This window comes from Castor canadensis, chromosome 10 (genome assembly GCF_047511655.1).
Source record: "Castor canadensis chromosome 10, mCasCan1.hap1v2, whole genome shotgun sequence".
In the NCBI taxonomy this organism is placed as follows: Eukaryota; Metazoa; Chordata; class Mammalia; order Rodentia; family Castoridae; genus Castor; species Castor canadensis.
Genome location: NC_133395.1, coordinates 129,901,649 through 130,012,895, shown reverse-complemented (window position 1 = coordinate 130,012,895; position 111,247 = coordinate 129,901,649). Strand labels below are relative to the sequence as shown.

General features: G+C 40.9%; 1 protein-coding gene and 1 long non-coding RNA gene across 2 annotated transcripts; one reads left to right on the top strand and one right to left on the bottom strand.

Moving 5' to 3' along the window:
- The first annotated feature begins 2,255 nt into the window (after positions 1 to 2,255).
- On the top strand, positions 2,256 to 97,081 carry Shq1 (SHQ1, H/ACA ribonucleoprotein assembly factor). The gene is made up of 11 exons (XM_020168314.2): positions 2,256 to 2,398; positions 6,441 to 6,505; positions 8,113 to 8,235; positions 9,335 to 9,495; positions 16,305 to 16,417; positions 22,637 to 22,764; positions 31,412 to 31,566; positions 33,596 to 33,649; positions 35,621 to 35,744; positions 52,716 to 52,836; positions 95,188 to 97,081. The coding sequence occupies exons 1-11, from the start codon at positions 2,256 to 2,258 to the stop codon at positions 95,717 to 95,719; spliced, it is 1,719 nt and encodes a 572-aa protein (XP_020023903.2). The 3' UTR covers positions 95,720 to 97,081.
- Positions 97,082 to 101,759: 4,678 nt separating this feature from the next.
- LOC141411534 (uncharacterized) lies at positions 101,760 to 106,050 on the bottom strand. Its single transcript, XR_012436358.1, has 2 exons — positions 105,471 to 106,050; positions 101,760 to 102,622 (listed from the first exon to the last, which is right to left on the bottom strand). It is a non-coding gene; the product is annotated as an uncharacterized lncRNA (long non-coding RNA).
- Positions 106,051 to 111,247: the final 5,197 nt, after the last annotated feature.

The window sequence follows — 111,247 nt, the reverse complement described above, 5'->3', positions numbered from 1 at the left end:
AGTACAAGAGCATATTTCCAAATTAGATTTATAGTGTGATAATATGTTCAGACAAAGTGTCTAAACAGGAAGTCATAGAGTATATAGAAATGTATGTGTAATAAAAGAAAAATGAAAAAAAAAAAGAAATGTATGTGGACATGTAAAGGGGTCTTCAAGAGTAGTTGGAAGGCTCACCTTTAGAGAAGGAGAGAGACAAAGTTGCATGTCTCTGGGTGTGTGTGCGTGTGTGTGTTGCCAAACACATAATAAAGCACACCAGGAAAAGCACAGATCTAGTTGGTAAAATGCTTTAAATTAGAATTTCCTTGTGGATAGCATAGCTGGTTTCAGTTAATTCTCTGGCATCAATAATGTAAAAAGATTACTGTTTGTGACCTACAGGAATGAGGTCCTTTGGTAGACCTAAAGATTCTTTCTAGAGAAGCTAATTTGGAATAATTTTGCTAACGGCCTATCTCAAGGCCGTTACTAATTCCAGGTTGGCGTCTATTCATTGTTAATATTGAGTGCCTATTATTTGTAAGGCCCAGAATGGTCTAAAGCAGGCAGACTTGGCCTCAGATTGTGAAGCTAAGGGGTAGGTGGTAATATTAGAGGCAGTCAACTCTTTTAGTAGTCTAGAGCCTGGACTCAGGAATCAGACTTCCCTGGGTTTCAATTTGCATTGGACCACTGACAAGCTGTGCAATCCTGTGCAAGGGAAAGGAAGACATATGCCTTCTTTACAGAGCTGTCAGGGTGGGAAAATGAGAACACAGAAGGGGTTCGCTGCAGTTCTGGCACATAGTTAAGTGTTCAATTAATGTTAGGTTCTGATAATATTTTTTTCTCAGACCTAATTAAGTTTCAAGACTGTTTCCTTAGAATCATTAAAAAAAAAAAGAAAAAAAATCCAGCTGTTGAAAAGGCTTTTGAAGTTATATGGTGATCTTCACCATCCTAGAAGATGAATTTAACCCCTTTCCCACAGATATTTAAAACCATAGTTGGTCTATGCTAGTTTCTGGTGTGGTAACAGGAAATAGAAATAAGGAGAGGGAAGAAAGATCAAGGGAATATTTGAGGGAAGAGGGAAATTCGAGGGAGAGGCATTGGGAGACTAGGAGGAAAACAGACTACGATGTAAACACAAGTAAGAAAAAAGAGACAAAGACAATCTCTGACCAGTATAAGGATAAAAGTGAGAAAAACAACAGCAATGAAATGGGGAAACTACAAAGAGATCACATTTCATCAATGTTGGCCTGGACACAGCTCGAGAGCCAAACGTTCTGTGTTCTGATCCTTGCAAAATGCATGATTTTATGAACTATTGCTTAACTTCTCTGAGTCCACTTTTCTTTGGAGTTTGTAGTGTGGATTAGATGAGATTATTGGATGTTAATTAGAAAACCCTACTCATATAAGAGATTACGAAGGGGAGAGGCAGCTGGTGGGTGGTGTGGGAGGAGAGAAGTAGAGAATCAGTGACAAGTGAGAACTAAAGGAGGTCGCTGTGGCTACTGCGCACCTCCTCCAACATACGAGCGCTGACAATTTACCAGATGTTTTGTTAGAGTTCTACATGCATACTTCATGTTATCCTCGTAGCATCACTATAAGGGTAGTTTCTAGGATTAACCTCCTCTTACAGTAGTTTTTTTGGGGGGGCGCTTAAATTCAGGGGCTCGCGCTTGCTAGGTAAGCTCTAGTCGTTTTGCTTTTAGTATTTATTTAAGATGGAGTCTCATGCTTTTTGCTTATGCCGGCGTAGGACCGCAATATCCTCCTACCTTTGTCTCCCGAGTAGCTGGGATTACAGATTGGCACCACCACGACCGCCTGTAGTGGAGATTTCTGAAGGACAGAAAAGCTCAGTGACTCCCCTGAGGTTCTACAGCCGGGAACCTCAGCTGAGAAGGGATTCAAACGCACATCTGTCTACCTGCAAAACCAATGCTGTTAAAAGCATTTCTAACGCTCTATAGCTTGGTGCGTCTTCTCGTTCCAGTTCCCCCCAAATTTTTTCTGGGTTAAACTACTATGCCCAAATACTGCTCACTGTCTTCCCGGTTGTTGTGAAAACTCCGCCTCTTCATTTACAGCGTCTGGTCTCCACGGAGATGGGCGTGTGGGCGGGACTTCCTACTTGACGCACGGACACTTCCGTCTCCGGCCGGAAGCGCAGTGGTTGACAACACGGGCGTCCGCGTGTGCGGGTTTTTTTGAGTTTGAGTCGCGGTGCCTCGGCGGTACCTGCGTCCCGCGCTGAGATGCTGACCCCTGCGTTCGACCTCAGTCAGGACTCCGACTTCCTGACGGTCGCCATCCGCGTGCCCTACGCCCGGGTCTCGGAGTTCGACGTCTATTTCGAAGGCGTGGACTTCAAGTTCTACGCCAAGCCGTACTTTCTCAGGCGAGTTCCGGGCGCCTGGGGGTGTGAAGAGCGCGCGTGCGGGATTCATTACTTAGGCGGTCGTTCATTGATGGGTGGTGGCGAGGGGAATGGATGAGGAGGGAGCAGTTCTGGATTGAACCATCGCCTCTGCACGCCGCTTAGGCGCCGGGGAGGCGACCGACCTATCGAAGCTTTCTGACGGACAGTCCGAAAGTGTCACTGTCGGCTTCGATGCTGTCGCCCCGGTTTGCATCCTTCCTGGCCTCTTCTGTTCGTCCCGTTCGCTCGCGTTCGCTGTCCCAGCCTCCCCATCCCCACCCCGGACCGCGCGCTGACCTTGGTAACTTCCCAGACCATCGGTCCTTTGGACTTTTCCCAGTCCACTTCTGTTTGCCCACTTCCTACTTAGCTCCTTGCTTCCTGGAATTCTCACTTTCCTTGGCACCCTTGACACCAAATTAGCCAATTCCTTCCTCCTGCTTCCGTGTTTGGTTTAACTCTGTAATTGTGGTGATTTCCCCAGGCCCGGCGAGAGACAGGCAGCAGACAGCACCTGTCTGTTTAGATTCTGCTCCTTGCAGAACCATTATAGCAGTGTAGTATCTAACGCTCGTCACCTGCAGTGTGGTGGGCTAGCAGCACTCTTAAGAGCTCTAGGTATGTCATGTTAATTTTGACAGCGATCCTTGGAGCTAGGCATAACTATTTCCCTATTCTGCAGAGGACGTTGCCAGATTTTTCTTCCTAAAATATTGTCGATCCCTTGTCCTCCCCTTTCAGACTAAACTTTACTCTCTAGTCATGCTGGTTTCTTCCCTGTGCGGAAACCACCATTATATCCCAACTTAATTTACCAATTTGATTATACAGTAGTCTGTCCCCCTTATCCTTGGGAGATGCATTCCAAGACCCCTCAGTGGATTCCTGAAACAATAGACAGTACTGAGCCTTATCTATACTAGATTTCCCCCTGTACCTTTACTTTAGGTATAAGGTAAAGCATAATTTGTAAATTAGGCACAGTAAGAAGTTAACAATAATTAATAGAGCAGTTATAACAATACACTGTAATAAAAGTTATGTGTAAGTGGTCATTCCCTCAAAATATATTGCATTATACTGTATTGCATTGTACTGTATTTTGGGGCCTTGGGCAGGTAACTGAAATCACAGAAAATGAAATGGTGGACTACTGTACCATTGTTTTTGATAGCTCATTAAGCCCATTTGTTTTTTCATTTTTATTAGGATATATTCGTTATATAGGAAGGATTCATTGTGACAATTCTGAATAGCCTTACATTGTATGTTGCTTAGATTGCCCCTACTATCTACCCCCCCAACTCCCATCTCTGCCCCACTTAAAGCAATTGTAAGAGATTTCATCATTTTATTTCATATATGTATATGAAACCACCCTCACCTTCATCTCCATTCACCCTTCCCCCTCCCACAGGTACCCCCTCCCACAGTATACCTATTTTACTGTCCTGTCTTTAATTATTAATTCCAAAGTCAATGTTCAAAGGGGTTTCTTGATGTAACTCCACTGTGAGTATACTTTGGTCAGTTCAACTCCTTCTGTTACTCTCCGTTACCACTTCCCTCCAACCCCCCCAACAGCTTTCAATACATATCATTATATCCTCTATCTGCACAGATGTAATGTATTTCGATATCATTGACTATCATTCTGTTTTCCTTTCTCTCCTCCCCCAAGTTCCAGGGAATAGTTCCATGATTACGAACACTTGTTCCATATATCAGTTTGTATATGATCATGTTGCTTTTTTGTATATGTTAATCTTTTGGATCTTTTTCACATATGAGAGAAAACATGCGGCCTTTGTCTTTCTGAACCTGACCTACTTATTTAACATGATGTCCTCCAGTTCCATCTATATACTTTCAAACTACAGTTTCATTCTTCCTATGGCTGAATAAAACTCCATTATATATCTGTATATACACCACATTGTCTTGGTCCATTTGTCTGATGTAGGACATGTGGGTTATTTCTATTGCTTGGCTATTGTGAGCAGTGCTGCAATAAACATAGGTGTGCAAGTATCTATTATATCCTGACACATATACTCCCTTATATGCCCAGATCATATGGCAGTTCTATTTTAATTTTTTACTGTGTCAATTATGTGTCATGTCAGCAACTCAAACTTGATGGTGTAAAACAGCAGCAGTCATTTTATTATCTGCTCTGGTTTCTGTGGGTAAGGCACTCTGTGAGAGTTTGGCTGGTCTGTTTTGGCTTAAAGACTTTGATGCCATTGTGGTCAAATGGTGGCTGGACCTGGAATATAGAATAGTAAGGGTTGAGGCAGCTGGAGGCTGGTGGGACGGCTTTCTTCACATGGTCTATGTAGTTTCTTTACATGGTCTCTTTTGTGTTTCTTTGGGGGAGTCAGATTAATAACATGGTGGTTGACATTTTCAAGAGCAGGCATTTGTGCAAGCAAAGCGGAATTCATACCACCTTTTATGACATAACTTCATTATGTTGATATAGCAAAAAAAAAAAAAAAAAAAAAAAAAAAAAGCCCCAGAAGCCAATTGAGTTTTGAAGGAAGAGGGCATAGACCCACTTCTGCAGAAGTGGTGTAAGATGGCAATCTTTGAAAATATAGTTTTTAACAGACAGTATTCCAAAGATGAATTAAATCTGGCCCTCTCATTGACAAATTGAGAGTTGAGCTAGGAAGGCAGATCTGAAAATGTAATTTTAAAATTAGCTCCCTACCTGTAAGAGGTAGGGGAAAAGAGATAGTAACAGTAGCTCACATTTTCTGAGTACGGGTTTATTAATACCAGCCACTAAGGCGTGGATTCTTTCATTCTCACAGTAACGGTCCAGTAAGTACTGCTGTTTCCCCTTTTTTACAAATGAGGCATTATGATTCTTGAAGTTAATTAACTTGTCCAGAGGAAGTTACACGACTGATAAATGGTAAATGATTCAGATTCTGACACTAGTTAGTGTTTATAACCATTATGACTAGTTTATCCGTAAACAGATCCCTTAGGCTGGGCCTGGAAGGGATCTCGGTTCCGAAAGTACATCATAGTCTGGGGAGACATTGCATCAAAAGCAACGAAATTGAACACTTGGGCCTTTTGGAATCAGCCAGGTTTCCTTTTTTTTGTTTGTTTTTAATTTAATAGGATTTGATAGGAAGCAAGGGTGTTGGGAGTAGGAGGAAAGAGGTTTGGAATGGTATGGGGTGGACCTCATGCTGTACTGGAGTTTAAATTATCTTGTCAGTGTCAGGCAGCCACAGAGACTTTTTCAAATAGAAAAGTAACAATCAGATTTGTGTTTTGGAAACATTTTTGGGGGGGATGGGTACTGGGAAGTTTGAATTTACACTTGCCACACATTGGATATTTTTGAGTCGGTCTCAACAAATTATTTGCCCAGGCTGGCTTTGAACCAGGATTATAGATATGAGCTACTGGCACCCAGCTTGGAAACCTTTTTTTGAGACTGATTAAAACAGGCTAGAATCAGAAGCAGAGGAATCAGTTCATTTCCGTTAGTATTAATGAGGGAGAAATACTCATGTAGTAATAATGAGATTTAAGAAAAACTTTTTTGCTTTCTGTCTTTTTTAAAGTAATCTGTCTTATATAAGAAGTTGGTTTTCTTTCTTTGTTTCCCGTTTTCTAGCTTATTTCTCTTGTTTAGGAAGCCAATTAGTGTACTTTTATTGAGCACCCACTATATCAGGCCCCAGGCATGTAAATAATTTTCTGTTCATCAAGAAGGAGAAAAATTATATCTATAGTGATAACTTTATTGTGGCTTTTCTTTTTTTCAGTCTGTTTTATTGGTGGACTGGAATAGTCAAATAGAAAAATGAGTCATCTCTAATTTTTGCTTTCTTAGTTGGGAAGGAATCTGTTAATTTAGTTTGTAAAAAATGAAAGAAATGGTGAAGAACTTTCTTTTTAAGTGGTCGGTATATTTTGATGGATAAATGCATACTATTATTAATGATCACATATGTTGTCTTGTAATTCCTAAGACTTTGTGTTAAATCTGCAGGTTAAACCTTCCTGGAAGGGTTGTAGAAAATGGAAGCGAGCAAGGGTCCTATGATGTAGACAAAGGTATCATTTTTGGCATTTTTATACTTTTTCTATGTATTTTCCACATTAGAGTATTTACACAATAGTTTTTTAAGATACCATAGGGACCTTTATGTCTGGCAGTTGCAGTCTGCCCCATCACTCTTCCTTTAATGTTCAGTGTCTGTTATTTATGGATGTTTGGACAATTACAATTTCCTGAGTCCTTTAAAATATTTCACAATAATCTTCAAAGGCAAGGTGAATTAGTTAAATATTCTGACTCCATTTCTGGAAGTGTTTCTTCTACATTTAGTAGGTGTTTAAAAGTAAAGATTAGAATGTGTGAGATGATTGATTACAAAAGGTGTGGGTGATTTATAAGCTTGTGAATGGAGCCTTTCTTGTACAGTTTTCAAACTTGAATTTTAATGACAGGTAGATGAGAGAGAAGCTATCCATGGGTGGCATTAAAAGGCTAATTGGATTTTCTTCTCTTGATTGATAAATCACTCATTCTAGCTAGCCATGAAACCATTTATTTTCCTTTTCTAGAAGCCACCGGCTTTCCTTTGTCACTGGATGTGGAACAGCAGTGCCTTGTGTACTCTCGTGTCATTTATTCAGTGCTCTGTAGACCTCAGTGAACTAGGGGAATGGAGGGAGAGTGGGATGAGAGAGTTAAGTGATGAAGTTCTCACTCATAACAGTGTAGGTAATGTGGTGGTGAAGTCTAAGGAACCTGCCTTCCTAGCTAGCAAATCTGCAGGTAGGTTGCTTATTGAAACAAAGTTATTAAGTTTTAGAAGTATGTGGAGTTTAGGAAGGTTGTTCAGTGGAACTATTTGGGTTGAACTATATTTGATACATTGGAATTCAGTTCAGTGCACTGAAAGAGTTAAAATTTTAGGTGTAATAGTCATGCTGCTATTACAGCCATGGAGTTACAGACATGATGTAATTCCAGCCCTTGGGAGACTGAGGCAGGACGGTTGTGAATTTGAAGCCAGCCTGGGCTACATAAAGAGACACTGTCTCAGAAAATCAAACAAAAATAAAAGAATAGTAAGCACTGTTGTAAGTTTACAGTGGAGCTTAGATGAAGTTGATAAACCCAATCAAGGAACTTGAGATAGAACTTTAGTCTGCCATGGATAAACTGTAGGGAGGTATCTCTTGAGATATCAAAGAAACTCTATTAAGCCATAATTGCTTTATTTAATATTTTGTGCATTTTTAAAACTGCTGCTATTCTCCATTGGATTAGAGATCTTGATTTTTTTCTTCTTAGTCCAGAAATATATTTTATAAGTAGCTAGTGGTTAATTCTAAGCTATTGCCTCATTAGCTGTTGAATTTTAGAAATTTTGACTTGGACTTTAACATTATAAGTAGGTTAAGGTAATACTAGGTAAGATTAAAGCAGCCTGTAACTTGAACAGATTAATTTCTTATAGAGGTGGCAGCCTCTGAAAAGCTCCATTTGAACCTTTTTCTATTTTGATTTGTGTTCACTAAGTCCATATAAGAGCATAATTTTGGAGCCCCATGCAATAGAATTAGGTTTTACCAAGACGTGTTTCTTGGACATATTTGTGAAGTCTTTGAATATTTTTATCTGTCTAAGCATTAACACATTTATCTTTAAGGAATTTTTACCATTCGATTGCCCAAGGAAACTCCTGGCCAGCATTTTGAGGGGCTAAACATGTTAACTGCTCTTCTGGCACCAAGAAAACCTAGGATGGCCAAACCACTTGTGGAGGAAATAGGTATGTTTACTAAGGTTGGGAGGGAGTGGAGATAAATAGAAATGTTTGGGATGCCCTGGGTGTCTAGGGAAGAGGGATTTAGCAAATAGCAAATTGGAGAAAATACTTCAGGTAAAAAGACAGATGGTCATATGAAAATTGTGTATTTGGTGTATACTTAAAAGATATAAATAACTTAAGTGAACCAGAGGTCAGTCACATTTTTGGACCAGTTTCGGCATGATCTTGTCAGATGTGTGCAGTTTAATGAGCTACATAATGTGAACACCAACTAGGTCAAGAACCAGAATGTTTATTTCCAGCGGCCTGGAGTCCCTCCTGGAGCTCCTCCCACTTACTTTGCACTCTCTCCTCTTCAAGGAGAGAGTACCAGTATCCCCTCTTGCCTATTTTCACATTGTATCTATAATTCTTACAGTATATATTTTTTGTCTTCTTGCACTAAATATTATTTTTATTGGATTTATTCATATTGTAGCAGAGGTCTGTCTGCTTTTATTACTATATGATCTTATATTTTATAAATATACCATGTTTATTTTTTATTTTTATTTTTTGATAGTACTGGAGTTTGAACTCAGGGCCTTGTGCTTGCTAGGCAGGTGTGCTATTATTTTAGTTATGCCCCACCTCAATCCTTTTTTGCTTTCTTAAAGTTATTTTTTGTATAAAGTTTCATTTTTTTGCTCAGTGCTGGCCTTGGACCACCATCCTCCTATCTATGCCTCCTGCATAGCTTGAACCATAGCCACAAGCCACCACACCTGACTTTAATTGTTGAGGTAGGAGTCTTGCTAGTCTTTTTGCCTGAGCTGGCCTTGAGCCATGATCCTGTTTATCTCAGTCTCCAGAGTAGTTGGGATTATAGGCATGTACCATCATGCCGGGCTACCACATTTATTTCTGTCTCCTACTGCTGGTGAATGTTTGGCTTGGTTCCATTGTTTTGAACTTTGTGGATAGTGGCACTGTGAATATTCTTGTACATGTCTTTTGGTGCACGTATATATAGGCATTTTTTTCCTGGATGTTTTCTTCTCCTAATTGTATGTAGGAATCCAAGTACTTTAAAAAAAATATGAATGTTTAACACATTTAGGTGCAACTGAAGTTTCTGAGGAAGTAGCTGAAGATGATGATGAAGAGTTTGACTGGGAAATTGAGCAGACCCCTTATGAAGAGGTATCAGAAAGTTCTTTGCACCCTCAGTGCCACTATGGATTTGGCAACCTACGATCAGGAGTGGTTCAGCAGTTACAGGTATGTTGTCTTTCTGGAAAAGCAGGGGATACAGGGTTTTCTCATTTGGCTATTTTAATTTCAGTTCTGCTTACACTGGGTGGTTTTCTTAATGAGGGTTACATGAGGTGACATATTTATAGCACAAAGCACAACTCTGTGAACATACTTGTTAGACAGATGTTCATTACCTTCCATTTCCTTCACTACTCTGCCCAGTGTCACTGTTCCAAAATACAAAATAGGATCGTTCTCTCCTCATCCTTCCAACAAAGGTTTATGCTTTTATACTTCTGGGCAAGGGGCATCATTGTTTACAGCAAATGGGATACTTTCTTAGTGAAAATGAGAATGTATGCTTTGATCAAATTATTCAGTTCTTGTTCTTGATGGATAGTAGATACTATTGTTTATTTCTTCTTGGTGGAGGTCAAATGTTAACTCTCATTTGAGTGCTGCTCAGGTAGTTCCTAATTTTGGAGCATTTTGGATTTCAGATTTTCAATTAGGGACGCTCTGTAGTATGAGGTTTTTGAATTTCTCAAAGAAAGAGACAGGACCTAGGTCCTGGTTCCACTTCTACCTCTGTTCAGATTTGGGATACCATGCCAGTTACTTGACAACAAGAAACTTTTGTCTTCTCTTGGTAAAGTGGAAATAAGTTTGCTCACTTACTTTATAAGACTGCTTTGAAAACTTAAGGAGATACTGCATGTGAAAACTCTGAAAAGTATAGAATGCTAAAAGACCTCAGCCATTGAAGAAATATAAAATACTCTCAATATTCTTGAATTGGAACAAAATTGGAATTTACTCAGGAGAAAATAATGCTGATTAAATATCTTCCAAATGCCCCAGTGTTTATCTGCCGAATTGTGGTCTGCCTGCATGCTCTCTGCCTGCCCTCATTCTCTGGTGAAGTCTGAGGGAGTTAGAACAGATTGAGTTTTGTCTGCAGCAGGCACTGCAGTGAATGGACCTCAGTTGTTGGGCCAAGAGCTAGCTGTGGTCAGTCCAAAGCTGGCAATGGTATCAGTAGAGTTGAAACTCCCTGCCTGCTCTTTCCTAATTACATCCCTGTATTTCCCCATTGGAAAGGAACCACTGAATTTAATGTTTATTATTCCCAAGTATTTAGCTTAACTGTCTAAAATCACTAAACTCATCTTCAGATTTTAACTGAATGAACATTGCTTTCCTAATCAGTTTGAGTTCATAGTCCCTCATCGTAGGAAAAGAGACAAAACCAGACCCCCCCTGCATAAGTGAGCAAAGTGCATAAGTGAGCAAAACTAAGGGTTTTGTAATGTAAGTAGTACACTGCTAGAGGTAGAGCTTTACCACCCATGCTTGTAATATTGGATCTCTGAAAGGTCTGAAAACTGAAAGTTTTAAAATACTTTATTTGGCACCAAAGCCTTACTTGAACTGATATTTGTTTTTTAATGGTTGTTTTTTAGATTTGAAGTAAGAAATTTCAGAACATACATACTTAGCGTTCATATTCCAAATTTTTGGTGTAGAAATAGTACTGTACATGGACACAAGTACTGCCCCAGTCTTCATACAGGAGGTTAAATAAAATGTGTGTGTACCACATTACCTCTCTACACTTTGAGGGAGCCTGAGTCCTAAAGCTCACCTCACTTCAGGGTCTTTGGCTAGCACTGCGTGTGCATCTGCTTAAGGTCCCTGTTCCATCATGCCATCATTACTGCCACATGTACACTTTTTACCAAGACACAAGCCAAGGGACGTGTGTTTCTTTAAGAGAAATTTCTTCTCTTTTCTTTTTCCTATTTTGAGACAGGTCTCACTCTATAGCCCAGGCTGACACTGAGACCCTCAATCTTCCAGTCTCCACCTTCCAAGTGGTGAGATTAGAGGCATGCACCACCATGCTCTGCAAAAGATTATGGTTTCCTCCATGAACTAAATTTGAGGGATATAATGTCCTTTATGACAATAAGGAAATTACCAGATTTCAGAAATCATGGTAAACCAAGGTGCCAAACACTAAAGGATAGCCTTTTCAGGGTATGAAGGTAGATAGATTTTATGGGATATTGCCGCAAGAATCTTACATGGTTGGTATTGCTTGCAGAGTTCTTATGTACTTTCAGCTGCTCTCTTTGTGACAGTCAGACCAAGTGGGTAAAAGCTGAGTGAACATGTAAGACTAACAACAAGGCCTTTTCTAACAGTAAAGAAGCGTGAAATACTGAGCTGAGAAACTTCATACTTTCTCAAATACAGAGTTTTCTCACAAGCTTAGTTTCTCTAGTTCTGTCTTTGGGTAAAGAAATAGCCATGAAGTTTCATTCACTAGTCAACTAGTCATATTTTACCAGGGTTTTGTTGTTGTTGTTATTTTAGTTTGTTTTTTGTTTTTTGTTTTTTTTTGTGTGTGTGAGTGTTGAACTCAGTGCCTCATACTTGCTAGGCAGGCATTCTACCACAGTATTTTAAAAGTATCTTTTTTTAAATCCCTAATTAAACAGAAACTGCCTTTATTTTCTCTAATGAAAAGAGCAATATAGATTCATCATAAAAAAAGTATACCACAAGCACTTAGGTATCTTGTCTTTATTAAATAAGTTAACACTTTATATAAAGAATATAGCCTTTACCTTTTACACAACTTGTGAACTTCTATAATTTGAGAGGGACAGGGGAGGTACTGGGGTTTGAACTCAGAGCCTCTGCCTTGAGCCACTCCACCACCCCTTTTTCGTGAGCTAGGGTCTTGTGAACTATTTGCCCAGGCTGGCTTTGAAATGTGATCTTCCTGATCTCTGCCTCCAGAGTAGCTAGGATTTCAGGCATGAGCCATGGGTGCCCAGCAAAATAAGAATATTTTTACTGAAACAAATTCTCTTTCACCATTCCTTCCCCTGCTACACACACACACACACACACACACACACACACACACCACACACACACACACACATACACTCTCTCACTCTCTCTCTCTCTCTCTCTCTCTCTCTCTCTCTCTCTCTCTCTCTCACTCCCCCTGCCACTTTCTGGCACCTTTGGAAAGCTGCCCTGCTGCTCAAAGTCAGGGCTGCACAACAAGCTTCTGGCGACAGCAGCTGCCAGCAGTCACAATCCTGAGTCTCTGGGTGCCAGTCCACCAAACTCCTGGGACTGCTCCTGCCAGCAGCTGTGAGATGCCAGGCCTGTTGGCCCTTTCCTTCCCTTGGCTGCCCTGGGGACCTGAGGCTTTTGTTTCTAGGAGAGCCACTGGCCAGATATGCACACAGTTCACTTTCTCTCTGTGTAGCTCAGCCTGATCTATGGTTTAAATGTACAGAAGCCTGACTGAAGTCCTCCATGACCTTTTCTTGGCAGTGCCCATCTTTAAATAGTTCAAATGACTAGTGACTATGGCAGTTCTTAAAAAAAAATGAGAGAAAAAAAAAGGAATCCTTTTCTTCCTTCTGTAGATTAACATTCTCATTCTCATTTTTAATTCCCTCCACTTAGTTGATTGATCGCTCAGACTTTTTTTTTTTGGCAGTGCTAGAATTGAGCCCAGAACTAGACAAGTGGTCTACCACTGAGCTATACCTCCAGTCCTTCCCTGGACTTTTAGATTGCCTAAACCCTTAGGCTTCAGTTTGAACAGGGCCGTGGTATATGACTATGGGCAAAACAAGCCTGGGTAGGGCTTCCATGGCCTTAAACATTCTCATTCTGTCATGTACGTGTTTTGTGTCTGTATGTGGAGGCCCTGTCAGGAAATCAGAAGAGAGAGGAGGAAGGACGGAAAAGAGCTGCTTTCTTACTCGTCAGCCCTCATTCCCATTAAAGCAGGGACTTTGTGTATGGGTTTGTTACTAAATCTCCAGTCCAGCTTCCAGACAGTGCCTAGCCCGTAACAGGCCCTCATGTACTCTTTGCTGATAAATGATTTTATGCTGACTGCCAGGCCCACTGCTAGGGACCCAGTGAAATAAAAAAAACAATAGACAAACTCTGTGCCCTCATGGAACATTCTAGTAGGAAGATAGACAATAATCATGTAAATAGCAAATAGACAAGATGATGGCAGATAGTGACAGGTGAAGGAGAAGAATGGGGTGATAGGAGAGACCCCATTGGGGATGGGACATTTTCACTGAGCTCTGACGGACGAGATGGGCACTGTAAATGCTGAGGCTTGGAGTAGGGACTGAATTGATATTTTCCAGAAGCAGACTAAAGTCTAGTGTGTGGCTTTGAGTGTCCTAGAGCCAGAGGGGATGGTAGACATGAGTTTAAGGAGAGCTATGCTGAGAGTATGGGTTTGTGCTCAGTGCGGTTAGTGTCTTGAATGCCTGTGGTTATGGGAGTCCATTTACCCTCTGAAATGTGGAGTTAGCTACCAAGCTTCACTGATTATAGTCTACTTATGACCTTACATCTGGTCCAGGTGAAATAATGAAGCGGAACTTTTTAAACACCCCTTTCCCCTTTTAATTGCTACTAGCAGGAGAGGAATGTGATGTGGAAGAAGGATGGGTACTCTGTAGGAGCAACTGTGGAGTGGGGAGACAGAAAGGAATCCGAAGTTATTGAGTATAGTAAGGCCTATACTTAATTACTAATATCATTTCATTTGATCCTTGTGATACCCTACGATACCAAATGATCGCCTCCCTTCTCTCCAACAAAAGAAAATGTCCTTGTGCTTATCCCCAGAACCTGTGAAAATGTTACATTATGTGGCAAAAAGTGCTTTGCAGCTGTGATTAAGCAAAAGCTCTTGAGATGGAGAGAGTGCCCTGGATTATCAGGTGGAGCCAGTGTAATTATAAGGTCCTTTCTTGTAAGAGGAAGGTATAAAAGAGAAGGCCATGTGATGAAGGAAGTCAAGGGAGGAATGGCACTGTGATGTAGGACTCATAGGTGATGGAATGAGGCTGTCCTCTCTGATGGAAAAGGCAGAGAAACAGACTCTCCCCTTCAATCTCCAAAAGGGTGTGAAGCCAGGCAACACCTTTATTTAACATAGTGAGATTGATGTTAAACTTTTAACCTCCAGAACTGTAAGATTGTAAATTTGAGTTGTAATAGGCAACTAAATTTGTGGTGATTTGTGACAGCAAAGGAAGCAAGAGGAAACTAGTCCCCAGTACTGTGACAGAAGTGCCATTTGACTCATTTTACATGAGTAAGCTGAGGTTCACTGAGGCTACATGACACAACTGGAGCTGGAAGTTAGATCCAGGTTTGTCTAACTCAAGTCACTCTTTATCAGACAGATTTCAGAAGTATGGTGGTAGGGAGAGGAGGGAGTATGTGAACCAAGTAGAAAGAAAAGGGGTGACACCAGGTTGATGGAGAGTGAGACTTGGAATGCAAGGGTAGGAAATAGCTCCCCTAGTAGTCTCCTTTCTGAGGTAAGTCCTGCAGGGACTGCATTAGCACTCTTGCCCAGTCTATGGCTGCAGTTGGGACTTTCAGGCAGGTGAGGAAGTGGAGGGAGAGAGGAAGAATCCACTTTGCACTGCTCAGGGAAGAGGTGTTTTTGGAGAACTCATCTCCAGAAACTCAGCAAGTATTTTTCCTTGGAAACTTTGTTGCATGCTCATTAAGCACTTTGCATCATGAGTACTTCTTTATAAATTTGGACACAGCCAGTAATCTGGCTTTTGCCAAGAATATTTGTACTAAAATATTCTAGCTATTCTAGTGGCTTCCAAAAAGGTCTCTGAACTCCTTTCAACACATTAGACTGTGTTTAGATTAAATATTGTGATGTTATTTGACCTAAATGGATAGAGGGTTATTTATTTATTTATTTACTTATTATTATGTGGAAATTTTGATTGTGTGAGGAGACGGTATCCTAGGCTCTCCCTGACTGATACAGTATAGCTCACCTTAATTTTAGTGGTTTTGCATTACAGCCATCAACTTTTAAGCATGCCTATTCAATATTAACCTATAATTCACGTGCATATCTTCCTTAATAGTTTGTCTCCACAATTCCACCAAGTTATTCCCCTTGATTCCTTTTCATTTTATATCTTTTAAGCTTCTTCCAGTTTCTGTATTTCTCCCGTGGGGTTGGTGGTAGCAATGGGAAGTTAAGGAAGGAAGGAAAAAAAGAAAAAAAGGCACAGTTTTAGGAATATTTTGCATTGTGTAAGGTTTCTTTGCTTCACAGTTGTGATTGGAAGAAAGAATGTCATATGGAATTCTGGGCAGTTTTTCTAAAACACATCTATTCTGTAGAGGATTCCACTTAGGAAACATGCTACATATTGATAAGCTTACATCTCAGTAAAGTGGATTCTTACATTTCCAAATGGAAAGCCATATTCATTTGAATTGTCCAGAAAAATTCTTAAATTGGCTCACAAAGTAGAATGTGCACAGTTTTGTGTGTATTGTCTTCCATGGTAATTCTTTTCTGAGACTAGCTGAGCTAGATTGTAGGGGGAAAGAAAAGTCTGTATGTAGATGTTGGATGCTGAGACTGCTGTACCCTTAATAGCTTGTAAGTTATAAATGGATGGAGAATTAAACAGTCCTATTTGCTTGCATGGATTTACTCCACTCTTGATTTTATGTTAAACCTTTATAGCTTTCATATATGGTAGTCTGTTTGTTGTAAGGATTAAATGAGATAATCTATGAGAAAGTTTCCAACAGGGCCTTGGGAGTAGTGGTAGGTGCTTAACACATATTTACTGGATTTTAATCTAAGTGTCACGATTTACTGATCAATTAGATTGTTCCAGTGCTTTGGCATTTTTTCCCCTCAAAATTTGATTTTCAAGTGCTAAAAATAGGAGATAGCAGTCATTCTTCTTTCTCTTTCTGGGTGGTGTTAGGATGAACTGAGTGAAGTTCTTGATGTTAAGGATCCAGATTTCACCCCTGCAGCTGAGCGAAGGCAGAAGCGACTGGCTGCTGAGCTGGCCAAATTTGATGCAGATCATTATCTGTGAGTATTCAATTTTTGGAGGGTTAAATAATTTATTTGACATTTAAAATTTTTTAAGTGTCCTTAACTGTACTAGGCATATAGGTTTTGGATTCTAGAAATGAGTGATGGCTCAAAGCCTTAATTGTCATCTAATTTAACTTACAACTGCGTTACCTCTGGGATCTTTGTTAGCTATTGCTTCTTAGTCGTTCATGTTGGCAATGGAGAACTTTTTCTTGAGTTCTTCTCACCAAGCTTAAAAACAAATAGTGAATTCATGAGAACATCGACACTTCTTTTGAGTAGACTTTATATTGTGGTTAATGGTATATGTAAATGAAGGTATAGCTCAGTTTCCTTAAGAACCTGAAGCTAGATGTATTGCATTTCTTGCTGATCCAGGGTCTTCCCTTTCATCCATTAGCACCTGTAATCAGTGATCTGTTTCAAATGCACAACTAATTATTCTTTGTGGTAAACAGAATCTAATTTTTAAGTTTCCCTATATTTTTCCACCTGTATTAATTGTGTCATTAGCCATAATGCATCTCTATCAGGCTTATATTTGCACAAGGAACTTATCTAACTGGAGATTGTACCGTCTCTCATCGGCCATGATAGCAGCACTTCACATTGTCACCTGGCCTCTGTGAATACTTAACTGTCCTAGGATGTGTAGAGAATGGGTGTTGTATGTTGATGTAGACTTCATTTACTATTCTTCCCAAGATCTGGGCCAGCAATTTCTCACCTGCTACATATGCAACTATAATCGTCACTTCCCTGTACATTTGTATAACGATTTCAGCTTATCAGGTGCTCTCATGTGATTATTTAACTCAATTTTCACAACAGATTAGGAAAGGAGGTTAAGGGACTTGCCCAAGGTCACCCTACTACTAAGTGGCTTGGCCAGGACTTGAAAAGAGACTCTCCATTTGTCACTCTGTGTTTCCTTTTTTATGTACAGTTTCATTTTAACTGCTGTTGCTCTTGTGATTAACATTCTATCTCCTGTGACACAGTGGGATACTAATTGGAATGGCAGAAATCTATCTTGTGATGTGCACATAGAATGAGTGATGTGCAGTGATGAATGGTTGAACTATTCAGCATCCTAAGGGAAGCTGGGTAAGCATGGGCATGTTACAGTTTGGAGGACATCTGAGAGATTCAACTCCATTTACATTGCCATTTCTAATTACCTTTATCTCTCCAATTGTGGTTTTAAAGGTCCACTGAAGAGTAATTTGAAGAAACCCATTTAAAATCATGCTGAATATTTAAAGTGGAAATTTCACTGTCAGCAAATTTCTCAGACTAGCATAAGCATAGAATGAGTTCGACAAGACTGAAATTTCAAGTGGGAGGTAGCTTAATTAGAAGAACTGCCTATCTCTTCTCTTCTAAAACAAGAAGAATAAGTCTGTGACCTGAGAGAATTAGGAGGCTGAAATTTATGGTTGTCAGTGTAATATCTAAGCAGCCCAATTCTCCATTTTCTGTGTTCCTTTATCACGAAGCTCATTTTCTTTAGTTGTATGCATGAAATGTTCTGTCTCTTTCTTAAGGAGTAGTGCTTACAGGAGTGGCTAAAATTTAGACCTGGGCTAAGTTGAGAGCGCATACTCAGAACACAGGGAAATCAGTTGATTATAAAGACAAATGTATACATTCCAACAGTAGATATACTTACTTTTGGATTCTTACTATTTTTAAAGTCTTTTGTTGTAAAATCTGGCTATCAGTGTGGTTTGATTTGTTTTGGTGTATTTTATAGTGATGGGCATTTAATAGATGATCAACAGAAATTGATCCACTTCTTGCAACGTATTCCTTTTGGATACTGTTTCTACACTAAAATATGTTGATATTTGAAACATTTCTTAATAACCTTTACCCTTTTACTCTTAGCCATGTTTTTGTTATTTGTCTTGCTGAGAGTATTTTTTTTCCTCATACTGTCTTTTAATTGCTGTCATGTTTTTTTACCTTACCTAATTCATAAAATCTTGCTTATTTCTTTATTTTGGAGAAAACAGTAAAAGAATTTAATCAACAATGTGAACATCTTTAAGATTTAAATAAGGGACAAAAATGATCATACCCCCATTTGGAGTACAATTTTAAATTATAATTTTTCATTATTTTGAATTTGTGTATTGATCTGGCTTAAGTATATCTCAAGTAGTAATTGGGAGGCTGGGAGTTGGATCCCATGCTTCCAATGTAGCTTTCTATTCAAAATGCCAGGCATAAGGAAAAGCATCAGAATAAAACTTCACTCATTATTTCATTTATGCTTTTATTGGTTCAGTGAGCATTTGTTTGAATGAACTGCACATCTACAATACTGTAGGCTGCAGAGATACCACGGTGAGTATGACAGGTCTCTGCACTTGTGGAGCTTAATTATGTTCTGTTGGTGGGGCATCACAACCTTTTTGTTGTGATGAAAGGCTATGAAGAAAAAACAGGTAAAGGGTGTAGAGAGTGACTGGGAATCCCATGGACTCCTCTGTTTCAGCATGTCCAAAATTGAGCTCATCATTTTACCTCTAAAGTCTTCCTGAATTTTCTCACTTGGTTGAGGTGCCTCATTTTTCACTCTGTTCACCAAGGTTAGAAAGCTGAGATTCATCTTTGACATCTTTCTTATTCCATACATTTGATTAGTCCTGAAGTTGTGCTGTTTATCTCTGTATTATTAGCTTCACTTCATCTACTTCTGACCCTCATTTGTGTCTGACTTGTTATAATCCTCTTCCAGCTGCCTAACAAGCATCTCTCCAGTCTGGCCTTCTTCAGGTCCATCAGCCACAAAACTATCAGCATGGAGGGTGATGTACTGATGTGAAAACCTGCCTCCACCTGTACTTGGTGCTCCTTGTTTAAAGTATAAGCTTCTCACTCCTTAGCATGAATCAGGAGTTCTTTGTGACCTGGATCCTGCCCACATCTTACATTGTGGCAACAATGAAGGTTTATATTTCCACACCACTTCTTTTTTTTTTTCTTTATTCATTTATTCATGTGTGTATACATTGTTTGGGCCATTTCTCCCCCCTACCCCTTCCTTCTCCCTCCCACCCCCCTTGCTTCCAGGCAGAACCTGTTCTGCCTTCTTCTCCAGTTTTGTTATGAATTTCAAAAGCAATAATATGAAAGACATAGAATTTTTGCTAGTTGAGATAAAGATAGCTATACAGAGAGATTCCTAGCATTGCTTCCTGCACATCACACCACTTCTCATACACTTCCTTTTACTGTTACTGTCTCTTTGCTAGCTCTTGATCCCCTGCCCCATTTGCCTGAAGAACTTGTCCTTGAGCCTGGGCTCAGCTATCACCCTCGTGGACCCCTCCATCTTAATATTCTCCTGTGGCAGCTCATCTTGTCTTTAACCACCTGTGCCCCATTCTGTATCTGTGCCCATGGTTCCCATTAAATTTTGGAGTCCTTATGCTCATGACTTTTATTGATGTTTGTCTCCTGGATGCTGCTGTAGAGGGCATTTCAGTGAATGCTTGTTGGATAAATGTCATTTAAAAACTTGAAAATAATTTCTTCTGTGAAGTAGGATATTTATCAGCCTCAAATTATAATCACGAAACTCCTTAATTCACAGAGTGTAGAAAGTAAACCATCACAGTTTAGATTATTGGAACTGGATTAGGGAAATTTTATTCAGAATAATCAGTTAAACAGTTTAGAGTGTCTTTTAGGGTATGGGTGAGAGACAGAAGCATCAGGAATGCTATTCTACAACCATCTTGATCCCCCTGGGGGAAAGCCATAAGTATCCTCAGTGCTCAGGTGTCCAAGGCCCTTTTCTCTCACCATGCCAGTTCCTCTGTGCAGTACTGATCTTTTCCTTGGTCTAAATGTTCATGACTCAAATGTCTTTCTCTTGAGTATCAGATGTGTATCTTTACCTGCTTGTTGGAATGATCTCCAAGTCTTGACAGGGCTTATCAAAGTCATCCTGTCCTAAGTAGAAGCCATCATTTCTCTCTTCATGTCTGTTAACTTCCTTTGCCTCTGTATTATTGTCCACTGAGTTGCTGTGGAAAATCCTGGGCACTCCCTGGACTCCTCCAATTATGTACCCCTACTTCTCAAGGGTTCCAGCTTCTAAACAGAAGTCACAGCAATCCACTCTGCTCCATTTCCACAACCATGATGCTGTTCTAGAGCACTGTTGTTTCTGCTCCTTCAGATATGTCCCTTTAAGTTGTCATTCCCTATGTAAAAGCCACTAAGCATTCACTTGGCCTTAGGGATAATTTTAACATGGTTTACAAGGTTGTTGTCCCCAACCTTTTATTTCAACTTTTCCTACTTAAATGTGAGGCCACATTTTGTAAATTTTGCCAACTCTTCTTTTGGATTACTATTCCTACCACTCTCAATGTAGCCAACTCCTATCTTTCACCTGTTGGCTTAGATAATGTTTTCTGCAGAGCCTTTGCCTATAGTCTCAATTTTATTTTGCCCCTAGGATCTTGTGATGTTATGTCATATTGTAATTACTTGATTGTCCTGTGGGACTGTAAATTCTCCAGGGTCAGCACAGTCTTTGGCTTGTCAGCATTGGAACTATTATGCCTAGCATGGCACCAAGTCATTTTTTTTTAATGAGTCACTTAGTTATAGCATGTTAGCAATTTACTCTTTCAGCTTTTCTTTTTCGAAATGAGTTTCTTAGGAAAAGCTGACATTCTAATTTGTGGATGAATCTATAGTAGAGCCTTAATTCAAAAAGAGTTTTCCAGGCTGAGCACGGTGGCTCACACCTGTCATCCTAACACTTATGAAGCTGAGGCAGGAAGATTGTGAGTTCGACATCAGCGTGAGATACATAGTGAGACCCTGTCTTAAAGTTTTCCTTTAAGGAGAAAGAGATAGCTAATAAGAAATTAGACTTTCAGGGTTAGTTTATAAAGCAGGTTACTTTATTGTAGTCTTGTGTGCCTTATGCACCTGACAAGAATGGATATGGGAAAATTAGTTTCAAGATGCTACCTCTTCAGTTTTGTCCACTATGTTATTTATTTTCTCATGCATAAAAATTAAACATTTATGCTTGTTAAAGAGTTTTGATTCTGGAGTAAGACTTAAGTGGGTTTGTATCTTTGCCAAACTTCTTAGTGGTTCTTTGAGCTTGTCCATGATACTCCACTTTTCTGGGCTTTGGTTTCTACCCATGTCAAATGAGAGTTTTAATAGTGTGCTTCCTTCCCCTTCCTCCCCGTGCTACGGTGGCCATGGGGTGAGGATTTGAGGAAATAATGGACAAAAACCACTTAGTACAGTACCCACAACACATAAAGAACTCAGGGAGTTCTCTGTGATCTTTCTGACTTTAAAAAGATTTCAGTGTCTCAGATGAAAGAAAAAGTGTTTAAGGTCATGAAACTATCAGCTAGAAAATTCCATTTATCAAAGCAGCCAATTCCTTGGGTTTCTAGCTAACTGAAATATAAAATGAATTTTTCACTACAAGTTGCACTTTGTCATATTTTCTCTAAGAATACCAATTTCCAACTTTGAATACAGGATAGTGTTATTTCTGAGTCGATGGAGAGGGATATTCTGAAAGTAGCTGTCATTTTTCTAGTTAAAACTGAGTCAGTAGAGTGCAGGGAAATTGGTTTTCTCTTGTCTTTAAAGGTTGTTTTCATGTTCTTCAATAGTTTAAAACTAAGGTAAATAAAATAGCCTGCATTTTTGTAGAAGGTATTAGCGTACATGGTGAAAAATGGTATATGTGCGTCCATAGGTGTGTAGGTGTATAGCCTCATTTAGCCTTTTTGTAGAGATGTGGTATCCTGGATTTCCTGCTCACCTGTTTTGCTTTTCTGATGGATTTGAAAGGTCTTTCTTACAACCTTGCCAAAGTCTGTGCTACTTGCAAACCTAGCATAGTTTCAGTTCCAGCCTATGTTCACATTTGTGTCATCTTCCACCATTGTGTATGGGATGCAACTTCAGGGTAGAATGGATCATCTACAAACCTCCTATTTAAAGAGATCAAAAATGCCAAGTTTGTCTTTGGCTTGCCTTTTGTTTTATAGAATTAGTAGCCACAAGGAAAATAAACAAGATGCTCAGTTTTCCTTGGAAATACACTTTGACTTAGCAGTCTGTGTTTCTAATGCAAATATGATGAGTTGAGATTTAAAAAAATAAAAGCTTGCCTGATGCAATATAACAAGCCATTCACTATTTTCCCAGAGCTGACTTCTTTGACGATGAGGCAATTGAACAGGTTTTGAAGTATGATCCTTGGTGGAATGACACATATTCAAAAATGATGGCCTCTTTGGGAGAGAATAAGAAGCAAGACGATAATGCTGCATTAGGTAAGAAACTCAAAATTAGGCTCATCTGAGTAATTTTAAAATCTCATGGTTTACCGAGTTTACTGGTAAACCCTATTATTAAGCATATGATTTTAATTGCCTCACAGAGTGAAAATATGTTTTTTGGATTGCTGATTTTGCAAATGAGATTTTCATCCTTCACTCAAAAATGCATTCAATTTAACTTTAGTTGGAAAATTCTTTTGAAGTACATTTTCCTTTAGAATTGTTGGAGTCTTCTAAAAAAACTTTTATTGATTTGTTTTTAGTAAATTTAGGGATATTAACACACTAGATGTTTGTAGTTTTAGAATGAAGTGCTTGGGAGATGCAGACATTCCTTGGTGGTAAGGACATTTGAATATTAGTAATAGTGGGGAAAGACCCAGTTCTCTTCCCTTTCTGCTGAATGAATGTGGTCTGTCCTCCTCAGTATTTTCATAAGCTGTGCCTTTCCAGAGCTGGTTGGCCAGCTTGGACAATTGAAAATTGAGCTGGGGATTTTATGAGCCAGAAGAGGTGACTGCAGTATTTAACAGTAAGCCAAATGTTACCCACAAAGAGTCCTTTCTTATGTACATATATTTTTACCACTTTCTCTGAGTGTGAGGTTGGCATATTAGAGCCATACATGAGAGTGATAACCTTTTCAGATAGATCAGGAATAAAAGTCCCATATTGTTTGACATACTGATTTGGTTTTTATTTATTTCTATGTTAGAAGTTTCAATGTTTAAATGAAACACACACATACACACAAATACACACTCACGCACACATACATTCTGAAGAACATTCAGTGGAATATAGACTTTTCCCACCCCAAGTTCCTCTGTCTTAAAATAATCACTGTTAATAGTTTTGGGTTGTTTTTAGTTAATTAATTTTTGTGCTGGTGACCAACCCCAGGGTCTTGTGCATGCTGAGCACACACTCTACCATGCAGTTATAACTCTAGCCTAGACTATTTTTAAGATATATATTCCCATATCTAAATGCTTGCTTTAAGAATTATGAGCACAAAACTTATATGTGCTCTATTCTTACCTTCTTTTTCTTATTGGATGTTACAGATCTTCCATGTTAGCATGTACAGATGTATTTCAGGCTTTTTCTTCCTGCCCACTGTCCTGTTGTGTATTTGTGTCATGAGTAGTGGATGTTTAGGTTGTTCCATTTCTGGTGTGGCTGCCTTTGTTCCTCAGTCTGAGGCAGGTATGGAGTCTTTGTGGCATCTGTTGTTTAATCCTTTCCATACTAGAGCAGTAGTCTGTTATTTGCTTTTTGTTTAAGGGTCTAGTGTAGTGCCTATTATCTAGTAGGCACTAAATAAATATTTATGGAAAAAATATTATAGTGAATATTTTTGTGGTTAAGCTTTGTTAGAATTTAGGAGATTTTTACCAGATGGAAAAATTGCTGCTGTAATTTTAGAAAACAGACAGTTGGCTCTGTTGTATAACAGAAATGATTATAACCACTCTTGATACATTTATTGTTTTCAATACATCCTGGGTTTGTATTTGATTTCAGTTTAAGAAGCCTTCAGAGACTTTCCACATTTATTGACAAATTTTCAGATGTAGTATTGTTAACACAGTTTAGGTAATTAACTGTATGACATGTACCTCTTCTCAGAAATCATGAAAGATACCAACGATGTGAGTCAGTTTCCCCAGTGTTAGAACAGTATTTTAATGAGGTGGTATGGGAGATTGGTAGTTGTGTAATTGAACTTTGTCTCCACCAGGGTGAGCTAGTTGCCCTAAAAATCAAGAGGAAACATTACCTTTGATTTAAATGCTAACTTGCCTTCCTGTGATGAATTGTAGCATGTTTTCAGTCCAGTTTTCTGTGTTTTCAGTGTTTTGAATTAGGTCTCTCTGTAATGTTAACAGGAGATGAAACTACTGATCAGTCCTTTTAACCCCTGACCTTCTTGACCCATGGCTTGGAGCTACGCTGGAACTTTGGGTGGTCAGAGTTTGCTCAGTCATTATGGTGATTCATTCTAGAAATCATCTTTCAAAATAGCAAGGGCTTGTGATGTAAGGTATAAGAACTTGAGCTGTATCAAACAGAAGGTACCTCCTCTAATATGCCAAGTATCAGGTAAAATACAGGAAAGATAGAAGCTGAATATAGGGTTGAGGTTTAACGTCTTGCTACCCCAACTTTGACCTTGTAGCTCTGGAATTCCTCTATCTACCTCAGAGTTTTCATGAGGATGGAATGAGTCCATGTGTGTAAAATCCTTAGTGTCTCATGAATGTTTGAGGATAAAACCAATGGTAAAGAACCAGGAATTGAATGACTTCTCTGTGAAGTAGCCATTTTTGTATATTTTATAAGCCTTTCAGGGAAAGTTCTTTGTTAAAGAAATTTGTCTCTCATTTTTTCTATTCAAATATATGAGACACCTAGAATTGGAGGAATACATTGAAGTGTGTTGAAGAATGGGAGAAAAGAAGTAAACCGAGAAACAAGCTTTAAGAAGTTCTGTTTGTTGAGGTTCATGATGTTGCTGTATTTCCTCCCCCTCCTTTTCCAGTCTGTCCTCCTCTGATCTCTGGCTTAACAGTGAGGGGCGGCCTGATGAATGCTGCTCATCACATGTGTCAGGTAGATATGAGTGTGGGTAAGGGTTGCGCCTTGGAGTCACCTTCATCATAACATGTTATCCTGCATTATTTGAATTTTAGACAAGCCTTAGGTGGTACACTTTGCTGCTGTCTTTGGTCGGGTTATGATTCTTGTCATATTTATTGTAGCCATGAGTTACAACAGGGAGACTGTTATTAACGTCTTCAGCCTTGTAATGATCCAGATTTTCCTCCCCAAAGACTTGTGAATGGCAGTGTTAAATGCTAAGCTCCCCTGGAGCTCTGGTTTTATGAGGATGGACTTACCACATTTCCCAAGTTGTCTTTCAGTGGTTAATCTCAGCCCAAGAGTCTTGGCACATAATTGCTTGTTATGACACCACGTAACATTTATAGTCAATGAACTTCTCAGGGACATCCTGTTTGGCACCACATCCCTTTGGTGTTTGTAGAGATAGCTGTCAGTGTCAGCTTTGAAAGTTGTAGCATGGCAGGGCTTCCCATTTAGGCTGAAGGTTTGAGTGCAGCACAGTTTCTTCTGGTTCCCTTGGTGAGTTTCCAGTACATGTGCAATGCAGTAGATAGACATACATTACTCTGAGAGGAGGCAGATTGCGGATGATTGAATCATCGGCCCAGATAAGAAAGGGATGTCTAGGAGTGGGGTTCAGAGAGGAAAGGAAGATTTAAGGGTAACAAAATCAGAAAATGTTTGGGAGAAAAAGCAACCACCTCACCAATATCTTTCCATTTTGAAAAGGGTCACTGTGCTGTCGTCAGCCATATTGATGGGGTTGTTAATGTTGGGAAGTGGTCCTGGGTCATTTGCTTCAATGAGTGGGTGCCAATTTCTTCCCCAAACATACTGAGTATTCAGCTGACTTTTGTTTCACTGTAGACTATTTTTAGAAGTATAATTAACCAAAATGTTGTGAACTATATAGCATAGCTGCTTTCTAGTGTAGCTAAATTATACAAATGCTTGACAAATGTTGCTCCTGGTGGCAGTCATCCAAGTATTGTTGGCAGTGCTGCTGCTCAGCTAGACCTGACTTTGTGAACCTCCCTTCAGCCCCTTCAGGTGATACGATTTATAGCTCTCATAAAGAGGACTTTGGGAATTCAGACTTCTGATTTCTCTACTGATTTCATGGTTTGTTATTATTGTTATTTATCCTCTGATTTCTTAGCTTGAATTTTATAAGGTAAAATGCATACATGGGCTCAGTAGGCCAAAATGAAACTTAGAAGTGCACAGAAAAAGTTGGTGGTGTTTTGAAGAGAGACTTGAGGCCGCTAGCATCCAGGAATTCAAAAGAGTACAGTCAGGTAGGCTTTCCTGTGTTATACAGCCATTGGCAGTGGCGTACAATACATTGGGCCATTGTGTTTGGATAAGAACCTACAGTGCCCGGCTCACCCTTTTCAAATCATTAAGCTCACGCAGGTATGGTTACTGAAGAATGAAGGCATGAACATGTAAATAGTTGACACTTTGTGAATGTTTCTGGCATGCTTACTTTGTGATTCAGAAATATGTGGAAGCAAAGGTCTTTATTAGTCAACTAGGGTATAAAGGCTTTTCTCTAGTGAGATAACATCATCATGAACACCTGGCACTTTCCTATTAGCTGAATTAATGAATGTCTGGAAAACTATGCTTAAGGGAATTCTGTCTCAAATCTTCTTGCTAAATACAAAGGGTTCTAAAATACTTTGTCAGGTGTACTTCCTTCAGGCAGTGACTATGTTCCTTCATGCAGTTGCCTTAAATTGAATTGCCTGAAGTGAACGAAAAGCTTTTACTTAAATTAAGGAATCTTTAAGTGAGTTCTTTAATGAGGCAATCACCACCCATTTTATCAGAATTATTTCATTTTTAAACAACCTTTAAAGAATGCTTCACTTGACACCTACCTGTATTGTTAAAGTTTTTAAAAAATACCCCTTCCTTACCTTGATGGCCAGCAAATTAAATGCATGCTTATAATTATTTGTCACTTGTATAATGCTTGTACAAATACATTAATTTTTTTTGCATAGGATTGGTAACATGGTTGAAAAAATAATTATATAAATGTTTTTCAAAACCTGTGTTTTGCATTAAGTATATTAAGGGAATACAGTCTCAAACCTTTATATTATAGTGTATTAAAAGGAGTATTGCTTCTAGTAATTTAAAATAAAAGTATTTAAGACCCGCCCCCCAGGATAGGCTGCAAAATGACTGGAAACATTTAAATAAAAAGAAGTCATGTTAAATTTAAGACTCATAAAAGTGCACAGAAGTGAATTTAGAAAATTCTATCTGAAAAGGGATGTGGTAGTCAGCTTTTTGTTACTGTAACAAAATACCTGAGATAATCTACTTAAAAATGGGAAAGCTTTATTTTGGCTCATGGTTTCTCTCCATGATCAACAGGCCTTATTGCTTTGGGGCCTGTAGTGAGACAGCACATCATGGCAGAAGTACAATTCACTTCATGGCTAGGATACAAAAGAAGGTAGGAAGGGACTAGATTTCACTATCCCCTTCGAGGGCACACCCCCGGGACCTAAGACCTCCCCTGAGGTCCCACTTCTTAAAGATTCTGCCATCTCCTAAAGCCTTTCACACATGGGCCTTGGGAGACATTTTTCCAAACCTGTGCAGGGGTTCATCATTTGTGTGTTGTCATCTTTTCCAGCTCTTGTCAAGTTGTGAAGAGGAGAAAGGCAGTCTTTACTGAGCAGAGGCAGAAAGGGACTATGTAGCTAGACAGCTAATAAGAGAATGGTTTGGGAATATTAAAAAGTATTCTGATAATTTTTTTTTCTCTGAAAAGGTGGCAGAGAGACCAGGTGTCTTTTCACAGTCCTTCTTCCTTCTTTCATTAAGAGGCCTCCTTGAGTTCCAGCTGAGCACATGACCACTCAGCCAATGACTGCATTCCCCTTCTGTCCTTGCAACCAGGTGTGGTCATGTTTCTGGGTCCTGTCTGGTTGGAAGTGATAGATGCACTTTCTGGATCTAGTCTTGAGAAGGGAGGTGCTGCTGTCTTATGTTTTGCTTTCTCAATTGGTTAGAAAATGACAAAAACCCAGAGCAGCTATCTTGGACCCATAGATGGAGGTCATGTGGGGAGGCTAATGGCCAGCCAGCCCTGTGTTGTTTACCCAGGATAGTAGTAGGAGAGAAACTTCTTATTTAAGCCTCAGGCTTTTGAATCTTTGGGGCTCTGTTTGTTACAGCATTTAGCCCATAACTTATAACCCATACATAATGGACAATTCTACCACCTGGAGAAAAAGGTTTGAAGGTCATCTTGACATTGTTTTGATGTGAAGCACCAGAAACGGAAGCAGGGTGCTCCTCTTCCTCTGGACTGAAAATCCCTTCAAGTGAATTTGAAAGTGATTGTCTGATAGGGGCTGGAAAGAAAATTATAAATTACTTTGCAAGATGAGAGGTTAATAACACTTTTATTTAGAGGTAGCTATATGTACATGTAATTAGTTTTCTTTTAAAATTGCTCTAAGGCAGGTGAAAGACCACATTTTAGTTATAATAGCTACAAACTGAGCTATTAGTTCATGCTTTTATCTGTTACTCTCTCTGTAAATCTTTCTTTGTGTGTATAATAACGAGGACCATTAGAGATACACGCCTATAATCTCAGCACTCAGGAGGCTGGGGCAGAAGGATCATGAGTTCAACGCCAGCCTGGGATACATAGTGAGACCCTGCCTCAAAAAGCAAAAAAAAAAAAAAACAAGGAATCAATAATAAGTATGTTTAATGCAAGAAGATACATAATTAAATAGCAAATTGTGTTATATGTTTTCTGGTCTATAAATATTGGAAGATTTGATGTTTAGAGACTACTTTATGATAGATTGCCTGAATCCTAGGCATCAGAAGAAACTTGGAACAACAGACTCATACTTGCCTTTATGGAAACAAAGTATTTCTGTTTTATCATAAGCATTTGAGTATTTGGACTTGGTTTGGGCTGAGTAGTCAGTATTTGGTAAAGTGGCTAATATATAGTTTTTTGTCTGTTGTCAAGAATTATTTAATTAATGGAAATGGGGAAAATTGCTGTATTCACAACAGTGACAAAAACAAAAATACTTTGAAGTAATTTTTAGCAAGAAAAGCAACAGATCTATTTGACAAAGTTACTGGTTCAATATAGTGGGAAAAATGGATTTCTGAACAAATTGTGCTGGCACAGTTAACTGTTCAACTGGAATAAACTGAAATCTTGAAACATGAAAAAACTAGCCTACAGATGGATTAAAGATTTAAGCATAGAAAATGAAACAGTAGGTCTTAAAGACACTTTGTGTACAATTCAGAGGTTAGGGAAACATTAACCAAGGCTATAAATCCACTCTAAAAAAAAAAAAGAAGATAGACTTAACTTGGCTACATTAAAAAAAGACTTCACTGGCAAAAGGTATCATAAAAAAAGTCCATAGATACATTAGATTTGGTGAGGTGGTTAGGATTTAAAAGATACAAAGAGTTCTGGAAAATTTGATGAGAGAAGCTATCCAGTAGAAAAAATTGAGCAGAACACCTTCAAATTGGTTATTCATAAGAGAGCAAATCCAGGTTGCCAACAAACCTAGGAAATAATGCTCAAAGTTTTGCAGTTAGAGGGATACTAACTGAAGTAACAGTAAGTCACCATTTTAGTTTTCTCTTGCTGTACAGCCAGTTGACACTGCACACATTCATAGTCATGCATCCAGAGTTAGGCATGCCTCTGTCAGGAGCTCAGCTGGATTTTGGAAGGCTGTTGCCAAATGTACCTTTTTTTTCTCTTTTTTAAATAGGTGTTCGTGGCCCCTTCCTTTCTAGATCTCAGTCCTCATCCAGTCTCACATAATTGTTGACAGAATTATCTTTCTGACTTCTGTAGAACTGAGGCCATCTCTTTGTTGCTGGCTCCCAGCTGAGGGCACTCTCAGGTGCCTACCCTGCAGCCTTCTCACAGTCCCCTCCTCCACGTGTCCTCTTCCCTGCTTCAAAACCAGCAAGAAAGGCCCTGACTCCAGTCCCCAATAACAGGGTGTGATCATGGCACTGACTGTCCCATCATCTTTGCCATATTTTCTTGGACAGAAGCAAGTCCCAAGCTCTATCCTTTCATAGTGATGTGTCCCCATGGGCTTCATCTTAGAATTCTGCCTCCCACAGTTCCTTTAAATCCACTGAACTGGACGTGAATGGGAAGAGTGCTCTGAGGTTTATTGCCAAGAAGGTGGGAGGTATGTATGGGAAGAGGAACTTGGTTACATGACCGTCAGAAAGGAGAGTTATTGTAGCTTTTAATAGAGTATTTTAAAAAATTTATAAATGGAATTGGCAATGTAGCTTAGTGGTAGAGTGCTTGCCTAGCATGCACAAGGCCCTAGATTCAATCCCCAGCTCTGCAAGGTTGCAGTGGTAAATTAAAAAGCACAGCAAAAAACATAAACTTTCTGAGCCAATAAATCTACTCAGAAATCTTTTATAGAAATTAGAAAGCTTCAGGACACAAGGACATTTACTGCGGCATTATTAGCAGTAGCAGAAAAATAGAAGGTAAGTAGGGGGAGTAGCTGGACGGAGTGTGGTGCATCATGGCACATTCTGCTCCTTTACAGAAGCTCACCCAGCTGCACTTGACTTGTAGGAATTTGCCAGAGCTGATGTGTGAGAGACTGTTTACATATCCACATAGGGCCACATGGGTGCGGGGAAACCATAGAATGTAAAGACTGGACTTTTAATGTGGTACTTGTTGGTAGACAGGTTTACAGGTGTGCACTGGCACACTACCATGCCCAGCTTACTAGTTGAGATTACAGGTGTGAGCCATCATGTCCAGCTGCAGATCCCTTAACAAAACTGTAAAATCTTCTTGTAAAAGTTGTTTATATATTCAGAGTTAAGTAGAAATAAATTCATTTCAATTTCTATATTCAGAGTTCTAATTCTGGCAAATCTTTCATGTTGGCGGTTTTACAAAACTGAATGGGATGTTTAATTTTCAAATGCATTTCTTTTCTAGTGTGTTTTTCTGAAGAGGAGAAATATCAACTACGAAAATTTGTCAATAAATCTTACCTGCTGGACAAGAACGCCCATCGTCAGGTGTACTACAGTTTAATTGATATCCTTCTGGCGTATTGCTATGAAATTCGAGTCACAGAAGGCGAGCAGAACGTAAGTGCACATGTCTGTGTGTATTGAGAGACACTGTGCTAAGTAAACCAAGTTAAAACATCATCTTTCTTGTTGGAGCAGAGCCCATGGTGGTGCCTTACGTAGGGATGTCCAAGGTAAAGGTGCTGTGGGTGGCAGTGGAAGTTTAAGGATGTGAAAATGAGGGTAGAAAGACATCCTTGAGCTTTCATCTCTCTGAGGCCAAAGAGAGGGCGATGTCATGTGATCTTTGACGTTGGCAAAGGGGTCAACTGCCACTCTCATTGACATTCTTTCTCTAAGCCATCAATCAACGTATGCCAAGAACTGAGTTCTACAAAAAGGAAAAGATGGTTGTGGTGGTGCTCACCTATAATCCCAGCACTCACTAGTCTGAGGCAGGAGGATCAAGAGTTCAAGACTAACCTGGGCTACATACGTAACAAGTGCTAGGCCAGCCTGGGATATAGGATGAGACCCTATCTCAAACCCCTGTGCCCTCCCCACCAAAGAAAACCTCACAAAAAGGAGTCTTAGTATGTACCTGCATGTTCCTGTATGTTTCTCAGTTCACAGAATACATACTTCTAAAAGATTGTATGTAAGCCATATTTTAAAAAACCTAATCATATCTCTTTTTGCTATCTAAAAGAATCAGCCTAGCACTTGGGTGACTGAGGCAGGAGGGTTGTGAGTTTAAGGCCAGCCTGGGCTACATAGCAAGACCCTGTCTCTTAAAAAAAAACCTAAATAAGTAAATGAATAATATAAATAGATAGACAGAATCATAACATAAAACTAAATCCTTTTGTAGAATAAACTGTCTCTTAAATGATCTTTTAAAAAAATAATACGGGCTTTATTGTATATCTTAAACCATATTTAATTTCATAAATGAAGAGCCAAACTTTCTTTTTGCTTGTATATTGTATATTGATGAAGCATATATCATATATTTGAAAAGGCTGTGGGTTCCTAGCACCACAAAAATGAGTAAATTAATTTAAAAAGCTGGAAAAACAAAACTGATTCTCTAGTTAATGTGGTTCTGCGGCTGTTTTATAATTGTCTGTGCTCAGAGTTCTGACCTTAGCATATGCTTTCCTGTTTTTGAATTACATGAGTAACTTATATCATGGTAGAGGAAATACACACATGCAAAAAAGAATTGAGATTTCCTGTAATTTCAGTAATCAGAAATAATCACTTCTACCAAGTGGTGTGTCTCTTTCCAGTTACCTTCACTGTACACATGCATATATTTACGTTGGATTATAGCATATAGACACTTGTTTAACCTACTTTTATATATAATGTATATACTGTTGTTTAGTCCTCTTTTTTTTCACTGAACACATAGTATTAAGAGTTACAAGTTTGGTATGTGCCAGTTTTTTTCTTGACATGATTCTGAAAATTTCTGAGCTAATTCTTAAGGTTTGCATGTGACTCCAAAATGAATAATATTAAGTATATAAAAGGCATACTGTATCTGAAGATACTTTGTTTTCACTCACCTTTTAAAGACATATAGATGAATAAAATGTTTTCTTTGATGAAAAAGTGCTTCATTATTATTGACTCATGATAAGTGAGAGTGTTTAGTTGTACTTGATAAAATTTACAATTTTTTATTCATCTGTTTGATTGTTTGAAACCATGAAGTCTTGGAACTTTGAGAGCTTGTCTAGAATATCTTATTCTTACCTGTATTTTCTGAAAGGCCAAATTCCTCAGCAGCTTTTTAAGCACCATACAGCACTTCAACAGCAAATGACATAGTGGAGAAGGAGGGAAACCAATCAAGCATCATTTTGCTTTAATTTTTAGCTTCAAAGCCTCTGCCTATTTGCTTTTGTGTTCTGGCATTCTTATCTATAGGAAGGTTTTATTTTGTAAAATCTCTTAAGTTTCTGTAACAGTAAAACAGTTATCTTTTTTCTTGCATATGTCAGTACTACTCAGATGCTAGCATAAGTAAATGTACTGGATTTATTTTTCAAATGACTTTACTTCTAAAGGTGATAATGGTCTTTTCTCCAAAACAAAGGTGGAGTCTGCATGGAATATTAGAAAACTGAGTCCAACCCTGTCCTGGTTTGAGGTATGATTCCCAGTCCTTTGTTGAGGTTTTTATTATTTGGAAAGTTATTTTCTGTTGTCCTTAAGCATTTTGGGTAGTTTAAGTAGCTCTTAGAAGTGGAAGCTTCATTGTATAAGTGTGTTTTTCCTCTTTTTGTAAACTTATAGTGAAGCCAGGTAGGTATCTTGGAAGTTGGTGGAGGAAAATGCTCTTTGGAAGAACAATGAGGACAGGGTTTGTTGGGGGAGAGTGTGGATGGAGTTGGAGGTGTGTTGGTAAATTGGCAAATAGTGGGGCTCAGAGCTCAAAGATGGGAAGCAAACCTAGGTAGGTGGTAGTGGACCTTCAGGTAGGTTTGTGCAAGGTGTTTTACATCTATTACTTTACCTGTTCCCCTCAACAAGTTGGTGAGTGAGTATAGCTGGTTTTATAGGTAAGGAAACTTTGCTCATATAACTTAAATAACTTATCCTGGGTCCACCAACTATTTGGTTAATACTGGTGCCTCTTTAAGTATAGTATTAATTGTTTTTATACTTATTTTCTACAAAGTAGTTGTATAGGTCTCACCAAAAATATCAAAGGATGGTATCTTTAAATTTAGTAGTTGTGAACAAACTATGGTGCACCCAAACAGTAATTAAAAGTGGAAGCATTTAACAGTTGTCACGCAGTTGATAGTGATCTTGTCAGTGAAAACAACTAGTGTTTTAGGTTGTGAAATTCCATGCGTTACTTTGATACCTGAGGAGGAAGTAAGTCACTTATTCCTGAGAGAACCTTACTCCTGCAAGAGGTCCAGGGGCCAGCAGCTCAGCTGAAGCTTTTTAGATGGACAAACTCTGAGTCCCCAGCCTATGGAATGGGATCTGATCTGCAGCCAGATCTCAGCCGTTTCACATGCACATTGCTGATGGAAGATACACATGTATCCTCAGCACCAATTAATATCATAAAAGTAGTTGGTGATGAGATAATTTTGTTGTGTAGTTATTCAAATCTATATGAAAATCTACCTATTTATGATTTATTTTGAAATTTTTATTGTTTTGAGGTGATTTAGAATTATCAGACATATTAAGAACTATATTATACTTTTATAAGTACTTAGGTTTTTGCCAGAATCTTTTAAAAGTTCATAATTCTTTTTAGATATAAAATATTCTTTGTCAAATATTCAGTATATGTACTAGATCCCCTATAGCATTAAGGCTTAGCATACATAGAAATTTTCTTGCTCCCTTAGTTTTAATTTTATATTTTAAGTTTTATATATGATTTATATTTCATACTTGACTGATCAAAAAACAATTAAAAATAATTTTATAAGTTTTGAATTACTAAATGTATCCGTTTGATACCTCTCAAGAAGACTTTTTCCCTTAGACATCAGCAGTGCAGCGTTTTCTTTCTGATAAATAAAAGCAAATTACTCAAGTAACTATCATGTATTACTCAGGCCCAAACCAAAAATAAAAAACAGGAATAAGGAGAGTGGAGAGCGAACATCCTTCACTAAGGACTCCACGTCCTCGATCTGTGCACATTGAGACCCTAAATGACAAGACACAAAGCACACCGTTTAGCAGCATCCTTCATTTGCACCCGCCCTCTGTTAGTGCCTTGGGTTTTAGATTCTTATTTATAATTCTTTTTTGGCAGCACTGGGGTTTAAACTCAGGGCTCTACCGCTTAGCCACTCCACCAGCCCTGTAATTCTTAAGGCTCTTTAAAACTTTACTGCTATGCAAGTGATTTTTAAGGAGTGTTTGTGATATGTTGATATAGTATGAAATAACAAGACTGCGATAAGATATTTTATTGTAAGGTGTACAAAAAGAACCTTATTTCATGGATTTATCTTTATCTTCTACTTCATGATGATCCAAGTTTATAGGTTTTAATTGAGAATCGTTTTCTTTTTCATGGTGTGCTTTTGTTTGTGTAATGTATTTTATGGAAATGACTGCTTATTAAAATGACACTTCACAGACTTGGACTAATGTTCATGAAATTGTGGTGTCTTTTGGAAGAAGAGTTTTGTGCTACCCACTCTATCGCCATTTCAAGCTGGTGATGAAGGCCTACAGGGACACTGTAAAGGTACTGCAACTAGGTAAGACATCATACTTGAAAATTTGGCAATGAGAAAGTTGTAAACTTTTAACACGTGAAGATATAATCGTGATTTTGCTTTTTTCTATGTCTAAATAAGTAGTGAAAATAATCAAATTCAACCCTCCCAGGTATATAAGGCAGTATTCCCACATAGGTGTATAATCACACTCCTCTTTTCTTAGAGGAGTGGAGAAAGTAAATAGAGAAAGCACAAATGGTATTCCAAACCACTTTATATTATAGCAGATTACATTATTCAGTATTTCTTGGTTCCTGTAATTTTCTAGGCACTAGAAAAAACAAAGAGGGTGTAAAAACGAAGAAGATAGATAAACTCTCTGTACTGATGAAGTTTATAGCTTTGTCAGAAAAGATGATATATAAGGAAGCACAGGGATCGTTTAGGAGTGGACATGTCCCCTAGACTGCGGATATCAGGAAGGACTTTCCAACAAAAATCACAACTACTCTGATGATGTTTGACTGCGGCTCTACTCAGCCTGAGAAGACTAATACTTGCTAGCTTTAAGAATGTGGAAACTTCCAGGCTTGGAAACAAATTCCTAAGTGCCGGTAACAGCATTAGGATAAACATAGAATTTCCAAGATAATGACTTTGAAGGGACAATATCCATTGTGTGTATTAGTTCTGGCACATTTATTTAAAAGTCACTCTCACTACTTCATGGTCGTTCTTCTGTTCTCCCCTGGCAAGTCTTGTCATTCCTTTGCCCTTAGATGTTTCTGGGAACTTAGTTCTCAGACTTCTGGATAAGAAGGGAAAAGTTGTTCCTAATTCTATATCCAGGTGACTTCACTAACTGAATGGACAAAATGACCTCTCTTATGTTGTGTCCCACCTGAAGGGCTCCTAGTTTTTTCTTTGTCTTCAAGTGACCTCTAGTCTTCTTGCAGTAGGGGTAGAGGGTAGTCATGTTTGAGGGAGATTCTTTTAAAGTAGGCAATGATTATATAAATGAATTGTAGTTAAATGAAAGATGCTTTTTTAAAAAAAAAATTATTCATCTAATCAGTTTAGACTGGCTGTATTTTATTTTGTAGGATTGGTGTTACAGGATAAAAGCTACTATCATCCAGAAATCAATCTGTCTTTAACTTAAGGGTAGAAAACAGCTGGGGTTTTTTTCTTTTCTTTTTTTTTTTTTTTTTTTTGTATGTTGTTTCTTCTTGCCTTCGTCCACCCAAGATAGTTCTTGAATTGATAAAATTACCTTGAAAACAATCAATCTATTATAAATGACTGATTGTTGAGCTTGAGCTCAACAATCATAATTTTTTTTTAAGTCATGCTAGATTATCTGGGCATTATTCATAGATTTAAATAGTGATGATGTAGTTTTCCATTCTCTTTTTCCATCATGGCTGCCAGAGAGAAAACTGTAAGGCCCCCCTCCCCACCCCACTCTTGCCCCACCCCATGCATAAACATGGGTACACGCTCACACTTGCTCTCTCTCTCACATACAAACTACTGCTTGTTATTTTTATTCTGGGAAGTTAGTAGGTTCTCTGGATTTTTATTTGAAAAGTAATCAGTTCTGTGATTGCATAACCAAAAATAAATTTGATTGCCTTGACTTACACTCTAATCAGTTACTCAAGCAGTTTTAGTAGGTTAGAATTGAAATTGAGACTTAACTTTTCATCATTATCACTCTGACAAGAAATAGTCCCATCAGCTGTGTTACGATAGCAGCAGAAAACTTGAAATAACACACTGCTGCCTCTACTAAAAATGAATCTGAACTCTGTAACTATGCACACTGAGTTCTGTGGCTGACTTGGGTTGTGGTCAATGCTGAAGCAGCATACTGGGTTGTCTAGAATTCGTGCCATCAGCTATGAAGATGGCAAGCTCTGAATGAGCACTATCACCTGTATTTGTTTAAGTGGATGGCACAGGGATGCCATGATTGTCACAGAAGGGTCTCATTTGTTTGGACACGCCATAATTTAAGTGGAAGTAACTCTCGCTTGCCATTTAGTGTTTTTGAAGAATGAATTTGTGCTTACTTATAATTCAAAATGCAATCACAGCACTCACAGTTTTTATTTATTATAAAGGTCAATATAGTGCTTCCATAGTTGAAAGTAATGAATAACTTTTTTCCTCCAAAGAAATATGGATCTTAAATGGAATGAGCTTCCAAAACCCACAGAGGAATGTTCGGAATGTACACAGTATTTCATGGTAACTAAGGGACTGAGATCAGAGTTTTCAAGAGCCATGAATTTGCTTCATCTGACTGCACAGTGGCCATTAAAAGGGTCTTTTACTAGGCTTTTTTCAGTTTTGTGTATCTCCTCTTACTGGTTTATCTCTCCCTGTTGCTGTATGGTGAATCCAAACTCCCCTTTTATCCTTTATCCCTGATTCCTCAGCAACTTTCCCTGCCCCCTTCTTGTTCCATTGTTTTGGGAAGAATGAATAGAATCCTTCATGGAAACATCCTGCTATTGGTCAATAGGAAGTAAAAGTAAAAGGAATAAAAAAAGAACAACTTCAATTTCTCTTTTTTTGGGGGTGGGGTACTAAGGTTTGAACTAAGGGCCTTGTGCTTGCTGGCAGCTCTACCACTTGAGCCTCACTGCTAGCCCTTTTTGCTATCCTCCTACCTATGCTTCCTGCTACCTAGTATTACAGACATTTGACACTATAACTGGCTTGTTGGTTGAGATGGGGTTCTCATTAACTTTTCCCTGGTCTGGCCTCTAGCTGCAACTCTCTTATCTCTGCCTCCCAAGTAGCTGGGATTGCAGGCATGAGTCAGAGAACAGTTTTTCTAACAAATCTTCAGTAGTTATATTCTATTTAGCAGTAACAAGTCCCATATTTTAATACTTGACCATGCATTATACAGTTTACTGAGTGTTTATTAATATCTATCTCTTACTAATTTTTTTATTTAAAAAAATTTTTAACTTCCTAATAATTTTGTAAAGCATTCTCCACTCTATTCCTATCAGAAGGGCAGAGTATGATGGGGAGGGAGGGAAACAACAACTCATTTTTTCTTCTGGTTTCCCCTTTGAGCTCATTCTATATGCCCTGCCCCTGCCTCTGATGGAAAATTTATATATGTCTCCTATTATATATACTCTGTACATTTTTTCTTTCACTTTTAATAAAACAAGTTTTCTCAACAATTGTAGTTACAAGAAAAGCCTAGTTTCAGCACTTAAAATGTATACTTTGTACTTGATGTAAAAGGCAGACTTTCCCTTGCCCATCTCAGGCCTGTCTCCCATTGGGAGCCAGCAGTGAAGAGGAGGCCTATTGTGGGCATGGGCTCCTTCACTGGCTTAGTGGGAGAGCCTCTTCTCTACTGCAAAGGTCACCATAGTGACCTTGCACTGTTTAGAAAGTACCACTTGCCTCCATGACAGCCCCTCCATGCAGCCACCACTGACTGCTCTTTCCTGTTCCTCATGGGAGTCAGATGCCAGTGCTTGACCTTAAATTACAATTTGCAGGGCAGTAGGTTGGTTTCTCATAAGTATTTGTTATCTGTTCATCCTTTATGGACCTTCCTGGAGATGAACCAGGAGGCGTTCTGTCCTGACATGCTGTACAATAATAATAACCACAGCTGCCGTATATTAACTCTCTTGCTTGTTCTTTTGACACTCCTTCTCTCATTCTCCTTGTATTGCAGTCCCTAAAAGTAGAAATTACTAGCCTTATTTTTAGGGAGAAGACAGGCTCAAAGAACCCAAGTGGACAGCCCAGGGCAGCATGTTTACAGTGTATGGACGGCATGGCCTAGATTTGACTCCAAACCTGTCTAACTTAAAGTCCCTGCTTAATACCTATGGAAATTGTAATAACTGAAATTATATGAAGTCTAAAATTTGCCTCCTACCAGTGCAGAGTGGGTGTGAGAAAGTGACGGCTGTTGATAATTGCTGTCTGGGTAACAAGTGCATGGGTGTCGTGAGACTGTCCTCTCTATTTTCAAGGTTGTGATTTTCCTTTTTTTTTTTTTTTTGTCCATGTCTCTACTGTCTGTAGCATTTGGTTTCTTTTTTTTTTAAATTATTTTATTATTCATATGTGCATACAAGGCTTGGGTCATTTTCCTTTATAACAATTTTTTTCTGGGCAATACTGCCATGCTTCAGATTTAAATTTACCCACTATTTTTTGGAAAACATTTTTATTTGGACAGTTGTATAAATTTTTTTGGATAATAAAAATACATACAAAATTAGGGGTTGGGGAGGTCGTACTGAAGTTGTAGCTCAGTGGTAGAATACTTGCCTAATAAGTGTGAGGTCCTGGGTTCTTTCCCTAACAACACAGAGAAGAGAAAAGAAAATTAGTTTTTTGTTTGTTCTGTTTTGCTTTTGAGGCTAATAAAAACCTACCTTTCTATAAACACTGACAAAGTCTGATGAATAGTAGGTAGATATCAGACTGCAACCCAAGAACAGCCTTCAGGGTCTAGTTATTGTCACCAATTACAAGCCAGTTTTGCTTCAGATAATCAACAGCCCTTACTTAGTTCAGTCATTAACGTAGCTCAATAATAACTAACTTTTCAGAAATTACTGCTTTGTTAACCACTTCCATAGATACAATAACATAATCAATGTGAGAGAAAAGAAGAACCAGGGCCCCAAGTACAGGGCTGTGCACTGACATGGCAACACATAAATTCTGATGAAACCTGAAAGGTGAATTTCCTTTTAATAGTTCAGTTCTTTTTATTTCAATTGGTATAGCAAAGACTTAAAGTTAAAATGTAGAGGAAGTATCTCCAAACTAGAATACCACCAGATGAACTCACTAAGATTTTCCAGTACTCACACTTCTCTGTATTTGATTTTCTGAGTTTCCAGTTTTGGATATACATTGTTTTGACAATCCTGGGGTTTGAATTCATGGCCTCATGCTTACTAGGCAGGTGGTTTACCATTTGTGCCTGTTGTATAAATTTGTGCCATGCCCAAACCCTTTTTGACTTTAGTTATTTATCATATAGTGTGTCAGATCCAGGTCTTCCTACCTATGGCCTCTTGAGTAGCTGGGATCACAGGTGCACACTACAGTGCCTGATTAATGACTGAAATGGGTTCCCACTAACTTTTTGCCTGGGTTGGCGTCAATCCATGATCCTCCTGATCTCTGCCTCCTGAGTAGGTGGGATTAAAGTTGCAAGCCACCACACCTGGCCAATTTTGGACAATTTAAAGAATTGTTAGGCCTTTTAATTTTTAGTATTTAAATACATTCCATAAAACTATTCCAAGATTTATTGAACAGGTTTTTGTTGAGCACCTACTATGTTGGAGTGCTGAGCTCGGTTCTGGAAATATGATAGCTCTAATGGGGGAGTGGAGCATAAAATTACACGCTGGCAAGATTTTTTCAGTGATTTTTTTTTTTTTTTTCCCCAGTTCTGGGAAGCAGACTCAGGACTTTGTGCATGCTAGGGAAGCACTCTACTACCAAGCTACATCCCCAGCCCACTATCAGAGTTTTGTTTTGGTTTGGTTTTTTGCATTTGTAATGAGAAGCTCAGAAGAGAAATAAGGAGGGTGAACAAATAAAGCCAGGAAATGATTTAAATATAAGTCATTGTAAACATAGAGCCTCCTATAGAAAGAGGCCTCTGCCTTATTTGACTTCCAATTCTTAGCTTCTACCATTTTTCCAACCACACTCAAGTACATGTAATAAGCTGATGAGTTCATCTATTAATTGATTTATTCAACAGATATTCTGACTGAATACCTACTCAAAGGCTATTCTGTGCAAGGCACCCAGTAGCAATGAAAAAACAATACAAAGGAATTAGTGGAGTATTCTGTATTTGAGGAGCCTTGTATACTACAAGGAAATTAAGGTGGCTTTCAGTAACTCCAGACACACAGTAGACAGTGCTAAGTATCTTACAAGAAATGTGGAGTAAGTGGCTCATAAAAGGGAAGCTTTGTGGAAGGCAAGAAATTTGAATCGGGACTTGAAGGATGAGCAGAGTTTGGACATAGAAGATGGAGGGCAGTGTTCTAATCATGAGAGAACAGGGTGAGGAAGCTCATGGAGTAGTGTAACTTCCTAATGGAAATTTGTTTGTTAGAACCAGGTGCCATCTGATTCTGAGGTTGGGCCTTCAGCCTGTAAGACTGTTTGACAGTCTGGTGTTATGAAGTTAATGACTCATTAGAATTTACGCTTCTCCTTCTTCAGTATTATCACTGAATTCTCTCCCCTTACCAGGAGATGGTAAGCTTTGTTTTCGTCCTCCCAGGTTGGTCTCAAACTTATCTTCTCCTACTGAATTCCCCATAGCAATTATTTTTCTAAGAATGAAACAATCATAGTGCTTTCAGTACATTTGAAAAGCACAGAATTCAAGTTAAATGTTTTGTAGCATTTGTACCTGGTTTGGGTGACCATTTACATGTGAACTGCTTCTCGAAAGGAGAGTGCTTCCAAGGACAGCAGAGGTCACTCCCAGAGAACAGAGAGCTGAATGGTGGAAAACCTGGGTAGGACTTGGACTGAGCCAGCCTGGGCCTCACTCTCTGGCTTCTCCTTCCTCGAGGCAAAGCAGATTATTTTACTCTTGGCTCTTCCTTAGTGTGCAAACCTGTATTCTGAATCTTTTTAATTATTCCCATTGATACATATATTGTCTATCTTCAGACAGTTTGTGAGTTTATACATATACCCCCACAGATATGTGAGCATGAACATCAAAGGGAAGAAAACCAAATTCCAGTTATGGCCACAGAATCCTTTTCCCGGTAACATTCCTGTTAATCACTAGATATCAGTAACCACTAAAAATGTTTAGATTATTCTCATGGTAGTTTTTATAAAACTAAAATGTTCTCTAAAAATACATGATAGGGGGCAGCATTCCCTATATGGTTTACAAATAATAAATGGCCTTTTAGTTGCCACAAAGGATTGATAGCTTATGGTTATTCTGCTACCAAAAAAAATTACATTATTTTTTAATGTTCTTTCTCTTTGAAAGTTTGAGTTGTGTAGTTATGCATGTGTAGTTGTGGCTCAGAATCAGCTGATCTCTCAGATAATTGAAATGCAACTCAAGTCTGCCTTAGTGCTTCCTGCAGTATTACTCAAGATAGGCTCTGCTCACTGCCACGGCTGTGCTCAGTCACTAATACTGTCTCTAGCCGCCTTTGTCATCCCGTGCCAAATTGAGTAGCCACACAAGAGATTATGTGGCCTACAAAGCTGAAGTATTTACTTTCTAGCTCTGTACAGACTAAATTGACCACCCCTGCTTCAGGGGCGTACAGGATTGAAGTGGAGTCCTTTCGTGTGAGCTGAGGCCAGCAGTGGCTAGTGCTACCGGATCAGTTCAGTTGTTTCCTTTTCTCTCCTCACAGAATGTGGTGCAGCTGCTCTAGCTAGAGCTGACTTAGCTTGCCCCACACGCTAGGAGAAGCAAACTGAGCCACCAAGTTGGCCAACGGATGAGGAGAAAGAGGAGAGCAGCGTATATGAAAATGGGAGAAGGAGGCCCAGGTGAACTGGAGAGACCTTGGCTCATCTGTAGGCTTGCGGTCACTGTGCAAATGTGTAGTATTGCCAGTCTTGGGAACTTTTACAAAGAAGTAGAAAGTAGTGGTCTTTAAATAATTAAGAGTTCACATAGGAATCATGAAGTCAAAGACTGTGAATAGTGCTTTCACAACCGTAGCATGTCTGAGAGCCCAGGTCAGCATGGGTGGACCCCAGTTTTCGGTCCCTAAATGTCTGCTGTCTTTCTCTGCCCTCTTGGATCTACCAGGTCCTAGCTGTATGGGGAGTGGGCTGCACCAGCATTGCTCCCCATAGCCCAGCTTGAGCCTGTTTCCACCCTGTGCAGAATTGGTTCTGGCAACAGAGGTGAGAGATTACCTCATTCTCTAAGGGAGCTAACACTCAAAAGCTTAAAACAGCAAAGGGAGAGTCATGGTACCCCAGTTCCTCCAGTACCACACCTCCCTCTGTCCCACAAGGTGCTGGGGGATGGGGAAGGGCAGAGAAGGGTGACCAAGAAGGAAGCAGAAGGTACAGGCCTAGTGACTGAGGTGCAGTGGTAGTTACTACATAAAGAATGTGTGGGGCCAGGTGTGTTGACAGACACCTGTCATCAGGACAGGAAGATCAAAGCCTGAAGCCGACCCTGGCAAAAATGTGAGCCCCTATCTGAAAAATAACTAAAGCAAAAAGGGCTGGAGGTGTGACTCAAGTGGTAGAGTGCCTGCCTAGCAAGCACAAGGTCCTGAGTTTCAACCCCAGTACTGCAAGAAAAGGTTTTTTGGGGGGAGGGGGTAGGACAGGGTGGGTAGCATTTATAAAATAAAATATGGAGGGAGGGAGAGAATTTCCTGAGAAAGTAAAGGGTAAAAAAAAAAAAAAAAGCCAAGATAGGAAAACAAAAGTTTCATGTCAGAGGCATGACCAGTCCTCTCATTTATCTGGAGGCCTGGGGTATGAGGGGAATGGTTGGAAAAGTGGGGCCATATGTTGGCTGGACCTTACTAAAGACGTGATCTTACTCAGGAAGGAACCAGCAGAGTCTGGTATTGGAGTCTGTGACATGCTCATGCAACCCAGTTGCACTGGTGGAAGACTTAATGATAGTGTTATCAACGGGGTGAAGATAAGTGTCACAGAAAAGAGTGCACACTCTTGTTCTTGCCTGGGCACAGGCAGTGTGGTCTAGAAAGATCACCAGCAGTGTCCCCGAGGAGGAAGGAACAGGTGGCCAGAAGCTTCACTTGTGGTAGAGTAGGGGCAAGGAAAGGGAGTCCCAGGACTCTTCATCCTTTGTGGCCTGTTAACTTCCTTCTCTTGCATGGGTAAAGTACTTAATGAAGCTCGTTGTCTCCTTTAATTCCTGTAGCACTTTCTAAGAATTCTTCTTTCATTTTGCCCCTGTGGGAACTTCAGACTATGTCCCAGATAGCTAAGAAATGACTCCAGCAGCAAACAGACTGGGCTGTGCAACCGGTCCATAGTGAAACAGTTCTGATTGTTTTACTTTGTGGAGAAATTAGCTAAGAACTGCATAAGATGATTTATGCATAGCTTTTTAATGATCTTTCATTGACCATTTAGAAATGGGAACCAGAATCTAAGATCTTAATTTCCTAAATCAAAATCTTCATGAAGCCTTTCACTATGAATTAAACTTGCATACAGCTATAGATACCTAATCATTTTTTCTAAATTATATTTACTATCCGTGGATTAAAATGTGAAGAAGCAGATGTCAGTCCCATCAGCATGCAGATCATTCAACAGTAAGCAGACATTCTCACTGGGACACAGAGAGGCTTCCAGACGAGCTTGGTTTCTCTCCTTTTACCTTGACATGGTATTTCACATCACCAAAAGACACTTGTGAGTGGTGGGGCTGGGCTTATTTTTCCTTTTAGGAGCCGAAGTGTCCAGCTGTTTATCTTCCTATGTACTCACTGTACTTGTTCTTTCTGATTTATGCACAGTTCTAATTTTCCTAATTTGAAACTTAACCAATTCTAAAGAATTAGAACTTTTAATGTTAGAAGTATATACTGGAAAATTAAAGCATAATAGTTTTAATTAAGTAAGTATAGCAGCAGAAATTTTAATTGGGTCTTGAGGTGTGTTTATCTTCTTAGGATGGACTTGTTGAATCAAAATTTTACTGACAAATTTATGAAGTTTTCATACATACTTTTTTTTTTAAATCCACTTTTAGACTGCAGCTGTTTCAAGAGCTTTTTTCTACATGTCTTCAGCTTCTTAACCTTTCTACTTTTTTACTTACTATATAACTGGGAATTTAAAAAATGTTCCACCTTGAACTTGGATGTCTCACTTTTAACTGTCTAAAGATGCTGAGATTAGTTATGCTACCATTAGTTAATTTTGATGACATCTGGTATGTCTTCCTCCCTTCCTCCCTCCCTTCCTCCTCCCTCTCTCCTTCCTTTCCTTTTTGGCAGTATTGCTAAGGTGCTCTACCATTTAAGCCATGCCTGGCCTGGACCATGGTCCTTCTATTTGTGTTTCTCTGAACAGTTAAGATGATAGGCGTGCGCCATTGCTTCTGGCCACTTGTTGAGATGGGGGGCTCATAAACATTTTTTGTCCAAGTTGGCCTTGATACAGCCTCCTAAGTAGCTAGGATTATAGACTTGAGCCACCACACTGGCCTTACTATATAGTTCTAAACAGAAATGATCACCTCTTTGACAGATGACCTAAGGAGGACAGAGTTAATGTCAATGCCATCCTTCCAGACCAACAAACCTTATCAGGATCATTAGAGCAGAAAAGGCAAAAAGCAGCCTCGGGTTAAACTGATTATTTGAATTTGTGATGGTGCAGTGATACAAGAAAGTTTGTATAGCTACATTCTTTTCTTTCAGGGAATAGACATAAGGGAAGATGTAAACAAGTTGTATGCTCCACGATGCAGTAACTTAAAACAAATGCACAGGCCACAAGAGTATTAGAACTAGCACATGTTGACTAAGCAGTTTTACTAGGTGTGTTTATAGTTAGGCTCTTTGTGCTCCAGACTGTAGATTAACAACTAGCCCCTGTATTGTACAGGGTTATATGGTTTTCTGGACATTGTTCTTGACCAAGGAAGAAAGCTGAGAAGTCCTGTCAAAGAGTTCACTCCACAAGGTTATAAATACTGATACCAAGTTTATTGCTTAGTGCCTGAGAATCAGACGTACTTATTTCCAGTCTCTAACTGTTACTTCCTAGCTGTGATCTGGGCCAATTCCTTATATCCTTGAGCCCCACTTTCTTCATTATGAAACAGGAGGGAGGAATCTGTTAGGATTAATGATGTAATGTCTATAAAGTGCCTGGTGGGGAGCAAGTGGCTAGCTCCTACCTACTATGATAGAGAGGAGTGTCAGCCTGGAGGTGCTGTTCCCAGAAATAGTACTTGATCTGAGACTTGGATGGTGAATTAGGCATTGGATGGAAGGTTGTGCTTTCTGAGCAAGAGGAACATCTACGAAGCTTACATTTGCTTCATGTTAATTTTGTTTGTAAATATATGAATACTAGATGCAATTTAAGAATGCTTTTTAAATTGGCATAAGACTATAAATTTGTATGTTGTTTTGGCACATGACTTAAAATAGTAACTAATTGCTTTAAGTATATGCTTCTTACTGCAACTCAGAAATGCAAGAGGTTAAATGGCACCTGAGGAATTTGAGGATAAAAACATTACACAGACCAAGGAGCTTTCTCACTGCTGAATTTAGTGTATGTGCTGGTGTTGTTGGGGACTTTAGTCTGTGTCCTACAGAGCCTGATATTAAAGCAAATTACCCTACCTTGATTATCTTAATTTTGATTGATTTGGCTGTTTTTCTGTCTTACCCTTTTTATGGTCAAATGACCTATGAAAATTAATGTTAAAATAATTACTAAGATGTCTTTGTTGATAATAACGGTCTCATTATACTCTGAGAAATTTAGCCAGGTATCTACCAAATTATATAGTTTTAAGATGGTTATAATAGTGGCTTTGGGGGGGTACTGGGGATTGAACTCAGGGCCCTCTGCTATTTGAGTCATGTCCCCAGCCTTTTTGTTTTTATATTTTTGTTTTTTAAGATAGGGCCTTGCTAAGCTTGCATGGGCTGGCCTCGAACTCTGAATCCTACTGCCTCTGCCTCCCAAGAAGCTGGGATTACAGGTTTTTATTTTATTTTTACTTTGTGTTTTTGGTGGTGCTGGGGTTGAGGTACAGGGTCTTATGCTTGCTACGCAAGTGTACTACCACTTAAGCCATGCTCCCATCCCTATTTTGCCCTACTTGTTTTTCAGGAGGATCTTACATTTTTGCTTGGGTTGGGCCTGGATCATGATCTTCCTTCCTATAGATTCCCATGTAGCTAGAATGACAGGTGTGTTGGCTTGTTGCTTGAGATGGGGTTGAAATGACTTTATTAGTAAAGATGAAGCAATACTTTCCTTCAGATCTTTAAAATAACTACCTCTTTTTCCTTTGCTTTTCTCGGCTTCTTGTCTTGTGTAGCAAAACTGCAGGCCTAGTTACCCAGGAAACTACAGGTATCTAGTTGCTGTGATTTACTACCAATTAAAAAGAAACCCAGCTTTTATGTTATAGAACTAGCAACTTATATTATTTTTCCTATGCTGACTTTTAGTCAGCAACATCTACCCTGATCATCTTCTAGGGGTGGGAGCCATTTCCTTGGTGCTTCCAGCTATGAGCTTGTCTGTCAGTGAGAGATTATTGCCGACCTGATCTAACAGGAGGGTTTCCGATGGCCAAAGGATTGTAACTTAGAGAGCTCAGTCTTGTCTTTGTTGGGCGATTTATTAACTTGAGCTGCCACATCAGTCCAGGCAAGGAAACACATTGTTCTTAGTTTATCTTCCCTTTAAAGGAAAGCCAGAGAATTTGGGTCATCCTGCTTCTTAGGGTCATCCATATTGTTTTTAAGTTGTCATTGTGTTCCTCTGTGGTGTTGTTAGACAGCCATTTCCCTGAAGTGAAATACTCATGGACCTTGTCATTTACAGCACCAGTACCTGAGTATACAAAGTGGCTTCATGAGTGAATAATAGACCTTGGTCTGAGACCCATTCTTGCATGTCTTGTCCACTCTTGTCAGTCCTGGAGAATCCCTCACTCTGATGATTTCACATCCTGGCGGTAGCCCTTCGTGCCTTTCTACAGTGGAAACAGTACTGTGGTTACTGTGTGAGGTAACTTCTTTGCTACTATGAACCAGGCAGTGAACTGCCTGAAAATGGTCTCTTTCCTGTGGTGCCTTTGAGCAGAGATAATTGTCTTGAATTTAGGCCTGAGCAGTTTTTTATGCCATACAATGTGTGACAAGCCCATTGCTGGTAAAGCCCCACCAGAGACGGGACTTTAAGTTGCTGTGGGCTTCTGGTCACTGGCCATGTGATAGCACAGAAAAGGGCTTGTGTTTTTGTTTTTTTTTTTGCTGGGTGTGGGATTGATAGAGCAGTCTACAGGAGATGTAAAAATAACCAGATAGCCCCTGCTTGTGAGTACCCTGACAGTGTATGTTTCCTTCTGGGAGACAGGGCTAGAGCAGAAGAGGTGAGTGTGACATCAGGTGACAATACAGAGGGAGGGTGATTTTAATCTTCTAGAAGATAATAGCCTGCTTATTGTCAATCATAATTGTAACATAGAATTCTCAGAAAATAGTTTTACTAAGGCTTACAATTAAAGCAGCTTTTGAAGAAAACATGTAACTTTCCCTTGCCAAACTGCCTTGCATGTGATTTTTAAGGACTACTTCATCTAAATATTCCTTAACTTAAAATATATAACTTTAAATGTAAACTAAAACTTGTAACATATTCATTTCAGTTTTTCGGGGGTTAGCTTTGTAGTTGGAGTATGTTTAACTTTTTGCCAAATAATGTTTCTTGACTTTTGTAAGTCAATTTGGACAATTTTGAAAATGGAGGGAAGTGTAAAGAATAAACAAGTACAGTCCCCTGTGTAAAACAGTGCTGGGCAGACGCTGGGCTCTGAGGCAGATGGCTGTCAATATCATTCAGGTATGTACATGGTTAGGATTTTTCATGTGTGTTTTTCTTTTTTAAAAGTCAGAATCAACATGCAAGTATAATGTAATTTATTCTCTTTAAAGAAATGGTTTAGTTTTTGACATTTCTTATTTTTTGTTATTTGATACTTCTTTTCACTTACTCTTTTATTATTGTTCTTTTATGGGAACTGGAAGATCTGAATTTGCCTGAGGCTCTTAGAAAGAGGGCAGCCTCAATTTTGACCTCTGTTAAATGAGGCTCTGTAATTTCATTAAGTAACGGCCTTGTGGCTCCTCTCAATATATGACCTCAACTTCTTACTCTTCATAAAGCTGTCTGGAGCAGGGATTTTTATCCCTCTTGCCCACCTTCTTCGTTTGCACCTTCTCACTCAGCCTGTCTGATGACCTTAGTCCTTTCCTCCTGGTTAGTCTAATGTCTACAGACTTGACTTTGTACTCTCCCTGTTTCTCTTCATGAACTTTCAGCTCCATCCAAATGGCTTTCTTCAAATCCTACATCTGTTAACCTGCTGATAATAGTGAGATATGAGGTCTTGAGAAGCAGTATTCTCGGGCTGTCACCCCATTAGAGAAGCATATTCATGTTACAAGCAAATAGTTTTTCTGGTGGTGACTTATAATTGACTTTTAAAACTTTAAGTCAGTCAATTATCATCAAACTCAACTAACTCCTTCCCACTGCACTCTTCCTCTCCCTCCCCCAAGAAGACTGAGAAAGCAAGAGAAATCAATTGGCATATGCTTGTTGAGACAACCATCTTCCCTGTGGCAATTAAAAACTGTACAAAAAATTCTTACAGGTTACCTCTCCCTTGGTTTTTTGGTTAACATAGATAATGCAGTTAAGTTGGTTTTATCACGTGTGAATTCTGTTTTTATTTCCTCCTACTTTCATGAAACTCTTGACTTTTAACTTTACCTACTTTGTAATTAAAATAGGCCTGGAGAGGGTCCCCCACCCCTGCACTAATTATTTTACATAATTTACATAATTTACCTGACCTTGACCTGATCCAATGAACTTGACCTCTTGTAGTTTTGGGCTTGCTAAGTGTTATTTATTTCTGTTAATAACCGATCTAGAAGTGGAGCTTTTGTTGGTATTCTTCACATCTCATATGAGGAATTCATATAATTAACATTTTTTAAAAGGCATGACCTGTTTTCAGGGACTTACTACCCACTTAGAATGTTGTGATATAGACTGACAGCCAGGTGCATAGAGGTTGTGTGGCATATTGGGTGATCCCTAAGCCAGAGGGGTTGGAATTTAGGCTCTAGTTCCTCCACACAGTGGCACTGTGAGTGTCTGGTCATCTTGAAGCCTTGAGTTCTGCTTCTGTGAGGTGAGCAAGGAAGGTTTGGGGAGGATGGCTGAGTTTCCTTTTCATTTCTCCCTAATGCAATGCTCAGTTTAGTAAAGGATCCTGAGGTATGTGAAGTGAGCCCAGGACTTCCTGAAGGAGTCAAAACTAGATCTTAACAGCAGGCCAGGTTGAGCACAAAAGGAAAGAGGAGCCAGCTGAGCAAAGGCCTGCAAACAAGTCCATAGGGAGCTTTGAAGGCTCAGTGAAAGCAACACATTGTACAATGTGCATCTGAAGGGAGAGTCTGGAATCCCAAAGATAGAGAAGAAGACATTTAAAATCAGTATGAGATGATAGGAGTATGAGTGAAGATAGGTGCCCACACTGTAGTAGATAAAGGGCAGATACAAGGGGCATTTCCAAGGAAAAATCACCAGGATTTGGTGGAAGGTTGTGGGCCGAAAGAAGTTACAAGGGTTTAAGCTGAGTGATTGCTGTGTCATTGTTCATTCTTAAAATGCAAAAATAGAATAGCTGCTCCTGCAAGGGTCTCTTCTAGGTACTGGGATTAACCACTAAACAAATAAAAGTTCCTGCTCTTTAGAACTTACTTTCCAGTGTTAATTATATTAAAATTTTAGTGGCAACAATTTGGGGATTTTGAGATGCTATCATCTAACTTGAGATTGTTTTCTTGTCTCAAGATCAAATGTGAAGGTGGAGGATCACAGTCTGAGACCCATCCAGAAACTCAAGGTCATATCTGAAAAAATGCTAAAAGCCAAAAGGACTTGGGGGCATCCATAAAGGCCCTGAGTTTAAACCGAAGTACTGCAAACAAAGGAAATTAAATAAATAATCAATAAATTAATATCAAATGGGAGATATGAAGGAAAAGACACGTAGTATATCCATAAAGTCAATACACAGTATTTTCGTATTTCAGAGCTGTAAAGATACGAATGGAACTGTTAAGCTGAAAATGCTGTATTTTGCAGGATGACTCTAGTTTTAGTAATTTGCTTCATAATAAATTTCAGGAAACATCATGGCATTTTGGAACACCTAGGGATCTGTTGTTGACTTGTGAAAGGTTTCTTTTGTAGGCTCTGGTTGAATTAAAATTAGGTTTATTTTAACAACTAGGAGGAAGTAATTAGGTTGAACAGTACTTAATGACTTTTTTTCTAGTGACTTTTGTCAGCTTAGATTTGAAGTAGTACTATGATATCTTAGTTTTTAATCTGACTTTTCTTCAGTTTTTTAACATGAAAAAAAATCGTTAGAACTAGATAATTCTTTTGCAGTACTGGGGTTTGAACTCGGCTTCACACTTGCTAGGCAGGCACACTACTGCATGAGCCCTGCCTCCAGCCTGTTTTGTTCTTGCTTTTTTGGAGATAGTGTCTTGCTTTTTGCCCAGGCTGGGCCAGACTGCAACTCTCCTATTTTGTTTCCTGCTGTGCCTGGATGACAGGCACATGCCACCACGCTCAGTGTTTTTTCTGGTAAGATGGGATCTGCATACTTTTTTCCAGGGCTGCCCTCAAACCATGATCCTCCCGATCACAGCCTCACAACTAGCTAGGATTACAGGTGTGAGCCAACAGAGCCTGGCTAGTTCTAGATAATTCTTTGATGAAAAATGTTGCTGTAAGAAATAAAGAAGTGTGAAAATGAAAATGTGATTTTCTGCGTTATTTTAGAAGCTTGAACTAGATGAACATTATCTAACTAGAGTTATGATGCACTTAAATATTCATTTAGTTTAGAAATTTTCCCTTCCTTTTGTTTAATTGGTTAACTGTTTCATAGCATTTTTATGGTAACTACAATTTGCTGTAACAATGGAAGTTATTCATAATCCTTAAGGGAAGAAGTAAAGGACTTTGGACCTAATAGGACTTGTATGTTTTCACATGTTAAAGTGACATTAAAAATATTGTTAAAAGACAATTTATAACTCTGAGCTGCCTTAAGTATATTACCTCTCAATGTCTGAATTTCTCAGTTTAAAAATCAGATTTTTTTTCTTCAGGCTGATTGGTTTTTAAAATTTTCCTCAGGTAAGAATGCTGTTTTGAAGTGCCTCCTGGATATTCACAAAATTTTTCAGGAAAATGACCCAGCTTATATACTGAATGATCTCTATATCTCAGACTACTGTGTGTGGATCCAGAAAACCAAGTAAGTGTTGTGTCACTTAGGAATTTATAGACACTTACCCCAAGCAAGAAGATGAAATAACCTGAGGAATAAGTTTTAATGAAAGAGAAACTCAGATCTTTAGCAATAACTGGACTAACATAGGGAACGTGGTGAATTTGCTTAGGGAAGCGGGTACAGGTGGTAAAAAGTTAATTTTATCAGAAGACATTGGAATTGGTACCACCTGGAATACAGGTATTGAACCCGCAAGTTGTGAGTGTTCATGGCTGTCCTCTTGACTGTCTCAATGAAGTCTCAATCACTGTGATCAAGAGGTGGGTGTGGATGTGTCTGTGTGTGCATGTATGCTCACATTTGCACAAGTAAACATGAGAGGATGCAAACCTAAATCGAATCTAATCCAAACTAGAGCTGTGCATTTGTTGACTGACCCTCAGCTTCCAGGGTCCATGTTACAAAGTGTAAAAACACAGCCTTGACAACTTAGTAGCATGGTTTATGATGGCATAGGCACCGGATAGTCTAAACTCACAAGTAGCCTCCAGTGCTTGAAATGCAAAATGTTCAAAAAGCGTTTGTCATTGCCTCCATCAAGGTACATAATAGGTTAACTATTAAATTTTAAATGCAGTGGATTTTTATTTAGTGAAGGAGTTTGGAGGATCAGCTTCTTATCAGATGTGACCAAATGATCCATTTCAACAGTAAGAGGCTGTTAATTGACACCTTAAAAGAGAGCTCTTTTGTTGTTTTTTCTTGTTTGTTTTTTGGACAGGGTCTCAATATGTATTCCATACTAACCTCAGACTCACAATCCTCCTGCCTCAGCTTTCCAAGTGCTGGGATTAAAGGTGTGTACCACCATACCTGGCAAAGAGCTCTTGACTTAGAAGAAAAATAATCACAATATTTTTATTATTACTGTGATTAGTAAATAAATACTTTAGTATGGCTCTTTTTTTTTATTTATTTTTATTTTTTCATTTTTCTTTTATTATTCATATGTGCATACAAGGCTTGGTTCATTTCTCCCCCCTGCCCCCACCCCCTCCCTTACCACACACTCCTCCCCCTCCCTCTCCCCCCACCAATACCCAGCAGAAACTATTTTGCCCTTATTTCTAATTTTGTTGTAGAGAGAGTATAAGCAATAATAGGAAGGAACAAGGGTTTTTGCTGGTTGAGATAAGGATAGCTATACAGGGCATTGACTCACATTGATTTCCTGTGCGTGGGTGTTACCTTCTAGGTTAATTCTTTTTGATCTAACCTTTTCTCTAGTACCTGTTCCCCTTTTCCTATTGGCCTCAGTTGCTTTAAGGTATCTGCTTTAGTTTCTTTGTGTTAAGAGCAACAAATGCTAGCTAGTTTTTTAGGTGTCTTACCTATCCTCACCCCTCCCTTGTGTGCTCTCGCTTTTATCATGTGCTCATAGTCCAGTCCCCTTGTTGTGTTTGCCCTTGATCTAATGTCCACATATGAGGGAGAACATACGATTTTTGGTCTTTTGGGCCAGGCTAATCTCACTCAGAATGATGTTCTCCGATTCCATCCATTTACCAGCGAATGATAACATTTCGTTCTTAATACATGTTTTGAATTTACTTTTTCTGTCTGTCTGTGGGGAAGCATATAGCAGAGTGAAATGGGAACACCTGTTGTATGGAAACTGCTCAGGGCTGCTCAGGACAACACCTGATAGCATACAGCAGGTGGTGCCAGGAGTTGGTTGGAAATCTCGAGTTGGCCAGATGGAAAACTGAATCTTTAACCCTAAGGTCGTAATGGTATGTCATCACTTCATTTGATGCTCCCTGCTAATTGAGCTTATCACATACCCTGCTGTGGTTCCTGTTGTTACTTTCATTTTCATAATAAAATTAAGCTGCAATAGTGTATGAGTGTGGGTATTTTTAAGGGTAGGAATTTTATAGACATGTCGTGAGTGTTGAGGTTTGTGCCAGAATCCCACTTCCAAGAGTGCTGTTTCCGTTTGTGGCATTCCTGACTAACTATAGAGACGATCACATTGCATGAAAGTAGAACGTTGTTGATATTTAACTTCAGTGGGTGGGGGGGATTATCAGAATTATTTTCTCTTTATTTTTTTTTCCCCTGCTGGTTTTAAGTTGTGGGAAATGAGGCAAAATTCTTAGATTCTTAGTAATTGTTCTGGTGATAGGAATTGTTTGGGGAAAAATGATGATATTATGGAGTGAGGTAGGAGAGGGAAACTGGCAGGAGCCCTTCAAATTACTCTGTAAAAGTTGTTTCTTCTTCTTTACCAGTTTGACCATTTTTCTTTCTCTAAACAGGTTATGGTGTTTTACTTTTTGTTTTAAATTTAATAATAGCCTAGCTATTTTTTCTTCCTCCTCTGAAATATTCCATTTCTTTATTTGCCTAACTTTTATTAAAGTTGCTATTGTCATCTTTAGTTTTATAAACATGGCATGTCATCTTTACCATGAGCTTTCCTGGATCTGAATGAACTCTAATACAGTTGGATAGCCACAATTTTAGTAGCTGATTTTTCCTGACCTTTCGCCTTCTAGTTTATTTCTTCATAGAGTGAATCAGTAAAATCTAACACCTTATTTTTATGTTTGAAAATAGTTGTGTATTTTCCTTAAACTATATTTGTTGAATATGAATATAGTAATAAAAACTGTAAAATTTTATTTGAAATACCAGACAAGTATGAAATTCTTATTTGTACCAAAAAAACAGCATTCTACTTTTACAGTCAGACATTTACCTTGGCAAAAACTTCCTGCAATGCAAAGGCATTCTTTTTTTTTTTTTTTTCCTTGTTGTGCTGGGTTGGAGTACACTGTGGCATTTACAAAAGTTCTTACAGTATATCAAATATATCATAGTTGAATTCACCCCATCCATCATTCTCCTTTATCCCCCTACCACCATTCCTAGAATAGTTTCAACATGTCTCATTTTTTCCACTCAAAGCAATTCTTATATTGAATTAATGAACTCAGAGCAACAGTTGACATAATTTTTGCCTTAATACTATGTAATTATTTTTCCCTGTGACATCTGTGTCTTGTAGATTATTGGCAAATTTTAAAAACTGAAGCTCTTAGATTCTTTTTTGTGAGTTATAAATTCTGCAAATTATTTTTCTGAAAAATGACATTCCCTGTTGGCTTTCGCTCCAAGTGGCTCTGGAAGTTAGGTGTGAGGTGCCCACTGTAGCAAGCTTTCCTGGGTGGCAGCATGAGGAAGCGATTTGCTTGAGTTTCTGGCTTTAAAAGATAAATCTGGATTCTGTTTTCTTCTACAAAACTGGGGAACAGGAGGGCAGAACAGGTCCTGCCCAGGGAAGGGGTGGTGGTGGCAGAAAAAGGGTGTAGGAGGTGAATATGTTGTGAATACTGTTTACACATGTGTGTAAATGCAAAAATGATAGCTGTTGAAACTGTTCTGAGAATTTGGGGAGGAGGGAATAATGGAGAGTGGTAGAGGGAGTGAATTCAAGTATGATGTATTTGATACATTGTAATAACTTTTGTAAATGCCACAGTGTACCCCCACCCAGCCCAACATATAAAAAAAAGATAAATCTGGAGTTGGGAGCATGGCTCAAGTGGTAGAGCACTAGCAGGTGGAGGCCCTGAGTTCAAAACCTAGTACTGCCAAAAAAAAAAAAAAAAAGATCTCTGATGGTGTCAGAAGTTCCGGTTTTAGATTTCATATTTTTTCATTCATGCCATCGATACAACCAAGTGTCTTCTCACCCCTGAGATGTGGAATAAAAACAAAGGATTAAGCTCCTCTAGAGGGAAAGGAAGTCATGAACCATTTGTCTTTCTAATAGATGTTCTCCCAGCATGTGCGTCCAAGGCTATGGGTCTGTGTGGTTAGAGTCTGGCGCCTGTCCCATGCTACAGTAATCTAAGTGCATCTTTCCTCTTCGAAACTTTAAAGGCCATGGCAAAGAGCCATCTTCACCCATCACAGTTCCCTGTGAGCACAGTAAATTTCAGCTGAAATTGAATGATACCTATTAAAGCTGATTCAAGGAATAGTTTTCATTGTTTAAAAAATTGTAGCACTTTAAAAAATGTGAATTGGCTCTAGCTTAGTTTTATTGACAATTTTAGCTATATTGAATATCAGATTTCCTCCTTCCTCTGATTCTTTCCTGGTGGGCTGCAGTTATAAGTAGCTCTGATAGTTCTGACCCTCTGAAAGTTTAACAGTTTACATCTTCTAGATAAGCTACAATGCAAAAGAATGATGTCTAATGTGTTCTGTGTCTACTTCTCAGTGGCCATGTGACCTTAGAAAGTCACTTCTTCACTTCATCAGTGCAACCAGTATTAGGATTCTGGTATTTCCTCTCATTTCCCTATGTGGTTTTAAACCAGTGGAAATAATATTGTATCCTGTTTTGTACCTATACTGGTACCCAATAAGTCATTTCTCTTTGTGATGTAGTATATATTGAGCATATTTTAAATAACTCATTCTTATTGCAAAAAAATGCATATGACTACTGAAGAAAATTTGACCTTAAAACTGTATAGTTTTAATTGATGTTACATTTTGAAATGATAAGCGATCAGGGAAGGTGCTAAGGTGCTACTTTGCTTTTGCTACATAGAAAAGTTTGTTTTGTTTTTTTAAAAAAATGAAACTAAAGTCTAAAATCCTAGCTGTCTTCAGTGTAAATCTGAGCTTGTAAGTATTAAAATAAAGTACGTTTTCTCTCTAGTATAATTTTTAGTGGTGGTTGTTTTGGGGTTTTTTTGTGGTGCTGAAGTAGTTGTGGGGAGAAGGAAAAAAATGTATCTTTGAAATATTCTACCTGTTTGCATTGAACTGATAGTACTGATAGCTAGTTAACACTTGCTGCATTTAGTTTCCTGCTGTTTTTCGCATACCTTACACCCACGTGAAATTTTATGACCCTTTGGACACTAAAACAGCAGGTTTTTAGGAGAACAGTTCTCTCTAAACAGTTATTTCTAATTTGAGAAATCCTAGTCCTGCTTCCTCAACTGTAAGTGAACTTACGCCACTTCAGCCCTGAGATCTTTTTCCCTGGTGGTTCTACAGTTTGAACTCAGGGCCTCATGCTTGTACTCTTCTCATTAGTGCCATGCCTGCCAGCCCACTTTTTGCTTTAAGTTATTTTTCAGGTAGGGTCTCTCATTTTTGCCCATGGCCAGCTGCAGACCTTGATTCTTCTACCTATGGCCTCCTGCATAGCTGGGGTCACAGGCTCATGCCACTATGTACCGCTTATTAATTGATGTTTTGCCTCGACTAACCTCAAACCACAGTCCTCCTGATCTGCACTTCACCAGTAGCTAGAATTTCAAGCATGTACTATCGTGCCTAGCTGAGCCCTGAAATCTTAAAATATTAGAAAATATGAGACTTTATCACTGCTTTATGCTGTTGTGGTTGTTTCCCTTGTGTGTGTTCTTTGTTCGGGGTAAGGTTACACTCCTCAGCACTGAGGTACATACATCTCTTTCTTTTGGCTGGCTCCTGTTCCTGATGTATCTGCCAAATGGAGGGCATGGAGCCCACTTATATGGGCTCACACTGAACATAGAGGTGGAATAATGTATTCTTCAACACTACTCAGTCTGCTCAGTATTGCCAGGTGGTAAGATAGGCGTTGAGGATAGTCTGGTGAACACAGGAGACATGTTATAAGCTGATCATGTAGGGGAATACAGATTTAAGCAGACTATTATGCTGTCTCTGATAGTGGTGATGATGGAGGAAGTACAGGTGCTTTGGAAGCTTCTAGCAGGAAACACAATGAGCCTTGGTGTACGTGAAGGCTGCTTGCTCTGAAGCCTGAATATGGCATTGTCCCCCCAAAACTCATACAGTGTGGACAAGTGGGAGGCCCTTCAAGGATGATTAGGTCTTCAAGGGTGACTAATGTATTTCTTATGAGAAGGAGGAGAAGGAGGAGAGCTTATCTCCTCTGCATAATCCCACTCCTCCTTCTGCTTTCCAACATGCATGGGCCAGCACATGATTCCCACCAGTAACTGAGCAGACGCTATGCTTTTATGTGCACATTGCACATAAGATATGTGCTATGGGAGCCAAGCACATATCTTGGCCAAGATAAATTTTTATAATCTCCCAATATCTCTTGGGTACTCTGTTAAGCAACAGAAAGTGGATTAATTAGGACACTTATGTAGAAAGATAAGTTGAGATCAGTGAGAGTTTGGACATGGCATGGTGGTGCATGCTTATAATCCCAGTATTTGAGAGGCAGAAATAGTAGAATTACAGTTTAAGGCCAGCCTGGGCAAAAGTTAGGGAGATCCTACCTCAGAAATAAGACTGGCATAGTGACTCACAAGTTTTAATTCCAGCTACATGGGAGGTGGAAGTAGGAGGATCCAGATCCAAGGGTGAGATCCTATCTAAAAAACTGAAAGCAAAAGGGATGGGATCATCCTTGAGTTCAGTCCTGAGTACTATCAAACAAAAACACAAACAAAGAGGTTAAGAATTGGTCAGATGAAGGTGGGGAAGCCGGGACAGACTATTTCAGACAATAGAGCAAAAAATTGGCCCTTTTAAAGGGCTCACAAACTCAGAATGGGTGGATCGTGGTTTGGGAACAGGTTGGAGAGAAATGAGACCAGAGCTTCATACAGAACTGTGACTCGTAGGCCTGTATCCTGGGACTAGGAAGCAAGGACTAAGCCTTCAGTTATGGAGGGCCTGCAGTGATATCCACCAGGCCACGTTGCAGGACACTGGGTGGGCAGAGTTTGTTTGAGTCAGAAAGGTTGGTTAAGAGGGCATGGTAATGCAGGCAAAGGTCAGCCCTTCCCTTAGTCATGGCAGTGGGAGGGAAACGGGACTAGTGGTCAGATTTGAGAGGTTGGTGAGACAGATGGGGTAATTGCCTGGATGGGTGGGAGTGGAGGAGAAGAGGATAGATAAGACCCAGGTTTTGACTTGGCCAGTGAATTGGGCAGTTGAAGGTACATTTGCTGAGATTAAGTAATAATGGAGAGAGTGTAGGTTGAGAGAGATCAGGAGGTCAGTCAACTTGAGGTTTCTAAAGAACAGAGAGAGGCAGCCAAGAACATTTGGATGACAGATGGGGAAAATGTATGGAGAAGAACTTGGACAAAGAAGGGGTAGGAATTAAAGAGCAAAATGTAGCTGTCTGGTTCCATGGCACTGTGTCTCCCATCTGAATATAATGATAATCAAGAGCGGATGCATTCCAGGCTGGAAAAGTAAGTGTGCAGAGAAGACAAGGAAAGCATGGTATAACATGGTGCCCAGATTCCCTGGTTGTAGCTGTGCTGTGTTGGTAGAGCAAGAACAGATGTGAGGCTGTTTGGTTTGGGATCACAGTTTATCCTTGTAATATCCCTTTATTGTTGAATAAGAAAGTCTCCTGTTAGCCTGAGGCCTCAAGGTTTTAGTAACTAGTCCAGATAAGAAATCCTTGTTTCTCTAGTCTATGCCAGAGGCTGTCAGTATTCTGGACTTAGCCTCAGTTGGTTACATAAGAGAAACTCACTCTGACTTTGCTGATGGAAATGGGATGTTTGTTAGGAGACCACAGGTTGTCCTGTGGAACCCAGGTGTGAGTTCTGCAGTTGGCCTAGTTAGATCCAGTCATGAGGATGAGAGGGGGACAGCTTGCCCTCTGGCACATGGGTGCTGCTTCTGCAGGCCACTCCCTCTCTTCTCTCTCCGTGCATGTGCAGGCTGGGGACAGCTGCTCCATAGCTCTGAGTTTACATGTCCTTACTTACAGTAGACATGGAGAAGAGTCCCTGGTTTGTTATTATAGGGGAGGGAGAATGGGATAGGCCCAGAGGTCAGTGTCTTCCTATCCAGCTGCCTCCATCACTATGCAGTGAAGGAGGACTCCATAGTGAGGTGTATACACATGGCCAGGGCCCACTTGGGCAACCCTGAGTGGCACTCTTCTCAGAATGTACAGGGGACATGCAACCATCCCATAAGGACATTACTTTTAACTTCGCAACACCATTTTGAGCCTAAGGTGAGGGGCAGATGTGATTCCTACCATCACTTGTGTCACTGTATTCATAGTAAATCTGCAGTATGAGGGCGTCTTGTTAAATTGAGGCCTGCCAAGTGATAATCAGACACTCTAGGTGGTTTTACTTTTGTATGGGAAGTTACTTCCCTGACAAATTGTGAAACGTTAAGTGTTACATTAGCTGCTAATGATTAGCATGTAGAAATTTCAAGAAACAATTGTGCATAATTTGAAACAAGTTAAACCTCCCTTGAATTGAAATCATTCTCGGTAAGGTGCTTACTCTGGCATGTCAGGTGGCTCTTTAGTTTTACTGTTTATTTTTAATTAAATCCACAAATTCATCCTGGATGGAAAGTGGGTTTATCTCCATAAGAGAAGATTAGTCCATGCCAATATCCACTCACCTGCATCCATTCAGTGCGGCCTCACATAGAAAGGATTTATTTAATGGTTCTTTACCTTATCACCAGGACTTCAGCGGTGCCCAGTGGGGACTTGTGCTCTTCATTAGACTTCTTTTACAAGAAATGTGCCAATAAATCATAGGATTACAAATGTCCCTACAGATTTAAGACTGAAATAACCCTTTGTAAAGATATGAATGCTTCCTATAACTAAGTGTATTGAGAAAACTAGCAAAAGAAGTGTGTGTGTGTGTGTGTGTGTGTGTGTGTGTGTGTGTGTGTGTATTTTGGCAGGGCAGTGCTGGGGCTTAAACTCAGTGCCTCATACTTGCTAGGCAGGTGCTGTACCACTTGAGCCACACTCCAGCTCAAGAATTATATATCAAGTTTTATGGGGTTTTTTGTTGTTGTTGTTGTTGTTGTTGTTAGTTTCTTTGTTTCATTTTTTTAGTTGTAATTTTATCTTACCTGGGTTTTTTGAAATAAACTTTTAATGTTAGTATAGTTTTAGAGTTACATATGTACAGATACATACAGAACCTGTTTCCAATAATGGAACTGTTAGAGGAGACTAGGGAAGAACAGAAAGAAGAAAATGATAGAGACTGAATGATATTGAAAAAAAATCACATCTATATAGGAGCAAGACACAGTGAAATTCACGGAAAGCTGCTGACAATATGGAGTAGGGGGAAAGGCTAAGGAAGAGTAGTAGAGGGGGTTAGACCGATTACAGTACAATATACTCACAGGTAAAATACCAAGGCAAAAGCACACTGCACAACGAACAGACACTGAAACAGTAAAGGACAGGAATTTGAAACAGGTCATGGTAAGGGGAGGGTATGAGGGGGAGGGGGAGGGGGAATGAAGAGGGTAAAGGATGGTGAATGTGGTCAGTCTATTTTCTACACATGTATAAATATGGAACATTGAAACCTGTGAAGTCATCTTAAGAAGGGACAGAGGGAAGAAGGAGAATAATGGAAGAATGAACCAACCTGGGGTACAGTGGAAATGTCACAACGAAACCCCCTGTACAACAATATATACTAATAAAAATGTTTTTAAAAAGAAGGAAAAGGGCTGGTGGAATGGCTCAAGGGAAGAGTGCCTGCCTAGCAAGCACAAGACACTGAGTTCAAACCCCAGTACCACCAAAAAGAAAAAAAAATAAAATAAAATAAAATAAAAAGAAGGAAAAAATAAAGAGATAATACGGGAAGTTGTCAAATACCCCATACTAGTTCCCCTATTATTAATGTTTTAACATTGGAATGGTATATTTCCTCATAATTAATGAATCAGTATTAATATATTACTACTGAATAAAATTTATTTGTATTTCCTTAGTATTTATTTAGTGGCACTGGAGAATGAACCCAGGGCCTTATGCTTCCCTTAAGCCACTCCCCAACCTTTTGCATTCATTTTATTTTTGAGACAAGGTCTCACTATCTTTGCCCAGGCTGGCCTCGAACCTTGATCTTCTTATCTCTGCTTCCATACACACCTGGCTTCTACCACACCCGGCTTAGATTTCCTTAGTTTTTGCCTAATACATTTTTTCTCTTCCAGGAGATCACATTTTATTTTATTTTTATTAAGAACCAGAACCCAAATCAGAAAGGCTGTTTCTTGGGCACTTTGATAATCCAAGAGCTTAACTGCTCTTGAAAGGTAATGAAATGCCATTGAGCTCTCCACTTGTCTGAGGAGTTTAATTCATACAGATGATGATTCTAATCATCATGAATCAAGCCTTGCGGATTTTCAGAAATTGCAAAATATAATCATTTATCATTTTTCTTTGCATGGGCATGGGCACAGGAGCCATGGGCGTTACGATTTTGATGCATTGATAAAATAGAGAAAATTCATAAAAATAATTTAGACAAGGCTGTATATTTTCATAGTTTCTTTTTATTTTTTTGGCAATACTGGGGTTTGAACTTAAGGTCTTGTGCTTGCTAGGCAGGTGCTCTACTGCTTGAGTAGAATTTTCTTAAGGTGGAGGAGGTCGGATGAGAAAAATGTGAAAAGTTCTTACAAAAACAGCCATTTTCAGAAGTGGATAAGCTTGGGCGCTCCATGCCTTTATCACATTTGTGTCCTTTCTCATTTTACAAGTCCCTGAAACATGGTTGTGGACTTTGTGGGCCCTTGGTTTGGTGTGCTGGAGCCATGGTTTACAGAGTAAGCAAGGGTACCTCCTGGCTCTTGTGTTTTGGGGCCTCAAAGCTCTCAGGAGGATACTCACAGAATGAAGTAAACGTGGGTGCTGATTGATTTAGCCAGCTGTGTAAACCAGCATGCACTCCATGGAGAGTTTCCCTGTGCCTGGCTAGTCTTAACATTTTACCAGAGAAGAGGCTTACATTGATTAATGTGGCGTGTGGTTATCACACCCAGAAAGTGCTCTGCTTAAGGAGGGCTTTGTCAAGAGCTCCTTTGAATGGAGTCACAAGAAAGCTTTTTAAAAAAAAAACAAAAAAAAAACTGACAACTTCAAGTACAATTTCCTTTTTCTTCTGCCTATCATGATTGAAACCCAATCCTTGTTATAACATAATTATCTCAACTGCAGCCTGCAGGGAGTTGTTGCCTTAATGTAAGGGGTGTGAAGTCCCCTAAATAAATAGAGGATTAATTACATTCCCAGCATGTTGTGAAGGTGATGAGATTGATTGTGATCATTTGACTTGTCCCATTTCCTGCTCTGACTACTTTCTTGAATAAATAGAAGGTGGGAACATAATAAATACAGCCCCAAAGTGAAATGTGGTGTTGGCCAGAGGTATTGAAAAAGGACCTCCATGAGGCCTATTCAAAATTTTAAGTGGTTTATATGACGTTTATTTTAAATCATTTTATCATTGATTATTCTTTTACTGTTCTCAACTTAAACACCTTTCCAGGAAATCATTTTTATTTCAAAAATATACATAATAGAGTGTTAAAGAATTTGACATGCTTTTGGTTTTGTTTTTTTGAGGCAGGGTCTTACTTTGTAGCCCAGACTGGCCTCCAACTCAAGATCGTCCTGTGTCAGCCTCCTGAGTACTGGATTACAGACATGTATCACCATATCTGGCTGAAAATTTGTATTTATATGGATGGATATCAGCAAAGTTCTTTTCTTTTCTGGGGAAGGAGGGAGATTGTAGTTGAACCCAGGGCCTTGCTTATGAGCTCCATCCCCAGCCCAGTATTAGCAAATTTCTCATTCATGTCTAGATGTTTTCACTTAGTGTGGTCTTTTAGAAGGTTTAGGTTAAAAAAAAAAAAGTTAGCTATCATATGGCACTCTTGTCTTCTTTCCATAGGAGCTTCATGCTGTGGTTAAAATGATAGTGTTTTCATGATGCAGATCATGTCCTCTGTTTTGTGTTTGTCTTACCTTCTCTTTCTGGGCAGTTTTGTAGTATTCTAATCTGTAATTTCAGATTATACAGTTACTGTCCCAATTTTCTACTGCTGTGACTTCCTAAGAGAAGGGCACTTTGCATAGGGAGCACCGATGATAGTCATGTCAATGTGTAGGAAGCAGCAGTAGACCTCCTACCTGTGTTTTTGTTTTAAGAAATTAAGCTTCACTAATATTTTGTATGGCAGTAATCATGTGTAGTAGGTATGTAGTACACAATTTTTAGTAGCTCCTTTTTACTTGATCAGAAGCCTAAAGGCCACTGCTTCATGGCACAGATGTTGTTTTTAGAATCTGAACATGATGAGGGCGAAGGGTTGCCTCTTCTAGGAAGTTAGAGTTGGGGCTCAGGAACCCTTAGCAGCCTGTATCAGATGCTTAAACTGGGCTGAAGACATAGGAACTCAGCTGCTGCTGATGGAGACTTCCTGATAGGCATGAAGGTTTACCCCATTTCCCTGCATGTTCCATTCACCCAAGGAAGAGCAAGAAGCCAACTGCTGAAGGCAGAGCCCTTGCATGAAGGCAGTGTGCATGTCCTGGACACCACAGATTGACCTTATCTAACCTTTTCTTTGGAGATTCTTATGTATTAATATTTTATGTTAATTTAAGACATTAAAGAACAAAAGACAACTATTATTTTGATAAAAGCAAAATAGAATTTGAAATAGGCAATCATGTTATTCTGATGTGTTAATTTTAAACTTTAAAGAACAAGAGGCAAATATTATTCTGACAAGAAAAGAACGTAATTTGAAATGAACATTCCTGTGTGGGGTGTGATAGAGAATTAAGATTTATGATTCTATGAGACATGATTCTGTGGTTTCACTGTTAATTACTGATCCAAAGAAAAAAGGCCTAAGGAAGTCTAGACTATGAATGTCGTAGAGGACAAGGTCTTACTGAACTTGGTACCCCAGTGCTTAGCAAAATGCCTGACTTTTTTGTTTGTTTAATTTTTGTGATGCTGGTGATAGGATGCATCCCCAGGGCCTTAAGCATGCTAGACAAGCATGGTACCACCTCATCCCCAGCTCATTCCGACACTTACTAATGGTGCTCAGTAAATGCTCATGGAAATTTTTCTTTATAGTTCAGTAAAATGCTTCAATGAATAGAAGCAAAGCAAACCTGTCCCTTGTAAGACCTTTAGTATATGTCAGTCTCTTCATATCCTAGTCACAAGAACATATGCACTCATATGCATAGGTGGCAATAACCAGGTAAATGACCCAGGAAGGTAACCTTCTGGGATGCTTATTTTCCTGGGTATGAGAAAGTCAAACAGGTTGGAAGTGAGTGAGAGTTGTTGGCTGGCTGGATGTGTCCATCATTTGCATGTTCCCTGCTCACTGTTGAGCAGTATCAGCCCAGAGTGTGATTTTGGGGCTGCCATGCAGCTGCCCTGAGGACTCAGGCTCAAGAGTTGACTGTTTTGTGGCCTGTACCCTGTGTTGTCACCCTATCTGGAGACTGGAGATGGGAGTGATCCATAAGAGAAGAGGATGCTCTGTCCTTCAGTTCTAGGCTGCTTCCCATGCCCTCATCTTCTCCACATTATGTGCCTGAGCAGGAGACAGAGAGAGTGACCAGCCATGTAACTGAGGGACATTGTGCACTGTTGATTTGACCCTGTTTCCCATAGGTGATGTGTATGTGTAACAGTTTCCTAGCTCAGACCCTGTTTATATGAAATGTTTAAGTTATAAACCTTTCTGTTCTTTTCCTCATTTGTGTAAATGGCTTTAGCTTATGATAGAATCCAAAATATATTGAGCTCCTGCTATGGCAGACATTGTACTTAGTGCTGGGTATGGAATTAATGTCAAAGTTTCCAATCAAGGATGATTGATTGAAAATTGTTGTTAGGAGGCAATAATATTTTACTGTCATGAGAAGTTGTAACTGGAAAGTGCATGGGAAAAGTGGCATATCTAAAGCCATGTACGCTGAACTGGTTCAGTTATGTTGAAGAAATATATCCACAGAACAAAATCTTAAAAGGAAGTATGTTAATGTCTCTGATTTTTACACTCATGGGCAGCCTATCCATTTTATACTTACTTTTTGGCATGTTTTGCACCAAACTTGTATCCTCCAACATATATTTTCTTAATATGCATTTTAAAAATTTAAAATAAATGCTTGCTATAACATTTCCCTCCAATGTGTCTGAAGTGAATAAAGTAAAAAAGTGTAGTGGTCTCTGCTTAAGGCCCAATTGAACACATAAATGAGTGAAGGAAGAAAGCCCTGTCCCCTGAAAGAAATGAGCATAATAATTAGATATTCATCTGTGCTTGTTTGAGTTTTCCCATCTATAAGCAACATTCAAGTCAGCAGCATTTTGACATTGCACATAGGATGTTTCTGTCATTGTTTTGATACACCATTTTGTTATTTATATAAAATTACACAGCAGAAAAAGGAGAACATACCATTAGAAGTCTTGTATGTGCAAAGTTTTGTGCTTTATACCAGCATATCGAGAGATAGAGGGTGCCTGTAATACTGTGGCACGTGTCATTTAGTTGGCCTGCCTTTAGTGCTTGATGAAATGTCAGTTTACGTCACAGATCTGTAATCGTGGTATACGTTAAGTGGCAGGGTGACGTGAAAAATGATGTCTTGTCTAATGGTCTTTTTTTCTCTTGACTCCTTCTTGCTTTATAAATCCAGTACATATACACACCCAATTTTTCTTTGGGAATGTAATTTTTTATTTCTTACCACAACCCAAAGATACTGTGAGCAAAGAAGAAAGTACATTCTTATGTGTGGTTTTAAATACCCATCAGCCATTCCAAGCAAGCTTGCCAGCTAATGTAGATTTTATTTCTGTCCTTAGTATATCCCTAATGCTTCAGGAAGATAAGCATTTAGCTCTTACTGGAAGAAACTGACTTCATTTTGCACGTGTTTAAAGTTGCAGTTGTCAGCATATGGCCTATCTGTCTGTCTTAATGGCCACAACAGTTAAAGGGACTTATGCTGTGTAGCTGCAATAATCTGAACACAGCTCCACAAAGGCTCTTCACTGGATGAAGCACTGGATTAATCACAAAAACCAGGCTTTCAAAGCTCAGGTTGTAGAGCTGGTGTCCTAAATGCAACAGTATCTCACATCCTTATCATGTGACAAGGTTTGCCATGGTCGGGATTTCAGGTGTGGATTTCCAGCCTCACATCTTCACATGGCAAAGTGCTAGGTTCATCCTACCTTTCCCCAGAAAGATCAACCTTGCTCCAGGATGTGTAAGACAGCTTTGCTCTACTTTTTCAACAAAGCCACGTAGATCTTCCCATCACCTGGATAGGTCAGTGTCATGTGTTTGCCTTAGTCATTTGCCAGTTAAGATTCTCTGTCTTCTTGATGCTTGGTAGTCAAAGTTCTATCAGATATTGACTTTGTTTCAAGCAGTGGCAATGGTGGGTTTTAAGTTATGTTTCTTTTTCCAATCATTCAACAAGTTGTTAAGAGTTCCTGCCATGTGCATGGTTCTATGCTAAGGTACTGGGCCTGCAGTGGTATACAAAAACCAGACATTGCTCCTGCCTTCATGGAACTTACAGTCTCATTGGGAGAGAAATATTCATCAAAGAATCATATACACAAAAAGTAAAATCAAAACCTTGGAGAGCGCTGTAAAAGAAAACATTGACCCCCCCCCCTCTGAGAACATGTGATAGGTGATAGCTGTACTGCAGGAGTTAATTTGAAAGTAGTGGTGAAATTCAGGAAAATGTGATAGATCTACCATTTGAAAAGACCCTGTGGCAGGAAGAAATTTGGTATGTGTCCAAGAAACTGAAAGATGGCCAAAACACAGAGAAAGGGAGGAGGGGTCAAGGTGAGGCTGGCGATTTAGCCTGAGCCCAGACTATACAGTACCTCCCAAATACTGTTAAGAATTTTTAGGACTGGAGGTGTGGCTCAAACACCTGCCTAGAGAGTGGCAAACATGGAGTTCAAACCCCAGTACCTAAAAAAAGAAAAAAAGAGATTTTAGCCTTATTCTAAGAGCAGTAGAAAGCCACTAATGATGGAATTTCCATAATTTTGGAAAAATAAGTCTCAGGGTATTGGTTTTTATTGGGAAGATTCTTCAGTCTATAGAATTTGCCTCTTTTGGGAGTGATCTGTACTTTAGCTCATAATTCTAGGTAATAACAATTTTCTTTCTTTGTCTCTGTTGTTGTTTCCATTATTATTTAAAACAACTATTGGGCTCAGTTATCTATTAAATGTTTTCCTTTTGTGTGCCTTTCTTGTATGTTTAGAGAGAATAGTTATTTTCTTAAAATATTTCCTTATGGCTGGGTGCTGGTGACTCATGCCTGTAATCCTAGCTATGCAGAAATCAAGAGGACAATTCAAAGCAGCCATGGGCAAATAGTTTGTGAGACCCTATCTCAAAAATACCCAACACACAAAAAGGCTGGCAGAGTGGCTCAAGTGGTAGAGCACTTGCTTAGCAAGTGTGAGGCCCTGAGTTCAAACCCCTGTGCCAACAAAGGCACAATTTCCTTATGAATACAATAATAAAGCATAACATATATAATACATATGTATAGATTAAAGAATAATGCTAAACTGAACATGCATGTACTTACTTAACTTCACTCTGAAGAAATAGGACATTGCCAGTTTCCCAGAGGCTCTCTATGAGACCACACCTCTCCATATCATCCCCCTCTACCTCTGGGGACCACTACCTGAATTCTGTGTTAGTCATTACTTCTCCTTGTAGTTTTACCATTTATGTGTGTGTGTCAGTTGACTTCTTAGTTTTATTTGCTTTTGAACTTTGAGTGACTGAAATCATATTGCTTATGTTCTTCTTTTAACGTGCTTCTTTCCCATATTCGTTTTTTAGATTCATTCACATGGCATAGCCTTGTGGAGTATTCTTTTGTTTCCCTGCTGTGTAGTATACCATCGTCGGAGCATACTGTAGTTTGTGTGTGGCTGTAAATTGCATTGTCAATGGTTTCCAGCTTGGGGCTTTAGGGAAGAGCGTGGTGGGCTTCAGTTGCTCTTGGGGTAAGCCCTGTGTGTAGCAGGGAATTGCTGGGACTTAGAGGGCAACTGTAGGCCGGCTAGACTTCCCTGGATAATATCACACTTTTCCACAGTGGTTGTACCACTTTGTTTCAGCTATATTCTCACCAGTGATGTAGGAGAGTTTTCCTGGTTCTTCTTTCATACTGACATTTATTTTGTTCAAATGTAAAGATTTGATAGTCTGAAGTGGTATGAAATAGTATCTTTTATAATTTTAATTGACATTTTCCTGATTATTAATGAAGCAAAGTATATTTCATATTTCATGAGCCATTCGTGTTTTCTATCCTGCGAAATGAATGTGTTGCATTCTCCCCTTTTTCACCGGGGCTGTTTTTCCGTTCAGCATATAGGATTCTTCTGCTTTTGTGCGTACTCGTCTTTTATTGGTTAAATATGTTGTACACATGTTCTCTCAGTTTATAGTTTATCTTTCGTTCTCCTTGTAGTGTCTTTGTAAACACAAGTTTTTAATTTCAGTGTTGTAGAATTACCCGTATGTTCCCTTTTGGCCGTGCTTTTTGTTTCTTGTTTAAGAAAGTGTATAGTATCTTCTAAAATTTTTATTCTTTTTGTGATTAGCACTCCAGGTTTTAGTCCACCTGGAATTGATTCTTTATATGTTATGAGATGGAGGGTCCATTTTCATTTTTTCCCTTTTAAATAACTGTATCCCAGCTTCATTTATTAAGTAGTCTAGCCTTTCCTCTTGTACAGTCATAAATCAGGTTTACGTGTATGCATGGATCTGTTTCTAGGTCATCTGTTCAGTTCCTCTGATTTGCTTGTCTGTCATGTGCCAACACCATGCTTTCTTAATTCTATAACTTTGTATCTTATAATCAGCTTGTCAAGTTCCATGAAAAACATTTTGGTTGGAATTGTTTTGAGTCTACTAATCAGTTTGGGGAGACTAAAACACTTAGCCTCTTTTTCCAATAACATGGTATGACTCTCTTAAGTTTTCTTAATGTCTTCCAATAACATTTTGTACTTTTTTTCCAGAAAGGGCTTACATATATTTTGTTAGATTTGTTGCTTTATATTTGGTTGCTATTGTAGATGGGGTCTTTTTTTAAAACAATTACTTTCAAGCTGCCTATTTTAGTGCACAGAAATGAAATGCACTTTTTAATATTGACTTTATTTCCATCTGCCTTTCTAAGTTGGCTTTAACTCTTTATGTGTCTCGGAGGTTTTCTTATAGATGGTTGTAATGCAAATAATAACAAGTTGTTTTTTCCTTTCCAAGTTTTATGTCCTTTCTCTCTTTTTTTTCTCTGTTTTATCTTCTTCATCCACTGCTGTAGTCTACACCCTCCAGTATGATACCGAATAGATACAGCATAATAAATTTCCCTAACTTGTTTTGTATCTTTAAGGAAATAGTTTCAGGAGTTAATTATTAAATATGATGTTTGCTGCAAGCCTTTTTATATAGTCTGTATCAAGCTTACAGAAGTATGAAGTTTTGTAGAGTTTTTGATTGCACATGTAACCATGTGCAATTTTCCCTCATGTTTTCAGATGATCTTATGGCTTTCTCCTTTAATCTGTTAATATAATGAACAGCATTTATTTATTTTCTAACTTAAATTGGGCCTTACATTCCTGGAGTAAGCTCATCATGGCTGTGATGTATTTGAGTAAGATACTGGATTGTACTTGTGGAAGGCAGAAGAAGAGATTGGCCTGTGGTTTCTCCATTCTTGTACGGTCTTTTCCTGGATTTGTTATTAAGGTTATCCCAGCCTGAAACAAAGTTGGGAGTATTGCTTATTCTGTTTTCTGAAATAGTTTAAGATGGAACTCATCTGATCCTTGAATCTTTGTTAAAATTCACCAAAAAGACATCTTGACTTCTTTTCTTTATAGGAGTAGTTTTAATTTTTTATTACAAATTTCTGGTTATTATAGGACTATTCTTTTTTTGATTATTATTACTACTTTTGAAGTCAGTTTTGATGTGTTCTGTTTTTTCTAGAAATGTGTTCATTTCATCTAAATTTTCAAACTTTCTGCCATTAAGGTTTTTTTTTAATTTACTCTTGTTTTCTTTTCCACAGTGTCCATAATTGTCTTATTTTTTGTTTATAATATTTGTACTCTCATTTTATTTTGCTTGTCTTTAAGGCAAAGAAGGAGGGTAAATTTGCACAGCTTATCAATATTTTGGTGCTGTCTGGTTTTGTTTATCTCTATTTGATTACTTTTTGCTTTTGTCTGTATCATTTCATTACACCCACATGTTAGGGGTTTGTTATGCTTCCCCTCCCCCAACTTCTTATGCCAGTGCTTTTTAACACATTAGCGTTAAGCCTTTCTTCATTTAATTTTTCTGGAGGCAGAGATCAGAAGGATTGTGGTTTGAGGCCAGCCCAGAAAAGTTAGCAAGACACCACGTGAACCAGTAGGCTGAGCAGAGTGGTGCACATATACCATCCCAGCTACAAAAGAGGTATAAAGGATTGTGGTCCAGATGTGAGACCCTATTCAAAGCATAACTAAAGCACAAAGGGCTGGAAGCGTGGCTCAAGTAGCAGAGCACCTGCCTAGCAAGCATAAAGTCCTAAGTTCAAACCCCCAACCACTACCCAAAAAAGGTCTATAAATTTTTTTCTCTTAATTATCTGCTTTGTATGCATCTCACAGGTTTCAAATGTACTGCATTTTCATTACTATTTCCATTCCAAATGCTTCCTGATTTTACTCCTGGGATATTTAGAAGTATGTTTCTCCTTTACAGATGTATGGATTTTATAGTATTTTTGCTGTTGATTTGTAACTTAATTGCATTTCTGTCAGAGAATTATACTGTTCTTTTGAAATCAGTTTGGATTAATTTTACATCTAGAATGTACTCAGTTTTCATAAATTTTCGATTTTATTTAAAATAGTACTTATTTCTAATTGTTAGATACTGTCTTCTGTGTATGTAACATACAGATGAAACTTGTCAGTCGGGCAGTTAATTCCTTTATAGCCTTTCTGATTTATTTTGTCTGTTTCATATGTCAATTTTGAATTGAAAGAGATGTGTGAAAACCACCTACTGTGATGTCAGTCCTGTTAGTGTTTTCCTGTATACCTGTCAGTTTTTATTTCACATAGAAAGGCATGTTATTTGGTATTAATAGTTTATAAATACAATATCTTCCTAATGAGTTAAAATTTTTATTATGTAGTGATCTTTTTTATTTGTCACTAATAATGCTTTTGCCTTACAGTCTTTGATGGTAGCATGGCTGGCTAAGCTTTCTTTGGATTCATATTTGCCTGGTTTATCTCCTGTTTTGCAAACATTTCTTTCAGTAAGCTTTTGATGACTGGTTTCCAGTAAATTCAAATATACTTATAAAATTTTATCATTTGTGTATGTGAAAAATACTTTGAGCATAGGATGTCAAGCTGAGTTATGTCAATAATTTGGAAACCAGTTGTGCCTTTCAGTGTTTTGACTTTGGTCCCTAGTTTTGCAGGCAGATTATAGTGTTTGGCTTCCCTGTGTAACATGTGTCTGTCTTTCATTCCTACTTCATCTTGAGTCAGTCACCAAATTCCTTTTTTTCTACAATCTTTTTTATGTAAATCCCTTTTTTTGGTGTCTCTTCCTCTTCTTTTTCTCATTTCCTGTCACAACATCCTCTGTTTCCCTTGATGCCACAGTCTGGCTCCCCATGTTATGTTTTCTGCCAGCCTGCCATCTAAAATGCCATTTTGACCATAACTGTCTCGTTCAGAAGTTCTTGACAATTCCCTGTGTCCACAGGAGAAAAACCTAGATGCCTGAACTCGCCACATGCTCCTCTCCAGTATCTAAGCTCCATCCCTCACTGCTACTCACTGGGTACCCACTCTCCCCTCAGTAGGTGTTCTGCCTGATTCCCTTTTTTAAAAAAACAAACAAACAAACTAGATCTCACTGTGTAGTCCAGGCTGGTCTTGAACTTGTGATCCTCTTGCCTTTGCTTCCTGAGTGCTGGGTTTATAGGTGTGGACCACCATGCCCACATACTCCAGCTTCTCATTGCCTTTGCCATCCTGTTCTCTCTGCCAGAAATGTTCATGTTACAATAGCTTTCTCTAAAAACCCACTTGTCTCCACTGTAAGAGTTGAAGTGAATGCCACCATCACTTTCCTTGGTCAGTAGTCATGCGGCCAGTCACAGAATTGAAATGTCTGGCAGAATCTTCTTTCTGCTAGGCCTTTATTTTGTGACTCAGTGCCCTTGGCAGTGTTGCCACTATGTGCTTGCTTTGCGCTGGCATGAGCTACTCCAATGTCGTAAACCCACCGTTAATGAGAGCCCTTCCACTCTGTAGTTGCTGGAATTGTGGAAAAGTGCTCCTTCAGATTGGGCCAACATCTTCTTTCTTCGTATTAGTTTTTTTTTTTTTTCAATTCTGGACTCATAAGGAATAAGCCCATTCTTTCTTTAAATGTCTGGAGACTTCTATTATATCCTTCTGAGTCTTCCAGGTCACCTGCCTTCATTCTTATAGGGCCACCATTTCCAAGCTTTTGCCCACTTTGGTCGCTCTTTAGACAAACTCTGCTTTGTCTGTACCCGTGGTCCCTCCCTCCACTCTTTGGTCAGAACTTTTGCAAAGTATTCTCCAGGTTAAATATATTATCCCAGGTGTGGCCAAGTAGAGAATAGCATTTGCTTTCATTTTTGGTGAGCATTACTTTGTTGTAATGGCCGGAAACCTTAGCGTACTATTTATTTTTACTTTATGATTAGCCAGAATTCTTTAAATCCTTAGACATTGCTCTTTCTTTCTTTCTTTCTTTCTTTCCTTCTTTCTTTCTTTCTTTCTTTGGGGGGACTGGGGTTTTGAATTCAGGGCTTTGCACTTGCAAAGCAGGCACTGTACAACTTGAGCTACACCTCCAGTCCATTTTGCCCTGGTTATTTTGGAAATAGAGTCTTGCAAACTATTTGCCCAGGCTGGCCTTGAACCACGATCCTCCTGATCGCAGCCTCCCAAGTAGTTAGGATTACAGACATGAGCCACCAGTACCCAGCTTCAGACATTGTCCTTTAACTACAGTTCCTCTTCTGTTCCAGCTGTGGAAGACTTTTACATCTGTCCCTGTTTACTTTCACCTTGTTGGATTCAGGGTCCTGACCATCTGTTACAATCTTTTTGGAACTGGAATCTTTCAACTGGGTTATTTCCATATTTTTTCTCCTTTGCAATGATAATTGTAAACTTGACTCTTGAAATCAACCAGGAATCATTTTTGGATCCTTTGTTGTATGCCAAGCTCAGGGCCAGGCACTGGAGGAGTGAAGAATTAGATGTGTCTCCTGGCCTAAAGTAATTAGAATGAGTATTCTGCCTTCACCTAAGAAAGTGAGTGGGATGTTGAAATGAGGAAAGCAGAAGTCAGAACTTTGCACTCTCCTCCTAGGTGCTTTTCCTCAGGTTGAATTGGACCCCACCTATACAGTCAAATGTGAGTCCTGTCAACTTTGTAATAGTACACCCCATTCTGTGATCCTCGGTCTCTCCATCAAGAGACCACAGGAGACTGTCGTGCACCTTGTTAAACCCAGATGTAATCTTTGCACAGGGTTCCTGGGCTCAGGCTAGTCTAAGGGGTGGCTGCAGTTTTGTGAAGCTGCAAGGAGTTCATTTAAGCCTATAGTTCAAGGGTTTTAGTTCATGGGCTTTGATACCATTACTCTCCTTTGCCTTTCCGGAAGTTAAGCAAAACCCATTTCCTCTTTCCTGTCTTCTGCATGGATACTGGACAGTGTTCCCGCCCCACCCCCCACCCCCCACCCCTGTGGTCAGCAAAACACCTTTGCCATCAGCATTAATCTACATCATAGTTTTTGCCTTCCACAATAATAACTATTCTCATAAAATACTTTCTGATTATTTTTCTCCTTTCTTCATCATTCTTAGCTTATTGAACAAACTGAGAGCCACTGGTCAGATTGACAAAGGAAGTTCTTCTTTCTAGAACTTCTAAGAAGGAGTCTGGTTCAAGCCAGGCTCTGATCATTCTTTCTTCTTAAGCATGGTCCACAAAGCCAAGACCTGTTTCCAGCTTCGGAAGGTTGAGGTCAGAAAGTTGTCCCCTATCACTAGAAATGTAGCAAGACCCTAGATATCATAGTTAGAGTCTGGGCTCTGGGACCAGGTGGCAGCTTCACATCTCTGCTGTCTGTGTGTCCCTGGGCAAGCCATTTAAATGTTCCTCGCTTCAGCTAATCCTAAAATGGGGAAAACTGGAAAAATTAGATGAACTGACTATGTAGTACATTTAGAAGAGCGGTCAGTAAATGTTGCTGAGAATAGAGCTACATTGATAGGATGCTCGTCTAACAGTGGGATCGGCTGATCAGGTAGGCAGTCCATAAGAGTGATATTTACCACTTGTCAGCTACTTACGCATGCCAGGCATTGGGTGAGTGCTTTATTAACATTGTCTCTCTTCTTCTCATAGGCTGCATATGAGTTTGAGTAATGTCCCCATCTTATTATTCAGCCCCAGGTTTCAGGCATGGAAACTGAAGCTCAGGGAGATCAAGTAGCCCAGGTCTGCTTGACTCAGAGCCAAAGTCTTGACCTCCTTCTGTGGCCAGCCAGTCCTCTGGAGCCTTCCAGAGCATGCAGCCCCCAGTAAACACTGTGTTCTGTGGATGAACGTTGGTCTAGTTAGGGAGATAAGACAAGATATGCAGAGGGCAGAGTTAGGGGACTGATCCCTACCCCATTGCTAAGGCTACAGTTATAAGAAGGACCATGATTCACAGAAGGGAACTCAAGATAGTCTGCAAGGCTTTATAGAGGAGGGTCTGGAACTGCGGGCTGAAGGTGGCTGGAATCTGATCTGGCAGATAAAGAAAGGGAGTGGTGGACTAGGCCGGGCATGACTTGCGGTGAATCCCAAAAGTTAGAATGGTCCTGCTCTGTGTGGGATTGATGTGATCACCCTGCGGTAGAGGTTATGTGATGGGGTACATAGAATGTTAGGGAGTTGAAGAGATGAAACTACATCTGTGAGTGTAAAAGTTGCAAGCTAGTGGCCCTTGGGGTCACATTTGGCTCTTGGCAAGTTTTTTAAAAGTTTAAGTTAGTTGTCAACACTTAAAAATTGGAAGGTTTTATGTAAAAGTCTGGGTTTACAGCTGTTCTTGAAATTACAAAAGTTCTGGCAGTTCCTGGGCCTACATCCACACATGTTAACAATTGGCTGGAGCTGGGGCTAGCTGTCCCCATTATGTGGGACAAGTGCTCTCCATTCTGTCACAGACCCCCACCTGCCCACTAGACTCCATCTGTCTGGCATCTGCAGCCACAGAGTTTGTGGCCTTGGCCTAATGGATAGGCGCCCTGATCTGGATTTGCTTCCAGCCATACTGCAAACCCCAGGCAAATAGGAGCCATATTTTTCTTGTACACTGCTAGATCACCAGGGCCTACCAACATGCCCAGCAAATTGTGGGCACTCATTCCATGTGGCACCTGGGTGGCAGCAGTGACCGCATTATAGCAGAATGGATTTTGGAAGCTGCTGCAAGGCTCCAAGGTGCTTAGGGGAAAGCAGCTTGAGGTGCAGCCAGTCAGCCTAGTGGCTCGTTTTTGAACCCTGTTCTAAAGGTGCACTGTGGCTGACCATAGCAACAAAGACGCTGCTTACGATGCAGGAACAACCTGCATGTGTTTGTCAAGGACAAAATTGCGGCTCACTCATTGTTCTGTTTTCATCTTCCCTCCTGGAAGTTGAGAGCAGCCCTGCTGTTGTTTTCTTGGACATACACTAAACAATAGGAACAGAAAATGCCTGAGTAAGGCAGGCTTCTAGCACATACTTACTTGCTTCCCACAGCAGGACAGCAACATGACAAAGATCACAGCAGAGCACCAAGCCCTGTGTGTTTTAGCAAAAAACTGTAAAACCTAGTTGCCTTTAAGTAGGGCTATGATCTTCCTTCCTGGCTGCTGATGGCAGCTGTCCTCCACATTTAGCCTGTGTTCTTGTTTTGTTTATTTATTTATTTCCCTTTCTTCTGCACTTGGTATTCCTCCAGGCACCTTCTGAGTGCACCTTGCCACAGGGAGCACTAGGCAAGAAGAAAGTCCAGCTGCCTTTCCCTCAGGCTCAGGCTTTGGAAAATCAAAGCCAAGCAGAGACAACTCTTCCCTGCCTGCAGCAGGGTCAGCGATTTGTGTCATGTTTTCCCTGCCAGCTTATCTCCGCTGATTTCTTGTGTTTTTGAGCAAGGGAATGAAGAGCTGTGTTGTTGCCACTGCCTTTTAAAGCAGGTGGGGTCTGCAGCTGTGATCAAAGCCAAGCTCTATGCCCCCTGCCAGCAGCACTCCCTGCCTTTCTGGAACCTGCTCCTTATAGGACTGCATTTGTTTCTCTGGAATGTAGTGGCTCCAAGGGGAAAAATCACCAAGGAAGGAGAGGGGAAAAATCACCAGGGAAGGAGAGGGGAGCAGGCATTTTAATACCATCATTTGAAACAAACCAGAATTAGGTTTCTGTATCCAGTTTTTAGAGGAACATGAAATGCTCGGCAGCCAACAGGTTTGCTTCTAACAAACGTGATTGTGGAGCTTTAAGTTGTACTGTGTGTTCCTATATTAAGTAAACTAATATCTCTGAGCCACTTTTTTATTTTTAGTAGTCAGTAATTTGTAGATAGTAGTGTGGGTCAGATTGGAACATGGTAGCAACTCTTCAGTTCTAATTATAGAAGAGTTTTTGCTTCTAAATCTTGAGGGCTAAGTGAACATGAGATTTTAGAGATGTCCAACAAACTAGTGAAGTTCTGGTCTTTAAAGAGTCATAATCACTGTAATAAAATTTGGAATAAGTAAGTTTTAGCCCCCAGCCTGATAATACTAGCCAAGGAGACTTAATTTGTGGAAGTACCCTGTTAACGGAGTACAAGTTCTCTCTTTTGCACAACAGAGAACAGGTTCTGCTGGCAAATGTCAGCTTCCAATACCTCGATCAGTTTTTATATAGTTATATATGTTAGTCTCCTCCAAGTGAGGGCCAGCCCGCTGTGTGGGTCTACCCATCAGAAGGTGGCTGCTGGGATCACTCCTCTGGCATCAGGCAAGTGCTGGAGCATCTGAGGAGCATGGGCACTTGTACCTGCTCATGAAAGGATCAAATGAAAGTGTATGAAACCCTCAAGGCTGAGGCAGTGTGGAGCATTTAGTGCCTAACCTGTGGTCATACCTATGTCACTTAAGTTTTCTAGACCTTGTCTTGTTTCAAAAAAAAAAAAAAGTAGGGCTTTAGATTAGATCTGTGTGGTCCAACTTGGTAGTCATGAGCATGTGTGGCTTTTTCACTTAGTTGAAATTTAAGGTTTGATTACTGACTCACACTGGTAACGTATCAAATGCTTAGTAGCTACCATGTTGGACAGCACAGATAAGTGATATTTCCATCATTGGTAAATCTCTACTGGACAACCCTGGACTCCGTTATCTAATGGGTTTCTTACAAGTTAGGACTGAGTGGACTTCAGCAAAGTGGCTCAGTGACTCCTTAAAGGATAATTTGTTCCTTTAATGCCCCTTGTAGGCCTGTACCAGGGCTTGAGATGCTGGAATCTTTACTTCCTGTTTTCCGGTAGCTAGGCATAAAGCTTTCCTGCGGGGCCTTTTAGAACCGGTTTCTTAGATAAATTTGCTGTAGAACAATACATTCCTGAGTCCTCAAATTGTGTCATGTAGTTTATATTTATAATTTAAAATTCTGTCTGACCTTTTCTTCTTGTACTTTACTAAACCTCTGGATCTTCCTTTTAAGAAACAAGATGACCTGTTGTCATTTTCCATAAACATGGGTCAGTGCAGGCTGGGTTATCAGGCTCAGTCATTGATAATGAAGTATGAGCTTGGGCAGATGGGGATTGTATTTCCATGTTGGCCCACAGAGTTGAATAGAAGTTATGAGAAGTAGGTGCATAGGGATGGCCACATGATCTAGCAGTGGTCATGAGAATGGCTTTTAGGGCTGGGAGCAGGGAGTGCATAGGAGGGTCCTACACCAAGGTTATAGACCAGAGATCCAAAGCATGAAGAAAGGGGAGAACTAAAAGCAAGAATAAGTTAGGTCCCACAATGTAGACACTCATCGTATTTGGAACCTGATGTCATCTTTCAGTAGGGTCTTCCCTGAACAAAAAATTGAATGTGCCCAGTCCCAAGTGGCACTTATACCATCCAGCACATTTGTACCTTACTTGATTTTTATTTACACAAGATATAGGCTCATGAGTACAAGATACTTTTTTTTTTTTTTCCAGTACTGGGGTTTGAACTGAGGGCCTCATACTTACTAGGCAGGCGCTTTACCACTTGAGCCACTCCACCAACCCTTTTTTGTGTATTAGTCATTTTTGAGATAGGGGCTCTTGAACTATTTGCCCAGGCTGGCATCAAACTGTGATCCTCCTGATCTCTGCCTCCTGATAGCTAGGATTTCAGGCATGAACCATCATTGCTTGGCTGCACAGGATTCTTGACTGCTTTGTTCATTGCCTGGGCACATAGTACTTTTAGGAAATATGTGTTGGATGGAATGAGTGAGAAAGTATGGGCCTGCTGCACTGTTTCTGTGAGATCTGGAGGTAGCTGCTGCTTGTAGGGGTTGATGACATAAAAGATGAGGGAGCAGCACGTGGCAATCAGGCAGTGAGTGGAATCTTAATGAGCAGGACAGGGGGCAAGAGTATGTCTCAGGACTGGTCTTCCGGAAGCTAAAGCCTGCCCAGGAAGACACTAGTGGGCAAAACCCCCAGTTTGGCAGGGTTGGGGTTTTGAGATCTGTTTCTGAGGCTGAACTGTGGGATCAGTCTGGCTTAGACCAAAGAGAGAAGCTACGAATCAAGGAACCATCAAAGGAGGGTTCCTTGCGTGTTGTCACCCAGAGCCAAGATCAGTGAGTGAATACAGTGTGGAGGTTTCCACTCAGGCTCTGGGTGAGAGAGGGATGCAGAGAGTCAGGCTGCCCTTTACAGAAAGTGTGAAGTTATAGCAAATGCTGCACCTCAACAGTTGACTCAGGATGGGGGATCTTCATACCACTTCTATTTCTCTAGGTATGTGACCAGGTCCAAGGGTCCATAGCACTGAGTCAGAAAGATGTAAGTTGGCATAACCACTTCAGCCCAGTCACAGCTCTGGAGAAATGTTTCTCAAATACCAGTGTGCAGGTGAATTACCTGGGAGTCTTGTTTGAGTGATTCTGATTCAGGATCAGAGGTGGGGCCTGAGATTCTGCATTTCTAACAAGTTCTAGGGTGATACCGCAGCTGGTTCAGGGATTGCATTTTAAGTAGCAAAACTTTTATCAAGGAGAGAAATGAAATTATTGGTCATTGACATCAGTTGTCCTTACTGAAAATATTTTAAGACTCTCCTTGGATCGGCAAGTGCTTTTCACTTTGGTTTAAGTGTTTTAGCTTAGTGTGATGGCATATGCTTGTAATCTTAGCATTCAGGAGGCTGAGGCAGGAGGACCACGAGTTTGACGGCAGCCTGGGTTACATAATAAGACCTTGTTTCAAAAAAAAAAAGGGAGGGAGGGAAGGAGAGAGAGAGAAAAGAAAAAGAAAGGTAGCTTTTCCTAATTTGACTTTCTATAGAAAAACGTTTGTGAGAACTGTTGGTCAATCTGACTTTCAAATCCAAGGCTTCCTAAAGTAATTGCTTAGCAGACTTGGGGGGCATTTCACTAACGTGGGTGGTAGCCACATATATAAGGGTGCTGAGTGACAGCTCAAGTTGGGCCCACCAAGGACCTGGATCAGGGTTGGAACCTGTTCTAGTGGTATAGATAAGGCAACAACATGTAACTCACTGCGAAAGCTCTCTGTGCTTTTATAAAAATCACTGTCCTAAAGAGTTAATAGGGAGAAAAAGATGTGAAGCCATGGATGTTTTGAAATTTGTGTTCTGATAGTCAGGATCTCTTGTAAAAATAATGAGATGATCTTACAGCATCTCTCCCACCTGCCACATTGCAGGTAGTGTTTAGTCCTTGTGAAGAGCAGTCAGCATATCGTATAGTCCTAGGAGGAAGGCAGCCACTTACCTACTGGTGCCGCAATTCCAATCCCATGAACATCCCCAAAACCTCCTCCCTGCTTTTCTACCCTGGCCATCCCCTTAAGAATGTCTCACTTTATAAAATAGTCCTTTTCTAGAAACCCCTGCCACTTCTCCTTTTCCTCTCACCCCATTCTAACCCTGAAATGGCCATCCTCCTTTTTTGTCTGGTGGCTAGGATGAATGACACCTGATTCTTGCTGTTTGTGCAAGTTATGGTCTATAAAGTGACTGCAAACACTGAATTAGTGCAAACTGAGCTGTTGCACCTGGGGGAGATGCAGGTTGGTTCCTGTGAGCCTCTGGTCACAGCACTTTGACCAGCTGATCAATATGAACCTTGTTTTACGTGTGCTTCTGTTTAGCGGCATCGTGTTTAATAGATACCACTGACTCATTCACATTGAAGTCACAGCCAACAGCACTATTAATGCGATCTCTGGAAGGCACATCGCAGCCTTCTTCCACTTAGGAACAGCAGACAGCACTTCAGCATATGCTCAGGGACCATTTTAAATGGGAAAATAAACAACAAAAAGCACCAAAATATGGAACCCATGACATTGTGTAAAGAACATTTGTTCAGTGTGAGAACCGAAACAAGGAGGCGGAATGCTCCTCCTCTTCTCCAGCTCCAGCAGTGTGTGTGCATTGGGGAATGAACTCAGAGTTTTCTGCAGTCCGTGTGTGTCCTCAAATGACCACAAAAGCACCATGAATATTGACGTGAGGCTTACAAACAAACATTAGTGAGTGGGCATATTCACATATACAGATGTACATATTCATGTATATAGGGTTGACTTAACCTTAAGAACCAGCACGATCCAGGCAAAAAAAAAAAGCATTGAGCCAGATGTGGTGGCTCACAAGGCCAGCCCCGGCAAAAAGTTCAAGAGACCACATCTTGGACAATCAAAAGCTGCGTTTGGCAGTACACACCTGTCATCCCAGCTACATAGGAAGCATGAATAGGAGGGTCTTGCTCTAAGCCAGTCTGGGCCAGGTTATCTCAAGCAAAAAGGGATGAGGGCATGGCTCAAGTGGTAGAGCACCTGCCTAGCAAGCTCAAGGCCCTGAGTTCAACACCAAGTACCACTAACAGAAGAAGGAAGGACTGAAATGGCCTGAGAAGAATGAGGACTTTGAGGGGCTTCTTACCCTCATTTTGAGGTATACATTATGTTCATTTAGGATTGTGTGAGAAGAAACTCTTCTTGGTACCCTGGGTGCCCTAATGCTGATCCTCTTCATAGACTGAGGACCCTGTGGTACCATGGCTTGCTCCTTACGCACCACACTTGGTAAATATATTACCTTTTGGGTCAGAAACTGCTTGCTGTTCACCATTTTATCTACCAAGCCCAGGACATGGTTGCTGGTCAGTATTTGTCAGAAAAAAACCTTGGATGTTGGGCATAGGAACTGAAAAGCTGCAGTCCAGTCTGGTGACTTCGGATCCTGGTCCACAACTTCTGAAATCCAGCATATTTGGAAAATAAAAGTGTTTTCAGGACAGTTGACAACAAATGCATTTGGCATGAACTCATTTGAGAATACCAGACTATTGACAATCATGGAATGACAAATCTTACATTTGGCTTGAGAAATATTAGTGTACTAAATTGCAGGACACTGCTGGGAATGTTGGCTCAGGAAAAAAAACCAGAATTTGGAAATTCAGCAAGGTCTATGTACAAGTGCAAGGGTTTCAGATAAGGCACGGTCGTCCTATTGTAGATTTTAGGACTTGTCTGTAGGAATTTTATTTCAGAAGAGAATTAGCTAGAGACATAAGTGATAATGCTCTCTGGCTGGTGAGAGTAAAATTAGGTGACACAATCTGATGTTATAAAACCTAAGGTCTACAACATGCAGAGTATAGCGCCCAGGGTAGGTGTGAAAAACGCTGGAAGTTTCCCTGGTTTTGAAGAGGAAGCATAACAATTTGATTAATCTTAACACATCATTATGGATATAAAAAAGTATGTACTGTGAGTCTATTATATCTACATATGCATGTGTTAGCAGATACTTGGGCAGAATTTATTAGACAAAGTAATCCCTTGAACTTCAGAATTTATTCTGACTCTGATGTCTAAGTCTACTAGTGTTTCACAGAGAAATATGTTAGTAAAAATATTCATTTGTATTTTAAAAATAATGAAAGCGCCAAGAATCAAAGCAAAACAATCCCAAGCAGCTGAGAGCTATCAAAAAAATTTTCCTATCTTGTTTCTTACAACAATAATAATAATGCACAAAGCACCTGAAAACTTGACATAGTTGTCTTTTCTCCTGGTGGTGGGGGGAGGTCTTTTGTAATTGTATATATCATAATTGCAATTATAGAGAACTGTGTGATATAAACCTTCATGCCCTTTAAAATAAAAACTGTTTTGAGAAAGTAAGCTTTATTCTGTAGTACACAAATTAGATAAAATTGTTCACTTTGATTAAATATTCATACAAGTAACAAAAGATTCCTACTGACCCCTGTTTTAGATTTTTGTTGGATAAGAAAATATTTAAGAGACTTGGAAACAAAATTAAAGTAAAATAATAGAAATTCTTATTTTAGTTCAGAAAGTACTGATGTTGGTCTGTATGTCAAAGTCCTGGGGAAAATGCCTTTGCTAATGACGTTTGAAATGACCCATCAGCATGCTTTAAGTAATACCTCAGGAATCAGTTCAATATCAGTGAGCCATGTGTTTGTGCACAGAAAAGCCCACTCTGTGCAGTCCACCCATGGAAAGAGATGACTAATGGAGCTTTCTCTAGGCAGAGTTTTGAGATTCTTGTTGGTTTGATAGAACATGCCTTGCCTTTTAAAAAGAATTCTGAGATGAGGGGTATAATATTAGAAGTCCAGACAGATTGCCCAGGGAAAATGGGGGCTGTCCCTATGGTCCCCTACACTCTCCTCCTCACTCTGGCTTCATCCAGCCTCCAAAAGCTTGAGACTTCCTGAACACTCAGTGTGTGCAGGTGTTTTCAATTGATTTTTAAAGCCTGCACTGATTATAAGTATACAAATAATCAATTCTCATTAAGTGAGGCACTTAGAGACACCCGAGCACTCCTTGTGCCACTCCTACCTTATAACCTGCATCCTGACTTCTGCCACTAGCTGTTGTTTTTAAACTTTGCATGACTGAAATAATAAATAATAGTATACACCCTTTTTGTGTATGGCTTCCTTCATTTAACATTATTTTGGGAGAATTCTGACTCCAGTTCAATTCCTAAAGATCTCTTTAGGGCACTTTAAAAACTGACGTGAGGGCTAAGGCCTACAACTGAACCCAGACAGCAACATAGCTGTTGAAGGAGTGTGAAGTGAGAGAGTTGGATGCTGGTAGATGATAGGTGGGCAGATTGCAGAGTGCTTTTCTCTTGGCCTTTGCCTAATGGTCATAAGGTGCAGCCATCAGGACTCCCTGCCCACTCTTTGCCACTCCTGTTCCAACAAGGACAAAACCCACTTAAATCATTCAACTAACCCCCTCCTCCCATGCAGTGTGACCTCATCTCCTTTTAACTTGACTACAGGTGTAAAAACTCTCTTTCCAACAGTCACATTCACAGGTTCCAGGGGTGAGGAGTTAGTGTATCTTTGTGGGGACATGTCAACCCACAATACCTCCCTTCTGCCACCACCTCCCTAGTGATGCCTTCTTCATCTTGTTGGCTGGTCTCCTAAGTAACTTTTGCCCTTTTCATGTAGATGAAATGTAGAAATGTTTTCAGACTCATTCAAGTCTGACATACTTGAATATTATACTTAATGGAATAATTACAGAGAAGAAAGTGGACAGAAGTGCTTCGTGTGTCTCCACCTGGACTCAAAGTCCTCAATTCCTTTTCCATCCTACAAAGATTTTTTTTGTTCTTTTGTTTTTTTACTTAACCAGCTATTTGGTTTCACTCATAAATTATTAATTTATCTCCAGCCTCCCTCTCTCTCTCTCTCTCCCTCCCTCTCTCTCTCTCTCCCCCTCTCCCTGCCCTCCCCCCATCTCTCTGTAAGACAAGATGACATAATTAAAGGTGGGGTCAAAGAAGAATCAAAAGGAGTTATAGGTCCATTCTGTTCTGCTGGTTGGGTTCCAGGCTTCCTCACAGCCAGGATGGAGAGAGAGATGTGACTCGCACAATTCAGAGAGTTTAAAATCAGCCTTAAGTGCCAGCTTTGGGGGTCACACTGAAGCACATTGCAGCAAAAGCAGTTCTACCAGAGTGTGGAGGAATGGGGGCAACTTTGTAAGACCCACATTTCCATTTCTGCTGATTGATGTGGTCTAGCGTAAATACAAAGCTGCTTCAAAGGTGGGATGGCAAACATTTCTTTCCAGCAGGTTTTTATGAACATTACACCTTAACCTATGTGTCATTGTGTCATTGTCACCTTTTTACTGCTTATATGGATGTCTGTGATGAGGCCATCCAAATGGACAAGCTCTCTGGCTTTCAATAAACTTCATTTCCTTACCTGAGGCACTCACATCAGCATTTAACATTGCTGCAGCATTTCTTTTTGCATAAAGTCATTCGTATTGCTCTAAAAATGGGCGCAGGCATGCTCGTTAATATGCATGTGTGGGGACACACATGTACAGGATTATGTGCATCTGTCTCCTCTCCCCAGCTCTGCTGCCTTCGCCCCTGCTCTACAGTAGAGAAGCTTCTCATACCTGACTTTATCATTGAACATTAAAATGAATGATTCTCCTCTTAGCTAGCATATGCAAGGCTCTGGGTTCAATCCCTAGCACCCCAGCACCACAAAAAATGGTTGAATGGAGAGAGAGAGAGAAAATGAGAATATGAATGATTCGCTATATAATTGTGGACCAAGAGAAAACTGAGTTTATAAGCATATTAACATACACAAAGTAATAAGTGGGCATGCTAGGGGCCCTTCTGTGATAATGTGATAACTTGGTTATGCTGCCACCCCTCAGTTTGCTCATTTCCTCCATAAGGATGCAATAGCCCTATCTGCTGGGGCTGCTGTGGTGACCAAATGTGAGTTAACAAGGTAGATGGCCCTGAGCTGACCCTGTCCCAGCACTCAGGAAGTGCTGATGTTTGTTTCTGCGAACTGATGATGCTGAGGAACATTTGTCCCTTTGCATAGCTCCTGAAGTGTGGCTGACTCTACTGTGGCTGTTCACCATCATGATTTGACTTTGTCATTTAAAGGTTTTATTGTTCTGTCCCTTTTTTTGGTGGGGGGGTTGTAGTCCTCTATACCAGATATATATAAATGAATTTATTGAACATTTATTCATTTGTTTTCATGCTCTACTTAATGACTAGCGCCTACCCTAAACTTATGAAAAAAAACAAAAACAAAAACAAAAAGGCAGAGCTGGGCCTGTGGCTCAGCTGTTAGGCTATAATCCCAGCTACTTGGGAGGTAGAAATAGGTTTAAGGTTAAGGATAACCTGAGCAAAACTAAAGAGAAAAAGGCCTGGGGGGTGTGGCTCAGGGTGTGACCAAGTGGTAGGGTGCTTGCCTAGTAAGTTGGAAGCCTGAAATTCAAAACCCCAGTACTAAAAAAAAAAAAAAATTGTACTATCCTGAGAACATTTATTAATCTACTTAGCGATACCTATAACTGTATAAAAGGGTTATTTGTTTTGATTTTTTGAGACAGGGTTTTACTGTGTAGCCCCAAGTGGACTTGAATTCATGACCCTTCTGCCTCAGCCTCCAAGTGCTGGAATTACGGGCATGAACCACCACACCCTTCCTTGTTTTGTGATTTAAAAAAAAAAGGAATCTTGATATACTTTTGCATTTCAGGAGGAGAAAGTTATTTTCTGCCAGCGACTTTTGGAAAAGTCACTATCGATGTTTTCTCACTTTGGTAACCTCTCATGGTAACTTTCCTAAGCTGTTGATGTCACAATCAAATTAACTTCTCCATAGGAATTCAGTCTGGCTGTCTTTTTTTAAATGTTAAATATTTTGATTACTGCCATAACAACCACTTTGGTGAGCAGTTGAAGAGAGTAGGGAAGGAAGAACAGCTCTGTGAGCTTGGAACCCTGGGATTACCATCCAGTGATAGCTCTTCCTGTGTAGGTCACACAAACTTTCAAGCTGCATCGAAGAGGTCATCTTTCCAGCTTCATTTATAAATGTTCGGCTCTAAGGCACAAGTTCTCTGCAAGAGTGATCCTCCCTAACTCTTAGAGTACCTGTATGCCCTGCAGGAAGTCCTGCGTCTGGAATATTCGTCTGTGCATAGAAACTTAAGCAATGATGGTTAACACAAAAATATTTACTAAGCAGCAAGCCACTTAATAAATTAGTCCCCATCCAGCATATCATTTCCTTCCTAGCATCTTTCTCACCCAGTGTTCCCTTGCCAATGTTTCTGTTGTCTGACCTCTCATTGATTGTTGACATTGTACCGTGCAAATAAATTGCAAAAAGAGCCAAAGACAAGGCTTTCATTATGGCAGTGGAAGTGATGCAGGAACTGTGTGCTTGAACACACAGAACCACTGCCCAAGAGGCTAAGAGATGTGAAATTTGTTAACAATTGAAGAATACTTGAGAATGATAGTAAAATTAGCGCAAAGTCCTTCTTTGAAATATCAAAAGATTGCTTTGAGCATCATGTAATGAGAAGCCCTTGAGAAAATTGATGGTGCCCTTGATCACTTTCTATAAAACTTACTCTCTGGATCTGGTGCGCAAAGACCAATGTAAAGTGATGAATGCCAGGTGGTACTACGATAGACGATGTCAGAACAGTGACTAATACGATCTGTATTTGACCATCCCTCATCTTGAGAATTAGTGCAGAGCTGTGGTCATAATCTGTATGTTGTTAATGTTGTTAAATATTTCATCGCTGTATTTTTATAGTTGGTTTCAAGATGAAGTCCTAACCTTTCATCACAGTTTATTGTTACATTTTGGTCTCCATTGTAAGTCGATTAAATGTTATACTTATGTCCATTAATGAGCATCTTCACTTTGTTTCAGCTGTACAGTGTGTACCGTGTTGAATAGTGTCCCTTCAGAATTCTTGTCCTTTCCAGAACGTCAGACTCTGACCTTATTTGGAAGCAGATTCACTGCAGATGTAATTACCTAAGATGAGTTGCCTAGGAATAGGGTGACCCTTAATTCAGCACAACTTACATTCTTATAAGAAGAGACACACAGAGGGGAGATGGCCATGTGCAGTGACAGATACATAAAGTTAACACCCGGTGATGACAGAGACAGAGCTAGGAACTACAGTCTGCAAGGAACACCAGTGATGTCAGCAACATGGGAAGCCAAGAGAAAGGTATAGAACACATTCTCCCCCAGAAGAAACCAACCTACCAACACCTTGGTTTTGGACTTGCAGCCTCTAGAACTGTGAAAGAATCTGTTTCTGCTGTTTTAAGACATAGTTTGTGGTAGCTGGCTACAGCAGCTACAGGAAACTAATACAGGGCTTTTCAGAAAATTACTGATCCATGCGCTAGATGTTTTTTCTGGTCGTCTACACTCAGAGTGGCTTAAAGTCCACTTGAAAATTGCAGAAGTTATTTCATTGGCCCAAACTTAAATCACTTACATCTTTAAAAGCTCCTCTGTATTAAATTAGTAATTGCTTATTCAAAGGGACTGTTTCTGTTAATGACTGAGCTACAAGTGTTTTCCACTATTCTAGAATAACAGCAGACAGTTTTCTGTTCATCTGTACATCAATTGGTAGTTGTTTTTCACAGTGACTCACAGATTCAACTAGCAACTTCTATTTAAACCTTTTAGGATATAAAAGTGTATTTGGGGCAGAGGGTTCTGAGGTTTGGAATTGGTTCTGAATTTCTAATAGATAGGAAAATGCTATGACATTATCATCATTGCCCTTTAAAAAGAATCACTGCTCAACCCTAGATAGAGCCTGAGACGGTGTATGGGTGGGGGATGGAATCCTATACAAGTTAGTTAGTTTATAGTCTCTATCATCCAGTATGAACAGCACCCTGAGCTGGTGGCTTACACCTGTAATCCTAGTTACTCAAGAGGATTATGAGTCGAAGCCAGTCCAGGCAAATAATTCAAAAGACCCTATCTTAAAAAAAAAAAACCATAACAAAAAAGTGCTGGTGGAGTAACTCAGGCTGTTAGAACACCTGCCTAGTAAGCGTGAGTCCCTGAGTTCAGACCCCAGTGCTGCCAAAAAAAAAATACAGTATGACAGGGTCTTGAACTGCCTCACTGGAGGCCTGTCCTACATTCTACATTCTCAGTGCTGGCTTTAGGCTCAGTGTCATGCCTGGCAGACTGCTTGGTTTGGGCAGAGGAAATGAAACCTAGTCATTTACTATGAGATTTATAGTAGACCTGCTATTGCAGGAAGTGGTGAAAGGTTGATTGATAGTTTAAGATGAAACTCCACAGTAAGAAACAGGATGTATGTTTCCCATTTATGCCCAGGTCTCCCCACCCCATACATTTCAGGGTTCTGTTTGCACTTTGTTTTGGCTGTTTCATAAGACTGTGGATCCTTTTTCATTTTCCCCCCTAAACTCAGTCACCAAATGTAAAATAATTGAGGGAATTTTATAGCAGTTTAGCCATGGTAGAGCCATGCACTTTCAGCTGTTACTATTACTCTTTCACAGTAGTTATATATACTGTAATTTGTCAGTGATCTTTAATTTTTAAAAAACTCTCCAAATAGCATATTATCTCCCAGATAGACAAAGAATGAAAACTTTTTTTAAAAAAATTACAAGGTTGAATTACATTTCCAGTAACTGTCTAAGAAAATCTTGTTTGGGTGTAACTATTAAAGCAGAACTTTAGTGTGGTCTGATTGTCAGGTCTCTCACATATCGAAATACATTCTCTGTGTGTGTGTGTGTGTGTGTGTATGTGTGTGTGTGTGTATGGGTGTGTGCACACACGCATGCACACTCATGCCCTGGGTGGGGGGGGGGGTACATTGTGGCATTTACAGAAAGTTTTATAATATATCATATTCAAAATCACCTCCTCCATCATTTTCTCCCCTCCTACCCTCCCCCAACTCCTGGGATGCAATGCATTCTTAACAGGTAAGGTATTCCTCACTTAAACCTAAAAGGTAAACTATAACTGTGATCAGTAACTCAGCATATGTGTATTGAGTATATCAGGATGTACCCAGCGTTTTTAAGAGTCTGGCTATCTAAAAATGCCTTCTGACAAAGGTTCCAACATGAACTAGCCAGTTTAGTTTTGAATATAACAGTGAAAAACTGCTACCTACCTTGAACGAGCTGCCTTTTGAAGAGGAGCACCATTAACAGAGGTGGATTCTAGAATTTACAACAGGATGCAGATTCAAAGTTGCTCTAATCTCACCAGTAGGTTGACGGAACAAAATGGCTGCTCTGTCATGGCTTAATTTTCCCCCCAAAGGAATACTTAAGTTATCTATATAAAATAATTGAATAACAACAAACTCAACTTTCAGTCCTCAAACTCTTTGGACACGTTTGACACCAGTACTGTTTTATCTTAGCATTTTGTACAGGAAGAGTTCAGAATTCTGCTTCTATAAACAGTTTCTATCAGAACTTTGTTGTTTATCAAGAAACTAGTCAGCTTGAGTTAGTAGAGGTGGGATAATAAGAAATAGAAATGAATCAGTTTAGTGAAGGAGCAAAAGCTGAACATATAATTCTTTTAGCATGTCTTATATGTTTTAACTTAATGTAATGCTAGGGGTAAGAAACAAGCTTTTTCCTGAAGGATGAAAATTCACATCAGTTGGTTGCAGGCAGCAGTTCCTTTTTGGGTCACATGGCTCTTTCTTGCCTGTTGCAATTGACAGTTTTTAGCCACACCATATAGGGGGTTGCTCTCTGAAAAGATTACAGGTGAAGAGCTTTGAAATTCTGTATTTATGCTGTTATAAAAGGTACTTAGGATATAACATTTGTGTAGTAGATAATAATATTTGCAGGTAGTTGCAACTTGAGAATTGACTTTAATATTCACAAATGTATGTATGTATTGTTGCAGATTGAACACAGGCTCCTGTACATGCTGAACAAGCTCTTTACCACTGAGCTATACCCCAACTCAGTACTGGCAAAAAGAATTCAGTTCTTTCCTCCCTTTCTAAATCTCAATAGTTAAAGCATAAATATATACTTCCCTTAATGTTGCTAGGTTACAAATATTAGTCACAGTGCCTTTGCAGAATTTGGTCCTTGCTCCTTTGGAAGATGCTGAGTGGAGCTCCAGTTGGAAAGAAATGCAGAACATGGTCTTAAGGAAGAAAACTTTGTAGAGCTTAGATACTTAAGGGAGACTCTATACAGAGGAGTAGACAGAGCTAGAGTCTCGAGTCTCGGGTTTCTCTTATTAGCGGGAGCCACAGGAGCTTTCTTAACTCTCCAAGATTCTATTTGCTCACCTATAACAAGGGTGAAGAATGGAGCTGATTCAGCAGGAGGTTGTTAGAAACAAGTGCAGAGATGTTTGTGGAACATCATGTTAGTCAGCTTTCCACTACTGTGACAAAATACCTGAAATAATCAACTTATAAGGAGGAAAAGTTTATTTTGGTTCATGGCTTTAGAAGCTTCAGTTCATGGTGAGTGCATATGACAAAAGAGGCCTGTTTACCTCACAACGGCTGGGAAGCAGGGAGAGAAAAAGAGAGGGAGGAAGGGGAAAAGGGAGGAGGGCCAGTATCCTAATGACCCAGTCAAGAGCAGGCCCCAATGACCTAACTTCCTTCCCCTAGGCTCCACCTCCTAAAGGTTCCTGTGGCAGTAGTGCCACAGGCTGGGGACCAAGTCTTCAATATATGGACCTTTGTGGTCATTTAAGATCCCTTCAAGATTCTTACTAAATGTAGCACACATCATCCTTTGTGTGTTATTAAAAGTGTTTATCATGACTATTAAAAATGAGGTATATGACCACTAAAGTAGAAGCTTTTAACTTCTTTCTAAAACCACAGTTTAACAAGAGGCATTATCCTCTTCCTGAATCTTACCATGCTTTCTGTGTGTCACTACCCAGAGAAGTCCCCTTCCATGAGAAATGTGGTGGGCGACTAGTACCTGGACTGAGGGGGCTCTGCTGGCCCACCAGCTCTGACCAAATCTCGACCACAAAATATGTGGTCCATCACCCTACAGCTGTCTTGAACATGGATGCAAATTATATTGCAGTTATCTTACTCCGTAATGGCACTTGCAAAAATGTCTGGTGCTGATGAAAGTTCGCCCGGGGTTTATCTGCTTAGTGAGTCACCAGTGGACTGCGGCTGACCAAGCCTTGTTCTCCTCTTTACCTCAGCCACCTCCCCTTTTCTGAGCTCTCTGGAAATTCCGTGCCGAGACCCAGGCTTTCCTTGCTTCAGAAAAAGTTGCCCAATGGTGCTGCTGCTGTCCTTGTACATTCACCCTGCTGTACATCCTGCCTACCTTGAGATGGGGCAGTGGTGTTTCCATGCCTGATCCCACTTGAGGGGACGATGGAAGGACAGACTAAAGTTGGCACATCCATGCACAAACTCATTCTGACATTAACGATTGTGAGGAAAAGGTGCACAGGAGCAGGCAGACACATGGATGGAAAATTCTGTCTTTGTGCAGTGCATGTACCCTCACGTCAGCGCTACTGAAATGAAGCCTCGTTTTTCCCAGTACCGTGTGATGGCCACACTTGTGCCTATTAGTTTATCTTGTAAACACAGCCTCATCCAGCTCGCCTCAAAGCCACTAAGTGTGTTGTACAGTCATTTAATTTTCAGAGCGAGGGAAATGTGAAACCTTGTCAGCATGTTTATTTTCATTACCTGCCACCTCTTTTCAATTGTCACATCAGAGTTCCCTCTTTAGAATAGCAAAGGGACAGTCTCTGGAGAACTGCAGTCTGTGTTGTGTTGGTTCTTTTGTAAACAAAAACAAATAAATGTATTCAAGCTAATGAAAACGTTTACCTACCCAATATGATGTAGTGTTACAAATCTAGCAGGCAATTTAAAGGGAAAAAATCCTCTGAAATAATATGAAATGGTTTACTAATTTAGAAAACATTTCATGCTGCTCTCTGATACTGCTTTTTTTTTATTTGAACATTTAAAAATACTGAGCAGGTACTTATTCACAGTAGGCTTAAAAGTAAAATATGTGATGCAAAGACTTCTCATCAGCATCCCCTCCCTCTGTAAGCTACTGTCTTCCGTCCCTTTCCAAGCATATTGAAAAGTGTACCAGCAAATAGAAGTGAATGTTTCTATATTTGTCCTACATTTTCTTTACACACACACACACAGGAAGCAGCGAGTACACAGGGTATGTCCTTTGTTTTTGCTGTTACACAGGAATTTGGATTTGTCCATGGAGGGCTTCATCCCTGTTCAGCTGAAGATTCTTCCTTTGTGTGGATTTGCCTTCGTCTCATGTCAAGGGTTGTTGGTTGTTTTCAGTTTGGGGATATCATAAACAGTGTCACAGTGACTGACAGTGTCACAGTGACTAACCTCAGACCCACATCCTGAAGTACACACATAACACATGTACTTGCTTTCCAGACTCAGGCTTGCTGCGTCAAGGATAGGCACATTTTCAACTTTGAAAGTTTTGGCCAAGTTCTCTTTCTGTTTCAATTTCCCTCCCACAGTGTATGAAAGCCTCTTTCCCTCCATGGTCAGAAATTTGCCGCTCTGATCAATGGAAAACAGACCTCGATATAACTTTAATTTGTATCTCTCTTATTTGAAATTGAACATCATGTGTTTAAGAGTCATTTGTGTTTTCTTTTGTGGGAATTACCTGCTTGGGTTGTCCATCCACTTGTTTGTTGGATTGTTGTAGCCATTTTTAGGAACTCCATTAGGGGGTCTCCTATCACAGACCAGGGGGATTAAGCCCTGGTCTGTGATAGGAGTTGCAAATGTTTTCCCTGGTTTTTGCATCCTTCTTTTGATTTTGCTAATGATGAATGGGTAAATTGGGGGAAGGGTGGGAGGGTAGGAGGGTATTTTATATTTTGTTTTGTTTTGGTTTTTTGCCTTGCAGAAGCTGTTGGGTTTTATTTACTTGAATTTGGCAAGCTGCTTTTTCATGCCTTTTGTGTTTTGAATTGTTAGAGCGCCTCCTCATTGTAAGGCCATAAGGCAAACCTCCCATGTTTCCTCATATGCACTGGTAACTTTTCATTTTACATGTCTACCCTCAATCTATGTACCGTGTGGAGTAGGAATTCAGCCTTGTTATTTTCTTTTGAAGCTCTATACCCTTGCTCCAGGCCAATTAATGAGTATTCCTAATATTTCTTCTTAAAATAATTTTCAAGGTCCAAAAAGTTGACCGCTCTTGCAGAAGCTTTAAGAGAAATCTCCCTCACGAAGGCCCAGCTGGGGTTGGAGCTAGAGGAACTGGAAGCAGCGGCACTTCTGGTCCAGGAGGAAGAGACTTCAGGAAAAATGGTCCAATCCAGTCCTGGCTCCAGTCCTGAGTCCACTGACTCAGAGGTGTCAGCATCAGACAGTGCCACATCATCTAGCAGCGAGGACTCGGCTTCAGAGGGCGAGGAGCCCGAGGGGGACCAGTCAGCACCTGTCACTTCTTTGCGAGGCCCCTTTTTGGAGGAAGGCAGCACCCTGCTTATCAGCAATGGTGGAGTCTGCAGAAACACTGCTGACCAGGGGGCTGAGGTCAGCCAGGGACTGCTACTGGCCTCTTCCTGTGCTCCTGGGGAACGCCGGCCTCTGATCCAGGAGCTTGGGGATCAGCTGAGCACCACACTTCAGGTTTCCGTACCCCACAGCACCACGCTGGGAGGCACAGCAGTATACGGGACAGAGGTGGGGACAGATGCCCAGTGATGGACTTGAGTGGGTTGTTCACCGGAGGAGTTTAAGTCAGATGTGGTTTCATCTGCTGACTTAGAGTCTGCATATTCACCGTGTCCTCTTCTTTGTATCTATACAGCATCGTTTTTCACTTTATTGAAAAATAAAAGTGCTATGGTTTTTTTTTCCCAAAGTGTAGCTAATATTTAAAGATGAAAAGAATAGTCCTGCTGCCACACACTCTAGTATGGAGAGCCCATTACTGTTTGCATTTTAGCTTCACTGAGGTGGACCTGACATGTAGGAAAGTGCTCGGAAACAGTGACATGACACCAGGTGAGGCCATTGCCACCCCAAAGTAATGTCCTTCCCCATCATCCCAGGTGCCCGTGGGCCCCTTTGTTATTCTTCCCTTCCAACTGGCCACATGCCACCCTGCTTTCCCCAGGAAGCTGCTAATCTGCTGTGTGCAATACATTAGCATGCATGTCCTAGATAAAATATACAATGTGTACTTTTTTCCCCACTCCATACATGAATCTTGCTTTGTGTTGTTTTTCATTGCTGAGTACTATTTCCTTGAATAGATTTGTTTATTCACCTACTGGTGGGTATTTGAGTTGTTTTCAAGTTTTTGACTGTTACAAATAAAGCTGTTCTGATTATTTGTGTACAATCTTTGTGTGATCATACACTTTAATTTCTCTTCCATAAATATCCAGGAGTGGCCCAGCAAAGCCATATGTAGGTGGACATTTAACATTACCTGTTTGCCCTTGGGTTGACTATACTAGTTTCTCTCCACCATCAGTGAATGAGAGCTCCAGTACTGTGAGTACTGTGCCAGAGGGGCATCTCATTGTGCTTTTAATTTGCATTTCCCTAGGACTTCCGCTGTTGCATCTTTTCAGACACTTACTTGTCATGAATGTATCTTTTTGAAGAGTCTGTTCAAATCTGCTGCCAGTTTGTTTTTTTAAATTCAGGTTGTTTTCTTATTTCTGAGTTTTGAGAGTTCTTTATAAAGTCTGGATGCAAGTCTTCATCATGAGTTGTGTTTTCCTGCTTCTTTTCATGCCCTGTAATCTCTGATCAGATACCAAACTTTGTGAATTTTGCCATGTTGGGTATGTAGTCCTGAATATGTATTCCCACAGTAGATACTGCCTTTGTGTTGAGATGCAGCTAAGTGACTTGAACTGTTTGATTCTTATGGGTCTGGTTTAGTAATTTCTAGAGCAGTGCTTGGTCTGGGTGACTTTCTTCCTCCATGTTGATTGTCCTAAGTGTTCTGGGGAAGTAGGCACTGTTCCCTGTATGAGTGCTGGGCAACATTTCCTCTAATTCCTTCACCTGATCCTGTTAGGCCCCCATTGCTTACTGTTCTCGTGAATGCTACAGGGAGTGTGTGTATGTATGTGTGTTTCTGTCTCTTTTTCTCTCTCTCTCTCTCTCTCCTCCCCCCTCCCCCCACCCCCCCGCCCTGACCCAGACACTTAGGCTCTCTTTGGAACCTGTCCTGTGAACTCCAACTGCCTTCATCTCTGAGCCCTCAGCTTTGTTCCCTGAGCGCCAGAGTTCCTGGCTGTGCTTGGATTGTGCCTTCTGAACAGCAGGGCAGTGGGCAGGACAGTCATAGGGCCACCTTGTTTGTTTTCTGTACCTTGGGATCAGTCTTCCATCACCTAATGTTCAGTGTCTTGAAACCCACTGTTTCATATATTGCTTCTAGTTCTCTTTTTTGGTTGTGCCAGGCCAGAGAGCAACCTGGTCCCATGACTTCATCTTGCCCAGAAGCGTAAGTCAGCATTAGTATTTTAAATATGCATTTTCCCACTTGAGTATAAGCTTCTAGGAAGAGGGGGAGCGTTGTGTCTGGTCACCTCTGAACATTAGTACAGTATTCTTAATGCTCCATAAATGCATGGTGGATGAATGGACAAATGAAGTAAACCGATTTGCTTTGAGAGGAAATGAGAAGAAATCTGATCTGCATTAATCTTACTAGCATTTTTTACTCCAAAAGAGGGTACAATCTCTTTTATTTTGGGTTTATAAAGACTGTAAGAATTTGTACTTGTAACAGAAATTCCAGTTTGTATTAAGATGATAGTTGGGGTGACTATGCCATTTGATATGCATGTTAACTCCTGAACACTGTAACAGCTTGGTTACAATGTGTCCAAGACTTTTCTCAGACTCCCTGGAGAACTCCAAAATGTCTATGACCATTGCAAATGCCTTTTTTCTCAGTGGTGCATTACCTGAAGCCAGTTTGAAAAGCATTATTTGCTACTCCAGTCATTTACTGCTACTAAAACCAAGCAAGGTGAGCAAATCCACTGTTGTTACAAAGTCTAGAGCCATGGAAATTTTCTTCCTTTCATTCATTTCTTTCCTTTCGTAGGAATCTTGACAGGCTCTGCTTCAATGAGACTTTGGAGAAATTCCTTTCCTGAGAGACTGAGCAAATATGATCCTTCTTAGACATCCTCAAACCCAACAAGCTCATTAAACACTCTCATGAGTGTTAAAGGCGTTGTGAGTGAATGCCTTAATTTCAGCCTCATGTCTGTGGCATTTCTTTTACCTTCTCTTTGTTCATGTGAGTTAAAGCTTTGTGATACCACATTACCTGTTTTTTGTTTAGGATTGGCTGAGAACACTATACTACACTACATCTGTAACCCAAAAACGTCCCAAGATGCTGCCTCTGATTTTCTTTTTTTATTTAAACTATCAATTGCTAAGCAACCTTAGGGACCTTCTAAAACCATATAAGTTTCTCAAGAACCTGAGTGTTGGGAAAAAAAAAAGTTTGGGGAAGAACGGTGAGACCACCTCAGTGACTACCTAGTCATAGCTCAGTGGGAAGATTCAAAGCTTTAAGGTTTATAAGACTTTGAATTGAATGCCAGAGCCTCACTCTGATGGTCTATGAGTGGGTATTCCAGCCTTCAAACCTTACCCTTCATCTTGAAAATGGAACTAAAACTATAGTCATAGGCCACCTGCCATTTTGAGAAATGCATTGTTGGGTGATTTTGTCATTGTGTGAATATCATAGGTGTCCCTACACAAACTAAGATGGCTACAGTGTCATTAGGTGATATAATTAGGTGACCATTATCATATGTGAGGTATTGTTGATCAAAACATATGCACTGCCTTGCTGTACTTTTATTGCTTATCTTACAGGACTGAGAGACTTTCTGTTCAGGACTTTTTTTTTTTTTTTTTTTTGCAATGCTGGGGTTTGAACTCAGGTGCTGCATACACCTTGAGCCACTCCACCAGCCCTTTTTTTGTGATGGATTGTTTTGAAATAGGGTCTCATGAACTATTTTCCAGGGGCTGACTTTGAACCGAGATCCTCCTGATCTGTGCCTCCTGGGTAGCTAGGAATATAGGCATGAGCCACCGGTGCCTGGCTCAAGACACTTCTTAAACTAGAAAGTAGTAAACCAATGTCAGCGTTCATCATTATTGTCTGACTTCCAGGGCTCTATTTAGCTACCTAACAACAGGTCGCTGGGGGAGCCAGCTCTGTGAAATGAGTCAGCCCCGCTAATCGCTTCCGAGACAGGCTAGTGGTCAAAGTCTACACAGTTCTGCAGATTAGATAGAAATATTAATTATATCAATGAATCACAGCACTGCCTTGTCTTCTAGGCTTGCATTATCATTGACCTATTTTTCTATGTTCTGTCTCTCCTCTCCCATTATCCTAGAAGAGTAATGTGGGGCCTTGTTGTGGGCATGGTTGGTGTTGGGTGCTGTAACCAAGTTGGTATCATCTCTCGCTGGCACACGATTAATTTACCAGTGAGACAGGGCTGCTCCCTGCCACATGCTAAATTGTTTGACAGCTGGGGGGCGGTTTTCACACCTGCTAATGAAAAATCCACTTTGGTTGTGTGGATCAAATTCTATTACCAAGAATTAAAGGGAGTAGAGAGAGGATCAAGTTTTTAGTCATAAGATTATAAAATTATTGTAAACAGAGGGGCTGTTGTATATCAATTTGTTTTAAACAGACTACATAGTCAAGAGTGACAAAACAAATACCTCTAAAAGAAATAGGAATAAGATACACCAAAATTCAGAATATGTTAATAATAAAATCTTTTAAGATTCAGGAATCTCCCAGAATAAAATTGTCTGTCATGTAATGTCAGTGTATGTGTGTCAGGTAGTTGCAGTTAAGCTTCATAAACACAGCTCTCTGTTTGTTCAGGGGTCTCCATTTAAGCAAATCAGAGATTGCAAATGTCTCCTTACCTTCAGTCCATCTAAATCCTGATGGAGGTTCTGTTCATGATGCTTCTTTCCCAGCCTGTTTTCTGAGTGTGTTATATATAGTTTCAGCCCATCGCAAATGAAGGAAGCATTGATTAGACTTGATTTAAGGCAGCGAGTGATAAATGCAGCTGGGAAATTGATTCATGTCTCTCAAGTGACTGGGGCGCCACCATCCACAGTTGACACAACTCCTGTCTCAAGGCTGGAGAAAACAAACAGGGAAACACATGTCAACCAGATAAATGACTTTGCTGTTTTCCGCTCTCCATGGAGGCCATTTGTTTCTGAGATAAGGAAGACTGCTCTCCAAAGTCATGAAAAGATAAGCTGGAGGAAAAAGGGTGGCTGTGGAGTTGGATGCCTAAGCACTCAGAAAACAACAGCCACCACAGAAGAAAGGATTTACCTCCCTGAAGGATGGTGCTGCCTTCCTCTTAAACATGCTGGGAGCAGCACTGTACAGTGCTCTGTCTTTGATTTTGTGTTCGTGCATTGGTGGTGCTGGGGATTGAGCTCAGGGCAAGCACTCTACCACTTGAGCCATACTCCCAGTCCTTTTGCTTTTCTTTTTCAGATAAGGTCTTGTGCTTTTACCCAAGACCTCCATCCTCCTACCTCTTCCCCCTAGTAGCTGGGATTCCAGGTGTGATCCTCTATGTCTGGCTGTCTTCAGTATTTTCAGTGTTTTCTGTGGCACACCATTGTCTTTGAAGCCATGTCCCGGGAGATGTCCTGACTACTTTTGTAGCGTTGAGTATTCAGACTAGCATCCACAAGAACAACAAAGTGGCGGGCTTATGGTTCCTTTGGCCAGGGCAGCTGACCTGAATCACTGATGCTTCCAGCACTTCTGTGGAGCCTCACCCCACAGTGCATGGTTGGATGTTGGCTTTATTTAGGTTTTGCAGGCTTTGTGTTTTTCCACCTGGTAGGTTGCTCCTCCAGGGTGTTTGCCCCTCCCATCCTGGTAGTTTGCACATTTTCATTTTACCCAGACTTCAAGGCCCCCTTCAATGCCACTTCCCACAGATGGTCACCGTGCTTTCCTCCAGGCTGGAAATAATTTCCCTCCTCTGACTTCGTAGAATAATTTCTAACAGTTTCAAAGTACTTATTGCTCTCTGCTGGGAACATACACCAGAAAGCTGTGTCTCCTGTCCCCTTGAGAGCACGAATTTCAATGTGTGTTTTAACTGTGACTCTCACACAGCACTTCACAGTGCCCTGTCCTAGAAAACTTCCAGATGACTCTTGAAGAAAGAAAAACCAAAACAAACTGGACAGCTTAGCGGCTTGCGTGAAACTCAGCCTCAGACCCTACCTTGCTCTTTATTATCAAGTAGTCCCCACCAAGCATCAGAGGGCCTTGTTGGTTTCACATGTCTTGGTTCTCATCATTTTTTATGTATGTTCTCATCCAAAAGATCAAGTACATCTTTACTCTTACCCCCTTGGTCTGAGACCCTCATCCCCTGGCCTAACCAGAACATATATTCTTTCTTTTCCTGATACCCTCCCATCCCACCCCCGAATTCCCAGTGTTCTCTGCATTCTAGGCAGTGTCCCCTGACGGGGTGAGGACATCCCAGTGAATCAGGGCCAGAACCTGCTGGAAGAGCTTTGAATCCAAGGAGAGCTGGACAAATCAGAGATGGAAATAGAGGCTCCTATCAGGCTACCCCCTAGAGCAGTGGTTTCCAGAGTTGTATATGGACTTCCGCAAAATTAAATCTAGAAAAAGGCCAAACAATACGGGTACACAGAATGCCAATGTAAGTCTGTTAACTTTTTATTTTACACATCTATTACACTCAACCCAGTCATGATTCTCCTGAAACCATCCTTTCATATAAAACTACGAACATATTTAGCTTTATGAAAAACTCGCTCACTAGAGGAGAGGTTGGTACTGGTGTCAGGTGAGAGCTAGTTCTTGCGAAAGTGAGTTATGATGAAAGATAATACCTGACCACTGAATCTCTGTGAGCTCTCACGTGCACACACTTCTGCCAGGATGCCATCCACCATGAGACCCTCACCTGGGGCCAAGTCAATGGAGTTCCCCAATCTTGGACTTTAAGTCTCCAAAACTGAGAACTGAATAGATTTCTTTATAAGTATGCAGCCTTAGGTGTTTTGTTATAACAATGGGAAACTAATTAAGATGCCTAGGTGTTTCCTTAGTAGCCATTGCTCATTGTACTACTGGAAGCATGTCTTTTTTTTTTTTCCCCCGCAGCATCTCAGTTTTTATTAATGTGAGTTTTTAAAAACAAGCATCCATAGCAGTGTGAGAGGTGAGGAGGGAGAGGAGGGGAGGGCAGGGAAGGAACTCTGCCCTCCTGGTGATAAAGCTCCAGGTTCATCCTATCGTGGACTTCACAGTCCCCAGAGTACAGTCTTGTTCCAACGAGTGCCAGTTTGGTCCATGATCAGTTTCTTAAGGTCCTTGAGGCTATCATCAGTGTTACACTTGATGCCGACTTTCTTCCCCAGATGGTCATTGCAAACAACCTTGATCATCCTGGCTGGAGCTCGAATTGCCTCGAACCTGCCAACACCACAGCATCCTAGCTCAGGACCCAAGCAGACTCCGAGAACCAGCAGCATACTTTATTTTAAAGACAGCATAACCTGAATTAGAGAAGAAATAGGAATTTAATGACAACTATTTGTCAAGTGACCACATTGTGCTAAGAACTATGTTAGATCTGTCCTATCCTGGGTAAAGCCAAGCAGTGGCCTGGCTCCACTTCAGAGACTATGCGGCTGTGCTCTGCTGGCTGGATTGGGGTTGAGCTTCCGGGTCTACTGATTTTTGGAAAGCTTGACTAATCCAGGGGTTCTTGATGCTGGCTACACACCTGGATCATCCAAGAAACTTAAGAGAGGACTAGTGCCTAGTCCTCTCTGCAGACAGGGCAGTCAGAATCCAGAGACGTCTAAATGAGTAAAGTGTGTGAACTTCCTGCTGTCAGGAATTGAATCTGGGATATGAAGAGAGGCCCCAGCTCTTGGCAGACGTTGAGGGTGAGAGGCATCAAGAAAAGTCACAAGGCTGGGCACAGTGGCTCACACCTATCATCCTAGTTACTCAGGAGACAGAGATCAGAGGACTAAGGTTCCAGGCCAGCCCTGGGCAAAAAGTTAGAGAGACACTATCTCAACTAATAAGCTGTATGTGATGTTGTATACCTGTCATCCCAGCTATGCAGGAAGCATAGGTAGGAAAATCAAGGACCAGGCCAACCCAGGCAAAAATAACCAAAAACAAAATGGCTGGTGGCGTGGCTCAAGCAGTAGAACACCTGCCTAGCAAGTGTGAGGCCCTGGATTCAAACCCAAGTACTGCCAAAAAAAAAAGAAAGAAAAGTCACAAAATGTATCTGGAGTCAGTTTTGCAAACTCAACTTGGGAAGGAGAAGGAAGTCACAAGGATCTGTGTGGTGGAGATGATGTACAGAGTGGAGGGTTAAAAGATGCAGACACAGAGTCCTTGTGTCCTTTACTCGAGGTGCACACCCCCACATTTCTGCCCAGGGATCCCACTCTACTCTTCCATCCATGCCGTTTCCATTAGTGTCGACCCAGTGCCTGTCAAGTAGTTCACAGGGAATCTGCTTCCTGTATGACTGATCGAGTCAGAGGCCTTTCTTAGAAGTACAGTAATTATCCCTCATGCACAGTTTTGCTTTCCACAGTCGGTTACCCTGTGGTCAACCATGGTAGGAAAAATATCTGATGGAAGATCTCAGAATTAATTTACAAGTTCTGAGTTGCACGTGGTTCTGAGTAACTCCCAGAAATCTTGCGGCATCCTGCTCTTTCCTGTCAATGACATGACTCATCCGCTTGTCCAGCTGTATACACTGCCTGCAACTAGTCGTTTATCAGCTGCCTTGGTCAGCTGTTGGGGTCTGACAGTGTTCAAGTGACCCTTATTTTACTATTAATGGCCCCAAAGTGCATCAGTAGTGATGCTGGCATTTTGGATGTGCCGGAGAGAAGCTGTAATGTGCACCCCTTAATTGAAAAGGTGAAACTTGTCAACTTGGGAAGGAAAGAAAAAAACTAGCTTGAGGTTGCTAAGATCTACAGGCCAGTAAGGATTTGTTCAGAGAAGATCAAGTTCGTTCCCATAGCTCTTACTGTTACAGCTGTTCTACTTCATTATTAGTTACTGTTGCTCATCTCTTATTGTGCCCAATCTGTAAACTGAACTCCTTCATAGTATATTACTATCCACAGTTTCAGGCACCCACTGGGGAGTCTTAGGACATATCCCAGAGGATAAGGGGGACTACTATAACAGAACACCTAACACAACTCCTTCAAAAAGTAAGGAGGACTTAGTAGTTACAAACTGTGAAGCCTAATGGTAGAATGGATTTCAGGAGCATCTTACTTGAGCCACTCCACAGTGTGACCAAAGTCTCTGCTTCTTGTCTCTTTGCTCTGCCATCCTCAAGGCTGATATTATCCCAGTTGAACACCTCTCTCATGTCCCTTGGTGGCTACCTACTTTGTTATCATCTGTCAGAAGAGGTTATCTATGCCCCAGCCTCCCCAGCAAAAGCCTCAGATTCACTCTGAGTTGATTTAGGTACAAACTGATTCCTTCAGGGACTGCCACTGATTGGGTCAGACCCAGTCATCTAGCTACCTTGGAGCTGGGGAGGCAGAGTCAGGGGAACTATGGGACACTGGAAATGGAGGACAGTGGGAAGGTAACCAGTAGATGTCTGCCATCTGTTCACCAACCCCCTGGGCCACTCAGCTCTCCCTGATTGGGTCAGACCCAGTCATCTAGCTACCTTGGAGCTGGGGAGGCAGAGTCAGGGGAACTATGGGACACTGGAAATGGAGGACAGTGGGAAGGTAACCAGTAGATGTCTGCCATCTGTTCACCAACCCCCTGGGCCACTCAGCTCTCCCTGCAAGAAAGAACCTCAGGGGCTGGGTGGCAGCTCAGTGGGAGAGTGCATACCTAGCACTGGCCAGGCTCTGAGTCCAAGATAAGGAGGGAAGGAGAAGGGAGAGAGGAACAGTGAGCCAGCGAGATGTGAGAAGCATGGTAAGCTGACAGCTTCCAGCTGCCAGGCCTTCACACTCTCTCCCCAGGCTGCTGCCAGCCACTGGCCACAGGGAGGTGCTAGAGTTGGGCAGTTCTGCCCAGGGAGGGTCTCCTCTGCCAGGTAGTCTTGGCTCTGGACACCCATGGGCTCCAAGCTGTTCCCAGGCTGCACTGGGGAGGGGGGAGGGGGGCTTTCCCTCCCCTGTCTCCTTTCCTTCCCGTTCTCCGCATGTTCGGAGGCCCCCAGCTTCCACTTCTGTTTCCTCTTCACTTTATCGGCCCAGAGCTGCACTTCTAATTCTGTCTTAGCTCCAAGAGCTCTAGCGCACTGCGCCCCACTTGGCGGCGAGGGTAGAAAGCACCCCCACTATGCAGGTGGAGGTCCAGGTTAGGGGTTGGGTGACTCGCCTGAGGTCAGTCTGGATTCCAGATCCGTCTTCGCCTTTTCCCCCAGCACCAGGGACCGTTCCTTGTCGAGCCTGGTGAGGTGGCCCGAACCGCTCACAGTCACACCAGCCTCCTCGACCTCCTTGAGTCAGTCACACGTGGGGCAGGGGGGAGGGAAGGAGGGGGAGGGATTGTGGGCGGATGGGTTGTGATCCTCTTTGCCTGTCCTACTGCGCAGCTGGAGGGGCCACTGCCACACCGAGCGTGGAGACTTGGCAGGTGACACGTCAACGCGAACGACTTCGTTTGCACATAAATCACCCTGGCACGGTGTTTAGGGGGAAACAAGCAAAGTCAGACGTTGCTTGAGAGGCCAGGACCCCCAAGCTGCGGGCGCAGGCGGCCTTGCGGCCGGGCCCCGGACTGGCGCCGCGATCAGTGGGAACGCCTGTTCCCTCTGCCAGTCCACCCCCTCTAACCCGCGCCATTGTCCATTGACGTGTCTAATTATGTGTCTTACAACCGCGCCGCTCCCCCCGAGCGGCGGGGGGCCTTCTGGCGGAATGAGGAGGAAGATTGCTCCATCTGTTCCTCTCGCGCCGCGCCGGGGCGGGGAGGGGCGGGGCGGGGCGGGGCGAGTGCGCGTGCGCGTGCGCGCGCGCGCGGGCGGGGCGCGCACAGCCGGGCGCAGGTGCCGGGAGGAAGGGGATCCCAGCGGCAGGTGCGGATGCCAAGCTCGCCGGGGCTGAAGTGGACGCTTAATTACAGCCGACTGAGGGGACTGTTTTATTTAAGAATGATGGGACGCAACTCCAGATGAAGTTCTGCAGAGGGGAGGTCGGCTCCCAATTTCCTGAGATGTACCTGGCACATCGGAAAGTCAACACCTCCCCTTGTCCCCAAGCTGCTTCGGCGCTAACTCACAAGCACGCCCCATTCCTCCCAGTAACAGTTTTTCTGTTGATGGGGAGAGCTGGCCATCTTCACCCGGACGAAATGAAACAGAGACGTTCAAAATGGGCCTTTCTTGGAACCAAATGTCTCCCCATGCGCCCGGCCCTTTACAGTTTGCAAATTTTCGGCAGGGACAGGCAGGCAGATGATCTCGTCCCCGTCCTGTTTAACTCCCATTGCTGGAACTGGAACTCAGAGCCTCCCTCGTGCTAGGGGAACACTCTACCGCTGAGCTATACTCTCAGCTCCCAGTGATGTCATTTTAAAGAGAGGAACTCAAGAGGCCCTCAGGCTTGCAGGGACAGAGGGTACACGGTTGAAAGGGAGCTAAGGACTCTGAGTGTGAGTCACCCATGGGAGCTGGGGCTTGGAAGAGATTGCAAAGAAAGGATGAACGGAGTTGGACGGGATGAGGTCATGCATCCTGGGTGGAGGGTGGTTGGGACAGAGGAGGGGAGCTGCAGAGCTAGTGGATTGGGGCAACCCGTAGAAAGCCACATCTGCTTGTGCGCTCAGAGAGAGAACTGATCAGTCCATTGTCCACGGCAGCGGGAAAGCAGCAGAGTTTTTATTTTGGTCCGGTGCAGTTCATATGTGAAGCCCAGAAAACACTGTAAAATCTTCTTCCTCTCTTTTTCATTGTGTTGCTTTCTGTCACTGTCTTAGAACCACTGTCCCCGCCAACTCATCTTCCCCCTTCTAAACTTCCTAGCTCTTTGTTGGGGTGATTTTCCAGATGTAATTTAGCATTTTCTCCATACGTAAGGTTGTTCATGTCCTGTGTTAGCGCTGTTAGTAATAGTGGCTCACATTTGTGGAATCCTTTGCACCAGGATTAGAGGCCTGATCTCACCTCCAGTCCTCACTACAAAGCAGGGAGTGGGCACTGTCCCTCCCATTTCACAAATAAGACTATCCTTTGCCCAAGCACCCAAAGTTATGAAATGTTAGTTTAGTGCCTAAACTTGCTTCTATTAAAGGGACCTTATGCCTGCTAGCTCTGGGACTTCGGACATCTTACTAAACTTGCATGAGCCAATGTCTCTTCATCTGTGAAATGGGGTAACAATCTCACCTTTTGAGGAGGTTGGGAGAGAATTAAATGAGAAAAGAAGGCTTCCAGCACAGCCTCGGGCCCATGGTTGGAGCTCAGTCCTGTTTACTTTTTCTTCTACCATATTGGCTCCATATTGGTTTCCTGTGACTGTATCCAATAGAACATGCACAGCCTTCGAATTTGGGGTCTTAGTTATTTCATTTACACTGTATCCCCTGCATCAGAATGGTGCCTGACACATCACAGGCACTCAGTTCACATTTCTGGAAATGAGTCCTGTGTTTCTATGAATTGGTGACTCTGACGTGACTTGCAATTGCTTCCTAAGGTCCACTTGGAACCAGGAGGAGGAGAGGATCCATGAGACAAGCTTTGCAGGAGGAGGTGACAGACAGATCACTCTTATCCTGTCACCAGCACTCCAGGGTCCAAGTCACATGGCTCACATGTTAATAGTGACCAGCCCTCACTGTCCAGCCTGGACAGCAACTCCCAAGTTACTGAAGACACCAGTTGAGTGTCCTGTGGACTTAACTTCACCCCTGCTTCCTTCTCCCTCCTCTCAAGCTGGTCCTCCTCTCTTCTCTGGATCCCCGGCCCACCTGTCTACCCAGTGGCCAGGCTGGAAAAGAATCCTTCTTTGATGCCAAGGATCAACAGGGCTCTCTGAGGGTGTTAATTATTCATCAGCAAACCCAGCACCCATCTGTGCCCAGTCAGCACTGCTGGCCTTTCTCCAGGCCTGGAAGCTGCTTAAGGCCCATCCAGCCCTGGCCTAGATGGGGCTTCCTCAGAATCAAGACACAGCTGCCCTGAGTCTCTCACTTTAACTGGAGGGATGATGGCACAAGTGTGGAAATTCTAACCTGTGTATTTGAAATCAATTGGCTCCTTGAAGTGGATTCAAACAAAAGTCTAAGGGACTTTTCTCACCAGAAGATCCTGGTCACATTAGACTTGTGACTAATGGTCTCCTTCCACTGCTTGCTCTTAAGAGGCTGGGTAGAAAGTAGCTTGGAGGAAGAAGAGCCTTCAAAGTTGACTTCATCCATAGGCACAGTCTCTGAGGATCAGGTGGGAAGATGGGGACGGCCATGACAGATGCACACTCATGCTGACTGTTCAGGGTAGACTCCTGTACTCCCCCTTGGTGCTCCCAAAGAGAAAGCAGGAAGATTCCAGAGGCTTGCAAAGGAAGTTAGTCTGCCTGTGAACCCAATCAGATCCCTGAACTCTGGAGGAAACAGGTGTGGCAGTGAATCTGTAGGACAAGAGGCCAGAGGAGGGTGCATGGGTCCCTATTGATGAAGCAACCTCAGTTCTTAATTTTGTCCCTTAATTTACCACTTACCTCCGTTGGAATAAGAAGAGATTATTTGTGTCCATGAACAGTGTCCAATGACTGCTTTTGAAATCAGTATCTCCAGGAAAGAAAAATAGGACTTCCTCAGAGGAGGGTGTACATTGCAGTACAGAGCTCCTCAAGAACTAATAACAATTGTGACTGTCGCTGTACAGCAGGACCACTGGAGATCTTCCTTGGACCTCATTATCTTCACTTTTGGAAGCCTTATCTTACATTATATGGCAAACATCCCAATGCACATATCATGTGTATGTGTATAAATACTCATTTTCAAAGAGTTTTTAAAGTTTTGCTTTTGAACTTGCCTATGAACAGTAACTCATTTAGTTAACTTTCTCAGCAATCATGCAAACTCAGGAGCCCTTGGGGAGTGAGGTCATCAACCCACCAAATTATTTTTAGATACAGTAACAGCTACATGAAAACAAAACAATGAACAAAGTGGAGCCAGTGTTTCCTGGACATTTAATGAGACATTCATTTCAATTTTCCCTATTATTCTTTAAATACTTCAAATTAATACCTTTTATTTATTTTATCCCAGCCTCCAGTATTTGTGAGAACTACAAACTACAGCTGTGTGTGTTCCTAATGAGTAAAACAGCCTTGCTCGGGCTGGAGCCTGCATGACCAGCAGCACGGGCTGAGCGTCTTATTTCTCGCAGGTCATCTTGGCCTCTCCTTTCTTTGAAACCGTGAGCCCGGCAGGGTTTGTGCTTAGGTAAGGAGCCTGGTGAGGAGAACCTTGGGTGTTTGAAAGCCCACCAGGGACAGCTAAGAAATCAGTGACAACCATAAGAATCAGGAAACCAGGGAAGGTCCAGCATCCTCACCTGTCGCTGAGTCGCTCAGGTGGGTCTATTTGTTCATTTGCTATCCGTTTACTCAGTCAGGGAGTCGTTTTCATGCCCAGCCTGGAGCAGAGGGAGGGGAGGAACAGATGGAACGTGAGCTTTGTCACCATCACCATTAGAGTCAGCTGCTTCCCTTCACATTAACGTTTTATACCCTGGCACTTGGCAGTAGTGAGCACCCAGCAGCAGTGTGGGGCCCACCTGGCTGCAAGCATCGGGGAACCCCAGAGACTCATGCCCAGGTGTCTTGTCCATGCAGTGAGCCAAGGGTTGCTGGGGAGAAACTGGAAGGTGCACATGGGATGCACCTGCTCACTGGGCCCTGCACCTGGCTGTGTGTTTGCTCTCAGCCCATTTTCCAACTGATGCAAAGGACAGTCCAGAGAACCTAAATAATCTGGGTAGAGCAAGGGGCAGAGTCGGGTTTGAACTCCAAACTCTGCCCAGTCGTCTTCCACACCCTGCTCCCTCCCTTAATTCCTGGGAAGGGTGCAACTCTGTAGAGGCTGTTGCTGGAATTTCTGCTGTGCTTCAGAAATAGATTCGTTCCTCCTTCCGGATTAGTTGTTCCTTGCCCTTAAGGGACAGGAGAGGAGTGGTTGATGTGTCTATGGCTGCCTTGGGGCCTCCAACTAGGGCTCCCATGCCCAGCGGAGGGGCCAAGTGGAGGCTGAACTCCAACCCATGTCATGTGTCTATTGGTGTTGGACTTTGTCAACCAGGGAAGGGCTGACTGCCTGCCAACCCCTGAAATCCCATATTACAGGGTTGCTGCAATGAAACACCTGAGACTGGATACTTTACATAGAAGTTTATTCAGTTCATAAGTTCAAAGGTCAGATTGCACAAGGCTGGCATCTGCCCAGCTCTGGTGAGGGTCTTCTGACTATATCACAAATGGTGGGTAGCATCGCGTGGGATCATGTCCAAGAGGGAGACGTCATATAGTGAGATGGAACCCAGAGAAATTTAGGGGTGGTCCAGGCTCCCTTACAACAACCTGCTCCTTTTAGAAGACCTAATTGCCTTCCACTGGGCCCCTCCTCAAAGATCCCTCTACCTCTCATCATCGCCACTCTGGGGACCACGCTTCCAGCACCTGAACCTTTGGGGGTGTACTCAAGCCTTATCCAAACCACAGCGGACCCCACCCACCTAGGCTGCCTCTTAGTAAATCACAGAAAGGCAGAGCCTTAGTTTGGGTTTTCCTGGAGGCAGACCCTGGGACAAATTTTGTAGCCTAAGCCTTTTTGTATGGAAGGTGCCCCTGGATGCACCGCAGGGGAGCACAGCATTGTGGGGGCACTGTCACTGTGCACAGAGCACAGCATCCCACCAGGAGTTCTGGGAAGCAGTGAGAATGCCACCCGCCCCACCCCACCCCTGGGTCCCATCAGTGAGGGCTTCTTCCAGGCTCCTTGTGGCCAGAAGAGTACCTTCCTGCAGGGTCAAGATTGTCCCTGTGAGCTGCTTGCTTTGCAGGTGTGAGCTGGGGGGATATGGCAGGGGTCCCTCAGGCCAGCTGACACCATCACCAGTAGGCTGAAGGACTGACTGTCTGTGTCCT

Coding starts and splice junctions, on each gene's coding strand:
- Shq1 (XM_020168314.2), top strand. CDS start 2,256: ATGCTGACCCCTGCGTTCGACCTCAGTCAGGACTCCGACTTCCTGACG. Junction 16,418..22,636: donor TTTGATGCAGATCATTATCT/GTGAGTATTCAA, acceptor CTATTTTCCCAG/AGCTGACTTCTTTGACGATG. Junction 22,765..31,411: donor AGACGATAATGCTGCATTAG/GTAAGAAACTCA, acceptor TTTCTTTTCTAG/TGTGTTTTTCTGAAGAGGAG.